At 38.7% G+C, this 108,571-nt stretch overlaps 26 protein-coding genes across 26 annotated transcripts; 17 read left to right on the top strand and 9 right to left on the bottom strand.

Moving 5' to 3' along the window:
- Nucleotides 1-12,019: 12,019 nt before the first annotated feature.
- On the top strand, nucleotides 12,020-13,291 carry PAAG_07874 (hepatocellular carcinoma down-regulated mitochondrial carrier protein; the record flags this gene model as incomplete). Its single annotated transcript, XM_002790140.2, has 4 exons — nucleotides 12,020-12,113; nucleotides 12,309-12,320; nucleotides 12,376-12,512; nucleotides 12,656-13,291. 4 exons carry the CDS (start codon nucleotides 12,020-12,022, stop codon nucleotides 13,289-13,291), a joined length of 879 nt encoding a protein of 292 aa, XP_002790186.2.
- A 568-nt stretch (nucleotides 13,292-13,859) lies between these two features.
- PAAG_07875 (hypothetical protein) lies at nucleotides 13,860-14,342 on the bottom strand (the record flags this gene model as incomplete). Its single annotated transcript, XM_002790139.1, has 1 exon — nucleotides 13,860-14,342. The coding sequence occupies one exon, from the start codon at nucleotides 14,340-14,342 to the stop codon at nucleotides 13,860-13,862; it is 483 nt and encodes a 160-aa protein (XP_002790185.1).
- Nucleotides 14,343-16,052: 1,710 nt separating this feature from the next.
- PAAG_07873 (40S ribosomal protein mrp4) lies at nucleotides 16,053-17,413 on the bottom strand (the record flags this gene model as incomplete). Its single annotated transcript, XM_015846358.1, has 3 exons — nucleotides 16,053-16,867; nucleotides 16,968-17,285; nucleotides 17,344-17,413. 3 exons carry the CDS (start codon nucleotides 17,411-17,413, stop codon nucleotides 16,053-16,055), a joined length of 1,203 nt encoding a protein of 400 aa, XP_015700793.1.
- Nucleotides 17,414-17,994: 581 nt separating this feature from the next.
- PAAG_07872 (hypothetical protein) lies at nucleotides 17,995-18,736 on the bottom strand (the record flags this gene model as incomplete). Its single annotated transcript, XM_002790137.2, has 2 exons — nucleotides 17,995-18,307; nucleotides 18,438-18,736. 2 exons carry the CDS (start codon nucleotides 18,734-18,736, stop codon nucleotides 17,995-17,997), a joined length of 612 nt encoding a protein of 203 aa, XP_002790183.1.
- Nucleotides 18,737-20,659: 1,923 nt separating this feature from the next.
- Nucleotides 20,660-21,638, bottom strand: PAAG_07870 (hypothetical protein; the record flags this gene model as incomplete). The annotated part of the gene is made up of 3 exons (XM_015846357.1): nucleotides 20,660-21,151; nucleotides 21,379-21,461; nucleotides 21,518-21,638. The coding sequence occupies 3 exons, from the start codon at nucleotides 21,636-21,638 to the stop codon at nucleotides 20,660-20,662; spliced, it is 696 nt and encodes a 231-aa protein (XP_015700792.1).
- An 880-nt stretch (nucleotides 21,639-22,518) lies between these two features.
- On the top strand, nucleotides 22,519-24,350 carry PAAG_07869 (hypothetical protein; the record flags this gene model as incomplete). Its single annotated transcript, XM_002790134.2, has 3 exons — nucleotides 22,519-22,536; nucleotides 22,653-22,736; nucleotides 22,827-24,350. 3 exons carry the CDS (start codon nucleotides 22,519-22,521, stop codon nucleotides 24,348-24,350), a joined length of 1,626 nt encoding a protein of 541 aa, XP_002790180.1.
- Nucleotides 24,351-25,428: 1,078 nt separating this feature from the next.
- PAAG_07868 (NADH-quinone oxidoreductase subunit I 2) lies at nucleotides 25,429-26,403 on the bottom strand (the record flags this gene model as incomplete). The annotated part of the gene is made up of 3 exons (XM_002790133.2): nucleotides 25,429-25,559; nucleotides 25,711-25,976; nucleotides 26,111-26,403. The coding sequence occupies 3 exons, from the start codon at nucleotides 26,401-26,403 to the stop codon at nucleotides 25,429-25,431; spliced, it is 690 nt and encodes a 229-aa protein (XP_002790179.1).
- Nucleotides 26,404-26,746: 343 nt separating this feature from the next.
- Nucleotides 26,747-27,443, top strand: PAAG_07867 (hypothetical protein; the record flags this gene model as incomplete). The annotated part of the gene is made up of 3 exons (XM_015846356.1): nucleotides 26,747-26,983; nucleotides 27,188-27,268; nucleotides 27,348-27,443. The coding sequence occupies 3 exons, from the start codon at nucleotides 26,747-26,749 to the stop codon at nucleotides 27,441-27,443; spliced, it is 414 nt and encodes a 137-aa protein (XP_015700791.1).
- Nucleotides 27,444-28,755: 1,312 nt separating this feature from the next.
- Nucleotides 28,756-30,137, top strand: PAAG_07866 (vacuolar protein sorting-associated protein; the record flags this gene model as incomplete). The annotated part of the gene is made up of 4 exons (XM_002790131.2): nucleotides 28,756-29,025; nucleotides 29,172-29,418; nucleotides 29,500-29,993; nucleotides 30,087-30,137. 4 exons carry the CDS (start codon nucleotides 28,756-28,758, stop codon nucleotides 30,135-30,137), a joined length of 1,062 nt encoding a protein of 353 aa, XP_002790177.1.
- A 1,011-nt stretch (nucleotides 30,138-31,148) lies between these two features.
- PAAG_07865 (hypothetical protein) lies at nucleotides 31,149-32,420 on the bottom strand (the record flags this gene model as incomplete). Its single annotated transcript, XM_015846355.1, has 1 exon — nucleotides 31,149-32,420. One exon carries the CDS (start codon nucleotides 32,418-32,420, stop codon nucleotides 31,149-31,151), a length of 1,272 nt encoding a protein of 423 aa, XP_015700790.1.
- A 1,013-nt stretch (nucleotides 32,421-33,433) lies between these two features.
- PAAG_07864 (hypothetical protein) lies at nucleotides 33,434-34,690 on the bottom strand (the record flags this gene model as incomplete). The annotated part of the gene is made up of 1 exon (XM_002790129.2): nucleotides 33,434-34,690. One exon carries the CDS (start codon nucleotides 34,688-34,690, stop codon nucleotides 33,434-33,436), a length of 1,257 nt encoding a protein of 418 aa, XP_002790175.1.
- A 2,044-nt stretch (nucleotides 34,691-36,734) lies between these two features.
- On the top strand, nucleotides 36,735-37,869 carry PAAG_07863 (retinol dehydrogenase; the record flags this gene model as incomplete). The annotated part of the gene is made up of 5 exons (XM_015846354.1): nucleotides 36,735-36,824; nucleotides 36,899-37,003; nucleotides 37,053-37,484; nucleotides 37,638-37,665; nucleotides 37,736-37,869. The coding sequence occupies 5 exons, from the start codon at nucleotides 36,735-36,737 to the stop codon at nucleotides 37,867-37,869; spliced, it is 789 nt and encodes a 262-aa protein (XP_015700789.1).
- A 702-nt stretch (nucleotides 37,870-38,571) lies between these two features.
- Nucleotides 38,572-39,735, top strand: PAAG_07862 (hypothetical protein; the record flags this gene model as incomplete). The annotated part of the gene is made up of 2 exons (XM_002790127.2): nucleotides 38,572-39,002; nucleotides 39,162-39,735. 2 exons carry the CDS (start codon nucleotides 38,572-38,574, stop codon nucleotides 39,733-39,735), a joined length of 1,005 nt encoding a protein of 334 aa, XP_002790173.2.
- A 1,069-nt stretch (nucleotides 39,736-40,804) lies between these two features.
- PAAG_07861 (3-phytase) lies at nucleotides 40,805-43,341 on the top strand (the record flags this gene model as incomplete). The annotated part of the gene is made up of 3 exons (XM_002790126.2): nucleotides 40,805-41,359; nucleotides 41,487-42,424; nucleotides 42,525-43,341. 3 exons carry the CDS (start codon nucleotides 40,805-40,807, stop codon nucleotides 43,339-43,341), a joined length of 2,310 nt encoding a protein of 769 aa, XP_002790172.1.
- Nucleotides 43,342-45,004: 1,663 nt separating this feature from the next.
- On the top strand, nucleotides 45,005-46,309 carry PAAG_07860 (CBS domain-containing protein; the record flags this gene model as incomplete). Its single annotated transcript, XM_002790125.1, has 2 exons — nucleotides 45,005-45,282; nucleotides 45,367-46,309. The coding sequence occupies 2 exons, from the start codon at nucleotides 45,005-45,007 to the stop codon at nucleotides 46,307-46,309; spliced, it is 1,221 nt and encodes a 406-aa protein (XP_002790171.1).
- Nucleotides 46,310-47,252: 943 nt separating this feature from the next.
- On the top strand, nucleotides 47,253-49,322 carry PAAG_07859 (CBS domain-containing protein; the record flags this gene model as incomplete). The annotated part of the gene is made up of 5 exons (XM_015846353.1): nucleotides 47,253-47,627; nucleotides 47,739-48,205; nucleotides 48,296-48,413; nucleotides 48,475-48,653; nucleotides 48,719-49,322. The coding sequence occupies 5 exons, from the start codon at nucleotides 47,253-47,255 to the stop codon at nucleotides 49,320-49,322; spliced, it is 1,743 nt and encodes a 580-aa protein (XP_015700788.1).
- A 953-nt stretch (nucleotides 49,323-50,275) lies between these two features.
- On the top strand, nucleotides 50,276-50,774 carry PAAG_12456 (hypothetical protein; the record flags this gene model as incomplete). Its single annotated transcript, XM_015847939.1, has 2 exons — nucleotides 50,276-50,667; nucleotides 50,738-50,774. The coding sequence occupies 2 exons, from the start codon at nucleotides 50,276-50,278 to the stop codon at nucleotides 50,772-50,774; spliced, it is 429 nt and encodes a 142-aa protein (XP_015702441.1).
- Nucleotides 50,775-52,162: 1,388 nt separating this feature from the next.
- Nucleotides 52,163-52,752, top strand: PAAG_12455 (hypothetical protein; the record flags this gene model as incomplete). The annotated part of the gene is made up of 2 exons (XM_015847938.1): nucleotides 52,163-52,235; nucleotides 52,304-52,752. 2 exons carry the CDS (start codon nucleotides 52,163-52,165, stop codon nucleotides 52,750-52,752), a joined length of 522 nt encoding a protein of 173 aa, XP_015702440.1.
- A 1,095-nt stretch (nucleotides 52,753-53,847) lies between these two features.
- Nucleotides 53,848-54,114, top strand: PAAG_12454 (hypothetical protein; the record flags this gene model as incomplete). The annotated part of the gene is made up of 1 exon (XM_015847937.1): nucleotides 53,848-54,114. One exon carries the CDS (start codon nucleotides 53,848-53,850, stop codon nucleotides 54,112-54,114), a length of 267 nt encoding a protein of 88 aa, XP_015702439.1.
- A 2,584-nt stretch (nucleotides 54,115-56,698) lies between these two features.
- Nucleotides 56,699-57,067, top strand: PAAG_12453 (hypothetical protein; the record flags this gene model as incomplete). The annotated part of the gene is made up of 1 exon (XM_002790122.2): nucleotides 56,699-57,067. One exon carries the CDS (start codon nucleotides 56,699-56,701, stop codon nucleotides 57,065-57,067), a length of 369 nt encoding a protein of 122 aa, XP_002790168.2.
- A 7,195-nt stretch (nucleotides 57,068-64,262) lies between these two features.
- PAAG_12452 (hypothetical protein) lies at nucleotides 64,263-73,642 on the top strand (the record flags this gene model as incomplete). Its single annotated transcript, XM_015847936.1, has 2 exons — nucleotides 64,263-64,313; nucleotides 73,457-73,642. The coding sequence occupies 2 exons, from the start codon at nucleotides 64,263-64,265 to the stop codon at nucleotides 73,640-73,642; spliced, it is 237 nt and encodes a 78-aa protein (XP_015702438.1).
- Nucleotides 73,643-74,578: 936 nt separating this feature from the next.
- Nucleotides 74,579-76,453, bottom strand: PAAG_07856 (hypothetical protein; the record flags this gene model as incomplete). The annotated part of the gene is made up of 2 exons (XM_002790121.2): nucleotides 74,579-76,223; nucleotides 76,320-76,453. The coding sequence occupies 2 exons, from the start codon at nucleotides 76,451-76,453 to the stop codon at nucleotides 74,579-74,581; spliced, it is 1,779 nt and encodes a 592-aa protein (XP_002790167.1).
- Nucleotides 76,454-77,000: 547 nt separating this feature from the next.
- PAAG_12451 (hypothetical protein) lies at nucleotides 77,001-77,579 on the top strand (the record flags this gene model as incomplete). The annotated part of the gene is made up of 1 exon (XM_015847935.1): nucleotides 77,001-77,579. One exon carries the CDS (start codon nucleotides 77,001-77,003, stop codon nucleotides 77,577-77,579), a length of 579 nt encoding a protein of 192 aa, XP_015702437.1.
- A 383-nt stretch (nucleotides 77,580-77,962) lies between these two features.
- Nucleotides 77,963-79,850, top strand: PAAG_12450 (hypothetical protein; the record flags this gene model as incomplete). The annotated part of the gene is made up of 2 exons (XM_015847934.1): nucleotides 77,963-78,291; nucleotides 79,628-79,850. 2 exons carry the CDS (start codon nucleotides 77,963-77,965, stop codon nucleotides 79,848-79,850), a joined length of 552 nt encoding a protein of 183 aa, XP_015702436.1.
- A 2,231-nt stretch (nucleotides 79,851-82,081) lies between these two features.
- PAAG_07854 (VHS domain-containing protein) lies at nucleotides 82,082-84,506 on the bottom strand (the record flags this gene model as incomplete). The annotated part of the gene is made up of 8 exons (XM_015846352.1): nucleotides 82,082-82,282; nucleotides 82,407-82,939; nucleotides 82,992-83,397; nucleotides 83,452-83,724; nucleotides 83,781-84,074; nucleotides 84,138-84,213; nucleotides 84,271-84,358; nucleotides 84,440-84,506. The coding sequence occupies 8 exons, from the start codon at nucleotides 84,504-84,506 to the stop codon at nucleotides 82,082-82,084; spliced, it is 1,938 nt and encodes a 645-aa protein (XP_015700787.1).
- A 3,122-nt stretch (nucleotides 84,507-87,628) lies between these two features.
- PAAG_07853 (RLI and DUF367 domain-containing protein) lies at nucleotides 87,629-88,941 on the top strand (the record flags this gene model as incomplete). Its single annotated transcript, XM_002790118.1, has 3 exons — nucleotides 87,629-87,882; nucleotides 87,990-88,126; nucleotides 88,208-88,941. The coding sequence occupies 3 exons, from the start codon at nucleotides 87,629-87,631 to the stop codon at nucleotides 88,939-88,941; spliced, it is 1,125 nt and encodes a 374-aa protein (XP_002790164.1).
- Between the last annotated feature and the right edge of the window lie 19,630 nt (nucleotides 88,942-108,571).

The raw sequence follows: 108,571 nt of genomic DNA, 5'->3' as shown, positions 1-108,571 counted from the left end.
TGAAGAAAATAAATACTAATACTACTATTATCAAGTCAAAAAAAATTAAATCTAAGGGAAGTCTTCTTTTCAGATAAAATAATTATATTAGAAACTTTAAATATAAATTAATTAATAAGTGAAAATTTATTTACTGTATATATTAAAATAGTTTTTAATGAATATACTATTTTTACAAGAGCACTAGTAAATTCTGAAGTAAATTATTATATTTTTATCAATACAAGTTTTGCATGCAAATATATTAATATCTTAGAGATAAACTTTAAAAAGCTGATAAAAGATCATCAAATCATAAGATTTAATAATTAAAGAGAAACTTTAATTACAGATGTTATCTTTCTATATTTATAAATAGATAAATAAAAATTTTTTAATATATTAATACTAATAATAAATTTAAGAAGTATTGATATGATTTTAAAATAGTTTTAATTAATAAAGCAAAAAACATAATTAGATATGAAAAATTAACATCTAGTTTAATTAAGTATATGAATAACTGAGAATAAAATATTAAAAAAATATAATATAATAATTTTAAAAAAAATTCTAAAGAAATTAATAGCAAAGTCAGAGTATTAATAAAATATAAATTATTGTAATAGATTTATTAATAAAAAATTTATAATAGTTAAAATAAAAAATAAATTAAATAAGTAGTAAAGAATAATATTTATTAAAAGTATAATCTTTCATTATTATAAGAGAAGCAAGAAGTTAGAAATCTTTATTTCAAGTCTCTATAAAATATATATAATTATTGAGAAAAAGAAGATTATTATTGATACAGAACTGAAGAATAAAGAGATAATTAATAAATAGCTATATAAGAATACTTAAAATAAATAAACTGAGTATTAAAAGAAAGTATAAGAAACTCTATAACTAGAATTATAAAAGAGTAAATATATAGATATGGTAAATACTACAGAGAAAAGAGAATAGTGATAGATAAAAATATATATATAGAATTAAATAGTAGTTAATTATTAAATCTTTTAAAGGAACTTCAGAGATTTAGAGTATTTATATATATAAATAAATAGCAATAGATTTTATTTTTAATTTTTTATAAAATGAAAAATTAATAATATAATGATCTAACTCTCTATAGAGTGCTGATTTTATTCTTCAGAAAGTACTGATTTCAAAGAACTGATTTTTAAAAAATGCTGATCTGTGCTGATTTCAAGTACTAAATCTTAAGATAATACTGATTTTTTAAAAGATATTAATTCTAAAGTGCTTTGATAAGTAATGTGAGAAGATAAGTACTTTAATAAGTAGTGTAATAAGCAAATATGAGAGTAAGAAGCTAGTATATAGAATTTATCATTATAAGCTATTAGAGAACTATAAGAAATTTTATGATATTTTTTCAAAGACTATCTTTAATCAATTATCACTTTTCTGAAAGAAAGTAAACTATAAAATTGAGTTTAAAAAAAGAGCTAATTCAAATAAAATTATTGATTATATATTATTATATTGAATGAATTTGAAGAAATTAGAAATAATCAAATAGTACCTTGAGATCAATTTAAAAAGAGCTTTATTTTATCAGTAACTTTTTTATTTGCATCTTCAATTCTTATAGCTTATATAGCAGATAAGTTAAAATTCTATATAAATTATTATCAGTTTAACATAATCTCAAAGAAGAATTGATATTTAATTTCACTAGTTAATAAGATTATAAAGTAGTTAAATGAGGTTAAATTCTTTATTAATTGAATATTTATCAAAATTTTTATCAAATATATATGTATTTTGAGACTGAAAATCTGACTGCTTTTAGAATATATTATAAAATCTATAAGTATAAGATCATACTTTTTGATCTAAGTAATAACTTAGTAATTTTTCAACTCTTCATTAATATTATTTTTTTTAACTACTTGAATTAGTTCATGACTGCTTTTGTGAATGATATACTTATCTTTAGTAAAATTTTAAAAAAATATAAAAAGTATATCAAGAAGATATTAATTATATTATGAGAAGCTGAACTACAGATAAGTATTTTAAAAATATGAGTTTTATATTCAATAAATGAAGTACTTGATTAAGATTTATTATTATTGATCAAAAAATCAAAGTGAATTTAGAAAAAATTACAGTAATATTATAATGAGTAGTGTCTAATATAGTCAAAAAAGTTTAATTTTTCTTAAGATTCTGCAACTTTTATCAGTATTTTATCAAAAATTATTATCAGATTGTGAAGTCACTATTTAAGTTCATCTAGAAAAATTAATTTTTTAAGTGAAATGAGATCTGTTAAAGTGTCTTTAAATAAATAAAGTTCTATTTAAAGTCTTAATACTTTATCATTATTATTTAAATCAGAAGACTTAAATAAAAATAAATACTTTAGATAACGCTATAGCTAATATTTTATCTTAGTTGTATAAGAATAAGCAGTGATATTCAATTATCTTTTACTCAGCTTTAATGAGTAAAGCAGAGAGAAACTATAAAATTCACGATAAGAAAATGCTAGTAATTATGAAAGTATTGACAGAGTGATATGTTAAGCTGAAAAATCTTCAGAGAGCAGAGAGATTCAAAATCTTAACAGATCATCAGACTCTTGAGTACTTTATGACAATTAAAAATCTCAATATCTGATAAGCATAATGAGTAGAATTTCTTATCTAATTCTACTTTCTAATTCAGTATCAGTCTAAGTATCAAAATATACTAGCAGATATACTGAGTTAGTTGAAGAGTTAGAAAGAGAGTAAAAACACTTAAATATAACTATTTCTCAAGTCAGAAAGATTAAATTCAAATATCATCAAGAAATTTATTGAGATCAAAACTTTAGACATAAGTATATATATTTTTAATGAAGTCAAGATAAAAAACAGAGAGATAAAATTACTGAAATTATGATATAAGAAAGTATAATAGAGAGAACAGTATTGAGAGCTGATGAATGAACTTTTGTATTTTAAAAAGTGTTTAGTGATATCAATTGAGAAAGATTCTACTCTCTAAGTACATCTTCTATAGGAGATTTATAAGTAGTCATCAACAATGCATTCTGAGAAGGAAAAGCTATACTTACTAGTGAAGGTAAGATATTACTGAAATAATTAAATCAAAGATATTGATAAGTATGTGAATAATTGTCTAATGTGCTGATAAATGAAGATCTTTTATAATAAAACTTCAAAGCTACTGAAGTTATTATTAATTCTTAGCAGAGTCTAACAATACATATTAATGAACTTTATAAATGACTCTATAATGAAAAAAGATTATGATGTGATATTGATAATTATCTCTTGATTAAGCAAAAAGTCTATATCTATTTTTATTACAAGAAAGACAGATGTTAAAAAGCTGATAAAACTATTTTTAAAGTACTACTATAAATATTATAAAGCATCAGATTCAATTATATTAGACTATAAATCATAATTTATCTCAAACTTCTGAGATAAATTTATTAAATAATTAAAAATTAAGCTAAAGCTTTTATTACTTAATCACATACAAACAGATGATCATATTGAGATTATCAATCAATATCTGATGATCAAGCTTCATTCATATGTAAACTACTATTAGAAGAATTGAAATGAGTAACTGTTAATGATAAATCATGCAGTTGAAGCTCTGATGAATGAATTAACTGAGATAACACTCTTTTTAACTACTTATAGATATGAATCTCAAATGTCTTTTAATTAAAAGTCATTGTCAAAAACACTATCTAGAGAAGAGAAGTTCAAATAAGAAGATGCTTAGTAGCATATTATTTAAATAACGAAAATCTGAAAGTTGACAGCTAATAATGTGAAAAGATGCAAAAAATTATAAAATTATAGATCAACAAGCACTGTCAAAAGTCAAAGTTTGAGATAAAATATAAGATCTTTCTGTCACTCAAGAACTATATAATTCAATGCTCTAGCAAAAAGCTCATAGAGCAAAATAAAGACTTTTTTGAAATTATTAATAGAGTTGATAATAGCTACAGACTAAGTTTACTAAATAGCATGAAAATTCATTTAATATTGTCTTCTAATAAGCTATGAAAAACTATAAATGATTATTTATCAGAACAATTAAATAAGATATCAGAATCAGTTAAAATACAAGAAAAAAATAAATAAGAAGTTGAGAATATTTTAGCAAACTATGTCTTTTACGAGAAGGTTCACTATTGAGTAAAATAACTAGAATTTGATAAATATTTAATATGATATTCAGTACAAAATCTGAAGAGATCACTACATCTGATTCAACAATTTTATACTATAAATTTAATAAAAGCAGAGTTTTCAAAATGATTAAATATATGACTAAAGACTTGAAAAAAGAATGATTATCTAGCAAATAAAGCAGATAATAATTTATTAGCATGAGAATATATATAGACTTCAAGAGAAAGTAATATGATGATATAGAATAGACTTATATTTAATTTTTTTGACAGCATAATCATTACAGACTGAGGTGATCAGTCATTACACAGACTGAGATAATCAGAAATTGCAACTATTTAGACAACAGTATAGCAGTCAACCTTATAATTACTTTATATATAAATAATATATATATATGAAAAATAATGCTAAAAAAAAAGTTATATAAATAGAGTTTTCTTTAAACTCATCTTTTAAAAATTATTTTAGTATTTACTCAAATAGTTTATATAGTTGACAATTAAACATCTGTTTATCTGCATCTAGATTAAAGCTATAACAATTAAAAGTAATAAATTTATTATATATTATATATTTTAAATTTAAAAAGATTAATTTTTTATAAATATTATTTATTAAATTAGAAATTTTTTTTTATAAAAATTAGTTTTTGATAATTTAATTGAGTATTAATATAAGAAATTTAATTAATTAATAAATAGATTAAAATAATATAAAAAATTTTAAATAATTTAACAGTAATATATTTAAATAAAATTTACTTATTTTATATATATAAATAACTAATAAAAGTTTTTTTAATTAAAAACTTTATTTTTTAATTTAAAAGACTCATTAAATAATTTGATAAATATTGTAAAGGGTTAAGCTCTAAGAACTAGAGACTAGTCCTCCTATATAACAAGGATAAATTGCTTGAGAAAGGAAAGAAAAGAATGAGATAAGAACTCAAGCTTAAGCAAGCTCACATAGCATGATTATGTGCACACATGCAAATGATGACTAGGCTGAGTCAGCCAGTCAGAGCAAATCTAGAGGTTCAATCTCTTATAATACCCCTCTTCTTCCTCTTTGTTGCAGGTCTTTTACAACTATTTAAAGCTCTCTTTACATTTAATTTTACCTGCTGAGAGGCCTCTCAAGTATTCAAGGCCTTTGCTTCTTGTAGAAGACTCACATCATTTCATGTAGGCTCAGCTCAACCTATTCATTTAACAAGATATTACTTTTTCCTCTGATAGATTCATTCACTCTGAATTTCCTCAATCTCAAACTCAGGTCCTTTCAGAGTCTTTATAGTGAGTGGCTGTCAGTCAGTTTGCCTCTGACTAGACAGGGAATTTATCATCACAGCATGTAGAAGCTTTACATTAAAGATATTGTGAATGCTGAGTGAGATATTCAGTCAGTAATCATGAGATTCTATCTTTTCTAGCACAGTATATTGATTGTATTTCATGTCCAGCTTCTTGCACAGGTGATTAGTTCTTATGTTCTCTAAGCTCAACCAGACTTTATTTTCAGATTGAAAGCTTGAAGCTGAGTCTCTTCATCTATTCATGTATTTCTCTTGAGATTGCTGAGCATCTGTCATTTTTACTTGAGCTCACTTTAATACTTCACAGATCTTTCTCATATAATTATTCACAAACTCAATGAGATTATGTGATGTTTCAATGAGAGGTGCATCAGCTATATTAATGAAGAAGATATGAAAAAGATGTGTTAAAAGAAACAGATTCATGTCTGTTGAGACAGCATCTCTATTATTAATGATCAGCTCTGCTAGAGAGAGTCATTCACACCAGTCATTCTGTTGAAAGCTAATGTACTTGTGTAGATAGATTTTCAGAGTCTGATTCATTCACTCTGTAGCTCTGTCAGTTTCTGAGTGATAGACTGTAAAGAGTCATCTCTTAATATCTAATTTCTCACACACTCAAGTTCAAAACATGCTTATGAAAGCCAACTCTCAATCTGACACTATCACCTTAGGAATGCTATGTTGAGAGATGATGTTGTGAAGGAACACTCTAGTCACTGTCTTTGTATCAGTTTTCTTAACTGCTTTTAATATAATCTTCTTAGTCAGTCTGTTCATTATAATTATGATGTTCATATATTCTTTAGAGCTCAGTAAGTTCACAATAAAGTTCATGGAAAGCTTCTGCCACATGTGTTTAGAAATGAGAAGAGGCTTAAGCAGTCCCTGATGTCAATCTCTCTATATGATGTTTGATCTGCAAAGATGACAGTTCCTGATCATTCTTCTCACATTGGTGGCATAGCCTGGCCAGTAGAACTCACATATTAGAACTCCTGCCATTTGCTCTTACCTGGGATGACTGGTAAAAGATGAGTCATAAGTCTCATGCACTAACCTAGTTCAAAGAGGTTTGAAGTCTGACACTCACTTATGATCTTAAAAGAGAAGCTCTCTGTTCTCATTTAAAGAGCACTCAGAGATAGAGATCTTAATGCTAAGTTCAAAAGAAAATCTGAATCTTCTCTCATGAAGAGTTTGCTTCAGACACTGCAGGATCTTGTCATTTTTGCAGACCTCATTTCACTGAGCTTGAAGAGACATCTTAGGTTTCATACTGGCAGCAGTCACTATTGATTTCATTTCAGATGCCAGTACATTAAACTTAAGTAGTTGAGCTTGCCTCTATTTGATTCTCTCATCATCAGTGCCCTGTGGCATGTCCTGCTCTCTTTGTGATAGAGTATCTGATTCAGTGTTCAACTTTCCTGGCTAGTAATCAATTCTAAAGTTGAATTGATAGAGAATATTTATTCAATGTAGCTATCTTTTATTTAGTCTGTATGTAATCATGAAGTATTCTAGATTCTTATAATCTGTGAGAATCTTGAATTCCTTTACACTTTGTAGCTCAGTGTCTCATTTTTTTAAACAATCAATTATTACTAATAACTTCTTATCATGAATCTCATAGTTGCATTCCGCAGGTGAATGCTTGTGAGAGAAGAAGGCACATGAGTGTAGAATACTCTGCTCATCATATTGTAGCAGCACTCCTCCTAAGACATAATCTAAGAAGTCTGTTTTCAATATAGTCTCATGATCAGAGTCAAATTGAAGCAGGATTGGAGCAGAGATAAACATTGATTTTAGATACTTAAAAGCTTTCTCAGCCTTGCTCATCTACAAAAAAGAAACATTCTTATGTGTAAAAATTGTCAGTGAGGTCATGATCTTTGAGAAATCCCTGATAAATTGTCTATAGAAATTGGCAAAGCCTAAAAATCCTTGTATATCTTTAAGAGTAGTAGGTGTTGCTCATTCCAAAACAGCTTTAATCTTCTCTGAATCCATTCATATATCCTTGTCCACTTCAATGATGAATTTAAGATATTTTGTGCTGTTCATCTTGAACTCACTTTTTCTGATTTCTGCCTGCAGGCCTGCTTTCTATAGACATATAAGCATCTTTTGTACATGCTCATGATGCTCCCATAAGCTTCTTGAGGAAAATATCAAGATGTCATCTAAATAGACTAAGCAGAAGTCATTCAAATATCCATGTAATGCTCAGTTGATATATTTTTGAAATGTGCTCAGAGCATTAGCCAAATCAAAGAGTGTAATCAGTCACTCAAATAGTCTGTATCTGATTCTAAAGACTGTCATTCACTCATCACCTTCTGTGATTCAAATCTTGTGAAAAGCTGTAATAATGTTCAACTTAGTGAAATATTTAGTCTGTTCAATTCACTGTAGAGTTTCACTGATTAATGATAGAGAATATCAATCCTTTCAGATGATTTTGTTAAGAGCTTGATAGTTCATACAGAATTTTAGCTCATCTTCAGACTTCTTCACAAATAGTACAGAGGTGGCTGCAGAGGAGTTGCTCACTATAATAAAACTCTTATCTAGATAATCTGTAAGAGTCTTTCACAAAACCAGTAGTTTCTCTCAAGACATATTATATAATGAGCCTCAAGGGAGTTGTTCCACACTATCATCAGTCTTTTTAATCAGTTCAATCTCATGATCTCTATCTGAGTCATGAAGTGGAGGTAGAGTGTCAGCAGCTTTCTTATCAAATATGTCCAAAAACTCATGATAATGTTCAGATAGCTTTTCTCTAGGGTCAATCTTTGATTTCACTTCTAGAGTCTTTTGAATGTCAGCCAAACTGACAGTAAAGATCTTGATGTTTCACTTCTCTCAAGTGCTCACAAGTCTAGAGAAGCTTATGGCAGAGATGGAAATCACATCAGCTTTTGCATTTGAACTAGGCTTTACCTCTATGCCACTCTCTTCAAATCTCATAATTCTTTAATGAGAGATCACAGTTGTCTTTTGCTGGGCCAGCCAGAGGTCACTTATATACATATTATGACTATGTAACTCATTCACCATGTAGAGAAAGGTCTGTTCAGTTACATGATCATCTATATCAATTTGAATGCCAGTCACTATGCTCATGGAGAGTCCCATGGAGTCTTCAAAGCCAGTCATTTTAACAGAGAGAATTTCAATGCATGAGAGCTTATACTTATTAACATAGAATTGAGAAATAAGATCATAGACATTACATTCACTGTCTATTATTGCTCTAGTTGAAAAGGCATTATCTACTAGAGCATCAACAGTGAATGATTTAAATATCATCTTAGATTTAAATCTTCTCTATTGCTTTCTCATAAGCTTCTTATTTTGCTTCTTTCAGTGTCTTTTAGTTGAAGCTACTCTTTTCCTGAATTCTCACTCATATCCATATCATTGTCATTCAGTACTGGCTTAGGGATCATCTTAGCTATCATGAGAGTGGCAGAGCATCTGAGAGGTTTGAACAGACAGCTCTTAATCATATGATCTTCAGCTCTGCATCTCAGGCACAGGTCTTACTCTCTTTGTTGATTAATCTCTGTCTGATTTATCAATTTGATATGGCAGGTGCTTGAGATCATAGCATCAGTAGAGAGATTCATCAGATCATCAGCAGAAGCTTGAGACTGATTTCATCAGTTAAGAACAGCATGACAAAGTAGAGAGTGTGAATTAGACATTGTATGATCTGAAGAAGATCTGCTCTCACAATATTTAGATCACTGTCTTAAAGTCTTAAGCTCAGAGAATTGATGATCAATTAATCTAAGCTCCTTGCAGTAATTCTCATAGAGAGACAGTTCTCTTACACTCATCATGCCTTTCCTCAGCTCCATGCTTAGAGCAGATTTCAAATATCTCTTTTTAACATAATCATCTCATCTGTGATCATCAGTTTTTAGCAGTAGCTGATTAAATTCAGACAGAAAGTCAAAGAGAGCTCTTCTACTCTGTCATAGATTGTTGAGCTTTTGTATAGTCTTTTCCTGTCATGCAGAATTGCTAAAGAGCATATGTATCTGCTTCAGTAAGCTCTCTACTGTGAAGTTGATCTTGTCTTTATTATTCTCAACTCAGAGATAAACTTGAGCTGCTGTCATTTCTTTCAGTCTCAAGTACATATATCAAGCACATTCCTCATTATTATCTAAAGCTTTCTCATTGATCTTAAGTTTTGATTGAAGCTTTAGCTCTCACTGAGAGTAGTGCTTCAGATTAGAATCATCATATTTCTTGCAGTTTAGTAGCTTGATCTTTGATCTTCTGACTGCAATAAGTGATTGCAGATTCAATTGAGAGAGAGTTGATGTCAAAGTGTTCAAAGCTTGTTGTAGATTAGCTATTTCAGCTTGCTGAGCTGCTATTAAATTTCTGTTCTTACACTGAATTTGTTTCTGCTGTTGAAGAAAGATCATTCATTATTGTTCAAAGCTGCTGAGAGCATCTCTGCTCATTACTTCATGTTAATTTATTTGTATATTTGTTGTACAAGTCTGTCATTTTATCTCATTTGACTAGACATTTTCAATGTTGCTTATTTGTTTGTTAGCACAATTGCTAACTCAGTTTATTCATATATCAGTGCTATCACTGAACTTCATGATGTAGAATTTAAGACTCTCAATAGTCTATCATATGTCAGTATGTTTGCTGAGCTTCATGATACAGAATTAAGACTTTCAGTGATCTATCAATGAAAGAAGTGAAGCAATTCATAATGTAAAGGATTAAGCTCTAAGAACTAGAGGCTAGTCCTCCTATATAACAAGAACAAATTGCTTGAGAAAGGGAAGAAAAGAATGAGATGAGAACTTAAGCTTAAGCAAGCTCACATAGCATGATCATGTGCGCATGTGCAAATGATGGCTAGGCTGAGTCAGCCAGTCAGAGCAAATCTAGAGGTTCAACCCCTTATAAATATAAATAATTTAAAATAAAAACTATTTACTCAATGATATTATTTATTTAATAATAAATTATATTAAATAAAAAAATTTAATAATTTCTATTTAAATAATAAAGCAAGTTTTTCAAAGTTCTTTTTTTTGATTTCATTATTATATTATTAAAAAAAGTGATTGAGATCATTGATTATGAAGAGAAATTATTTTAATAATGTTTACTCTTTGACCTTTTTTTTTATTATATGGTCCTCATTTTAAGAGCATCAGTGTGGCGGGACAGCCAAGCCTTTTAGCGAGGTCGATCACGCTCCCGATGTTGGCTTGGCATTGGTCAGCGAGGTTCAGCATTTGAACTCAGGCAAATAAACTGCACCCTGCTTAGTCATATGCATCTCAGCCTGAATTGCGTGGAAAGTATTTATAATACCACGCTCAAAATAACTACATAAACATGACACTGAGCTCAAATTGAGACTACCACTTATTGTAAGTTTACTTCTAGTTTTTATTCTCCTTTATGTAAAATGCTAATGTGTATTAAGAGCTTACATCTGTAGTCCTGTGACACTCTCTGTCAGATCTATCATTCTTTTGCTCTGATTTAGCGTTTCCTTTTCTCTATTAGAGCTTCCATTGTTTTGTTTCAATTTAACTTTTGCTCTTTTATTCTTTTACTTCAAGTTCAATATATTTGAAATTCTTTATATATTTAGATCTTTTTCTCTCTTTTTTGTTCTTATTTTTTTAATTTTATAGATAGTATATGTATAAATTAATTATCTTTATTTGAAAAAGATTTTTTATCATTTTATTAAAAGTAAAATATTTTTATATATAATTTTAAATTAACTATAAGGTAAATATATTACTTAATAAGTATTATTATTATTATATTAATATAATTATAAATTAAATTTTTAAAATTTTATATTAAAAATAATTAAATATTATATTATATATAACAACTAGATTAACATGTTTAGAGAAGTGTATGTATAAAACAGAGGAGCAATTGTAGGATTTAACTAACATGCTGAAAATAGGAGTGAAAGTGAGCTGCTGCAAACAGAACAGAATAACAATAATATAGCCCTGCAGGCGAAAATTCTGATGTGCTGTCACATGATGTGTAAAACGTTCACTGACAATCGTCCTGCGAGATGAGTGGTAGTTAATTGTGCGTAGATATTTCGGGTTAATACTATATAATATGCTATGTAGTTGTTGGATTTGCTGACCGACTCGGTTGGGTTGAACCGGCTCGGGGGTGGATTACGTGAGTCAAAGGGTTGATGAATGACGCAAACTCTAAAGACGTGATTGTCCGCAAGGGCCAGTTAAGAAATATCCCCCAGATGGATTCTATCACAACTCCAACTTCTTAGTTTTATCCCCTCCTCCTTGCGCAACGCCGAATTGGTATCGGTTTTTGAGCTAGCTGTACCGCAGTTGGTGTCGTCTCTTATATATCCAGATTTCATCAAATTTTTATTTCTGGTTTCACGCTTAATTGGTTGTGGTAGACTACTTGCGGTTGATAACGTCGGTACAGTTTGCGAGGGAGGGCAAAGATGGCGTCTAATGAAATTGAAAGCCAGGGGGTTTTGAGAACAATCAAAGATCTAACTGCAGGCGCTGCTGGGGGTATTGCGCAGGTTCTTCTCGGTGAGTGTTCTCTGAACGGGTATTATCCTATTTAGAACTTTTCCCTCCCTCCCTCCCTCCCTCCTCCTTTGAAGCTGGCGCCTCTTAAGTGCTTGCGCTTCTATACAATCCACCCCAGCAATTTTCCCATTTAGTTCTCACTTCTAGCACTGAAAACATCTATCAGAACATATACTAAGTTGTTCTTTATTACAGGCCAACCATTTGGTATGTTTTCCACTCAGATAGCTCTCCTGACCAACATCAATTAAACCCCGCATAGATATTGTCAAGGTCCGCCTCCAAACAACGACACAGTACTCAAGTGCCTTGGATTGCTCGACAAAAATTTTAAAGAATGAAGGTCCATTGGCTTTTTATAAGGGAACGTTGACACCATTGATTGGTATTGGTGCTTGTGTAAGTTCCCGGGGGGTTAAACCTAAGGATAGCATTTGTATTCGGGTTTTAAACTTTCGTATTTGAACTACCCCATGTTGCAGTTTTTGAAGTTACTCAGGCAATATATAGATTAATTACCTAACTTGCATAATCTATTCTAGGTCAGCGTCCAATTCGGAGCTTTCCACGAAGCACGGCGACGCTTCGAAGAGCTTAACGCAAAGAAGAACCCCCTAAACACATCCCTGTCTTATCCACAATATTACCTTGCCGGAGCTTTTGCTGGAATTACCAATTCTGTGATATCTGGGCCTATAGAGCATGTCCGTATCCGGTTACAGACCCAGCCCCATGGCGCCCAGCGGATATATAACGGACCACTAGATTGCATCCGCAAACTGTCTTCCCATGAAGGAGTCCTCAAGGGGCTTTATAGGGGAGAACTCGTCACCATCTTGCGAGAAGCCCAAGCGTACGGTGTTTGGTTCCTCAGTTTCGAATACCTCATGAACTGGGAGGCGAAGCGCAATAATATTAAACGAGAAGAGATTTCCGCCGTTAAAATCGCAACGTATGGAGGACTGGCTGGCGAAGCTCTCTGGTTGGGAAGTTATCCTCTCGATGTGGTTAAGAGTAAAATGCAGAGTGATGGGTTTGGGGCTCAACAAAAATTTTCTGGGATGACTGATTGTTTTAAGAAAACCTTTGCGGCGGAGGGGCTGGGTGGTTTCTGGAAAGGAATCGGACCAACATTGTTGAGGGCGATGCCAGTTTCAGCAGGGACGTTCGCAGTGTGAGTGGTTCCGTTTTCTCAATCTATTCTTCACTCAAAATTCCCTGGAATCTTACCTCCAGCGAATATTTGTATTGCTAACTTTCATATTTCAGTGTGGAATTTACTATGAGAGCTCTTGGATGAAGGGGGTTTCGTCAATATTTTGTTCTAGATTTGCAACTCACTGCCTGATTCACTTTTTTGTTGAATTTTGCGTTTATATTTTGGATTTGATTGGCCGTTTCGATTGGCCAACTGCCATGTTTTCAGATATGCTGCGCTGTTTTATACCCTAATTGACAGAGATGTTTTAGAATGTTCAGAGCCAGGATATCTTGAAACAGTTGGTATAGATTTCATTATGTAAATATATGAAAATGAGAAACTTCAAACCTCAAATTGTTTACTTCCAGAAATGACAGAATAAAATATTGATTTGGACATGACATTCCAGCTTCTTTCGTATTTGCCAGGTATCTCCAACCCAGCCAAACACCCTTTAGTCCAATAATGACAATCTCACCAGATATTCAGCGTTTCACATCTTCCCAACCAACCCCCAATATTCCCCCAGCCAATTTTCAAGACGTTTAATTCTCGTCCTTCTTGCCCTCTGGTGTCTCCATATTAAAGAATACGACCTCGAAAAGATGTCCATCCGGATCTAGCACGCTTTTGGAATGCGGCATGGGGTGGTCGGCAGCCTTGACACCCTCCTCAACACCGCACGCATTACCACCGTCAGCAAGCATATCAGGGCCTCGAGTCCCACCCGCCGCAATCCCCTTCTCAACCAATGCGTCGACTTCTTCATTTGAACCGACCGAAATGGTAACGATCATCTCATGGACAGCTTTGGTGGAGGCAATCTCCCGCTCTTTGGGAAGCCATTTGCTAAACATGGCGTGCGTGGTGTAGAAGATGCTGAAGGACTGGTCGTGTTCGAGATGCACATTCCATTTGGAGTCGCTGTATGGACCCAGTTTGAAACCGAGTGCGGTTCCGAAGCGGGTTGATGCGGCGATGTCTGCTGCCGGGAGAGTTAGGATGATGCTCTTTTGCTGAGTCGCCATGATGGTTGGTTAGAGTTGAACTTTTGGTAAGAGGGTTGAGTGTTTTCAGGACAGAGGTTTGTTGAGGCAAGCCAAGCGAAATAAAGCGTAAGTAGCGTAAAGTAGAGCAGAGGAGATATTGTACTCCAGAATATCAGGTTTGATGAATTATATTATTCTTCCAGCGTGTTTCTTTCGCCCTCAATTGGCAATTCTCTCTCTTTAAATAGCCATAACCGGCCATTTCCATTTCTCCTCATTCCGTCCCGGCGGTGTAAATCCTTGATCGTCAAGAAATTCCCAGCATTTGATGACGACCAGTCAACAGGGAAGAGTGAACCTGATGCTCAGGCAGCAACTTGGCTTGCCCAACCCGTCGAATGAACTCAATCCTTGCTTCGTATCAACGTCTCGGCGCGTTCTTCGTCATTCTTGGAATACACGCTAAGACACGGAATCAGGTGCGCAACCTGTCCTGTTCTCGAACCTTGAGAACCATCCGGGGCAAAGAAATGCCGATTCTTTGCGGGTTTTTGGTTTTACTTGAATGATTCAAGGTTCGAAATGCAAACAAATCTTGACCAAGAGAACCTCTTTTCAGCGCTTCTCAATTTTGGCAGACCATCAATCCGCTATCCTCGGCAAACATTGTCCAAGCGACCTGCTGCCTAACTGAAAAATTTAATGTTGGTAGTCGAAGTAAGTCGGGAGAGAGTCAGCGGTTGCCTGGTTTCTTCGATGACAATGTTCAACCAGCTGTTTGGCGCTATTCTCTTTGGACTGCGCGATCATGAGAACCAACCCCGCATGACTTTGAGCTCGTTACGAACTGGTCGCTCCAATGTCATTAACTTGATATTGCATGATTTCAGTGATAAATTCTCAGGGTGGCGAACTCAGGACTTGCTTGCGGCTCGCTGTTGTCAGGGTTGAATGTGTAAGACAGAATATCGGCTAAAGCACGACCAAGGACAGCACATCAAAAGGGAAAATCTAAGTCAGATTCATACTATTTGACTGGTAAGAGAAATGACTGTGACCGCAATTCTTTGAACGCAGCTTCTAGAGTCCTAGTAGTGTTGGTCCAGGGGTTCAGGAATACGTCAAGCGTCTCTTTTCATTTTCATGGAGAATAGAAGTAAGAAGGACCACTGCCAAGGGGAGTTGGATTCTTGAATGGTAATAAAAATTCCCTATTTACCTTTTCCCGCTCTTAGGAATGGGTTTGTTGCTATACAAATGTTTTCATTTTGTGGTCATTCAATTCAACCCCCTTTCTTCTTGGTGTTTTGTCTTATCAATAACATAGCTGGATTGAAGTGTAGGATGGTGGACAAGATTCAATAGGGCGGTATGTGCGGCTTCCTTTGCATAAAATATGTCTATTGCTTCACTTGAAGTTGTCTGTCATTGCCTGTTCTCTTCAGGTGCACCGGGAGATTGTTGTGGACATCAAACATTACAATGGAGTGGTATGTAGGCGGAAGTGAAAAGTAGACCAGACCAAAAACCGAGCATACGAAACCAACGTATATACATACGATCAGTACAAGAAGTGAAATATACCCCCAGGGAGGGGGGGGAAGAAAAATCAATATTTAAACATAAATTCTCTATGATATCAACAGACGACCAGATCATACAGGCCACAAAAAAAAAAAAGAGTTAAGTCATTTCAAAATAATACAACCTCCCGTCATACCGCTGCTCACACACTCAATAAAATTTAGATTATCGATTCTCGTCCCTCCTGGTTTCAACATGCTCCGATGCCACCAGCTTCCAATTCGCCAACATATCATTAACCGGATACGTAAGCTTCCCCTCTCTCGCCTCCTGCAACCTCACCGCCTGCCCTTCCTCCCCAGCACGACCCAAAACCCCCGCAATAACCGCCACAGACCTCAAACTATCATCATTTGCCGGAATCGGATACGTAACATGCGTTGGATTAGCATCCGTATCAATAATCCCAATCGTCGGAATCATATGTAACCCACACTCATGCAACAACGGCCGATTCTCTAGCGGATTCAAACAAACCACCAAATCTGGCTTTAGTGCGGGCAATTTCTCCAACTTTTCTTCGTAGCCCCCCAATGGCTCATCGAAAGCATTAACCACTTTCTTCTCACAGTGGCCCAGGATCTGCTCGCTATTCGTTAAGCTACCCGGTATCCAGCGCTGGAAGACGTGACATCCCTTCGCGCGGCTGGCGGCGCTGACAACGATGCGTCGCTGGCCCTTGCGCGTGCCAACGAAGAGAATCAGACCGCCGTGCTTGGCTACCTCGTGCACTACTTTGGCGGCCCGGCGGAGGTATGCGGCTGTCACGTCCAGGGAGATGATGTGGATGCCATGTCGGCTGCCGAAGATGTATTCTGAGTTCGCGGGGTTCCAGAGAGAGGTTGCGTGGCCGAGGTGGGTTTGGGAGGCTAGGAGGAGTTCCAGGGTGATATCTTGGACGTGTGGGGGGTTTCGTATGAGAGATTCGGGTTTGTAGATGTTTCGGATTTCGGAACCGAGTTTGTGGAATTCTTTAGGGGCTGGGGGTTTCGAAGTGATGACGATGATGGTTAGTTATATATGGGCCTGACGGGGGATCAAGAAAACGTGGAGATCACAATTGGGGTACACTGCACATACATGGCTCTGCTATGAATGACGATGAAGAAGAATCGCTCTGTCCGGGAACCACTGGTGCTAACATCCCAGCTTCAATTTCGGCAATCTCTTGCGGGTTTTCCACGGGATCTCCCGCACGGGGAGCGATATCATGCTGCTCTCCCCACGACTCCGGACTTTCTTCCAGCGCAGCTGTTGGAATGGCATTTTCCCGGCTGTTCAATTGAGTAATTTGCTGCGCAATTGGCCGAGGGGGAATGGAGTCAGGCTCCGTGGAGAAAAAACGACCACATGCTGCGCTTGTTGTCCGGGGAGGAGAGGACCTTAGCAAGGATAGGCCTATCGGGATGCAATTGTTAGCAAGGGTATATAGACAAGTAAAATCTGTCAAACTCACCCTGCCGTCCGAATAGCCGTCGTATTATCATGATGCGGAGGTGTGGTTGGGAGACAGGCAACGGGGGCATATAACTGTGGATTGAAGCTAAAAAGATAAAAATGTTTAAGGGCGTCAATTTCTGCACGCTAAACCGTTTTAGGGTAGAATTATTTTGTTGCCAGAGATAATTGTAATATATTGATTCTTTTCTTCTCTTTTCTATATTTTTACACATCTACATATACAGATATTAGGGTGGATGTGAAAATGATACTGATGCTAGTTTTATATGGGAAACTGTTATGAGGTGAGTTGGCAGATAACATTAACACGGCAGATGAGAGACGAACAGGAGGAAGCATACGATACTCGCAGGGCCGAATTTCTTCAGGAAACAAATACGAAAAGAAAGGACATTGGTCATTATGGCATATCATATAGTTATAAATATCAGCAAAACCCACACGATTAAAACAAACTCCCGGTTGGGGGGTGGATACGAGGAAACAAGACACATCAGAGATAAAAATATGAAACTCGGAGACTGGATAAAAATAATCTCGAAACAAATAGAAGGAAATGAATGAAAGAGACGCGATCTAGGGTCCGCAGCAGTGAACCAGGTTAGGGAGGGAAGCGGCTCGAGTCACAATATCTTAAAATACACTCTCACTTCTTCCCAAAAAGCGACCCTGCAGCGGACCCTAAGAAACCGGAGTTCGATCCTCCAAACTGACTTCCGCCGTGGCTGCTGCCATGGTGGCTGCCGTGGTGACTACCGCTGTGACCATGCTTGTGCTTCTTGCGGTTCTTGAGCTTGTCCTCCGCGATGCTGCCTATGATTGCGCCGCCAATTGTGCCGAGGATGCCATGGTTGGCCTTCGAGCCGACGAAGCCACCTGCGAGACCACCGGTTATGGCTCCGCCGATACCACGCTCGCCTTCTTGGGCGCCACCGGGAGCAACATCTTGTCGTTGGGCTCTGAAGGCGGGAGAAAACTTCAGCTTTATCTTCTTTTATTTATTTATTTTTTTAATTTAATTTTTTTTTGTTGGGAGTGTATGAAAGGGAAAATGAAGAAGAGGGTCTCGGGAGGAGAACTGTGGCTCACCCTTGCTGGTCATATAGTGGCTGTTGCTGATATCGCTGTTGCCCGTAATCTTGCTGGCTTGAATCGTATGGTTGCTGATTCTGCGGTTGCTGCTGGCCATAGTATCCCTGATTACTGCCCTCGAACTGTTGTGGCTGGTGTTGCTGTTGGTCATAGGGGGGCTGCCCGCCGTAGCCTTGCTGAGGTGGGTATTGGCCCTGGTTGAATTGGTCAGGTGGTGCTTGACCGTATCCTTGTTGGGGTGGGTAGCCGCCCTGGCCGTAATAGTTTGGGTTCTGGCTATCGTATGGACCGGACATGTTGGGTGTGGGTTGAGAGTCTGAGGTGAGAGTTTTGAGGGTAGCAAGGGAAGAGTGAGAGAAGACGGATTCGAGAAGATGGGTTAGAAGGATGGGATCTCAGTGACGTCTATGTGGAGGGATCGGATGAGAGAAATAATATATGATAGAACAAGACGAGGAAGAGGGACAGTCATGCTCTTTTATATTATTTTATATTTGACGACGTATACCCATGATCCCTTCTCTCTCTTCCCTTCCCTCTAGCCCTACGGTAGTCAATACTAGGGTCGATACGGAGTAGTTACAGCCGCAGCATAACCCTTCACACGCCATTAATTATTATACTATAACTACGTTAGTTAACTGTTATTACGATTACTTTGTCATCTGGGAGGCGTAACTCTCGAAGGCGGGGCTCAGGAATCCACCTGCGCTGTCCACCATCCACCGTCTCAACCGAAACCGTTTTTGCTTTCTGCGGGTCCGTTGCAGCTGAACCGACAAACCCCGCCCACCCTGCTTGGCGCTGGTGGCTTTCTCAGTCTATGATTCGCTGTGAGCCTGTTTCTTGCGCTGAATCTATGGTTGGGTGATTTCTTGATCATGCATGGATTACCAGCTGATCCCACGCGAAAAGTGTTGGCTCAAAACTGCCCTTCGATAAAACGAAAACTTCCCGAACACACATGGACTTAACTGTATCTTTTCGCGGATGGGCCCATACTCTAGGTACCAAGGTACCTAGGCATTTATCCCATCCTCCACAAATATCCAGCGGGTGTCGGGCAATCCATATGGTGTAAGACGCAATTCGAGCTGTTTGTGTCTTTGTTGATACAACGATGACTAACTAACAATAGTGCCATCCAACAGCATGCGCCACACCTGCTCAACGCTCAACGTTCAGCACCCCAGACAATTTCCAGTCGTCGGAATTATGTGCACTTCCGGCAAAAATCAACGGCCAAGACATCGCTTGTCGCTACTGCGCCACGGTTGTTGTCCGCTTCTGGCGAAACTCTTTTGTCTCCAAGGCCTGCAAGTTGGCTTACGAGAGGTTTTCATGATGTGGCTATGCAGGTTCAACTTAGGACCGTTCCTTAAGAATCTGCAGTGACGACATCATGCAGATCCCCCTCAGATCTGAACCATTCACAATTTGCTCTTGAATTCCAGAAGGAGAATCGAACACTGTTCATGGATGTGGACATGCATACAGAGTATATCTGATAGCTGTCCGATGATGTGGTGTGTTACCCTTGCACAAAACAAGAAGTCTCAATATCGGTCTATGTAGTCAAATGCTTGTCTTCGGACTCCGCCACCTTTCTCCTGCTGTATGGCCGGGTGAAGACTCTCAAGGCTGATTGCAAGCAGAGGGCTTCGAATTTCCCGAATGATCGGGATATAGTTATGGTTCTGCTGTGATTGTGCTGACAATCTGCCTTGTTTATATAACCATCGGTTTCCCAGCACCATCAGCTATTCCGGCGGGGCATGTCATATTACCAATTGCGGGCTAGAGTAGCGGATTGTATAAACCGGCGTTTGTGCACCGTATGCAGCTTCGCTATTATTCAGTTAGTGGTACGGTATATAGGCTCTTATATCCCAATGTGTCCCGTTTGATTTCGTAGATTTCAAACCTCCAAAATACATTTTCAACTACGTTGTATTCATACATATCCTCCTGCCCCCTTTCCGCCCCACCTCTCCCTCAACAGCTCCCACACTTCAACAATCCAACAGCAGCTTGTCTATATCAATCACTTGCCCAGTCCTTCACAGCGATTCTCTTAGGCGTCCTAATCCTCTTCCACACAGTCAGGCCGCCGAGGGGGCTCATCGGCCTCCGCACAATCAGCACCGAATTCACCCATATACGAGCTAATTATATACTCACTGCCAAATGCCAAATACTTGCTCTTACCCAAATTTATCCTAATATTGTCCTCTCCGAACCTCCCCCCCAGTGCACCAGTGTGGACTGGAGCCAAAGAGGAAATATTCAAAATGGGTAGTCCCTCTTAAAACGCGAGAAGCGAGAAAGTAATCGTGCCAACGCTGGGTATAGCTGGCGCCGTATCTCATGGACCGATTGGAAGGGTCTCCCGAGCCATAGCCTAGCTCCATTTCTGATGGGCAAGGGCCCTGGCTCTTGTTGTACCTGTTGACTTCGATTTCGAAAAAGATGATGCAGTTTTCCATGTAGAGATTGCGGATGGTTAGGTCGTGGGGAAGAATCCAGTCGAGCTGGGAGTCGTGGACGAAGGAGTATCTGCCCAACGTGAGGGATCGCAAACTTGGGAAGCGACTGTTTCTGAGGTCGAGCTTTGGGTAAAGCCAAAGAACATGGATGAGAAGAGGGATTAGTGTTGCTGTAAGGTGGCTGATGAGGGCTAGAGCCAGGGTGAGGGGAGCTCTCGGGTGAATCTACGTAGTAAAATTGGGATGAAGGGATGCCCTAGATGTGTCCATATAAGTATCCATTGTCAGTATTAATAGCGACTGTTACATATAAAATTCTCGGTTCCAATTCCTCCCTCTCGCCAGTATTAACGCTGACCACGTGCAACGCCATCCGTCGATATTGCTTATATATCCTTAGGTATTTCCACAGGACAATGAAAAACATTGACCAGCATAATAAATCAACTCACAAGATGCCACCTATCAAAATCCAGACTGGGCTTGTTTACATGTCTCTTTAGCTCCTTATGAATCCAGATTTTCTCCATCCTCTCTAAGCAGCGTGGGCTGAATTGTTTCTTTAAGCTTCACAACCTTGGAAAAGCTCACCGGTTGTAAGCTTCGAAAGTGCGAAGGAGACCAGCCGCAGGGTCTCGAGGGATTCGTGGTCTGTGAAGTATGCGATGGGCGCCCAGAGTTTATTAGGGAGGTGGGGAATTGCAGACTCCATTCTTGAGAGACTGAAGGGTAGTTAAACTGTGACCTGCCTGAGAGTTTATTGAATCAACCAAGCCGGAAGGCTGATCTCAAGTATTGATTAGAATCCTCTCTGGACCGCATTTGTTTTCTGAATAAGAGTTCACGAAATGGGCAAACATATGTATCGTTAAGCGTCAAGGTTGGAGGGATATCCCTTCTGCCCGCCGATAACTAGTCGGGGTTTTTTTTTTTTTTTTCGACAGGATTAACAGGCAGATATTGGTAGTATTAGGCATTAGTGGAAAGAAGCGTCGGCTCGCCCAGGCATATATAGCTAATTGATTAATAATTGGAACACGGCATTATGTTTCAATGCAATGAACTCCGTAAAGAATGGGCGGGATACGCGGAGGTCAAGTTGCTCAGACTGGTCGACTGCACTTAGCCAAGCTCCTCTGCAGTTAAGAGTCAACGTCGATGCTCAATCAAGAAGCGGATATGCCAAGATGGATATTCCGTAGCATCGAGCCTAACAAACAATGAGCATGCAGGTGTAAGTGAAGTGATCTATCGAAAGTATACATAGATATCCATCCTTTGAAGAGTTGTTGTCTGTAGAATGTTGCTCTGTAAATGCCACAAATAACGTACTTGATCTAGTTATGCTATTTAACTAACCGAGAAACTGCCTAGCGCCAAGATTTCACCTCACCCCACACCTGCGATTCATTACAAATTATTTTTATTTTTTATCCCAGCACAACGAACCAGCGAGCGGGTGTATCGGTTGCGCTGCCACAATCGATCTCCACCAGGCAAAGAGGGGTCGAAGAGAGGAAGGAGAAGAAAGAGAAGACCTGGGACTTCTTGCCATACGGATAATTCTGCTATAGGATCTTTTAATAATCGATATGGCGAATAGTATCGAGGTGAGAATTTGCTTTTTTGTTTTTTTCTTCTTCGCCCGAAGCTTCCTATAAACTTCTTCTACTCTATATATTTGTCGTAAACTAGCTGGGGCTAATGCTGGTGTCTATACATATAGGAACGGCTACGTAACCATGCTCAAGCCTTCGATGGATTGCTATCGTTGATTCCAGCAAAATATTACTATGGTGAAGATACATCTGTAGGTGCCCATAATTAAACTGTGATTTTTCTCGTCCTGCTCCGGGATAGAATCATGTGCTTATTCTATGCCTATTTTATTGGGCTGTAGGATCAATGGCAGCGGAAAAAGCAAACGAAAGAGGAAGCTCGCAAGGCCAAACGTGCAAAGCTCGACCCTGATGCATCGAAGACTGCAAAGGATGTAATGGTCGAAAATGCCCGGAAAAGGAAGAGAGGGGAAGAGGGAGAATCAGATTCCGAAAATGATGACGGCGATATGGAACTAGGCACTAAAGCACCAACAGAGGGTCTTATTGGGGTTCAGAATGAATTGAAGAAGCAGAGAAAGGCAGACAGAGTACAAGGAGGCCAGGCCAAAGACAAGGATGAAAATTCAGAAGCTCTCAAAAAGCGACAGGCCCAGAAGGCGGAGAAAAAGACAGCGAAAAGGGAACAGAAGAAATTGAAAGCAGCAGCCAAGCTAGAAAAGAAGCAAAAGGCCACCAAGTGGAGTACAGAAGAAGCTTCTAAGGGGAATGAGAAGCCGGAGGGCCTTAAACAACAAAAACAACAGGAGGTCGTGCCCAATGCAGACAATGATGACGAAGTAGATGAAGACATCACCCCCATAGAAGGATTCTCTTCCTTGCAACATGAAGACAATGCAGAACCAGCATCCTCCGCCTCATCATCCCCCGGCCCTAATTCACAACCCTTCGATCCCTCCAACCCTCCATCCGGGTCGCCCCCCATTTCCTCAATCGTCCCGTCCGTTTCCCCCTCCAACTCCAAAGCAGAAACAAAAACAATACCACAAACAGAAACCACACAACCCCCAATCAAGAAGCCCACAAATCTAACACCAGAGGAGCTTAAGCAGAGATTACAGAAACGCATAGAAGAGCTACGAGCCGCGCGGCGTGCCGACGGCTTCAACGGCAAGCCCGCCCGCAACCGCCAGGAACTCATCGAAGCAAGAAGACATCGCGAAGAACAGCGCAAAGCACATAAGAAGGAGATGCGCCAAAAAGCGCGCGAGGAGGAGCAGAGAAAAAGAGATGAGGCTATTGCAAGACGATTCTCACCGCGTGGCTCTGGCTCACTACTTGCCTCCCCCGGATCTCCGGCTGATTCCATCTCCTCAATCCCCAACAACTTTTTCTTCGGGCGTGTTGTCTTCGCAGATGGCCAGCAGGCGGATCCCAGCCTAACCACGCTCCTCGACGAGAAAAAACGCAAGGGTCCACAGGATGCGCAAACTGCATTGAAGGCACTGGAAGCTAAGAAGGCCCGGTTGGCGGGGCTGGATGAGAAGAAAAGAGCGGAGATTGAGGAGAAGGATATGTGGTTGAAGGCCAAGAAGAAGGCGCATGGGGAGAAGGTGAAAGATGATGTGTCGTTGTTGAAGAAAACGTTGAATCGTAAGACGGGGATGAAAAGGAAGAGTGAGAAGGAGTGGAAGGAGAGGATTGAAGGTGTGGTTAAGGGGAAGGAGATGAGACAGAAGAAGCGGGTGGAGAATTTGAAGAAGAGGAAGGAGGAGAAGGGCTCTAAGGTGGGGAAGAAGAAGGGGAAGGGTTCTGTGAAGAAGAGGCCTGGGTTTGAAGGGGGGTTTAAGGCGAAGAAGAAGTGAGAGCGTCTCTTCTTGGGGACGGGGGAAGGGAGAGGGAACGTGGCAGTTGGATTGCGCTACATATACCTACCTTTTTTTTGTTCTATCTTTCTGTGATTTCATGTTATATGTTCTTTTCACGGAGGGGAGTTTATGGTTATATTCCACAAGGCTCATTTTTTCTTCTTCCTTCCGCTTACCGTTTGGTGTATAAATTGACCCCGTTTGACCCCGTTCTGTGTGTTGATATAGGGTAAACATACACTATGACACAGACCAGGAGGGCCACTACATGAAAATAAAGGACAGGAAGGGGATGCAATATGCTATTAAATAATACTAGAGAATTCAATCCATGTAGCTTATTTTCAGCCCAGGTTTATGGTTCTTTTAGCCTCGAAATTCACCACGACAGACCGTTAGATTACTCCACTCCTCCACTCTTTTTTAACCTCCACCTTGGGTACCTTTGCCTGATAGTTCTTGTTGCGTACAACATCATCAGCGTGTCTTTTGCACTCCCTCCGGCATTTGAAGATCTTGCACTTCTAATTCTGTATGTCAGAGGCGTTTCCTTATATTCATACATCCCATATTTCATGCCTTTTGAGCTTATTCTTGCCTTTTAATTTTTTTTTTTTTGACAAACAAGGGTTGATTAGATGCAGTATGGGAACAAGAGGGGTTAAAAAAGATGAGAGGATAAAAAAGCAGGCAACAAAAGAGATGGAAGAGCAGATGAAAGAAGAAATGTGAGGACAACAAAATGCTAGCAAGATGACAAATTGAAAGGGGAGGCATTCCCACTGTCGATGTCACCTGTGAGAGCAGATATGGGTTTCCAAAGCGAAAACCCAACCTAGGACAAAAGCAATACAGCACATATTTGCTGCAATCATCTTGCTCCAAAAGATGTTAAAAGGCTATGCCCATAGTATCTCTTATGCATGAAACTGTATGTATTATACAATGCTCATCATTTTCTTCTTCGATATTATCCATAGGAGAAGATGAAAGAGGAACAACGGAAAGAAAACAAGGAACAAAGCTCGACTAGTAGCTCTTTAGCTGGGAGGAGTTTTTTTCCTTTTCCTTTCTTTTATCTGTAGGGCGCATCAGCCCTTGCGGCAGCAGCTAGCTCTGGTTCCCATTTGTCGCCATTGGCGAGCAGTTTCTCCTTGTTGTATAGCAATTCTTCTCTCGTTTCTGTTGCGTATTCGGCGTTTGGTGCTATATTTGAGTGCAAGCAGAGTTGTCAGCTATCTACTTGCCCTCGTTTTACATGGAATATTATATATCTCGTATTATATATGCCCGTTTAAAAATTCGGGGGGTATCAAATTAATCACGACACAATATGGTGAGAGTTTTAAACGCTTACATTCAACAATAGCATCGACAGGACAGCTCTCCTGGCAGAAACCGCAGTAGATGCACTTGGTCATATCAATATCATAGCGAGTGGTCCTCCTGCTTCCGTCTTCTCGCTCCTCGGCCTCGATGGTGATGGCTTGTGCGGGACATATGGCTTCGCATAGCTTGCAGGCGATGCAGCGCTCTTCGCCAGATGGGTAGCGGCGTAGTGCATGCTCCCCACGGAATCGGGGGGATATGGGGCCCTTTTCGAAAGGGTAGAAGATGGTATATCTATGCAGTATATTAGAACAATGCATCGAGGAATGCAGAGTCGACCCCGTGGCTTATAATGATTACAGTCGTGTCATTGAGGCCCTGATGAGAGAAATCAGTGTAGTGGGTTTAACGATGGGGAGAATACGTACGGCGGTCTGAAGAATTGCTCCAATACAACGTACATGCCCCGTAGCATCTCTGTCATGAGGAAGTATTTGCCGGCTTTGTCGAGGGCGGATTCATCGCCCTGGTCCCATGCCTTGGGAGGTGGGAGGCGGAAGCCTTGCCGTGGAGGACCCGCGGGTGTCGCAGACACTGGAGAGGAGGTTGAGAATGAGAACGCCGGCGTGGAGCGTAGATGTGTGGAGGACTGGGGCGATATCTGCAACAGTGCTGGCCGTCTGTAGGCGATTAACCTGGAAACAGCCTTTGAAGAAGCCATTTGTGAGGGAGACAGGGTACACGAATAGCTAGATACCACAGGTAATATATCAGCCGTCGTTTGTTGGAATTGTCGATATAGACGTATGTAGATACCTGGGTCTTGCCCACTGCGACGTTTTGGGAAACTTGTGCGCGGGTCATACAATTCTGCCGCCCCGTGATTGGCTGGGCGGTGTGTTCCGCATCGAGAAACTTCAACCACCTGCAAAAAAAGAATGAAACACATCGACCTCCAGCCATCAGATCAGATCCATTAAACAACTAATATCCGCTGCTACACTACGCAACATCCAGATCTATTCCCACGATTCCCGCCTCTTCCCCCACTTATTATATCTACCATGTTCCGTTCCGCCGTTGCCCGGTCGCTGCGCGCTGCCTCTACACCCGCTCGCGCTTTCATCAGACCATCTGGAGCCGCTTTCCAACTCCCAAGGAGCTCGCTCTCTGCCATCCGCCCAGCCCAATTCACACCATGCTTCACCTGCCAGACCATCCGATCATATTCTGCCCCCGCTGGTCTAACGGAGCCTGAGATTGAGGGTAGAATAGTCGATTTGTTGAAGAACTTTGACAAGGTATGTTGTGATATGCATTCGATGGTGAATGTAGTCTGTTGGCACAATTGACTTTCATTATCACTATATCGGATCAGCAGAATTGCTTATACATTTTTGTGTGTCTTTATAGGTCTCGGACCCATCCAAGGTAATGATAACATAGTTGTTCTCCGGAATCAGTGTGTACGCTAGTACTTATAAAACTAATTGTCGGTTTTGAAGATCAACGGCAAATCACACTTTGCGAATGATTTGGGACTGGACAGCTTGGATACCGTTGAGGTTGTGATGGCCATTGAGGAGGTAATCCATCCGTCATCTTTGTTGTTTGCTCGAAATAAGGGGACTATATCACATCCTGACTCGAATTTGTTTAATACAGGAATTCAGCATCGAAATCCCCGATAAGGAAGCAGATGCTATCCACAGCAGTAGGTTACCTTCTTCCATAGAGATCGAGATACCAGGTTCCGAATAGCAATAACGGACACGTAACCGGGTTTTTTTTTTTTTTTTTTTTTTTTTTTTTTATCAGAATAAGGTATTGTTTACTGACCAAAAACAGTCGACCAAGCCGTGAAGTATATTAGCTCTCAGCCCGATGGTATGTTGTCTGTGATTCTGCAATCACGCTGTCACTTGCGCTAACTTCTATCTGTTGTAGCCCACTAAGAGCATATAGACCCTGGATAGACGAAACGAGAGACGAAGGGGCTGGATACACTTGACGTGTCGTGTATCCATATGGCATCCAGCATGTAGGATGTGGCAATTGCAGAAACAGCAGTGGCAGCAGCAGCAGCAGCGGAATCTGCACCAGCGTTAGTGGAGTTCGATAGATTAAAGGGACACTTCCGTTCCTTCTTTGCCATATCATGTACATCAAATTATTCTTTTTCTTTCTGATTTCTGTTTCTTCCCTCAAAGTGCGACTCAATAAAACTAGAGCAAAAATCCGGGGCCTCCAAGTATGGTATTCATGTACAAAAAGGATCAAACAGAAAAATTAATTGTCCATTATTAGAAGTGTCAGCAGAGGTTGTGGTGGTTGTTTTAATGTGGAGATCTTTTCTCAGTATATGTACTCCGTGTTGTGCCCTTGTTTATGGGAGTAGTTAAATTCGCACTATATGAAGCAGAAAGCATGTTTGATATCAAGTTAAATCTCAGTGACATTTAATTGCTGCTTGCATCCTAAATATCTCCTACTAAAATAACACGCTACCGGGTTCAGTTGAATCTTTTGCATATATGCAAAGTCTGTGTCTGGTGTCTGAGTCTGTGCCAAGCCCTAGCCAGAGCCTGCTCACGTCAAACCAAACTGTCTCAAAAGCATAATCAACTTAACCACTCACTTCACCTACTACCACCTATCATCACCACAACTACCACCATTACCACTACCATCCTCTTCCATCCCCAGCCGCGATATCCAACTGTCCTATACTGCGCACTTGACCCGTCCTCCAATTGATCCCGCCTGTCGTCCTCAACAACTACCCCCTTAACGGTGAATATCCCCGTCCGCCAAAAACAGAATTTTTGTTCGGATCCTTCAACCTCCCCGGTTAATTTACTCCTGGAACAAGCTGATCATAGAAGTATCCACCACCAGAACTAAACCACTTCCAATCCTCAAAACCCATGCTTCACCTAACCATCCATCCCTGAGCCCCCAAACCGGTCATCAACAAACCCCCACCCGGGCGCTGCTCATTCAACACAAAAAGCCACCCTCTTCCTCTCCTCCTCTCCTCGTCGTCTCTCCTTTTCTCCCGTATTCCCATCCTATGGCTTCTGCCGGTGGTCTGACGCGCCGTCGCGGAGGCGTTCGTTCAAACACAGACGATAATAATGAAGGCAGTCGGGTCGCCTCACCGTCCCCGTTAAACGGCTCTTCCTTCGACAGTCGCGTGCCGGAAACTTCCTTCACAGGCGGCGAAAATGGACACAAGATCGCCTTTGATCCACGGGATATCAGTGAAAGTGATGAGAGGAATAAGCAACCTAAGCTCACACTAATGGAAGAGGTGCTTCTGATGGGTTTAAAAGATAAGCAGGTGTGTTGGTTGGGGCAACTCTCCCTGTGCTCTGAGAGGGCGCAGCCTTACATATGCATCAAAACTTCATATTTGAGGAAAATATATGTTTGCAGTGGAACTAACTTGGAGACTGCTATTATGCGTGTGCTCTTATGATCTGATAGGGATATCTATCTTTCTGGAACGAGAATATTTCGTACGCCCTTCGAGGTTGTATCGTTATCGAATTAGCATTTCGCGGCCGCATTAGCATGCAAAAGGACTCCTCGAGACGACGCTTTCCACTTGCTGACCGGGTAATCGAGGTCATCGATGATACACTGACTGGAGAGGTCTTGCTGGACGAGACGTTAAAAATGATGAAGTCAAGTGAAAAGATGAGTGTCAGCTCTTGGATCGATCTCCTGAGTGGTACGCTCCTATGTCTATATTCTACATTCTTCATGTGCGAATAGCATAACTAGTCGTCAAGGCCATTAACGTCAGGAACAGGCGAAACATGGAACCTTATGAAAATCGGTTACCAATTGAAACAAGTCCGAGAACGACTAGCAAAGGGCCTGGTAGACAAAGGCATCCTCCGCACTGAGAAACGCAACTTCCTCCTTTTCGATATGGCCACCCACCCCGTCGCCGACACTGGCGCCAAAGACGAAATCCACAAACGAGTCCGCAACATCTGTAGCAATCGCACTGTTATCCTCACTCCAAACCAGTTCCTCCCCGAGGACATTGAATTTAGATACCTCCGGACAATCACGATGGTTTGTGCGGCGTATGCTGCTAACGTCCTTGAAAATGCGCTGGTGACTATGGGCCATGAGGCGCGGGAAAGAGCCTTTGCACAGGTTGATGAACTGTTGTCGGAATATTCGCAGTGGCCGTTTGCGCGGCGGGCGGGCGGTGGTCAGGGGATTGGCGCGAATTTGGCTCAAGAGGTGAATGAGGAAGTTGATAAGGCGAAAGATAGAGAGCTTCAACTAGAGGTATGATTATATATTTCATTTCTTCTACAGTCTTCCTCCCCCCATCTGAATCTGGGACCTAGGCTAGCTAACTAATTTGTCAACTCCCTCCAGGTGATAGCAGCCTGTCTGAGCGTCTTTACTCGCTTGGATTCCCTTCTCTGAGCAACCTTCGTTGTTTACCCGTTATTCTATTACACTAGGCCTATCAGTCCGTTTAAACCATTTCGAAGAGTTAAATGTGATATTTTCTCTCGACATTTGTCCATTCCTCCCATTTTATCTTGTCCACCGTTCAAACAAACAAAACCAGACCAAGAAAGCCAAGCCGCCTTCCCAACGTTCGATAATCCGCTTTACTATTCTTCATGCTCCTCCCCACCCACCAACCCACCAACCACAGCGTGTCCTCAAGGTCATTCCTCTCGGTTCTTCACAGACCGTGGCTCCTATTTCCATCTGTATGGTGAAGGCGAGAATTGAAATAGTAAAAAGCAGGATGAATATTCTCTACACAATGAGCCATCATATCATATCTGTCTGGATTTCTCTCTTTACCATATTTTCCTCGTTCGCGCGTGACGTAAAATTTCAATATCGGAATATATCTCCTCATTTCTCTCTCTCGTTTCTCTCTTACTACCCAAATCCATTTCCTTTACCCTTCTATCTCTCTCTATCTCTTATTTGCTCGCTACATTTCTACCATCCTCATTCCTTTTACCGACGCTTCATGCCTCCTCTGTAGGTAGAGCATGAGAACTCAAGACCAGGCGGGTTTCCGGAAGGGAGATCACTGTATGTATGAAAACTTACCATAGGTGCGGACTGGGAGGAACAAGTGGTTTACTAAAGCGGCCTTTTTGTTTTTCTTATTTTACCTCGTTCTTCTTCGAAGCTCATTCTTATTCTTATTATGAATTTTTCTTTTCACCATTTCATCTACATTCTGTCTTATTCTTAGCACTTACTCATTTTTATTATCATTATCCTATTCCTTGTCTACACACATGACTTTCTTCTCCTGTGTAGATGACAATGCGAAGCATCACATAACATAATGATATTCTACCCACCCACACACACACACCACATATATATATATATATATAAAATATAGAAAGAAGACTTTAACTTACATGACCACCTGAAAGAAATCCGCCCCGCCCTATCTACCTACGGATCGTAATAATTAACCCTCAAAACCACCTTCCCTCTCATCCTCCCACTCTCCACCAATTCCATAGCCTCCCTCCCCTCATACAACCCCATCTCCTTCGCGACAAAAGCCCTCAGCTCACCCTTTTCCACCAACAACCCAATTTTCCCCAACTGCTCCCCATCCGGCCTAACAATGAAAAACCTACTTGTCAATAGCCTCCTCTCAATCTCATTCCTGACCCCCTCCCACTCAGGCTCCCGCTCCGGGATTGGCTGTGCAATACTAACAACAAACCCCCCATCCCTCACCACAGTAGCATCATGCACCTGCCTCAATGACTCCCCCCCAACACAATCCAGCACAAGATCCACAGGCCCCCACCCACGCTTCCTAAACGCCTCCGCCAACCCCTTCTCCTGCGTATAATCCAACACTTCATCAACACCCAATTCCCCCCTGACAAACCCCATATTCCGCCCCGAACACACACCACAAACCCAAAACCTCTGACCTCCATTCTCTCCAAATAACATCTTCGCCCTCAACAGCTGACACAGCATAACACCCACACCACCACTAGCATTCAGCACAAGAATCCTCTTCACTTTCTCCTCATCATCTCGCTCCCTCTGCCTCACCCTCTCACGCTCCTCATCCTCATCATCACTATACATCACCACCCCCCTCAACCCCACCTGTTCAAACAACGCCTGCCACCCCGTCAACGCACTCAACGGCAAACACGCCCCCTCCGCCGCCCCTACATTCCTCGGCTTAAACGCCAACTCCCCCTCCACCGCCACAGCCACATCCGCCGCACCCCCATCCCTCTCAAATGCAAGCAACCCCATCACCTCATCGCCAACTTTGAATCTAGGACCCGTAACGCTGTGCTCGTCTACCTGAGGTGTAGAGAGGATTATACCCGTGACGTCGTGGCCGGGTATGCGCTTGAAATCCTGGATTTGGATTTGGCTTTGGGTTTGGTTTGCGGAGGCGGAGGCGGAGGTGGAGGTGGAGGTGGGGGATGGTGGGGGGCGGAGGGTTTCAGACCACCCAAGCTCGCCGCGGCAGAAGGCTGTCGCTAGGATTTTTAGGAGGTATTGGGATTCTGTGGGGGTTGGGGTTGGGTGGGTGGAGGTGTAGATGAGGGTGGATGGCGGGGGAGGGTTGGTGGTAGTGTAATGGTGGGTGGTGGGGAGGGGTAGGGTTAGGGCTGCCATGGCCGGGGGGATGTTTTCCTGTTCTGCGTATATGGAAGTGTGAGTTCGCGGGGTTGGCTGCATTGTGTGGGCGGGTTGGGGTTGTCTTCCCTTTTTTGCTGGCGCGGAGGGGAGTGGAGGAGGGTGTGAGGGCAGAGTGGAGGGGTAGTTGGTAGTTAGTGGAATTTTTGATTGTTTGGCCCATTGATGAGGGGAGAAGGTAGTATAATAATATTAGTGAATTGTGTTATTACGTGCATATCGTTGTTGGATTGAATTTCGGGAGGGGATTTGATTGCTCTTAGCAGGGAAAAGGGGTTGCGGGAGCTATTGTAGCTTGAAGGCTTTGATGTGATTAAATACCGGTTTAAAAAATTAAACATATCATCGATTGTTGAATCAGGGCCATGGATGTACAGACGCTTTAATTGGCGTGTATCAGATAGGGAAGAGTTGTTCCAATTGCTATTTTACTGATGGTAAAAGTTGAGATTGGAGTTGAGCAGTGTCTGGACATCAACGTTCCAGGACAGCAGAGGCTTAGAACATACATAGGATGTTGTGTTCCCGGAGCGCACGAGATTATAAATACTCGACTTAACATCCGCCTGAATAAGATTTGGTTGCTGTTACCAACGAGCAACTGAGAAGCAAGCAATGATCGAGATTACGCTGTTGTTTAAAATCCTTAGTTATACATTAGACAGATGTATGCGGGAGATTATTCCACATTGCGCCGCGCCTCTAACCCGCAAACTACGCCTGTATGCTCCAAGTTATGTAAATCTAGTAAAACAAGGGTAAAGGTGAAAGGTGAAAGGTGTTTCAAGGGAAACAAATATGAAGAAAACATCATGGTTAACGAATAAAACTGCAACTTGGCATAAATCATAGGTCCTCCTGACATGTCGCTCCTAGGGGTATAGGGGTAAGGGGTAAAATGAAATAATCCAGATAATCCGACCAAAGCGCAAGGGAAAAAAAGCGAAAGACAACGAAATAGAAGAGATATGCGGAGACACGCCGTCAGAACAAAATTCTCCTGCAAGTCATCAAACAAGAAATGGAAAATCGAAAAATAAAAATACTTAAATTGATTAATAATTCGGATTCTCATCCTGCCTTAACAAATCAACCTCCCGATGAAAATCCTCCGCATCCTCAAACACTCTCCATATGCTCTCTGGCACGCCCTCAAACGCCTTAACAAAGCGTTTATCCTTATTCTTATCCTCCATATTCACCACATCCGTCACTTTCCGTATAAATATAGCCCGAACCCAGTGCTTGTGCCGGCGATATATCTCTCCATACGCCTCCGGGTCACTCTGTGTCGAGTCCCCGATGCAAACGACCTTGCGTTTCGGGAACCAGCGGTACAGCTTCTCCATGCGCTCGACTTTATAAGCCTCCGTCCCCTGCGTGAACGACTTGAGCAGCCCACTCATATCCATCCATGAACTGTTACGCAGGATGAGGGTGCCTGGTGGGTACACTTGGCGGAGAAATTTGCGGAGGAAAGGGTAAAGATTGTATGGTGAGGCAGAGAGGTAGAACCATGTCGGCGTGAGGGATTTGTCGATGTGCGAATACAGAGTGGGCATGCCGGCGATGGGCTGTGGGATTTCGGCGAATGTTGTGCGCAGGATCCCCACTGCGTTGCAGGTCTGGGTGTATTTGATCGTGTCGTCGACGTCTGAAATTATCAGCCAGCCCGTCGGAGAAGCGAATTGGGTTTCCATGGATACATTATGGCTCCAGTGTCGGAGGGATGGGTGGATTATTGTGCCGTTGGGGACATCTGTCCCGCCTATCCGGACTACCTGCGAAACGATACCGTTTCTGTCGGATGGGTTTAGCTTGCGTTTGATGACTGTATGACGCGCAATGGGTATATCCAAACTTATGGAGTGGCCTGGAGCGATTGAATCGACAAACGGTTGCACACGCTCAGCCATGCGGTCTCTGGTTTCCCGGTTATTCAGACCAATATCCCCATCCAGTCCGATAGCGTCTGCGATGGTTGCGACGAACTTGCCAACTTCTTCACGGCCCCGCTTATTAAAGATGCATGCAACTATCTCGACTTGCCATGTTTGATTGTTATGGAATCTGCCTCCAGGTGCGCGGTAGGCGGTGTTATCGAGGAGCCATACTCTGTGTTGCTGGGGGTTTGCAGGCTGGATGAGAGGATTTCCTTTACCCAGGAATGATGCTATAATTCCTAAGAGCGGGGTCAAACGTAAAGTAGGGACATGGGCGAGGTCGGTCTCTACACGATCGAAGTCACCTTGGGATCTCGTTTGTTGCTCTTCAGGTATCTCATGCTTTCGACGCTGTGGGGCACGAAACATAATTATCAGTTGAGAGGAAGAGAACAGGAGTGTCGATGGGTTTGTAACTCAGATCTAGTTAATGCTAAGGGGAGTAAGTGAGGCTTGTAAATGCAGTAACTTCTGGACTAGGTAAAGAGCGCAGTATCAAAATCGGAGCGATATGCGAGTCGCCAGGAGCATCTAGCACTCCTTACTGTATTGCAGATTCATGAGTGTCAACAAGTAAAAGAGACGAACAGTGCAGATGAGACAGTGGCAGATAAATTAATCAGACGAGAAGCAAAGAACACGAGGACATGCTTTTGTAAAGGACATAGCATGTACACGGCAACACCCAGGCAGCTGAGATGCGCTTCCCTTTCATGGCGCTGCTCTGCGCTGAGCCATCATTGAACAAATGAACGAGGAATCAGGATGCACAATCATCACATAGGGGGATGCAGCCGCGGATGATCTAAGTTCCCAACTAAGGTGGGGCCCTCTTAGCTGAAAATAGCCAACAAAAACAGCGCCCAGCGATCGGCATCATACTCTTGGGGTTGCGGACTGTTGATCTCATCAGCTCATTCCAACGAGGTCATTTTCAGACTGTCTGATAGTGAGGCACATCATAAGGCCTGTCTCCTGTACGACGCAGACACGAGGCTGGATGACAGGAACCGTAAGCAACGTGCCCGTGAAAACAAGGATGGTGGTTAATTCTCAGCCTTGGCGACTTATTATTAGACGCGAGACTAAGAAAAGACCGTGTCATTACTGTCAGCATCCTCCTTTCTATTGTTAGTTGTTGTCGTCTCCTGGCTCCTTGCGGTCACTGGACCGGGTCAGGAGATGTTAAGGCGCGTTTGGTGTCCTGGATTGCCATCCCAAGGGTTGTGATTATTTCATGTTTCATGACGAAGATTCCCCGGGATCTTCATACATCCATGGCGTACTCTGTGTGTATTGCCCATCCCCGTGTCCAGGGTGAGCGTGGGGTGATTGTATATCGTCACTATTTCAATAATAACAATACCGCTTCCCATGCGATCTGATACTAATAGCTGGCTAACTCTTTTACAGCGGTAGCAATACGGCAAAAACAAGAGTCGGACCCTATCTTTGTCTCTTCTTCGGCTCGTCCCACAAGACTCAGCGAACATTCAGCTGTCCATCAGTTAAGATCCCATGTGTGTGTGTGGCATTGACTGTACTACAGACACTAAGTGTTGGTGTCATCAACAAATCTCCCTGCAAAAGTCAAGCGTTCTACAGCTTTTGCCCTATGATGACATCACAAACGGGCGCCAAAAATAGTCACCGTTCCACCGGACGAGCTCAGTCCTACGTGACAACCATCAAACCATCTCACTTCCGTAAGAGGTGCCTCAGGGGAAGAAAGGCACCGAACCCTAACTCCAACAAAACCACGAAAAACCTTTTTTTAAGCTCCCCAGTGTTCGAAAATTTTCGAAATACGCGGATTTTCCTTTTGATTTTCCTTAACATACTGCGATGCTATGTATGGAAGAGAAGGAATCTTCTTTTGTTTCCAAGGAATCGCAACAGCGATCAAGTCCAGTTCTTTTCTGCAGAGCAACTTAGCTGGGGTCTCTGCGAATCATTGAATTTTAAAAATTGGGTTTATAATTTGGAGGTTTTCACTGTGGCACCCACCGGTGCCATGATTTCGAGTATCGGCAATGTACGGTTTGGGATAGTTCTGTGTAAACACTGGATTCAAACATTTGAATTTGCAAGCTTTGACGGGCTAGCTACTAAGTATCGGGTCCATTCAGTTAGTTGTATATCACCTTCGTTGGATGCGATTCCTCCCTAATTTGTGGGAACCCAGATAAGCTTAACTCAGATCACCGCGCTGACTAACCGTTTTGGGGCGAGATCAACCAAGGATTGCTGCAGACAAGGGTAATGACATCACGCCGTGCAACCTTATTTCGTCGGGTAAAAGAGCCAAAATAGCCCAAACACTTTGGACGTTTGACATGCGTCTCCCTTCTTATTGAGGGATGCAGTTTGCGGGTGTTGCGCAATCGATCATTTCATGATTACGGTGGCCAAAATGTTCTCTAGCTTCAGGAGTCTGTGGACTCAGGTATTTCCCCCGCCACCCCTTTTCACAGATAAGAACCTGCCGAGTCTTCTAGGAAAGGTAAGCTATTCACGCCTTCTCACCTGACAATTTATCTCCCATAAAATTAAAATCACATTTCAATATATTCCCAGGTCTACATTGTAACAGGCTCAAACACCGGGATTGGCAAGGAAGTAGCCCAGGTTCTCTTCTCCAAAGATGCCAAAGTCTACGCAGCAGCGCGTTCGGAGGACAAGGTCAATCACACGATCGACGAGATCAAAAGAGCCAACCCCCATTCCCAAGGGTCAATTAATCTTCCTACCTCTGAACCTCAGCGACCTAACCACTATCAAAACGTCAGCCAAAATCTTCCTCTCCAAGGAAGACAAGCTGCACGTCCTCTTCAACAATGCAGGCGTCATGACACCTCCCACTGGCTCCAAGACAGTCCAAGGCTACGAGCTCCAGCTAGGCGTCAACGCCATCGCCCCCTTTCTCTTTACAAAACTACTAACCCCAACCCTCCTGTCTACGGCCAAGACAGAGCCCCCCAACACAGTTCGCGTGGTTTGGGTTTCATCAGTGACCATGGAGACTGGAGCGCCTAGATCTGTTGGCATACCCTTGGACAAACTGGACCAGCTTGCCAGCACCTCTCCACAGTATGTCAATTACGCCATCAGCAAGGCTGGAAATTATTTGTATGCCGTTGAGTTTGCGAAACGGTACAAGGATGTGGGTGTTGTTAGTCTAGCACTTAATCCGGGGAACCTTGCTTCAGATCTCACACGGCATCGGGCGTTGTTGTTGAAGCTTCTTCTGCGGCCGTTTATATATCCACCTGTCTTCGGAGCTTATACTGACTTGTTTGCTTGATTGTCACGGGAGGTCACCAATATGGAGCCGGGGACTTGGAGTAAGTGTCTTCTGTTCGTACGGGCTTAAGTTAACTTGTTTGTTAAACAATGGCGAAAATTCTCTTTTAGTCATACCGTGGGGAAGATTCGCCCCCGTTCGGAAAGATTTGGTCGAGGCAACGAAGACCGAGGAGGAGGGGGGCAATGGGACAGCGTTGAAGTTCTGGGAATGGACTGAGAAGCAGATTAAACCGTACCTTTAAATCGAGGTGTTTTAGGGAGGACGTTTCCCATTGTCGTTTTCCATTTTTCTGGGTTTTTTTCTCTCCTATAAAAACAAAAGTGGTGCTGCGCAATCTCCACAATGATAGAACAATGCACACCTTTTTTTCTAAACTGTGGCCAAATCATGGGGCTGACACAGGAAGAGCGTGGAATCCAACAGGTAGACGCTGTGAGGGTTGAGATGATATGTCGTGATAAACAAGGGGAAATTCTGATTTCAATTCAAGTGGTCATGTCTTCCTACATTTGCTTGGTCAGTGGACTAGTTAGTTGTTAATAGTTACCTGCTATCTAGATATATTCTAGGCGCCAAGGGAATAATTTTACTTTTAAGTTAAGATACTATATCAATTTTTCACCATTTCGATTGTAGGAACAAAACTTGACAGTATACTCCTTAGCAGCTTCTTGCAGTCATATAGCAAAGAACGAATATTACCTCCGGCTGATGGCGTTTTCTCGTGTGATCATTGGAGTCTACACGGCTCTGGTATTCTGCACCGCCTGGGATATCAACCCAATCACGGATATATGGCTGGCCGGTCTAGTCCTACAAAACATGTCGATTTTTACATCTACATAACACCGCTCTACAGCCCCTCTTCCACCGGAAACAAAACAAGCTGAATAAATAAAGCAAAGGAAAAAGACAGGTTAAAGCTATCCTTGCAAAAGAAAAAATGGTAGCGACCGCCCCTCTGCTCCAACGCATCTTCCGCAAACTAAACCCTCAACACGGCAAACGATGGCCACCAAGGCCAACAAAAGCAGCCCTAAAAGAATTCATGACAAGGACCCCAGCGACGGATATCAACATCTGCCCCCCAGGTAGTACAGATCCCTCCCTAGCCGTCCGCGACAGTATGTTCTTCAACAAGCTCCCACCGGAGCTACGTCGGCAGATCTACGTGCTTGCATTTGGAAATGGGGTCGTGCATGTTGAGGATGATGGCACGGACCATTTATCTAGGATGGCTTATTTCTGTCCATATGCACTTGACTGGCGTTTGCCCCGGGAGGATGATTGCGAGGATGCGTATGGTAGAGCGCTGGATAAGTTTGGCAGGGTTCTTATTGGAGTTATGGGGTGGTTGTTGAGCTGTCGGTTGGCGTAAGTATATCCACGGAACATGCTACAATGCACACGTATTCTTATTGTTAGTCACATACCTAGAGCATATGATATGGTTATTCCGAATGGCCTTCGTATGTGTCCATGTTTTATAAAAAAATAATAATAATAAATGCATGCTTGCTCATCAGCTAGTAGGTACATCGAAGCAATTGACGTGTTATATTCCGCCAACACCATCCGCCTGCGCTCCGTGGGCATGCTTCCACGACTACCAAACCACCTCCCCCCACGAATACTGCAATGCATCACCTCCGTCGAGCTCACCCCCAAGGTCCCATTGCTATCAATACCAGAAGACTTACTATGTTCACTACCACGATCAATATTTCCACGCCTACGCAAGCTATATCTCTTGCTCAGCGACATAGATCCTTTACCATGGTACCCTTACGGTGTCTTCTTCGGAGATGACCGCAATGAGGCAACAGAAGTGGTCGCGCTTCTTAAGAGAGCTGATCGTATGGCGCAGAAACTGCTTTCCCCCCCTTCTCGGTTGGAAATGTTCGAGATCGCTGTTAGGAATGCTACGTTCCAGAGTCTTGTTAGTGCGCAGAGGAAGCAACAGACGACGGTCGTACAAAAGAGCCCGCGCTATCAGCATGCAGAGCGCTTCTGGAGGAGTTTGGGGGATGTCGACGTTGAAGTTGATGGAGCTATTGCGGTGGGTCGAAATGATACGAAGAAGCTTGGGTATTGGATTGGCTTATGAATGGGAAAACGCTGACCGACTTGCAATCATTGAGAATGAAGATAGATCACACGGAGGGGAAGCTAGAATTTGGAACCATTAGGTTGATGCCCAGAGTCTTTGTTAAAATCATTGGTCTATAGCTCACTTTTATAAGAAATGTTTTGTAATAAAACAGGTTACATACTTCATACTAAGATTATATGAATTGTAAAGTATCATTAACTTAAAAAATTGAAAATTATCTTTGAAGAAAAATGAACTTAATTTTTTTAAATAATAGTCAATATTAAAAAATTTCTAGGAATTTTTTTTTTCTTATTATAAAACTTAATTTACTATGAAAAAGTAATAGTAAAATAAAACTAAGATTACGGCTGAGAAATCTGTGGAATTTGTAGGTTAGTTAGCTGGTAGTTAATAGTAGAGGCCGAACGTTGCGATGTTTCGTGGTCGAATAGGGAATTCTGGTTGGCCAATGAAACGACATCTCGGTATTTCTATCCCAACGTCAATGAAACCTCTCTAAGTCCCTGCAGAAGAACATGGGGAGTTTGGCATCAAACTAAATAATGGCAAACCCCTTCCCTTGTCCAACATCGACACACACACAACATAGCGTGACCTTCTTTAATCTCTCCTAAACACCAATGGCTGTACTGAGACTAATTAACCAGAGCATGCGCTGCTCCTGCCGCAGACCATTGGATGCTCGGCATGCCCGTGAGAGCGGACGGGCTCCAGGGCTGGGCAGGTATTTTCCGCTAGGAAACAATGTCAGGCCACAGCAACGGCTTTTATCGGGTTGAGGCCGTAAAGGGCAAGATGCCACATACAAAAGGGGTGCGCTCACTAGGAAGGGGCGCAACTGTCTTTTTCAGGACTTGTCAAGGGGGTGAACTCCCCATTCAACAACCACCCATAGCCCCTGATCTACCCCTATATGCACAGTACATATGTATACACGTTCCCCCCCCCTACGCCCCTAGTATATATCATATAATATCTCAATTCCCCTCCTTTGCGATCATGTCCTATACATATTTCTCACACTCTCTTTTCCCTCTTCTTTAGTTATTCTTAAGCCAGGATGGTGCTCCCACAATCTGTGACAGTCGCTACAGTTGCTCTCAACCTTCTCTTGCTCCCGGGGGTTATTCCAGCACTGGCTGCTCCCCCAACCGCCAACCTCCCCATATCTGGCTTAACTGCTGAAGTTCACAGCGACAACTCAGTCATCTACTATGGCAAGAGTGAGAAAGAACCAATTCTCATTGGAAATGACGCCAGTGCCGCAACTGGCGGTTGGAAGGCCTGGAATCTTGCCAACAATGGCACCCGTGGATATCTGCCGGAGCGGGCCGTTCATGTTCACGGACGAACGAAAGTGGTCGGGGTGCTCTATGACGTTGGAGACAGGGATATTGTCATTTCAATTGCGTCCACGGACTCCGTCATTCGTGTCTTTGATGTGCATCAGGCGACGGAGCTCCCTTCGAACCGAAAGGTGATGTTGGGGGATTGGTCTGCTCTGTGTCCGTGGCGGAGTCCTAAGAGTGGGACTGGGTTCTTTTATTTGTTTGGGAAGAAGCAGGCGGTTCAGTTTATTGTGAGGGAGAAGAATAATGCTATTGACGTTCTTGAGGTCAGTTGTTATGTAGACTTTGAAGACGGGCTCGTCTACTAGAGGTTTGGTTCTCTTCTTCATTGGACGTTTTCTTTCACGAAATGGCATCGTATATATGCGTATGTTCCTTCTAACAGCGTTCCAGGTCCAAACGTTTGGTATTCCCGTGGAACCAAATTCCTGTGCCATTTCACCAGACGACTCAACAGTCTACTTCGCGGCTGATGATGACAAGTCTATTTACAGCTTCAAAGCCGAGGATTCGACATCCGCCCCCAAGGTCGACATGGTAGGAAAAATAGAGGATGACATCACCGGGTTGGCCGTCTACGTTGCCGCTTCTTCTATTCACTTTCTGATCGTCACTGCTAATACCATCGGGGTATACTCACCAAAGCTGGAGCTCCAAGGTTCACTGAAACTCACAGGTTTCGAAGAGCTTGAGGCTAAAGGGTTGTCAATATATCAAAGCAAACATGCAAACTACCCCGCTGGCCTAGTTGGCTTTGCTCTGAAGTCCAGTGCTGGGCAATCATTTGGTGTCAGCTCCTTGGAATCAGCATTTACCGCGTTGTTCCTCGAACCCAACACGAAATATGACCCGCGAGCACATGGATTCCCGCGTAAAGAAAATAAGAAGAACGGTTTCGGCAATACAGATGGCTCACTTTCTTGTTTCGCTGGATTTACAGGCAAAGATTGCTCACAGTTTACGTGCAAGAATAGCTGCTTGGGTCGTGGTCAATGTGTCGGCCCCAATTTGTGCAAGTGCAAAGATTCCTGGAGTGGACCAGACTGTTCATTTCTTCTTGTGAATCCCAAGGGTGAAACAGAAGCTAACGGCGGTGACGGAGATGACCCTGCGATTTGGATATCGAAAAGTTCCCCTAACAAGTCAAGAGTCATAACTACCGTCAAATCCACTGAAGGGGCTGGACTGAGCGTATTTGACCTCAATGGGAAACACCTTCAACATATGAAAGCGGGAAACCCCAATAATGTAGACATCATATACAGATTTAAGGCTGGCAACAGAAAGATCGATCTCGCATACGTAGCTTGCAGGAAGGACAACACATTGTGGTATGTATCGCACATCAGATACAAAATGATATGACATATTCCCAACGTCTTTGAACCATTTTCCAGATATACATGGCCCCTCATTAACCCCCTCTCTCAGCCTCTTCGAAATTACCCCGGATGGCCGCCTAGCCGAAATCCCGGGCGGCAAACAACCAACCGAGCCAGACTACGACGTCTACGGTTCCTGTGCCTACCGTTCCCGCACAACTGATAAACAATATCTCTTCGTCAACTCCAAAAAAGCCAAATACCTGCAATATGAACTTACCATCTCACCCAATGGCACCCTATCCACAACCCTCGTGCGCTCTTTCAGGGGTGGCTCCGGTACCCAAGTCGAAGGCTGCGTTGCAGACGACGACAACGGCCACATCTTCATCGGCGAAGAAGCCGCGGGCGTCTGGCGCTATGATGCTGAGCCTGACGGGTCCAATGTCGGCACGGTAGTCGCGCGAGTAGGAGATGGCACACTCTTCGCGGACGTCGAGGGCCTGGCAATCGTCCCCGGCAAGAACCCATCGCAAGGTTTCCTAATCGTCTCCTGTCAGGGGGTTAGCGCATTATCCGTTTTCCGCCGCGCGGCGCCGCACGAGCACGTCTTGACGTTCACGGTTGGACCATCTGGCGACGGGTTGGTTGACGGCGTGACGAATTCTGATGGGGTTGCGGTTGTTGGAACGCGGTTGTCGGATGAGTTCCCGCATGGATTGCTTGTTGTGCATGATGATGCGAATGAGTTGCCGGCGTCGTTGGGGGGTGGGACGGGGGTGTTGGCGAGTTTCAAGTTGGTTAGTTTGAAGGATGTGTTGGGGAATAAGGCGTTGGAGGATTGTGGGCTTTTGGGGCTATTGGATGAGGTGGATGAGAGGTGGGGGGTGGATAGGGTGCCGCAGAGGGGGTGTAGGAAGGGGTAAGTGGGTTGTAATGTTGTGGCCCGGGGATGGGACCGGTGGTAGCTGCATGTGGTTACTGTGTGTAGGGAGGGTGCTGGTATGGATATTTTTATACGAACGTATTCTTTCTCATTGGGATGATATGAGTTGTGACAGAATGGCAAGCTTGTTGATTGCAAAGTTTGCTAACTACGAGAACGACTATATGGTGGAATATAGGTCACATAACGGAAGGCTCCGACAAGTTGCTGATGGAGGGGGTAGTGTCTTATACTGATGAGGGAGGCTAGGTGATTGATACCTCCAGTGAACAGGATAGATGACGTATTGTAGGGGAATAATATTTTTCTGCTCTTATGGAGCAACCAAGCAATTAAAGGGATTTACTGGCAAGGTGGCATATCAGGTGTTATTAACAAAAAATAAATAAATAAATAAATAAATAAATAAAAAATAAAAAGTGAGGATGTAAGGGGAAAAGAAGAGAGATGGGAGAGAAAGGAAATTCTCCTTGGCCTATCTGGCGCCCACGGAAATCAAGCGTAAAACAGAAACAAATCAACTACATGAAAAAAAAAAAAAAAAAAAAAAAAAAAAAAAAAAATGAAAATGGCCAATGTATGTTTCCTGTCATGGTGTATCCATCCTGCCCCTTTAGACAAAATAAAAGGTAGAGGGCAACTAAAAATCAATGCTTTGAGGCAATGTAAATCAAGACTTGGAGAGTTAGACAGATGGCCCATAAAGAAATGACGGCAACGCTTTCGATCGGTCCCAGCACCAAGTTGCTTTCAAAATTAGAGAAATAAACTGTTATCCCCTCACCTATTGGCATGAGCAAGGAAAATTAGAGAAAAGAGGATATACTTTCTTCAGAAAATATGTGAAACAAAAGTGTTCTAATGCAAGATTCTAGTGCAGGTTGCATCTTCTCAGTTGTCCGGGGTGTAAAATTCTCGATTCGCCCCACGCACCAAACATTAAAAATTACACACCAAGCAGCACTATGTCGATGTGTGGTAGGGAACAGTATGGTAACATTCAGTTACTCCACAGCTCCATGCAGCGGCATTTGATTCCTAATTCCAGGGACACAGCACCCACCCGGTAATTGAGGCAACATAGATGGTAAACAGGGAGCCTAAGAAGCTCTCTTTACCAGCACCATCACTAGTGGAAAGAAAAACCTGCAGAACTTGCATACATATAGAGCCCAAAATTTTAAACATCCAAAGAGTGCCAACTATGACAGCCTCACGTCGAGAGAAGTTGGTGAGATCCGATGAGCCCGAGGCCGAGATGAAGATATGAAGGTTTAGATGGAGCCGTTACGCTAGTCCATATTTGGGCTAGCATTCTAATTCTAAACTATATATGGTCTAGCATACTTTTGTTGACCGCCTTGTCCCCTATTGCTTGGCGAATTTACGTTAAAGTAGTCCGTCTGATCTCGATATCTGAAACAAACCTCGACGGAAACCCCATTACAACATGTTTTAAAAAATCCCAACTAAGAGAAAGATATTATTTCCTTCCACCTGTTCCAAGAAACTTCCCGGGAACCCTCAATTATTTACTCTCACGGGAAGCTGGGCCTTTTCACGGCTAAAAACTCTGTTTTGGTTTGGATTAACATCCACGAAGTAACTCGAGTGTGGAGAGTAATGATGACCTGCGATATCAAATGGCGAAAAAGGGATTCGATTGGGCCAGTGGTCAAGTATACACGGACAGCGTCATCCCATCTTTCATTTATCCATCGGACGCCGCAGGGCCATCTTGGAGCCATGAATCGCCCTACCTGCCTCCAGGGTGGGAAGAAGGCAGCCCGTGCGGTGCCAATACATTAAAACATATGGCCATGCGGAAAACCCTCATGGACCAGCGTCCACTCACCGCAGGGCATTTTGCGGACTGTCCCTGGGAACTAGCCAAGTACTTGTGGGATTGCTTAGGCCGCTGGTAGGTAATTGTTTTAAGGTGTCTTTGTATGATCTTTTTGTCTCTTATATTTCAGGAGTTTCCCTTTTTAACACCAATGCCTAGCAGAAGACGGACCATGCATATGTGGAAAATATTCACAACAGCGTACCCCAACGAGTTTTCAAAAATGGAACCGCATTATTCTCTGAAAACTTCGACTAAGAAAATGCCTCTTCTAGCTTACTATCAGCTAATTAACTCTCCATCGCTGAGTTGGGGTACCGTTTTGAGCATCTCAACGGATTATGCTGATCTCCATGATCTTGTTGAGATATCAAAGATTATCAACTTGGTAGCATTGGATGTCACTGCTCCGTTGTTTGTGAAACCCTCCGCTAATGAGGGCAATGACATGCCAATAGCCATGCTAACTGATCGCCTTATCAGGAGCTGGAGCGAGCTGGCGTTAAAAAATGAAGCCTTCCAAAATCTACGGGTATTGATGCTTCGCTTACAGCCCGACGTAACTGTGCGGGTTTTCTCATACCTAGACCAGTTCCCTTCACTTGAGGTTCTCATTGCAGTGGGTTGCCCACAGCTCGCAGACGAAAGCGCCAGAGGTGTCGGTGAGAGGCATGGCTGGCTCACTCGTAGAGTCAATGTTACCAACAAAACAGTAGATGAATGTTTTAGAAGCTACATTACATCTGCAAATGGAGTGGATGACTCAGAGATGTTTGAGATATGTTCACTCCCGGTACTGGAGTTTTCCCTGGGAGCCCCAGATGTGAAAGAGTACAAGAAGACACACAAGTCAGTGTGGTTTCATCGGCAGATACGAAACTCCTGTGCTGCGTTATCAAGCGGGAAACGAACCACCGCGCCGGGGGATGACAATACAGCGACCAACGTTAAGAGACAGCGCAGCAAACCTGTGCCAAAAACCCAGCGAAACGTTGACATGGCTGGTTTACTTGCAGAATTCCAAAGGTATTTTTCCAAGTTTCCCTCTATGACACTCCTGATACGATTGCCATGTGCCTGTAGGCTTACTCGTGACAGGTGACACGGGAAGTACATTTGCCCCACCATGGATCGGTAGCTCGCAGCCGAATGGCGTTATTGTTTTGTGTGGGGTGGTTGGACTTCGTTTTGCAAAACCTCTCTCCAATCATCGTAGTTCGCCTAGTTTGTCTCTCCTATACGCAATTATGTCGGTCGGTTGCGGAGCAAGTTATTAGTTGAATAAATCAAACACAAGTTTCACACGTGATTTCGTGAAAACGAAGTTCCTATCGGCACTAATGATGCGGAGGCTGGCATTTGTGCATGAAAATATGGGGGTCGGGAATAGAAAAAGGTTCCGGCAATGCAGTTTGAAGGCAACCATTATCTTTTTTGTGTGTGTGTGTGTGTGTGTGTGTGTGTGTGTGTGTGTATGTGCCCGGGGAGGAACTGCCAGTGTTGCTTGTTTTAGAACCAATTGTGGGGTTACTTTCTTCTAGACCTATCATCCCCTGTTTAAATCTGGTAAATTTAACTCTACTTCATTTTAATCGTTGGCATTTGTCTTTCTGTGTACTGTGCTCCGTTACACTTATCCAACTTCTAGAAACAAGTAGAAACAACAAGCAAATTAAAATCCATTGACATTATCGAGGTTGGAAATAAATACGCTAGTCTGCAACGGGCAAGCATTTTGAACCCTATGGCTGCAGGCCAACCTTGGTAATAGAGTTTATGTAAGTCAACCTCAGCGGACGACAGTCAGTCCTTGCCAAGCATATGCATGGTGTCCCTCATCCACATCCCCCGCCCTCTCTTCTCTCTCCAATATTGCTGGATTATGCCAGCTAACTTCTATTCTCTATTTCTCTAGGATTAGATACTGATTGTGTGAACTTTTCTGTTTTTTAAGAAAACCTTCCTTGACTCTTTTTGTCTGATATCTCATATAAAAAGCCTTCTTTCTATCAGAATAACGCCTCTGCAGAAATTAGCCACCAAACATGGCGGACCGTTGCAGCCCCTCACCTTCTGATCCTTCCAGACACTCCCCTGGTCCTGCTTCTCTCTCCAGCACAGAGTCACGCTCTCCTCCGGCTCGCAACCTCTCATTCCGGTTAGGATCAGCTCCCTCGACTCAACCCCGCCAGAGCTTCAGTGATTCTCTACGTGCTGTTCCAGGTTCCCCCCGATCACGTCGACAGCCATCTCTGACGCAATCAGCAGTTCAGAGCCTCATAGACAATCCCCCGTCCGGAAATGCGGCAGATCCAGCGTTCTCGGGCCGTGATTGGACACAGATATCGATTGGAGAGCTAGTTAGCCCCTCGGAACTTCAGTTTGTAGAGATGGATACAGGTATTGAAGAAGCTACTAATGTATGGCTGAATTCCTGTCAAAGAACTGAAAGAAAAAAGAAAAGAAAATTGTGATGATTCGGTGAACGGCACTAATATTGAAAAATTGGGTTTTACCTTCTGTATATTTAGCTTCTGATTGACTCTGGCGCTGCAGTTCTCTTGATTCGAGAAAAGGCTGAGGATCGAACTGCCATAAGTACATTCGATTATGCAGACCTCAATGCATATCTACTTCTTGTGGTGGGGTTGGTGCAGCCAGACGAGGAACATGTCGCGTCGCTGAGGGAACTAGAGAGGAAAGCGAGAGAAGGCAAACAGATCCCGCTCAGGGAGGTGAAAAATCTGGGGCTGAACAAACCCATCACAACTCTCCCTCCCAGTGCCAATTTGATGAAAGCTGTTGAAACGTTTGGTGGTGGCGTCCATCGGATAATCGTGGTGGAAGAGAATAGCAACGAGGTTGTTGGCATATTCAGTCAGTGGCGCCTAGTCAAATTCCTGTGGGAAAATGGACAGAGCTTTCCGGTAATTGATCAGCTTTATCCTCGGTATTTGTCTGATCTGAGGATAGGCTCGCAGCAAGTAATATCAATCAAGTATGTGTTGGTTATTCTCTCTCTTGCTCCACTTTCAGTTGTTTACGTTACCTGTTCCCCTATGTTGCATATCCATTAACAACTTTGCAGCGGAGACAAACCACTCTCCAAGGCTTTGGAATTGATGAACAGTGAAGGGATCTCATCTATTGCAGTCGTTGACAATCAACAGAACGTCGTGGGCAACATCTCTGTTGTTGATGTGAAGGTAATGTTCGATAAGCTTCTTCTCGTGTTTGGACTTCGGACTCGGGCTAACCCGTATCTAGCTATTAACAAAATCAACATCCCTCCCTCTCCTACGTGACACATGCATACATTTCATATCCGTCATTCTGTCTACCCGCGGTTTGCACGAGGGTAAAGACTCATTTCCAGTCTTCCATGTTCACCCACAATCCACCCTAGCACACACAGTTGCGAAACTTGTCGCGACTAAATCCCACCGGTATGTCCCTTATTTACCCTTAAAATCTCCGTATTCTGAAAAGCAAATCGCTAATAAAGTAATAGAATGTGGGTAACCGATCCCCAGTCCCCGTCATCCTCGTCATCAACCCCCCCGACGCCATCTCACACATCCATTCACATTCCTTCCTTGAGCAACCAATCCAACACCACCGCGCAGCTCCAGACACCCACCTTATCCACATCTACCCCCCAATCACCAAGCAGTGATAATAACAATAACAACAACAACAACAACAACAACAACAACAACAACAACAACAACAACAACAACAACAACAACAACAACAACAATAATAATAATAATAATAATAATAATAATAATAATAATGCGAATGCCATCTCCTCCCCTCCACCGACCTCTCACTCTGCTCAGCCTCACCTACCCACTCATCTCGCTGCCTGTGGCTCCCAACACAGCCCATACCTGCCATCGATATCAACGGCGATCCCAGCCTCCTCACTCCCCGGCGCCAGGATGTCAGGCCATCTTGTCGGCGTTGTGAGCCTGACTGATATTCTCAACCTGTATGCCCGTGCAAGCGGACTAAGCCCCGCGGACCCCAACGTATGCCGCAGCCAAAGGAGGAGAAGCAGTAGCTCTAGTCTAGGTATGCGAAAAGCGGAGCTATTAGGAGGGTTATTCTAAGAAGGGCCGTGTGGGGACGTGCGGGCTCCTAGAAATTCAAATGAAGTGATCGTACTTAGTCTTGGCTCCCCCGGATCATGGGATTCTTCTGTTCACTTGTTTTCCAACGTCTTTTTGACTTCACTCCTTTCTTTTTCCTTTTCCTTTGATGCTAACAAGAGTTACGAAAACCGAAAAAGACCAACCCTGCCATTTTTGCATATTTTTGGGGGAGGGGGAAAGGAGTGCGATTGTGACAAGTCGCATTTGTGAATCCCTGAATCGCTATTTTCCGTGTAAAATTTTCCCTCCTCTTGTCATTTTGCTTCAAACCAATCTTGATTTTCTTTTCACCGAAGATATCCATATATTTCTTATTCAATTCTACTATATTCTGGTCCGCCTTCCCCCCCTCTATCTATCAACTTTTAGCGAATGAATAGGATATGATACATTTCATCCCTGCTTACCCAGTTTTCTATATATGTATCTTTGCCCCTTTTACCTAGAAAAGTTTAAGAGGAACCATATCTCTACTCGATCACACTAACCCTCATATCGTGTTTACCCCTTTGCAATCGGTCTTAAGTTACCCCCCCCCCGGGGGGCCGCTGTTCTGAAGCACTGCCACGAAGGCCTAACCCCATCATCATCATCACTTAATATCCAGCCAATTGAAGTGGTTGGCAGATTTCCAGACACTCGCTAACCATAAGCAGAGGAATTAAAGCGGGAAGTTTTCAAAAATAAAAAGCTGGGTTTGGCTCAGGTGTGACTACGGCTGTTTTGTATTAGGTGCGCTTATGGGTAAACGGCGCTTGGGCCAAGTCGCGCGGCTTCCTAGGGGGGATGTGGTTGGCAGCTAGTTAATGATCTAACCTAGCTAGGAAAGGTCGGTGTAAGCCCTTTCACTACTGTCAGCCAATCAGATTGAGCACTTGTCTGCAACCAATCCCCGCCTCTAACCCCCGTCGATGAAGGCCTTTGTAAAATGCAAAAGTAAGGGGAGATCGCCCTCACACGAGGCCTCCCGCCCGGCCTGCAACCCTCTTGTTCTCAATCCCCCGGTCCCCTTCTCCCTGCTCCCCTGCTCCCCTTCTCCGTACGCTCCTGCCTTGGCCCCTGCATGCACCCATGAGCACTGTTTGTTTTTCTACCTTCCCCTGTCACCTTACGGAGCCGCCTTGAAAGATGAATCCCCTGTTTCCCCAGGCAGATGCCTCCGTGGAAGTGGATCAAGAGCAAGAGAGCTGCTGGATCTGGAGGCTCAGCTCTATGGAAATGCCAGGCAGATTATACTGGAGGGTTGGCAAAAGCAGACCCAAGTGTACGCAACAGGCGTACAGGTCAAAGCAGAAGGAGTTCAGTTAGTTGCAGAGCTGAATTCTGTACAATGTCATAGGTGTCAGGCTGACTCTTTTCTTTCACTCGTACAGGGCAGACATGGTGCCGGCAGAGAAACTTCCCAGATGAGTTTGTCACTGATCAGAAAATGGCTCTCTTTCTGAAGCAGACTCTGAATCAGAAGATTCATTCCTCCTGATACAAGACTGCTGAGTGTACGACAGCAGACGGAGCATCAGTCGTTCAGACTCTGGGGGCCGCCCCTGTGGAGCAGTATAAATTTGCGCTAATGAATCTCTACAAATTTCAGATCTCCAGTTATATGCACTTACTACCTCATCCATGCACCTCTAAAATAGTTGATACCCTACTTTGTACATGGGATGGGCCAGAAAGGAAACCAAGCAGCAGAAGGTAAAATAAGCGAACTGAGATGTCAACACCATGCTGAATGTATTTCACAGCAGTCAAGAGTCTCATATAGCTGCTGGAGAATTGCTGGAAGCAGAGCTGCATGAACAACTCAGCCCAGAGTACAGAGGCCTACCTCCGTATGAACCTCAATCTCCTGATCAGTTTGAACATGCAACTTCATTCAGATAATCAGAGATTCATTCAGCTGATGAATCTGTTCACTGTTCCCTTCAAGAATGAGGGTTCCCCTGCCTGCAATGCCTTGATTCTCATTATGAATCAATGACTTTGATCATATTGAATATGGCAGTGTCATACAGCATCAGGATCCCCTGCAGTGCATCATGTCCACCCTGATCTTTTATCTGGTTACCCGCGGAAACTTCATACAGAAGTCAGTGTCAAATTTTCAGCACTGTCAGATCCAATACAATCTCCATCTTCTCAAGAGAGCTAATGTTAAGTGTGAGATGAGGTATAAGACCTGTCTGAAGTGAATGTAAAGGTGTTAGATGCTGTGTAGCTCAGCTCACTAAAGAAAACTCACTTCAAATGAAAGTTCAAGACAATGACAGCTGAGCTGAGGGGGTTGAGTGAGGTTTAGATTCACCAGGTGAGATGATGAAACAATGATGCTCTCTTCAACTGTTACCTGCCTCACATCCCTCTGACGTTTGTATGAGAGAGGACTGGGTTCTCATCTTCCATGCACGGAGCCTATCATCTTCTATGAGTGCAGGAGCCGCTGAGGACTCTGGTGCAAAAGCTGTGGTCATGAGTGAATGAGTGACTGAGCTGATTTGAGTCATATGAAATCATGAACAAGTCATCATTGCTGTTGCCAGTGTCTGTATTTGTGGATGAGATGGCTGTGCAGGGGTTCCTCATCTTCTGGACAAGCTTTGAACGTTTTTTTTTTTTTTTTGTTATTCTGCAGGATTCCATCTTGTTCTGAGACCAATTTTCTGACCACCCCTTCTGGAATGATCCGCTGTTTGGGGAGGAGGAGTACCAGGTCTTTGCAGACATCATACGCACGGCCTGGGCGGACGATCGGGAGGAGCCCATGGAGGTTCAGGTGTGTTGGTGTGCTGCCTGCTCTTATGACTCTGCTGCAGACACAGCACCAGCAGATTGTCACTGATGCAAGAGCAATTGAAGCCAGGGCTGTTTCCCGTACAAATCTGATGATGGAGCAGAATGATGCAGTTGCGCAGAATTTTGGTCCAGCACTTTCAATATAGTCACTGCTGCAATCAATGCTGGTGCTGCCGCTGCTGAAGCCGCCAGAGATGGTGCTCATGTTCATCGTACATATGCCGCCTCTGCTCTTTTGTCTGTTCTTGCCGCTGCCGCTGCTTCTGTTTCTGGTTTCGCACCTGTGAACGCACCCACAACTGCGCCCGCGCCTGCGCCTATGCCTGCGCCTGTGCCTGCATCCACGTCCGCCTTTGCCCCTGCTTCTGCCCCTGCTCCCGCCACCACCCCTGCACTCACGCCCGCGCCTGTACCTTCTGCGTTCGCCCCCCTCCTGGCCGCTGATCGTACGACTGCTAGTTCCTCTGCTTCTGCTGGTTTTGTTTCTGCTGTTGATGATGTGGCGCCTGCTTATGAAATTAATCGCGAGGCCACCACTGTGGAGGAGGTGTGGAGGGAATGGTCTGTGGGTTTGAATCATGGACCTGTTATATGAGAGCTGGATGAGAGGTATGGCGCTGTCTGGCGTCCCTCTGCCAAGAAGCAGATGCGTACGGCTGCCGGCTCACAATCATTGATGCTTTCATATGAAGGAATCAGGTGAACAGTGGAACTTTCTGGATGGCGCCCCAGGAGCTTGATGAAGTTTGAACGCAGCAAAGGCTCACTCTTCCTGCTCTTGTCATGGCCTTGAAGAAAAACCCGGACCTGGCCCTCTCTTGAGAGGATGGAGGGAGATTGCTGTGCTTTCTCTGTCTTTCCTGCATGGCGTACCAAGCTATATGAATTGTGTTTCTATAGGATGTTGTATATGGAGTGTTATATAGAGTATAGAGGTGAATGCCTTCTTTGGAACTAGTTCGTACGCGTGGTGGCATGCAGCACAGAGTGAAAATATACCCTGCCTCTCTTCCTCTTCTCCCCTTCGTCCCACAAACCAGTGTTTCTCCATGAGTAACCGCCTTCGTACAGTGCTGAGACATCGTGGATAGGTTGTATGCATTGTGTACGGATGACAGAGAGCAGTCTTCTTGGTGGAGACGCTTTCTAACGCGTTCGTACACGAAGGAGGTGATGGTGGGGAGGGTGGAAGAAGAGCTGCTCACTGACTGCATACGCCGGCCTATAGGACATCGTGTGTCCAGTAAGCTCATCTGTTTCCCCATCTTCTGCCTGCCTTGTAAAATTTTCAACAACGGAGGCGTACGAAGACTGACTGGGTGGCTAGTGGCTGTTGCAGAAGCCTTAGAAGCAAAGCTCTGCATCCTGCTCTCGCTCTCTCTCACCCACACAAAAAAATTGTACGTACAAACACACGCAGACTAAGTACCCAACCCCTCCACTCACAGAGCAACTGGCTAACGCGTTGTACGGAAGCAGTTTACCAAGTCAAGAATGTAAGTTCGCTGCCTCCTTGCTGAACTGTGAGCTGACCTCCGTACGGCAGGGCTTTGAGCGGAAACAATGATGCTCTGCCGCAATATCAGACTCTCTATGTTGCGAGCCAGCAGCTCGCTCCTCTTGTCTTCAGCTCTCAGAGTCAGGCCATCCTTGCCCTTCAGGGCGGGATGTACTGGTCGTACGCGGGAGTATGACAGAAGCCCAGGTGCGGAGCCAGCGGGCCATCGTACATCAACAGCATCCTCATCCAGTCCCGAGGAATGGTGGTGAAGCCTCAGGTCTGTGTCGCTTGGTCGACGCAAGTCTGATGGTCCTCGCCCCTTTCCTGAGTGCATTCGGCTACCAGGGCACTTTGGGGGTGCATGTGGGAATTGCAAGTGGCGCGATCACAGAGCTAGATGCTCCGTATGAGATGGCAATGATGCTCAGGAGGATGACTCCGGCCTGGACAAATTGAGACACACCATAGCGGTCCTCCTCCACCCCTCCTCCGTCCTGCAAGCGTCCCCCGCCGCTGCCGTCCTGCCCCCGGTCGTCCGGCGCTGAGGAGGCGTATGATCCCTCATACAGGGACCGAGAACAATCCCATTGTCATTGTTTAGGTTCGTATGATCTCTCTTCTTCTCTGCTCCCTCTGCTTCATTCTCTTTCTCCCCCCCTCTTGGGCTGCGGGGTTCAGGTATGTATGATCTCCATTTCCTCCAGTCGAACGGAGTCTGTGTACAACACCCAGGGCAGGAACTTGCACCTCTACGTGGCGCTCTGTAACCAGTAGCCGTCTTCATACGGTGAAGCCAAGCAAGTTCTCCCCTGCTCTCTCCTCCCTCCCACATGGGGTTGTGGAGGAAGGCCTCCATGGTCCGTACGGAGTAACTTCTTAACCTCCACAGCCAGTTCCACTATGGCAAAGCCGTTTTAGGAGTCAGGTGAACGTGGGCTCCGATTAGAGAGATAGAGATGCCAACTGCGAAGGAGATCTAGCTCTCTTCATATGCTCTGCTTCTTGGGCAATGTGCGGATTTTCTTTTGCGAGAGAATGAGACGAGATGCAAACATTCCGTATGCTCGCTCGGCTTCTTGTTGTGAACATCCAACGCTCTTGCAGTTGTGTAGGTAAGTTTAAGTCTTCTTGATATCCGTACGGAGCTTCCACCCCTTCCCAACAATGACGTCCTTAAACATAGTTATATCTAGCTAGTTAACTAAGCTAAGTTACAAGTTTACAAATAGGTTTACGTACGGTTGGATGCTCTTACTTCTCTTATTGGTGGCAGGAGGAGTGAACAGCCTCTTGGCCGGGAGATCAAATACTTTAATTATCAGGTCGGGAGGCTCGCAGCGTATGGAGGTCAGATAATTAGTTGAGTTATAGGGGTTGACGAACGGTGTGCGGAATGTGACTAGCTCCCCGCACACGGCCTATACATACTGCGTATTTTAGCTACGAACCTGTCAAACGGCGGCCGGCAAGCTCGCTGCCCAAGCGACCACCATCATCCAAAAATTATCTATCACAAATGCCACAAAACTAGCTTTCATTTATTTTGCTTCAATTCTTCGGAATTCGGAAATCTCTGCCCCAGCGCATGCTGTTTCATTGATCTTTGTAAGCCACAGATTATAAGAAAAAATAGGGGGGAAGCGAACGGTCCGCAGTCTATAAATACTGGGTGACATTGGTAAGAGATTAGGATGGAGCAAGGAATTCGAAAAGAACGGTGATTTTTCACTCAATTGGATTCAATGCTTATTCTCGCTTCATAGAACCCTCTGTACATTCATTATATAGTTAGTTAGTTCAGGAATATCACTCACTCACTCACTCACTCACTCACTCTTGGCATTTCAGGGGCTGGACCTACAGCACATTGCCAACAAAAAAAAAAGACACCGACGACTCAGCGGAGACTCAGCGGAGGTCGCTTCAGAAACATTCTCTACATTAAATATGCTGAGAACACGCCGTCTCCTGAAGAGAAAATAACGTACTCTCTTGCCAAGGAGCGGAGGGTCAATTCACGAGCTGGGCTAACTACAGTGACCAACAAACTCGCTTCTTCTCTCACCTCAACGACAAACGTGTGTGGATGAGAGATGTTATTATCCACCATCTGGGTTTAAGATCCACCGAAGTATGTCATGTAGCAGACATGAAGGACGGGTTCTGCGGCAGCTTCAACGTGTCCCAGTTACTATAGATAACTGGAAGGGCAAGCAGCAATCAGGACAATGTGTCCTCCCTCGATTTTCTCTTCCATATCGTGTTGGGGAGGGCTTTCGGCATGGGAATGGCGATGAAAAGATACAGTGTGAGGCTGGTGCCTATGCATGGCTTTGAAGAAAACTGTCCAGACGTACCAATTCCACGATTGTATGGCTTTCCATGTCAACAGGTGAAACGGTTCGAATCCAACTGTTCTTGACAGTAGCATATCGACTAAATTGGAAAATCTAGTTCACTCGGATTTGAAAACCTACCCTTTCTAGATCGATGCCTTCAATATTGTTGATCTTTCCTGTTGATCTTTCTTCTTATATCTCACTTATACTAGCATCACCCACACCTCTATATAAATTAGATCAAATTACTGCATATTCTCTTAAGACAGTATTAGATATAGATATATACCGATATTACGTTCGATAAATATTTACGCCGCTGACTGTTATCATTTTTCGGCCTCTTAGCGCCTTCGTGCTAATGCCGTCACTCGGACAGAACCCAAACTTCTCAAGACGGTGTGATAGGTGCCGTGTATCTGTTGGTAGAGTGCATTGATCAAACTCAAGGAACAATGTTCTCCATCACTTGGCTGGGAAAATAGCATGACGTCAAATTACTGACCAACTTTTTTTCGAGATCTTTCCCGGCATCTTGCTGAGTATCAGCCGAATACCCTTACCACAGATTGGCTTCTCTATCATCGACTGCAATGGATTCTTGCGTTTATCGCCCACTTGCATTTGAGAAAACGATTAAAACTCCGATATATATGCCCCGTGACCACAACTATTACACTGTTTAGTCTTATGTGGTGGATATGCTTGTAATTCATGACATCCGCCTCCGAAATCGGCCTGATTCTATGAATAACCTACAGGATTGCAGCTATCAGATGTCGGCGCTGGAGACAATGAGAGCAAAATTCCCATTACTCTTCAAGCAGAAATTCTGCCGCGGACCTTTCATATTTACGCTGACAGATTTGCATCGAAGCAATATCTTTGTCGATCATAATTGGCATATCTCATGTCTGATTGATCTCAAATTGGCATGTTCTCGGCCATTTGAAATGGTTGAACCTCCTTACTGGCTGACAAATAAGAGCGTGGATGAGATTTATGCAGATGAAAATGATATGCTTCAAACGGAATTCATGACCATCCTGAAAGCTGAGCAGACAAACTGATCCATCTCTGCTGTATCAGCAGATGTCTGAGGAACAATGCCACAACTGTCGGAGGTCATGGAACATTCTGGTATACCCTGGCGCTCTCTAGTCCTACGGGCCTCTTCAGGTTATTCTATGAGAATATCCTCCCCTTGCTATCTAAGCATTGTTCTGAGGACATTGATGATATTATGCCCTTTTAATAAGGAGTAGATGTGGGAAAGTTTTGTTACGGTCAAATTGTCTGATAAGAAGTATAATCATGAACTCCAGCTCGCTTTTGAAGAGAGCAGTTCTAGCTGCGAATTTTCTACTGGTGATGTTTGATATATAGAGTAACTTGGGCCAATAGAGTGTTCAAATTTAGTTTCAAAATATAATTCTGACATGAATCATATAATAAAAATATGATTTTATCTTTTCTAATTCATAAACAGACACTCTTACATTAAGGTTAAGTTTTCTTCAGTGCTTTCATACCGTTGTTTCTTACAGACTGATTTTGTCTTGCATTTTATCTTTTTCTCAGTCACTTCTCAGATGTCTTTCAACTGCTTTACTCAGTGCTCTGAAGCTTATCTGAGTGTGATTTTCATTTCTCATCTGCTGTTTTTGTCATGGCTCAATTAAAATCAGGATGATAACAAGACAACAGCGTCAATTCATCTATCTAACTAGGCAGCTGCGACGAGAATACTAAACTGAGGATTAGAATGAAGAATGAACGAGCAGCCGAATATATATAGTGGTTGAGAATCGGATCGGATCAACATGAGCAACTGAATATGGTTGAGGTCGGAACAGGTCAACCTTTAGAGCTTAGCGGGGCGTATCAACCTTAATCCATATACAAGCAGCTGCGCCGTAACAGTTTTTCTCTGCCTAATTTATTAAGTTGTTGAAAAATCTTTATATTTGTCTGTATTTCTACAGCAGCTTTTTTAACAATTATAACTTTATTGGAATTATATCTATTAGATATTTTAAACATCTATTATTTTATTTTTTTAATTTATAAATAGATATTTTTATATTAAAATAAATTTTTTAATATTTTTATATTATTTTTTAAATTATTTTTAAATATTTATCAATTTTTAATAATTTTTTAATAAATTAAATAATTATAATTAATATAAATAATATTATATATATTAAATTTATAAATTAATTAATTAATAATATTAATTATTATTTTATTAAATTTAAAATATTATTATAAAATTTAAATATAAAAACTTTTAATATTTTCTATATTAAATTATTATTAATATTTATTATAATTATTTAATTATTAAAAAATTATAATTAAAAATATTTAAAATATAGTTTTATAATTTAATATATAATTAATTTAAATTAAATTAATATTTAAATTATATATATATTTAATTATATAATTATTAATATAAAATAATTTTTTAGTATTATTTTTATTTTTTATATAATATATTAATAATTAAACTTTTATTTATTGTTAGGGAGCGGATATGAGCTGTCTAAGATAGAATCTCCCTGCGTTGCTAACTGCTATATAACGAAATACTAAGGTTGGTGAGGAAAAGGGGTGTCAGGGTCTGCTTAGATTATAAACAGCCTGCGTGGTCACGTGACATATTGTAAACAATCCACGTGATCATGTGACTGGATCATCCTGGTCCACTGGGTTACATGTGGGGTGCCATCATGTGGTCACATGATGGGGATAAACCTATCCCCCCCCTGGCACTGAGCCTAACATCACCCTCTGATCTAGAAATGAACATGCTCTCATGCTGGTAGATTGTCATCATCTTCATCTTTCAGATAGCTGCCTGTCTCCCATGCTCTTACCCATTCATCTAGGCATTTCAGTGGTCTGGCTTTTATAGAATTAGCTTTGTAGAAATCCTGTATTGTGTATAGTAATCTCTTAAAGTTGTGAGCAAAATGTCATGAAGAATTTTCATCAAATCTTTTTCAGCATATCTGATACTGCAGCTTGCTTCAGCTTATTCAACTGGCCAGTATATGATCTATTTCTCATTCATTCTCATCATCTATTTCAATTGGATCTGGTAGTCTAGCAGTTTAGCCAGATAGAAGATATTTGAAGTTTTTACATAGCTTGTCTGAGAAGAAGATTAAATGAATTTTTATTGTTGCAGAGAGATTCAGTTTGTAGACATTACTCATCTTTTTCAGAATTCTGAAGAGGCTGGCATTCTACTCTGCTAGTTTATAACTTGATCAATTTATTCTGTATGACTTCAATGTCAGATAAATATAATCTTTCATTGCAAAGTCAGACTCTTGATGATGCTTGTCAGTCTGTCTTTTCATCTGTTTCTGTACTGTTCTTATACTTTTGCTTGCTTTATTTCAGATCTCTCTCATTCAGTGAATAAAGCTTCTTGCTGTCTCTCAATTTCTTCTCTTATTCATATTCAATTTTTTCACTAGTAATTGTCAGTTAAATGACATTCATGATTCATATTCATTTGCTATGAGAAAGAAAAAGATCTCTATAAAAGCATTTGAAGTAGCTGTAGAGATGTGATCTATAATGAGCAGTCACTTATCTCAATCATCTTGGTAGTAATTGACATAAAGATCAAGATAAATGACAATATATTGATTTGTCACTTCTGTTTATTCATCAGTTTGTACATGATATGCTGTTAAGAGTTTCAGTTTTATGCTCAGAATCTATATAAATTTATTTCAAAAGCTTGATATGAACTAGAAGTTTCAATCAGAGATAATTGAGTCAAATGCCTTATTGTATGAGTAGTAGAATTGAATAAATAGTCAAACTAGCTCCTGGGCTGTAACTCTCTAAGTGATTGAAATGAAGATCATCTTCTTGCTTAGCTAATATATTATAATCAAAATGATATTATAATATGTTTTACTTTTTGATATATTCATAAAGTTCATTGCAATATACTGTCATATCTGTTCTGATATCAGTAGTGATTTTAATAAGTCAGAAGTTTTATTTTTTGAAATTTTACTGACTCAGTATATATGATAGTTCTGAATATAGTGTAGAACATCTGTCTGCCAGATGACTCATCAATAGTATGATTGCATCAGAATCAAAATCTTTTATTCTTCAAAGTATGCTGTTGAAGCTTAATCATAAATTTTCTACAGTAGCTCAGCTATTAGAGTTTTTTTTTCTCAAATAGACACTACTAGTCTTTCATTGTACTGCAGCACATTATCTTTCATTGTATAGAAGTTATTCTCATTATTGATCTGCTGCTGCAGAGGCTCAATTGAGATGACTATCTTATTTAAAAACATTATGTATTCAGCAATGCTCTCTTTCTCTGAGAAGTTATAAGAGGCTAAACCCCTAGATTCGCTCTGGCTGGCTGACTCAGCCTAGCCATCGTTTGCATGTGCGCACGTGATCATGCTACGCGAGCTTGCTTAAGCTTGTGTTCTCATCTCATTTTTTTCTTCCCTTTCCCAAGCAATTCGTTCTTGTTATATAGGAGGACTAGTCTCTAGTTCTTAGAGCTTAATCCTCTACATTACAAATTGCTACACTCCTTTCATTGATAGGTCACTGAAAGTCTTAATTCTGTATCATGAAGCTCAGTAAATATGCTGACATATAACAGGCTATTGAGAGTCTTAAATCCTGCATCACAAAGTTCAGTGATAGTACTGATATATGAATAGACTGATGACAGACTTGTACAATGAATACACAAATGGATCAATATGAAGCAATGAGCAGGGACGCTCTCAGCAGCTTTGAACAACAATGAATAGCTTTTCTTCAATAGCAGGAACAGGTTCAGTGTGAGAACAGAGATTTAATAGCAGCTCAGCAAGCTGAAATAGCTAATCTATGACAAGCTTTGAACACTTCAACATCAATCCTCTTTCAGTTGAACTTGCAATCACTCATTGCAGTCAGAAGATCAAAGATCAAGCTATCAGACTGTGAGAAGTATAATGATTTTAATCTGAAGCACTACTCTCAGTGAGAGCTAAAGCTTCAATCAAAACTTAAGATCAATGGAAAAGCTTTAGGTAACAATGAGGAATGTGCTTGGTATGTGTACTCAAGACTGAAAGGAATGACAGCAGCTCAAGTTTACCTCTAAGTTGAGAATAATAAGAACAAGATCAACTTCATGATAGAGAGCTTACTGAAGCAGATACACATACTCTTTAGTGATTCTGCATGATAGGAAAAGACTATGCAAAAGCTCAACAATCTATAATAGAGTAGAAGAGCTCTCTTTGACTTTCTGTCTGAATTTAATCAGCTACTGCTGGAAACTGATGATCACAGATGAGATGATTGTGTTAAAAAGAGATATTTGAAATCTACTCTAAGCATGGAGCTGAGGGAAGACATGATGAGTGTAAGAGAACTGTCTCTCTATGAGAATTACTGCAAGGAGCTTAGATTAATTGATCATCAATTCTCTGAGCTTAAGACTTTAAGACAGTGATCTAAATATTGTGAGAGCAGATCTTCTTCAGATCATACAATGTCTAATTCACACTCTCTACTTTGTCATGCTATTCTTGACTGATGAAATCAGTTTCAAGCTTCTGCTGATGATCTGATGAATCTCTCTCCTGATGCTGTGACCTCAAGCACCTGCCACATCAAATTGATAAATCAGACAGAGATTAATCAACAAAGAGAGCAAGACCTGTGCCTGAGATGCAGAGCTGAAGATCATATGATTAAGAGTTGTCTGTTCAAACCTCTCAGATACTCTGCCACTCTTATGATAGCTAAGATGATCCTCAAGCCAGTACTGAATGACAATGATATGGATATGAGTGAGAATTCAGGAAAAGAGTAGCTTCAACTAAAAGACACTGAAAGAAGCAAAATAAGAAGCTTATGAGAAAGCAATGAAGAAGATTTAAATCTAAGATGATATTTAAACCATTCACTGTTGATACTCTAGTAGATAATGCTTTTTCAACTAGAGCAATGATAGACAGTGAATGTAATGTCTATGATCTTATTTCTCAATTCTATATTAACAAGCATAAGCTCTCATGCATTGAAATTCCCCTTGTTAAAATGACTGACTTTGAAGACTCCATGGGACTCTCCATGAGCATAGTGACTAGCATTCAAATTGATATAGATGATCATGTAACTGAACAGACCTTTCTCTACATGGTGAATGAGTTACATAGTCATAATATATATATAAGTGACCTCTGACTGGCCCAGCAAAAGGCAACTGTGATCTCTCATCAAAGAATTATGAGATTTGAAGAGAGTGGCATAGAGGTAGAGCCTAGTTCAAATGCAAAAGCTGATGTGATTTCCATCTCTGCTATAAGCTTCTCTAGACTTGTGAGCACTTGAGAGAAGTGAAACATCAAGATCTTCACTGTCAGTTTGACTGACATTCAAAAGACTCTAGAAGTGAAATCAAAGATTGACCCTAGAGAAAAGCTGTCTGAACATTATCATGAGTTTTTGAACATATTTGATAAGAAAGCTGCTGACACTCTACCTCCACTTCATGACTCAGATAGAGATCATGAGATTGAACTGATTAAAAAGACTGATGATAGTGTGGAACAACCCCCTTGAGGCTCATTATATAATATGTCTTGAGAGAAACTACTGGTTTTGTGAAAGACTCTTACAGATTATCTAGATAAGAGTTTTATTATAGTGAGCAACTCCTCTGCAGCCACCTCTGTACTATTTGTGAAGAAGTCTGAAGGTGAGCTAAGATTCTGTATAGACTATCAAGCTCTTAACAAAATCATCTGAAAGGATTGATATTCTCTATCATTAATCAGTGAAACTCTACAGTGAATTAAACAGACTAAATGATTCACTAAGCTGAACATTATTGCAGCTTTTCACAAGATTTGAATCACAGAAGGTGATGAGTGAATGACAGTCTTTAGAATCAGATACAGACTATTTGAGTGACTGATTACACTCTTTGATTTGGCCAATGCTCTGAGTACATTTTAAAAATATATCAACTGAGCATTACATGGATATCTGAATGACTTCTGCTTAGTCTATTTAGATGACATCTTGATATTTTCCTCAAGAAGCTTATGGGAGCATCATGAGCATGTACAAAAGATGCTTATATGTCTATAGAAAGCAGGTCTGCAGGCAGACATCAGAAAAAGTGAGTTCAAGATGAACAGCACAAAATATCTTGAATTCATCATTGAAGTGAGCAAGGGTATATGAATGGATTCAGAGAAGATTAAAGCTGTTTTAGAATGAGCAACACCTACTACTCTTAAAGATATACAAGGATTTTTAGGCTTTGCTAATTTCTATAGATAATTTATCAGGGATTTCTCAAAGATCATGACCTCACTGACAATTTTTACACATAAGAATGTTTCTTTTTTGTAGATGAGCAAGGCTGAGAAAGCTTTTAAGTATCTAAAATCAATGTTTATCTCTGCTCTAATCCTGCTTTAATTTGACTCTGATCATGAGACTATATTGAAAACAGACTTCTCAAATTATGTCTCAGAAGAAGTGCTGCTACAATATGATGAGCAGAGTATTCTACACTCATGTGCCTTCTTCTCTCACAAGCATTCACCTGTGGAATACAACTATGAGATTCATGATAAGAAGTTATTAGTAATAATTGACTGTTTAAAGAAATGAGACACTGAGCTACAAAGTGTAAAGGAATTCAAGATTCTCACAGATTATAAGAATCTAGAATACTTCATGATTACACACAGACTAAATAAAAGACAGCTACATTGAATGAATATTCTCTATCAATTCAACTTCAGAATTGATCACTGACCAGGAAAGTTAAACACTGAATTAGATACTCTATCACAAAGAGAGCAGAACATGCCACAGAGCACTGATGATGAGAGAATCAAGCAGAGGCAAGCTCAACTACTTAAGTTTAATGTACTGGCACCTGAAATGAAATCAATAGTGACTGCTGCCAGTGTGAAACCTAAGATGTCTCTTCAAGCTCAGTGAAATGAGGTCTGCAAAAATGACAAGATCCTGCAGTGTCTGAAGCAAACTCTTCATGAGAGAAGATTCAGATTTTCTTTTAAACTCAGCATTAAGATCTCTATCTCTGAGTGCTCTTTAAATGAGAACAGAGAACTTCTCTTTTAAGATCATAAGTGAGTGCCAGACTTCAAACCTCTTTGAACTAGATTAGTACATGAGGCTTATGACTCATCTCTTACCAGTTATCCCAGGTGAGAGCAAATGGCAGGAGTTCTAATATATGAGTTCTACTGGTCAGGCTATGCCATCAATGTGAGAAGAATGATTAGGAACTGTCATCTTTGCAGATCAAACATCACATGGAGAGATTGACATCAGGGACTGCTTAAGCCTCTTCTCATTTCTGAACATATATGGCAGAAGCTTTCTATGAACTTTATTGTGAACTTACTGAGCTCTAAAGAATATATGAACATCATAATTATAATGAACAGACTGACTAAGAAGATTATATTAAAAGCAGTTAAGAAAACTGATACAAAGACAGTGACTAGAGTATTTCTTCACAACATCATCCCTCAACATGGTATTCCTAAGGTGATAGTGTCAGATTGAGAGTTGACTTTCATAAGCATGTTTTGAACTTGAGTGTGTGAGAAATTAGACATTAAGAGATAACTCTTCACAGTCTATCACTCAGAAACTGACAGAGCTACAGAGTGAATGAATCAGACTCTGAAAATCTATCTACACAAGTACATTAGCTTTCAACAGAATGACTGGTGTGAATGACTCTCTCTAGCAGAGCTGATTATTAATAATAGAGATGCTGTCTCAACAGACATGAATCTGTTCCTTTTAACACATCTTTTTCATATCTTCTTCATTGATATAGCTGATGCACTCCTCATTGAAATATCACATAATCCCATTGAGTTTGCAGATGATTATATGAGAAAGACTTATGAAGTGTTGAAGTGAACTCAAGTAAAAATGACAGATACTCAGCAATCTCAAGAGAACTATATGAATAGATGAAGAGACTCAGCTCCAAGCTTTCAACCCAGAGATAAGATCTGATTGAGCTTAGAAAACATAAGAACTAATCATCTATGCAAGAATCTGAACATGAAATATAATCAATATACTGTGCTAGAAAAGATAGAATCTCATACTTATCAACTGAATATCTCATCTGACATTCATAATATCTTTAATGTAAAGCTTCTACATGCAGCAGCAACAGATTTCTTGCCTAGTCAGAGGCAAACTGACTGATAGCCACTCACTATAGAGACCTCAGAAGGACCTGAGTTTGAGATTAAGGAAATTTGAAGTGAATGAACCTACCAGAGGAAAAAGTAATACCTTGTTAAATGAGTACATTAGGCTGAGCCTACATGGAATAACACAAGTCTCTTACAAGAAGTGAAGGCTTTGAACACTTGAGAGGCCTCTCAGCAGGCAAAATTAGATGTAAAGAGGACTTTAAATAGTCATAAAGGCCTGCAATAAAGAGGGAGAAGAGGGGTATTATAAGAGGCTGAACTATTAGATTCACTCTGACTGGCTGACTCAGCCTAGTCATTGTTTGCATGTGCGCATATGATCATGCTATGTGAGCTTGCTTAAGCTTATGTTCTTATCTTATTCTTTTCTTCCCTTTTTCAAGCAATTCATCCTTGTTATATAGAAGGACTAGCCTCTAGTTTTTACAGCTTAACTCTCTATAGAAGTTAATGCTAGCAATATTTATAGAAGAAGTGATCTGAGAATCAAAAGTCTTTAATTTTAGAAAAATCTGCATATGATTATTCTGTTATCTTCTAATCTGCTCAGACTTGCTCAGTGTGTCTATCAGCAAATTAGCCTTATTTGATCAATACTTAATCTCAAAGTAGAAATGAGAAAGAAACTCTGCTCAGCAGACTTGATGTATATTTAGCTTCTTGATAATCATAAAGTATTTCAATACACAATGATCAGTGAAAATCTTAAATCATTTCTCTCACTGTAGTCTCTCAAGCTCTGCTCATCATTCTTATAAGACTCAGATCACTGTCAGTATTTTCTTATCATGAATCTCATAATTAAGCTTTGCATCATTCATTGACTTTGAATAGAAGACTACTGAATATCAAAGATCATTTTCAAATCTTTAACTTAGTATCTCAGTCATCACTTTATCAAAGATATCAGTTTCATTATAAATCTCTCACTCAGAGTCATAGTAATGCAGTGTTGGAGTCTTCATCAGCTATCTCTTCAGTTTTTCAAAGACTGACTTGCATTCTGATGTTCACTCAAATGAGATAGTCTCCTTTGTCAACTGATACAGTGATTTTACAATTCAGCTGTAGTTTCTTATAAATTATTGATAAAAATTACTAAATTCTAGAAATGACTGAACTTCTTTAACTGTGGTAAAGACCTGTCATCTCACAATAACAGCTGTCTTCTCTGAGTCTGCCTTAATTTCTTCTATACTGATGATAAACTCTAGATATTTCATTTTCTGAACTGTGAATTTATATTTCTAAATGCTGGCTTGCAAATCTACTCTCTTTAGTCAGTTTAGCATTGAGTTTACCTGCTACTTATGCTCCTTCAGATTCTTGCTATAGATTAACAGATCATCTATAAATGCTATCATAAACTTATTCAGATAGTCAAAGAAGATATTGTTAACAAATCATTGAAAGCAAATAGAGATATTTGTAAAATCAAAGAGAATTACTCAATATTTATAGATTCCATAACAGATTCTAAAGATGATTAGATTCTCAGACTCAGAGCTCATCTGAATGCAATAGAACCTCTGTTGAATGTTTAGCTTTGTAAAGTATTTTGCTCTGTTGAGTTGATTCATCAGCTCATCTATTAGAAATAGAAAGTACTGATTTCATTTGATTATAGCATTCAGTTTGTAAAAGTCAACACAAAATCATAGCTTCTTCTCACTATGAATAATCAGAATTGAGAAGGTGTAGAGAACTGAACTTGATATGATGAAGTTCTTTACTAGATTGACTTTATGATAGATCTTCACTGCCTCTAGCTCTTCTAGATTCATCTTATATAGAGACACATGTTCAATGCTCTGAATAAAATCAATATCAGACTAAAGCTCTATTTTAAAATCAATATTCTTTTGTAGAAAGGGTAATTTGTCTGATACTTTTTTTGAGAAACAGTTCTCTTGATCTTTTAATCATTCTGATAAGTTGCTAATCAGCTTTTCATCAGACTCATTCTCAGCTCTCACTAAACTCTGCTTCTTCTCAAGCTATCTATTAATTTCATATAGACTGGTTATGAAGACTGTTGAGTACTTGTTCTTCATATAATTATAAAAAAAAGTAGCTCTGATGAAGTTCATATTTATCATTTGTGATGCTGTCTTCTCTCAGATCAGTTTCTGCCTTATCTTGAGCATTTTGACTGAGATAATTCCTTTTGATTCACAGAGCTGAGCTTGATGCTCCTGTTTGATCTCCTCATTCAGTTTGATTTTTTCTTCATTTCATATCTGCCTGGTGCTCAGGCTTAAAGTCTGGATGTTTTAATATTGATCAAGATATTATCTTTAACATTAACTCTGCTACCTGTTTAAAGATGAATCATTCACTTGATCAAATCAGATCTTGGTTTTTAATATCAAGTTATATATTCTATACTGTCAATCGCTTCTGTTCCAGTATGACAAAGTACTAGTCTAGATTTGTTATTAGCAGAAGAACATTCTGAAATCTCCAGTCATTTACTCAAAAATTTAAAGTCAATATGCAGTCTATCACTCTATCAGAGGCATCATTATATCCCTTCATATGGCATTTAAATGAGAGTTCTTGAAACTTCTTATTGAAGAATCTTGTCAACTCTATGACATATCATATATTAATAAAATTTACATCATTTGCTTCAGTATCAGCAAGAGATTTTATAGAAGTAGTAATCTCATTATAGACTAACTTAATTAGCACATTAAAGCTTTTTCTCTCAATCAAGTCCTTTATTTCAAATCTTTTACAGACTATTGAACTATTTGAGATGAAATCTTCTCTCAGACTTACTTTTTTTTCAAATCTGCTGAAGACTCAGAGACATTATTTTCTGTAAGCTCAGTAATCATCTGTTAAGACTTCTACTTCACAGAGCAGTTTTTTGCAATATCATCTTTCTCCTTGCAGTAGTAGCACTGAATGTTTGAATGAATATCTAAGACTTTATTAATAATAATGAGGGACTTTGTAGTAGAGATTCTGAAGAAAGTCTGACTATTGAAGATCTGTAAGATGTTCTGCTTGAAGATATTATATTCATTTTCTCACAAGCTCTTTGATCTCTAAGTGACATTGATTGTCTGAAGAGTATGAGCTGCTTAAGCACAGATTTTCTGAAACTCAGAGTATATATTAATGATTGTATTGACTACTGCTATTATTCTCTAAAGATTAAAGAATAGTTTGTCATTGAAGTCTGTCTTATAGTCTTTCTTGACAATCTTGATCTCATCTGTCAAATGTAAAAATTTTGTGATAAATTCATGATAGTTGTTCTCATTGCACATAATCAGCTTGTGATAATCACTTTGGACATTTTGCAGCTTGTTAGTATTCTCATATATTGACTTGAGATGCTCAAATATCTCTTCTACAGTTTGATATTGCTCAGAGTAGTTCTCTTTCATACAAGATGCAATATGATGTGCTGTGTTCTCATCAGTTCAGTTTTCAATGTATATAATTCTCATGTACTTAGTGAAGTAGTGGTCAGCATTTTCTCAGAGCTTGTTCTTCCATCTGAAAGAGCCAGTGTTCAAATTTTAATTTCTTATCATTAGTGAAATGTTTCAGATCATCAATGTTAACAGATCTTCTGAAAGTATCAGAGAGAATGACATCTCAACTTGCTGCTTGATTGCTGACTGTCATGTGAATCAGAGTGTGATTAAATTCATCATGTTCAGTAATTAGCTCATTAATCTAACTCTGCTTGACAGCAGTTTGATTAGTAGTATTATTCCATTTCATTCTCAGACATGTGATTGTATTTCTCAATATCTTTTTATTATCAAAGATGTTATCAAAGATCATTATCAACTTATTATAAACACTGTCACTGTCTGAGTGAACTGCCTCTTTGAATTTCTCAATTGAGATGTGTAATTGATCAGTTGATCTTGTTAAAAAATATCATCAGTTCTTTTGACCTTTTTCAAGGAGTTAAGAGTCTGCAGTAATCATCTGATATCAGATTGTGCTGTTCTCTTCAACAGCTGATCTGACATATTGTCAGATTCTCAATGAGCAGGTTTTAATTCAACTAAGACACTCAAATTTTTTACTGAAACCTGAGTGAAAGATAGAAGGAAATTTTAATATTATGTTAAAAAGTAAATGTAAGCTGTCTAAGATAGAATCTCTCTATATTGCTAACTGCTATATAATAAAATATTAAGATTGATGAGAAAAAAAGATGTCAGAGTCTACTCAGATTATAAACAGTCTGCATGATCACATGACATATTGTAAATAATTCACATGATCACATGATCAAATCATCCTGGTCCACTGGGTTACATGTGAAGTGCCATCATGTGATCACATGATAGGGATAAACCTAGCCCACTTCTGGCGTTAAGTTTAACATTTATTAACTTTTATTATTAAATTATATTATAAAAAATTTATATAATAATAATAATTATATTTAATATTATTAAAATAATATATATATTTATATATAAAATTAATAAATTTTAAATTAATAATATTAATAATTTTTTAAAATAAAATATATTTTAATATATTTATAAAATTAATAAATATTTTATTTAATAATAAAGTTTAAAATTTAATATATTTAAATATATAAAAAATTTTTAAAATTAAAAGTTATAATTTAAAAATATAATTAATAAAATTTTAAATAAATAAATATATATATTAATATTAATATTAATATTTAAATTTATTATAAAATAAATTTTAAAGTTTATTATAAAATAATAAAAAATATTATTATTTATTATTATATAAATATTTAATAAATTATTTATTTTTTTAAATTTTTTCTATATTTTAAAATAAAAATATTTTAAATTTAATTTAAATTATATAAAATTATATATATTAATTAAAAATTAATATTTTATAATTCAATTAATTATATTTTTTTAAAAAATATTAAATATTTTTATATAATTAATAATAATATAAAAAGTTTTATTTATCATATTAAATATAATTATAATAAAAAATAAAATAAATAAATTTTAGTTAAATTATTATTAAATTAAATAAAAATTAATATAGTATTTAATATATATAATAATTTTTTAATAATTTAAATTTTTATTTAATATATTAATATTAATAATAATTAATTATTTTATTTTATAATTTTTAAAAATTAATTTATAAAACTAATACTATTATAATATTTTTTATTTATTTAATTTAGTATTTTAATTTAATTTAATAAAAAATTAATAATAAAATAATTAATATTAATATTTATCTTTACTTTTAACTTTCAGATAAAATATATGAGTATTATTTTTATATTTATTTAAAATAATTTTTTTATTTTTTAAAAAACTTATTAAATAAAAAAAATATAAATATTTTAAATATTTTAAAATATAATTTATTTAATTGATAATATAATTTAATTATTTATATAAATTATTATTGTATTAATTTTAAAAAAAATAATATTATCAATTAAAAAAATATTAATATTAGTAAAAATTTTATAAAAGTTAATATATAAAAAAATTTTCTATAAATATTATAATCTTATATATAAATTAAAAATATTCTAATTTTATTTTTAAAGTAAAAGTAATTTAATTTTATTTTTAAAATAAAAACTTTTAATATTATTCTTAAAATAAAAACTATTTAATCTTATCTTTAAAATAAAATTTTCTAATTTTATTTTTAAAATAAAAACTTTTAGATCTTATATACTAAATAAAGATAATTAAATTTTAAAATATTAAATCAAAACTTTTGAATTTTATAAAATATAAAAAAGTAAATTTATAATATAATAAATATATTATTAAATATAATATTAATAATTTTTTATAAAGTAAAAAAATAAATTTATTAAAAAAATTTATAAAAATAAATATAAATTTTATAAAAATTAATAAAAATATTTAAAATAGATTTAATTTTAATATATTTTAAAATATATTTAAAATATAAATTAATTTTTTAAATTTTTAAGAAAAAATATAAAATATTTAATAATAAATTATTTATAATTTAAAAAATATTTATATTAGTCTATAAACTTATTTATATAAAATTTATTATTAAAAAATATATATTTTAATAGTTAATTAATTATTAAAAATTTTAAAAATTAAAAAATATAAATTAAATTTATTTATTTTAAATATTAATATATATAAATATTTTAAGAATAAAAATAGATTTAATAGTAAAAATAATATTAAATAAAATTTTTTTATAATAAAATTAAAACTTTAATATAATTATTTTAAATATAACTATTTTAATTTTTATTTAAAAAAATTTTATAATAAATTATTTATATTAAAATAATATTATAATTATTAAAAAAATTATTTTATTTTATATTATTTTATTATTAATATTTTTATTATTAATAATTTATAAATTTTTTATTTAATTTTTTTTAAAAATAAAAATATATTTTTAAAATTTTAAATTTATATATATTTTATTTATTATTTAATAATTATAATAATAAAAATAATATATTTTTTATATTTATTAAAATATTAATATTAATTTTTTAATTATAATTAATTATTATTTTAACTATTAATAATTTATATTTAAATTTTATTTTTATTAAGGTTAAAAATATTATATAATAAAATTTCATATTTTTCAAAAATATTTGTATAAACATTTATATATAATTACAAAATTCTCATATAGTATTTGTTGATATTTATATCTGCAAAAGAACTTAAATTTTAATTTCTCAAAGCGGTTGACAAAATGTCATATTCAATTCTAATGAACAGTATAAGTCAAATTCTCACTGACAAGAAGAAGATTTGTCATTTCTCATATAGATTCAACTCAAAATGACTGTTCTCATTCATTTATTCATTTATAGCTAGAATTCATTGAACAAGAGATTCTTCCTTTGTAAGACTAAGCTTTCAATTTTTTATCGAGTGACGCGTAACATTCAACCATTTACGCGATGAAAGAGAGTTATATAAGAGACATCATACAGCTTTTCTGCAGCTTTATATTTGACCTTGAACTAAAGTGCTTGAATGGGCAAAAAGAATCCTTCCTTCTAGATTAGAAGCTTGATTTCTTTGTGAGGTCGATTTTATGAATGAGCAAAAATTCTCATCATACAAAATATTAATGGGTGTGGAGTCAATTATTAATTTCAAAATTTGTTATGTGCTGTTTCGCTCACTTGTGGATTACGTTTGCTCCATCTAACTACGCAGAAGACACTAAAAATACCAAGAGGGCCCAGAAATGATCAACTAGCTGAGCCGTTGCCGGAAGACGACAACCGGACGTGCCCCATTCTCCGAATGAGACATGTCTCTTACTTGCGGAGAAGCGGGATCGTAAGGGAAAATGAAGAGCATGAGGAAGAAAAGAAAAATTCAACCAGCCATTGCTCAGCCATGCCCGGTCCTGAGGAGTCCACTAATCTGTCCGGTTTTATTTTGGGTCCTTCATTCCCCCTTTGTGAGTAGTGAAATATCATGAAAAACTCTCTAAGATATAAATCATATGAAGGAGATGTCCTTTATACTAATAATAAGTTTCTCCTTTATATATGTAGTTAATTAGCTGTAACCTCACACGTTGAAATTCTCCGAGACTCCATTGGTAATAAATCTCCAAGTGGTAAAAAAAGAAAAACCTATACCGTTCCGCCTGTGGAACCTCCCCCCTGAATACTTACGTAGGTGATGATGTATGTCCAACCGCCATTTGATGCTTCCTTCTTATCCGACTGATAGAGGAACAATCCTCTATCGCAAGAGATATAATCATTGAAGTCTCTAACAAAAAAAAAAAAAAGGTATAGAACTGAAAACCAATGTATAAAATAATAGAAAAGGAGTCAAATTTTGCAGTATATTTAATAATACAAAATCTCATCAACTATTTCATAATTAAACAAACCTCTTTTCATGCTAAAAGAACAATACAAAATAATTTTCATCAGAGGTTCTTTTCTCTTTTCTTCTTCATTTCTCTTTCTCCATCTTTCTGCTCTGCATAGTTAGGCAAATTTTCAGGGGAAAATAGCTCAAGTGAGAAGTGAAAGGGGAGGGGGAAAGGTTAAAAGTACACTACCTACAAGCAGAACTTTTTCTCTCCAAAATTCCTTTCTGACACTTGTAGTATTCACTTGCACCTCACTGTGTCTCTTCATTCCTCTCTGCTGCTCTCATTCTGTAGCACTCTCACAGCACACCTCAAGCTATAATCAGAACTAGAGAACTTGACTGGCAATTTCGACGCACGAGCCGCAAGGTGCACACGCCGCAGCTGGAGTATAATACTCGTCATCCAATATGTCAAATATGTCAAAATGCTTTCGCCATCTTAGGTGTCCGGGTTGAGTATATGGAGCAGCGACATTAACGGGTGATAAGAAACTGCGAAAGAAAATAAATTATAAAATAAAAGCGAAGAAAAAATACAAAAACTTACAAAAACTCTGAAAATGATCGGTATATTGCAGAAAGCAGTAAGTTGAAAATTATGCCAGAATATTAAAAATTAAAGCAGAGGAGGGTATTGTGTTTCTCATCTGACTTCAAGCCTGAAGGGAAAGGTTTAGTTACTCGCTCACTCTTCTTCATTTGCCTTTTAGGAAGTGGGCTCACAGCTTGTTAGTTGATAGAAAAGTACCATCACCAAGGCAGAAGAGTATGCACAAACAACTTTTCTTTTCTGCAAAGAGGATATCTTGCTTTTGCTTGAGGTACCTTGAGATATGTTTTGATGTACTTTGTGAGAGAGCAAGGGAAATTGAAAAATGAAACTGTGAAGCAAAATTTTCATAGACACTTATAGTGATCACATTACACATATCACATCACACATATCACATCACACATTCACATCATTTCTTCTATTTCAGCTCTGGGTTTTTTTTTTTTTTTTTTAATTTTTTGTCAAGTGAAAACTGAGAGAAAGAGAATGAGAACAAACAGCAGACAATAAATATATGCAAGAACTTGGCCATATGCACCAGGCAATGTGAAATAGAAAGAAATATAAGACAGCAAAAAGAACATTTGAGTTATTAACTCAGAACAGAATACATAAAGAGGAAAAAACAGACTGTTGGGAATGTATAAGGCAAAGAGATATACAAGAAAGCAAATGAATTATAAATGCAAAAATTGCTTCTGTTTATTTCTGTTCTTGTGTTTTGTTTGTGTGTGTATGTGTGTGTGTGTGTATGTGAAGAGAACCCGGGAGTCTAAACAAGAAACAGAGGGAGGGGTGTTTGATTAGGTAACTAAACTGTATTAAAAAAGTAACAATATGAGAGGTTAGGATTTTCAAAAGTTATAATGCTGGAACACCAAAAGGCTCAGAGAACTCATATCTGAGAAAATTGTTCTCATCAGAGCACTCTTGAGAGCCAGTAGTGTTGATTTCAAGTCCATTAACATCAGAGAAGGCATCTTGAAAGAAGGATGAAGTTTCGGACCCACCACCAATTTCTTCAGTAAGCATGTCACCGCTGTTGTTCGTTGAGCCAGAAACAAGGTCACCCGGACCCACAGCGATTGCAGCTTGGTCCTGGAACGCTCTATTGTCCCCGGGTGAAGGGATAGACGGATCAGTCAAGCTGGAGCCCGAAGTTGTCATCGATCCAGCTGAAGTCCCTCGCGAAACTGGGGATGTTTCATTGGCCGGTGTTTTGAACAAGGGCGTTGATAGATGGGCTTGGATCGGTGTACGATGGATGGGGGCATCAGAGGTCTCATTTTCCATCTCCTGGACTTCACTGGATGGAATGCAGTTGCTTAGATCATGAGCATTGGCAGTGGGACAAATGGCGTTACTGTTTGTCGTCGAAGAATTGACCAAGCAATGATTATTCCCACCCCAGGCATATGCAGTGGCAGAAGTAGGATAAGCGACAGGGGTTGACAGTCCCTCGGCTGGAGATTTGACGGGAGAAGACTGAGAATAGGGCGTACAATCTAAAGAGTTCATGCGAATAACCCTATTTGCTCTGTAGTGGGTATCTAGGTGGCGAGGGCGAGGTTGTTGGATATGCTGATAAGACTGCCGGCGCATATTTGGCGATAATTTGTGGAGATTTGAAGCTTCTTGCCGTATGTTTGGAGACGCTTGCAGTACAGCGTGATATTGTTGTTGGGTATTTGAATGTGGTCGCATCGAATTGCTGGCCTGTTGCTGGGCTTGTTCCAGATGCTGCCACTGTTGTTGTTGTTGTTGTTGTTGTTGCTGCTGTTGCTGTTGCTGTTGCTGTTGCTGTTGCTGCTGCTGCTGCTGCTGCTGCTGCTGTTGTTGTTGTTGTTGCTGTGGATTGCGATGCAGTGGGTAAGCAGCGAATGAATTTTTAGGGTGAGACTCGGGGCGCATGGGAAGGGCAGTTTGTTGCAGATGTGAGAGAGCGAGTGCTGGGTCCGAGGCCACTCGACGGTTCATTCTGTGGTGTTGGTCATCAAAACTGGTCATTCTTTGACGTTCATACACAGAGGTATTCTGGACAACGGGGAGCGAGTTGGATCGTGCATGGGATGCTGCTGCTGCTGCTGCTGGGCTGAAGGGATTGTTAAACATTCTTTCCACACCTGGTACTCCTGTGAAATGATAGGTAGCCGGGTCGTAAACTCCCTGAGCAGCTATCGAGCCCGTCTGGTATGGGCTGTGCAGGTGACCATTGAGGGGTGTGAAATTAGAGACTGGGTTGGCTTTGCCAAAATTGGCGACCATATACGGGTGTAAATGAACGTCCAGCGACTGAGACCTCAGCTGGAGGCTGTCGATGTGGCATCGACGTTTGCGCCCATGCTCGTCGTCCAATTCATCATACATCTCTTCCCTTTCAACGGCTTCCATGGTAATACGCAAACCCTTGCCCGTGCGCTCCTTATGGACCTCTGATGCGCGCAATGCAGACTCAAAACTAGCTTCCATGGTCCTGTCCCCTCTCCTCGAAGCTGCAATGAACGCCCTGTAATCTTCTGTTAGACCTCTGGGCGGAAGGGGGAAACGCGCCAGACATACGAGTTCCTGGAGGAGTCACGGGTAGACGACGAGAACGACTAACCTTTCTCTGTTTTCCAAACGCCTCTTGATATCCTCCCTCGCTCTTGCTTCCTTCTCCTCTACAGTCTCGTGTTTCTCGTCCATATCCTTAGCCTCCTTCTGATCTTTACAGCGAGGTGAAACGGGAGAAGCCATGGTCAACGAGTCACCGCGCGGTAAGTGATGATGTGACTGAAGCTGTGATGTAGTCTGTGCTTTTAATTTTTAATTTTTTTTAAATATATTTTTTTTTTAATTTTTTTTATTTTATTTTTCGATTTTTATTTTTATTCTTTGTTGTTGTTGTTGTTGTTGTTGTTGTTGTTGTTGTTGTTGTTGTTTGTTTATTCAACGACGAAAGAATGAAATGCCAGTAGCATACGGGTAGCCCAAGGGATGATTAAAGAGCAGGCTCTCTATTTGATTCAAGAAAACGAGCAACGGCACGTAGCGTACGTAGTTGGGAAACCAAATGAGAGAGGAGGTTGCAGTAATATTTTTGCTAAGAATATAGATAGAGACGGCGGGGAAGGCGCGAACAGTAATTTAAAGAGGTGGAGCCCGTATTCCGAATGTCATATCATATATGGAAGGGTTTTTTGAAGAACGATCTGTCCCACTCGCAATAAGCTCCACTGTGGACTCGGGAGATCCGCTGCGAAATCTGATAGAGAGATAGCGAAGGCGAGGGGCGGAAAGAGTTATGTATGTATTGGGGGAGGAGGAGAGGAGGAGCGGTGCAACGTTGCAAGAGTGCAAGAGTGCAAGAGTGCAAGGGTACAAGAGTGCAAGAGTACAAGAGTACAAGAGTACAAGAGTGCAAAAGTACAAGAGTGCAAGAGTGCAAGAGTGCAAGAGTACAAGGTTGTTGAGTGGAGTGGGGAGTGGGGAAAGGGCGAACTTGAAGAAGAAAGACACCGCCAACAACAAACCTTGGAAGGCTGGTTCAGGTTCCGTCGAGGAAAGGGCCCGGGGAATAACAGAAAGGTCGCGCCCCCGAAAATGGATTTCGCTAGTGAGAGACCAACTCATAGACTTTGCTGGGGAACCACGGTTCGCAGGGGAGCTTCTACCTAGGCCCAAATGGGCCTGTTGCAGCGGCTTGGTTGGCGCGGTGCTCACTGGGCGCCCACGGCGGGGGAAAAGCAAGTACCGCCCCTCCGTTAGCAGGGAAGAAACGCTTTGTGTTCTGATAACTATATCATCACCCAGGTACTCTGTATACTCCAAAGCAGTTTGCAGGTATCGTGCGGTAATGTGTGGTAATGCGGTAATGCGGTAATGGAACTTCGGACCCGGCCGAGGACAGACCAAAATTCTATGCAACAAGGGTGAAAAAGCTTGCTGCGGAACGTATGCAAGGGCCCAGATTGCGTTGACTTACGGGAGACGGAGGGAGTGGTGTGTGTGTGTGTGTGTGTGTGTGTGTGTGTGTGTGTGTGAGGGGGGTTCACTGTGGAAGATAGAACACCTTAAATTCCTTTTCCCCGTGCGCAAGATGTTTCTCTGTCGACCAGGTAAATCGTAGTAAATCGTGATTGAAGAAGGGTAAATTAAATTAAAATAAATAAATTAAAAAAAAAAAAAAAAGAAAGAAAGAAAGAAAGAAAGAAAGAAAGAAAGAGTAGAAAGAAAAAGCAAAAAAAGATATAGATGGGGGGGACCATGCAACTACAAACCATAACTCTAGGTAGGGCTCCAAGATATAAAAAGACGTTCTGTCACTATGTTTTAAACGATGTTGGTGGCATGACCTTCAACCTAGGTACGGAGTCTGCCGAGTACCAGTACCTCCAACTGTCCAATGTCCCCAACACCTCACTTGTTCAATGTCCAAATGTCCTTTCCCATCCAATCGTCGGAATTAAGGACGATCTCTTAGGGACCAAGGGACCCCGGGGGGGGGGCGCTTTGCAAAACCATTACAATTTAGGCCCTGAAAAACCGGCCATGGGCAGGGGAATCCAGCACCAGCACTGGACGACCACACTCACGTCTGTTTCTTGCGCCACCATATGGTCCCATTCAGACAGGATGGTACAGTATACGAGCGGGGGACCTTTTTTTTTTTTTTTTTCCTTTTCCTTTTCTATTCGTTTCGTTTCGTTTAGTTTAGCTTCTTTTCTTTTCCATCTTTTACCCTGGCCCTGTCCTGGCCCCCTGTCCTGCCAACTGAGCTCTGATAGTTGGATCCAGCCAGTCAGAAGCCGGGAGAAAGAACCTATTCCTAGCTGCTCAGAATCTGAGACCAGAACGAGGGTGTTTCTGTTCCAAGAGTTATTGGATAGCTACTGGACATTGAAACAGTTGTGTACTCCGTATGCCTGGTGCCTAGGCACAGGCAGAAAGTCGGCCAAACAGAGTCCGTTGTCCAGCCCGTATTGATTATTCTTGGAGTTGGCAGCCGTCCGCAGGTGGAAATGTCCAGTCGAGGCAGGCAGGCTCTGGTCCACGGGTTGAGGTCAAAGTTTCCTGTTTGAGCCTCGCGACCCTCGCTTAGACTTAAGCTCGGGCTAAGCTAGGCCTAATATAGGCTAGGCGCTGCTCGGGTAATTTGGGTGGTCTGGGCTCAATGCCAAGGCTTTGGTAAGCAGGGGGCTATGCCGCTTGGGAATTAGCTCGATCTGCCCCTCCACCTAGTGGCTGATCACTTGGGGTCAGGCCACTGACGCCAATTGCTTGTCCGGCAAAAGCCTCGCGCAGCCACGCTCATACGCCTTCTTAGTGCTCGCTAATTTGCTGCACTCCGTATGTTCTAACTTCTGAAGCAGTGTTTAGATTCCTCAGCATCCAAACTAAGGTACTAAGGTACCTGCCTAAGGGGTCGGTACCTAGAAAACCGCTTAACCTACCTTAGTTACTCTGTAGGATACCCTCGTTATGACTTATCCCTATTAGGCTTCGACTCCATACACCTAGGGTATCCACCACGGTTGCTCCGTACATAGCGCTTCATTTCCTGATGGTCGGCTGTCCAAACGGTCCAAAATCAAAAACTACAAAACTTAACGGAGAATTCTTTTCCAGGAGACCTACTTCCGCATTTAGGCGAGAAATATGATAAAATACCAAAATTGAAAAACAGGCGTCGAGAACCTTACAACTTTTATCCAATAATAAATAACCTTCTCTTTCCGGCGTCTCTCCCAAGGTTTAGACCGGTTGCCCTTTTTCTTTTTTCTTTTTTCTTTTTTTTTTTTTTTTTTAAACCCCTTCTACGCCTACAGACCTAAGCTAAACCAGCTAGAAAGCTAATAATAATTGCATTTGCATGTGGATCGTTGGATTCCCTGGACCCTGAATACTTGGTTTTAACCTTGATCTTCAAAGTGGCTACTCCCAACCGGGTAATCCTGGACTGGCTCAGAATGTTCACTTTGCTTTTTCCTTTCCTTTACGGGCTGGAAAAGCGGGGTTATATTTCGGGGGGATGTCTGCTCGAACTCGGGATCGGAAAAGCATTGACCTTATTGGTATTACCACTCCTCCCAATAGACGCCTTGACAATAGCAATAGTGCGATGTTGGATGCGATCTTTCGACGGCGAGATTAAAGCTGGGCTTGCTACCAACCACTGTTACATAAGATACACGTTGGGCGGAGCGCAACTATGTAAAACCGCTCAATTAAGTTCACCAGTTGTGTGGAGTCTTGTATCCTTCCTTTCCTCCTTGGGAAATTTCAGCAATGCCTCAACTGCATGTGCTTCCACAGCACGTGCGGGGAAATGGCAAAGAAGCTAGAGATTACTCCTTCAGTATTGAATCTTCATGATCATATATACCTATTGGTTCATGCATACTCCTTGATGAGTCAGTGGCTGGGCAGTGTGTGTGTCAGCTACTGCCCGCCCAATCTACACAGGAACCAGCGGGGAAAAACAATCCAAACAGAAAGGATGTTTGCGAAGAGTACACTGGGATTCCACTGCCCACAACGGAGTATTTAAATTTAAAAATTACTTGGCAGTTGTTGTCTGCAGGTACCAACCACAATCTAACTGCAGATACACGACATCATCCGGCATTCGTAGCGTGGCCTACCCTACCAACAATCAAACCTTTTACTTTCGAGTATTTGCCACAGTGGAATAGTTATTATGTCCAACGGTCCAAGCATTTGGCACCCCCTACCAGTTAGCTGCTAATCAATTCTTCACATGTTTCAATTTTCTGTACGTGGGTTTCTCGGGGCTTTTCTAAGTTTTTCCTTTTTGCCTTTTGGAATTCAAAGTTTGTCTATAAAGCCAAAAATAAACAGAGTTTTGCGAATGAAAAACATAGTTAACTAGTTGGTTATTATAGACTAACTAAACTAGGTTAGTTAACTAATTAACTCAGTTATTGGGGCAGTTTAGTCAAGCCAAAAATTTGAAGCTTTCTCTAATTAAATGGGGACTTGTTATTTTCTCATTCAAGTTTCCAGTGCAAGAACTTCTACAAAATAATCTAGACAAAGATCAAGCTAGAATTATTCATACATCCTTGATCAGTGATAACATAAGTTGGATGGAAAGTTGCGCCTATGTATAATGGACATTAAGTTGATAATGGCTACCATGCGTACCGAACCGGTCTAGGAAAATAAAATTGGAAAATATTGTTCCAGCTTTTGGAGCCGCATCTTTTGAGTGGGGTTAACTCCGGGATTATTTTTGATTTCTCCTTTTGTCTGTTATTTTTTTATTTTTTTATTTTGGACTTCCGTCGACTAACCAGTTCTATGCGCCTTGTGCCGGTCAACAAGTGGAGAAAGACGGGCCGGCCGGAGGACCTCGGAAAATCATCCCCACACGGAATCGTTTCTGTTCTGATGTATCACCACGTTCTTTACTTCACCTCATGTGGAACGAGGCACATGGAGAGGTCCAGATTCATGCTTTGAAACAAATCAGACGGCGTATCACAAGTGACTAAGATAGCAATACTTCAATTTCGGCAGTTAAAGGTCGGCATAATTTTTAGCTACACTCTAGCAAATATGACAGCGTACGCTGCAGCGCTTAAGCACGAACGGTGCATACACGGGATGTTGAATACATGCAATAAGAGCATCGTCACTCTTCACATGTGGTTTGTGGAGAACTGATGTCTCTGTGATCAGTTTATAACACTGCGCAGAGTTAGCAGAGGACAATGCCTGTTCTTAGCAGCTACACGTAACGCAAGGTTTTATGGGATGAGGGAAAATTAACCAAAAAAAAAAAAAAAAAAAAAAAGGAAAACGATATTATCCTTGGTGTACACCGATTTTCGCACGTTCTCTTGTTCTCGAATACCTACTTGGTTCATGGGGTACGCGTTATTTGTGCAGGAACCGCTCGCGACGTCATCGTGGTTAATATGTGACACGGTCTAAGGCATTCGGGATCTGCTCTGGAGGTGGAGGGATCGACATCCGAAAGCGCACGGTCTATAGCATAGAGTTTCCCAATTGTTTGATAGTCGTTCGCACAGGCATACAGTAAGTTAATATGGTCCGGGATAATAGAATTTGATGAGGAATCAAGGACAGTCAGCCCAAGGAAACACGGGAAGTTACCACAAGAGGGAGAATTTAACAACTGTTTGAAAAGGGGAGATTAGTAAAGATTAAAATGACGAACTTGATAGCACCTGGAATTATAACATAGAGCTAAACTACTCAGCTCGAGCTAGCTATACATTAACCCGGGCTTTAGATTCTGATTCCTTTGCTATATCTATTTCGCTTCTCTTCCCATTATTCTGCTTCCTTCCCTCTCACCGAAGTTGGTGCAAAGAAGGTAATGGCCCACAAAAAGAATCAAGCTATGCCTAAAGGAGGTACCCGCCCCTGCTCTTCTTTTAACTCCGCTCCCAGTTTATAAGAAACCTTATATCTCAACTTAACCGAGTTACCGCTCCCGGGGGGTATGCCGTTCAAGTGCATTTCGAGACGTACTCCATCCTGCTGTAATGGCGCTAGTTGACGTCCAGACTGTGGTGTAAGTTGCAAGGTATATGCCTGTCAAGTAGATGATAACATTAGTTTACGCGGCTCTGTAGGTCGACAAACTCCAATGTGGCAAAAGCGGGAGAAAAGAAATGGGGACATGGAGGAAGGGAGGGACGCGGGAAGCGCAATTCACCTTCTCAATTGCGACTTGGAAGTGGATCTCAGAAATGGGTTGGCTGGTGTTACTTGAAAAGGAGACTACCACATGTATCTTCTGCTCCCCTGCATTCCGACTTGAGATGAAATCAATTCCGATAGATGATTTCAGGACTTGTACCTTGCTTGTACTAGGCGGGCTATCCTCTGGAAGGGCCGAGGCAAAGGTCCATTCATCATCCCCTGCAGTTGATGTCGGCGCTGTCGTCTGGGTAGCTGGTTGAGACACAGGTTGAGCCAGGTCGAGGATGGCTGCTGATGGTGAGTGACTAGTTCCCATAAAGCTTTGAAGTTGGTTGAAAGGCGATGAAGTCTGGGAACGTGCCGAGACTAGAGATGCAAATGGGTCTGCTGGCGGAGGTGTGGCTGTTTGTCGCTGTATTGAAGTTAGAAGAGGTGCAGGGGACTGTGTGTTTGATACTGAGACAGCAGTGGCGGAGGGACTGGGGTCGTTAAACAGGTTTCCGGAAGGTTTTGATGTGGGCGAAAATCCGGGGAGCGCCAAAGGGCCTGCCAAAAATGTTAGTTTGACAAACACTACATAGACCATAGGCGTACTTACTCGAATTAAAGCCATATCCTAGGGATATGCCACCATGCTGTGGTTGTGAATTATCTTGAAACGAAAGACCAAGAAGGTCCCCCTCTGAAGATTTGGGAGCTTGGGGCTGAGATGTAGTAGCGATTGTACTACCATTGGAACTGGGTTCTGCATCGGCGCTAAAATCGATTAAAGAAAATTCATTATCGGCAGTCTTCTTGACGCCTGTGCTTGTCCCCAGTGTCCCCTTGGGAATCTTGGCAGCAGCATCTAGATCACCTGATTTCACCAGCTTATAGCGTTGGATTGTCCGATGTATGCTATCGTTGATTTCAAGAAGTTTAGCAACAGCTTCTGAGTCGTCTGATTCATCCTCGCACATTTTTTGGATTTTCGGATGGGCGCTTTGTAGAGCGTTGGCGAGTTCCTGAAGTTCTCCATTAAGTTCAATCTCATTTGTTCTATTCGAGGTATATCGTACCTCAAACACGTCCCCTTCATTTATTTTATCACCCGGCTTGTACCTCTGGAGCATTTCCTCCAGAATCTTTGCCTTTTGTTGGACCTTGGCAACCTCTTCAGCGGCCTTTGCCCTATAATCCGTTTTATGTCTCGTGTCATAGCCTGCCATCACTTTCATCAACCTGTTGGCCTCCTGTAGATCTTCAGGGCTCCCTCTTCGAATGAGTTCTTGGAGCTTTGCTGATTGGGCGGTCCGTTCCTCTTCTTCCATTTCTTCTGCAGATTGAAGATTCTAACCATATGGTCAATATTGCCCTAACGCAACAGGTATTTTTTAAGTAAACCTACATCACTTGGGTTCAAAACTGCGGCATCTTCGCGGCGGATCTCCGGGAACATATAGCCCTTGTAAAGAAGCAGGCGGTGCATATCTCTGATGAAGCCCAAATCCTCCTTGTATCGGGAAGTCTGACATATTGTCTGCCGCCATTCTTCGATCGACTCTAGAATTCGATGTTGTACCCTCGAGGGACGGATGGGGGGTCGTTCCGGAAATCTTCGAACCAATTCATTGAGAAACTCCTTGGTGCTTATTTGGAGATGGAACGGATATCCGCAGTTTTTCACACATATATCAAGAAGCTAACACCACGCCATTATCAGTATCCAACACACTCAAGTGATCCGAAAGCCTGCGGGACATACTGCAAGGGCGAGCAGGGCAACATTTGCATTCCGAGAATTTATGAGGTGTACTATGCTAATAGCGGCTTCTCGAGGGCTTCCCAATTGTCAGCACCGTAGAAGTGGCGGTTTAAAGACCGGAATATTGACTCACGCATTGCCCTTTTTGGAGTTAATTAGATCCGCTACCTCCAGGTTCAAGGCGAGATTGGGTTCGAAGTTTTGTGGGTCGCAAGCATTGTCTACGAAACAGCTTTGTCAAACAAATCCACGCGAATGCATAAAAGTGTTTCTAGTATAATGAGAAGTCGGAGAAAACCTACGGATGTAGCGTTGTAGAGTGGACTGCACGGGTTCAGCATAGACACCAAACCGGTCCCGCGCTGCCATCCGTGCCGATGTTGCCTCCAGATTGGCGGATGGATGAGCAAACCAAACTTAAAAATGGAATTTAAAAGGTGCAGAATAAAAAAAGCAAGCTTCCACAATGGGCTGATGCAATGTGGCAGCTGTTGTGTCGTGATAAGGATGATGATAAAAATCACAGTGTGAGATGATATTCATGAATGGTGGTGAATTCGGGCTACCAGTTTTGAGGTCATCAAATCCACGTGGGGTGAGCCTCATCAAAACAGTCACAAAACATCTTATTTTATCAATCAACTTCAACTTCAACATCAACATATTAAATATATCAATCTATCAATGCATTGCAAGCTGCATCTATACTGAGCATGAAATATACTGGATGGCTAGTCTAGATCCATCCTTCATCAGTTGTGTGTAAATAACAACTCCACTTGTCAACCAACCAAATGGACCATTCCTTTCTTGAAAATGCCTTCCTATTCCACTTTTATTTGCAACGGGTCAGTTATTCTACCTTCTTCACAGCTTGATCTTGAAGCACCATCCTACTATTCGACTAAAACTATGACAACTACATTCTAGTTATAGCCTCAGCTCTCATATGATTCCTATGGACTTGGCTGTCATTTCTTCATAACAGCAAATTTTTCGTTTGGAAACGCCGTATTTTATCACAAATGTTTGCCCTAACATCAAACTTGGTCTCAAAAACTCGTCGTCACTCGACAATTTCTACGGCGACCGAAAATAAACTGACATTTGTTGTTCCATGCTTTAATACCATTTCGCTTGTTAAATACTGCAGAATCGCTACCGAATATATCTAAATCCTATGGGGATTTATGCATTCCCGGTTTTGAAGATAGAATCGAAAACTGGACATCAGAAGCCGGGAAGGAGAGGGCTTCTAATTTCGTTCTAATCTTATTCACTACCGTTGACCTTATGGGAAGAACTTATTTGTTGCCAATCTTGAGTTTCTCACTTCCAGTTGTTTTTTAATGAATTATGGAGAAACAGATCCCTTGCGCCGAATGACATCGTGTCTCTTGGATGGGAAGTTTTCAAATAACCCTGAGCACTGATCAATACACTTCTTGCAGACGCCATTTAACACTCCCAACATATATCTATGCGCAAATAGTCCGATGTACTGGAAATAACCGTTTTATGTGTTTCTTCCCTATTCCCACAGTAAGCAACCGCTTCAGTAATCCATGGTATCATCTTCGTTCAAGGCATGGACTCAGGCGTTTCATGGAAAAGAGACCCCCGCATTGATTGGAAAGTTATCAGTTAACCGATGCGAGATGGAGTTTCTTTGGATCGCAATCCACCATCCGATCCTTAGTTTTCTTAGTTACTAGTCTTCAAGGATGTTCGAGAAAGCTATCTACAGTTCTCTATTCTGAATTGATTTCTTCACGGAGGACTACCCGAAACCATAGTGTTAAGTTCCTGAAAATTGGGTTCCTTTTAAATTTAATTACCAGGTCTCTAACTAACTCAAAGATAGGCGAAGCAATGTGGCACGCTTGAAATGTCAAGATGGTTCAACGAAATGGCTTAAAATTAAACTTATACGGTGCTTTAAATTAGCTCACACCTTGGGCAGTATATATTTATATCATGTTTCAAAAGTTACATACCTTGAATAAGATATTCTGAGAATATGGCAAGGAATGTCTGAATCACAGCAACGTGGCATCAACGCCGAGAAAAACCTCATACCATTCGGACTGATTCCTTTAGAGGTTATTCTTGGATGTCTTCAGATGATTCCCCAACGAATTCTTTGAAGAACCAATGTTTCTGTCTTGCCAAACACTACCTGAATATGGGACACATTCTAGGGATTGCTCAATGCGTCAGTGGGGGAAAGTGATTCGTCGTGGTTGCATTAGAACGTTTAACACCGTCGTTTAGGCTATCAACTCAATTCGTTCGGGATGTGGAAGGGTAGGGTATTAATGGATGTGTGACACGTTTTCCCTATTTTTGGAGCTGGCACGCCCAGCAAAGCTCCGGAGAACCAGGTGCAAAACCTCGCGCTACACTTTTAATCCATTGGACTGAGAAAGTGGAGAAAAATCATATGCAAAGCTGCGAAGCCGCAGAGCATAAGTACGAGGGATATGAATATCAATATGCTTTGAATTCAGCATCATCTACCCGGTGACATTTAAATGTTGAACTGGGAGAAGGAACAAAACTATGTGAGGTGGATGACTTCAGGCGGTGCTTCAGAGTTACCACACGGACCTTAATATGGGTTGATTTATTAATGGTCTCACTGTCTCACATAGAGAGATGATGTCAAGTATGGCGAGATGGGCATTATGATTTTCAGCATCAACTGAGCTGATACAGCACGGAGGTTTCTCCATTCATCCTACTTGGCCAGAATCGATGGAGTCTACGGAGAAAAAGTGATGATACGCACCACCATGATATTGCTGGAGTACATACTACTGCAGCTGTGATTTCTCCCATCTCGGTTCTAATTTTTAAAGTTATTACAGATTCCCTTCATGACATTCTTTTGCTAGTTAAATATCTGTCCATTGGCGCTTTCTCCAAACCAAAAATAAAAAAAAAATAAAAAAAAATAAAAAATAAATAAATAAGTAAAATAGATAAATAAAAATAAATAAAATAAAATCAAGTTTTTATTCTAAAATCATCTACAAAATTCTTTCACTACTGTCAACCCAACTGTTTGCAGATCTCAATCAGTCTGACGCAGATATTTTAATATTATTGACAGCCGAATATATGATTTGAAGCATCAACATCTATCTTCACGAAGTATGCTAGGTAGGCAAAAATAGTGATTGGGTATGAGGATACGGAGCAGTATACGTAAATATAAACGGGACATTGGCCTGTTAGAAGTTACAGACAAACAAACTCCATTGGATTGAATAGAATGATCAGTTTGCTCTCAACTACATCCCCATATTTTAAAGCGTTTTACACTGTGCTCTCGTAGTAGTGACGTCATGATACGCGGAATTAAGTTATTCCCACAATGCGCCAACTCTAACGAGGTTTTGCGAATTCATAGCTGCAAAGCTGTCATTCTTGCAACTGCAAATAGCTCCATATCTATATCTCCCAACTAAAACCCCCTCATACAAAGAATGGTTCGACATAAAAAAGACAATTTTGGGAAAAGAGGGAAAAGTAATACCTACTCACGGGCCCGCCAACGATTCTCACGGGATCCCGCTGCTGGTGACAACGACCCGGACGCGCCCAAGAAATTCCCATTTAAGGCTGCCTGCTGGGACCTAGGCCATTGCGATCCAAAGAGGTGTTCCGGGAAGAAGTTGATGTACCATGGCGTTATGCGCGAGCTTCAGATTGGGCAGAAATTTGCAGGTGTGGTGATTTCGTGAGTTTATAATATCTACTACCGTTCTTGCTGATTTTATATTTAATGCCCCTATATATTTTACATGATTGGTTTCGCTGACTGCATGTCTTTGTTTCAATTGCTAGGCCGAATGCGAAATGCACACTTTCCCCTGCCGATAACGAGTTAATGGAACAATATGGTGCTGCTGTGGTGGAGTGCTCGTGGGTGAGGACGCAGGAAGTCCCCTGGTCGAAAATCGGCGGTAAATGCGAGAGATTGTGTAAGTGGTTTCTGTCTCCGTCTGCTTCCCGTGGTACAATTTGCTTTAGCTGTAATTCCCTTTTCCTTACAATTTTGCTAGTGCCATACCTCGTCGCTGCAAATTCGGTCAACTACGGACGTCCGTGGAGGCTAAACTGTGCCGAAGCACTGGCGGCTGCCTACGCTATATGTGGTCACGACGATTGGGCTGCGGAGGTTCTAAAGAAATTTTCGTATGGGAAAGCGTTTTTGGAAATCAACTCGCAGCTGCTTAAAAGGTATGCTGCGTGTAAAACGGAGGAGGATGTGAAAAATGCGCAGGAACTTTGGCTGGAGAAGATTGAGAGGGAGTATTCTGCAAACCGGGCAGAAGGGGAAAAGGACGATATGTGGACTGTTGGGAATACAAATAGGAGGGATGTGCCTGATTCAGAAGATGAAGATGGTGAGGGTTCTGGAGAAGAAGATGGGGAAGAGGAAGAGGAAGCCAGGAATTCTACGAGGAACCCATACATGCTACCTGAAGAATCAGATGATGAGGAAGAGATGGCTGAGTTACGGCGGAGAGTGCTGAACTCGAGGCCGTTTACGAATACTATGACAGATGAGGATGGTTCGAAGCCGCGGATTGAGAAAACTACGCGGCTAGTTGCTGAAATAGACGCGGGCCCAACGCGGGGTCTAGATGATGATGATGATGATGATGATAATGACCGTGCTAACGATGACGACAAGGACGACGATGACAGTAATGGAGACATGGCTTTTGACGAGATCATCAATGCCACCACTGTTACGGACCGGACGGGGATTCTTGCGAAACGACGGAGATAACAATAATAGAATTTTTCTTTTCCAGATGCCTTTTTACATGCACTATTTTTGGCCGTAATAAATTTTACATTTGGGGAATGTTGTACGCTAATTGCTGTCATGATCAGGAACATATGTGGCCTGCACCCTATCCATTCCTGTACTTCACCTAAGTACCTGTGAATGTGCATATCCTATCAGACCTCCCTGCCAAGAGATATCAGTGATTACGTGACATTCTTCTGAGCGCATCAGAAGTAACTAAACGTATTTCACCACTAACTTCATCACTTACTCACGTGATATAGTGTAGTTTATGTTGGAGCCTAGGCTTCCTATTATGGACTAGCGCACCGCGCAGTAGTATATAGTATCCCTGAGATAGGCTACCAATACAACCACTTTAGATGTCCAACAGGTTATGGCTTGAATAGCTTGTTCTTTCTTTTTTGAAGAGTCTTCTGCACACTACTTTTTCTTCTTCTTTTATCTGAGATATAAAATGTCTTGTGTGGACTGCATCATTGAATTGCAGTAAGAATTTGACAAAAAGTGACTGTTTTAAAAGCTTTAATTATGAGAAAAAAATTAAATCAATAGAATATAACAAATGTTTTCAAAAACATGAACTGCAGAATTATTGAATACCTTTGCAAACAACAACATGAATAGAGATGAATACAATACATCTACTCCTGAGCTTAGAGGAGAAACTGATCAAAGAGATGAAATAAATACAAATGAAAGCAATATGAATATGATATAAATGATAATAAAATATATAAAAAAATAAAACAGATAGATAGAAATGCTTATGCAAAGACTAGAAGAAAACTCAGATTTTTTATCAAATATTATTAAGAATTCTATCAAGAACAAAGTTGATGAATTTTACAAAGATGTAAAAATTAAGTTGAAAGAAAAGCATATAGTTATTTTTATTGAAGTTAATTATTTAAAATAAAAGAGCTTTATTCTTGCAGATACTTATTTAATTCAAGTAAAAGATGTTTTCAATAAATAATAAACAGTATCTTCTATTATAGTTTCTCTGAAAATTGAACTTTGAAATAAAAAAATTAAACTTCTTTATATAAAAATTTTTTAATCTTTAAATGTAACTATATATGACTCTCTGAAATTACTGAATGAAGATTTCTATCTCATAGTAACTATATGAAAGAATTTTATTCAATGTTATATTATATCTCATACAGAAAAATATCTTCAAATCATTAAGAAGTTAAGAGATTTATAGCTTAAAAATAATAATTTTCACATCTATATAGTAACTTTTAAATATCTAAAGATAAAATTTATATCTCTAGATAAAAATTAAGTTAAGAGTATTTATTATAATTTATTTATATTAAAACTAAAAAACTGATAATAGAAATTTATTAGAATAAAGCTGAATAATTTCTATATTATTAAGTAAAGCTTTATTTAGAATTTGAATTTTAATAAATTAATAAATCAATTGATTATTCATATTACTATTACTATGACTCATCTCAACTCATCTGCTGTAAATATCATTATTAAATAATTTGATAAATCTTAATATTATTACTGTGAGAATATAGAGTATATTATTAAACACTACTAGTTCAAGAATTCAAATCTCATAAGTACTAAATAATAGAAATATAATAAGAAGTATATTAAAATATTAAAAAATAAAGATAAAAATTATCATAATTTCAATCTAGATACAGATGAATAGATATTCATTTGTCAGCTATATAAGCTATATAAGTGAATATTAAGATAATTTCTAAGAGACGAGTTCAGGAAAGACTTTATTTATATAGTTCTTTTTTTTAATATTATTTTTTATATTTATATATTATTTATATATAAGGTAATTATGAGATTGTGTGATGTCAAGTATAATATTAAAGCTCTTATACTAGTTTCTTATCCTTATATTACTTACCATACTACTTATCAAAGCACTTTAAAATCAGATTCTCTAGATTCTCACACTATTTATCATACTCACTTACTAAAGTATTTATTTTCATACTGTTTATCAAAGCACATTAGAATCAGCACCTTTTATAAGATCAATATTATCTTAAAATTCAGTATTCAGAATCAACACAGATCAGCATTTCTAAAAAATCAGTTCTTTAGTATCAGCGCTTTCTGAAAAATAGAATCAGCACTTCATGAAGATTCAGATTACTATATTACTAATTCCTTATTTCATAGAAGATTAGAGATAAAATCTATTACTATTTATTCATATATATAAATACTTTAAATCTTCAAAAATTCTTTGAGAGATTCAGTGATTAGCTATTATTCAATCTTACATATATATTTCATCTATCACTATCTTTTTTCCTTCATAGTGCTTATAGTGTCTATATATCTACTCTACTACAATTTTAGTTATAGAGCTTTTCATGCTTTTTTTTAACATTTAATTCATCTATCTTAGTGTTTTTACAAATTGACTATTATGTTATTATTTATACAGTTGTAATTTCTAATTGTGTTGATTTATTCTATATTATTATATTATTTTTTTTGAAGTCTAAGTATACTTTCATACTGGTAAATTATTATCTGCTTTATTTGTTAGATAGTTATTCTTTTTTCAAGTCTTCAGCTATTTATCTAATTGTTTTGAAAGCTCTGCTTTTATTGAATTTATAGTATAAAATTTTTAAATCAAATGCAATAATCTCTTTAGATTTTATATTAAATATTATGTTAAATTTTTATTTAATTTTAGTTATTTTATTTAGTATTAAAGCTTTTTATAGAAGACACAGCTTGCTAAAATATTCTTAACTTTTTACTCATTTTTTTTTTATATTTTGATTGATTCTAATATCTCATTTAGTTATTTTGATAAAGAGTCATTTGCAGCTTTCTATAATTTATCAAAAAAGAATATTAAGTAAATTTTTATACTATTTAATAGTCATAGTCTGTAGCTGTTATTAACTTTCTCAATAATCTCAAAAGACTCTTTATTTTGCTTTATAAGTTTTCTGCTAAGATGTTGAATTCTATAGTTCTTAAGTAAAAAAAAGATCTTATTTTCTACTTCAAAGTTTGACTTCTGATGATACTTATTGACTTATAGTTTCATGATTTCTTATATCTTTTTCATATTATCAACTGTTAACTTTCAGATTTTCTTTATTTGAATAATATACTGCTGAGCATCTTATTGTTTGAACTTTTCTTCTCTAAATAGTGTCTTTGACAGTGACTTTCAATCAAAAAACATTTGAAATTCATATTTATAAGCAGTTAAAAAGAGTGTTATCTTAATTGATTTATTTATCAGAGCTTCAATTATATGATTTATCATTAGCAGTTATTTATTTCAGTTGTCCTGATAGTAGTTTATATATAAATAGAGTTTAATTATTAGATATTGATTGACAATCTTAGTTTGACTATTTGTTTATATGTAATAAGTTGATAAAAGCTTCCATTTAACTTTTAATTATCTGATAAACTCATCTTAGAAATCTGAGATGAATTATGATTTATAGTCTGATATAATTAAATCTGATACTTTATAGTATTCATAGTAGCACTTTAAGAACAGTTTTATCAGTTCTTTATTATCTACCTTTCTTATGATAGAAATAGATATAGACTTTTTACTTAGTCAATAAATAATCATCAATATTATACTATGATCTCTTTTCATCATAGAGTTATTTATGAAGTTTATTGATATATGCTATCAGACTCTGTTGAAAATTAATAATGACTTCAATAGCTCTGAATTTTTATCATAAGAGATCTTTATTTATCAGTACATTAGATAATTATTTATATACTAATTAATATTCTTGATTCAATTATTTCAGTAGTATCTTATCTTTACTAACAAGTGTAGCTTTTCTTTCTCAGAGTGTACTATTAGTGACTGCTCATAAATCTTCTATAGAAGATATATTTGAAGAGTAAAATCTTTTTCAATTGATATTACTAATTGCTTTTCAAAATATAAAAGTTCATTTATTAACTCTCAGTGCTATTCTCTCTATTATATTTTTTTATATTATGATCTCAATAATTCTTTCTTTATATTTCTTATCTTAACTTTATTAAAAATATATATATCTACATCTAGAGTCTTAATCTCAATAAATTTCTTGATAATCTTTAAATTCAATCTTTTTAATTTGAGAAATAGTTATATCTAAGTGCTTTTGCTATTTTTCTAAACCTCTAACTAACTCAGCACATTTACTAGTGTATTTTAACATTCAAACTGATATTAAATTAAAAAGTAAAATTGAAAGAGAAACTCTGTTCACTATATTTATTGAATATTGAGATTCTTAGTTATTATGAAGTACTCAAGAGCTCAATAATTAGTCAAAATCTTGAATCTCTTTATTCTTTGAAGGTCTTTCAGCTCAGTGTATCATTCTATTACAGCGTAGCTACTTATATATAAATAAAAGTTGATCTGCCCTGCTACACTTTAAAGGTTGATTCGTTCTAACCTTAATTATATTCAGTTGCTCATGTTGATCTGATCTAATTCTCAACTATTTATATATTTAATTGCTTATTTATTCTTCATTCTAATTCTCAGTTTAATATTCTCATTATAGCTATTTAGTTAAATAGATAAATTGACACTGTTATTTTGTTATTATTCTGACTCTAGCTGAGTCATAATATAATACTAAACTCCTCTTTCTGAAAAAACTCTAGAGATTGAGTAGCAGGCCTATATTTATATATTTATATCTGTGTTAGCTTCTTAGTAGTTGCGACTGTGCTAAATACTCAAGTCTATATCTATATTTATATCTATATTTATATTTGTATCTATGTAAGCTTTTCAGTGATTATGACTATGTTGAATACTCAAGTCTATATCTATGTCTATGTCTATGTCTATATCTGTGACTGTATAAGCTTTTCAGTAGTTGTGACTATACTGAGTACTTTAAATTTTTGTTAATTTTTATCTCTATTATATTTATTTTAGAAGTTTTTTTTACTATTCTTTATCAGAAATTTGAAAGTACTATCAAAAAGTTTTATTAAAATCAATAACTTTTAATTTCAATCTCAATTCTAATTTATTTAAAGTTCTTTTTACTAGATATTAATTGAATTTCTAACAGTCTATATTATTAAATTTGAACGTATTCTCTATGAGGTCAGAGTCTAAGATTGTTTGAATTCTTCAAAGATATCTCAATTCTGCTAAAGCCTCAAATATCAATTTGAAATTATCTAGCTCAGCTAAATCTTTTATAAATATACAAGAAATTTCTATATATTATCCTGCAATTAATTTTTAGTTTTTTCTATTCATTCTTGTCACATGCTTCTCAGTTGATCTAGTTGAGTGCCTGGCTCACTCTAATCACTTCAATAGCTCAGCTTGCTTCAATAGCCTGGCTCACTCTAATCACTTAATAGCTTAGCTTATTTCAATAATCTAGCTTACTCTAATCACTGAACAACTCAACTCACTTCAATAGCTTGACTCAATCTGATCAATCTAATCATTATGAATGTTATAACTTTATGTATCTTAATCAGATTCAAGTTAATGCTCTTGATCTTTCAGATGATTTCTCATCACACATCTCATCAAGAAGACTGTTGTGTACACTGTGAATTTAATGATCTTTGAATTGAAGACTGTTAAGCTCAGCGCCGAGACTGGGTTTATCCCCATCACATGATCACGCCCCACATGGGACCTAGCGGATCGGCTGTGACCCAGTCATGTGATCATGTGGGCTGTTTATAATCTGAGCAGACTTTGACACCCCTTTTCCTCATCAATCTTAAAATTTCATTATATAGCAGTTAGCAATGCAGAGAACTTCCTTCTTATGTAGCTCACATTCACTCTCTAACATAATACTAAGGTTCTCCTACCTTTCCACTCAGGTTTCAGTAAAAAAAAAAAAAAACTCAAGTATTTTTGTTGAATTAAAACCTACTAGTTGAGAGTTTAATAATATATTAAATTAACTGTTGAAGACAACAGCTTAATCTGACATCAGATGATTATTGCAGGCTCTCAACCTCTTGAAAGAAGTCAAAAGAACTGATAATACATTCTAATAAAATCAATCAATCAATTATGCATCTCAGTTGAGGAATTCAGAGAGATAATTTATTTAAATAAAAATCATATCTACAATAAGTTAACAATAATCTTCAACCGCATTTTTGATGATGAGAAGGTACTAAAAGATACAGTCACACATCTGTGAATGAAATAGAATGATGCTGCAGCTCAAGCAACTATTAAGTAGAGTTAAATTAATGAGCTCATCATAGAATGTAATGAGTTTAGTCACATTTTGATTCAAATGATAATCAGTAATCAAGCAACAAATCAAAATACTACTTTCTCAGAGAATACAAGGAGATTTGTCAAGATTGATGATTCAAAACATCTCACTGATGATAAGAAATCAAAGTTTGAGCACTGACTTTTCTGCATAAGGAACAAGCTCTGAGAGAATGTCAATTACTACTCTATAGAACATATGAAAATTGTATATATTAAGAACTGAACAGATGAGAACACAGCATATCATATTGCATTTTATATAGAAGAGAATTACTTTGAATGATATCAGACTATAGAGAAGATATTTGAGCATCTCAAGTCAATATATATAAGAATACTAAAAAGCTGAAAAATATCAAAAATAAGTATCACAAGCTGATTATATACAATGAGAATAATTATCATGAATTTATCATAAAATTCATACATCTGGTGAGTGAGATCAAGATTGTCAATAGAGACTACAAGATAGACTTCAATGACAAGCTGTTTTATAATCTTCAGAAAATGATAGCAGCAGTCAATGTGATCATCAATACATATACTAAGTTTTATAATATTTGTATTTAGACAGCTTATATTCTCCAGACAATGAATGTTACTCAAAAGTCAAAGAGCTTATGAGAAAATGAATCTAATACCCTTAAGCAAAACATCTTACAGACTCTCAATAGTCAAACTTCTTCTGACATCTCTACTACAAAATCTTTTATCATGAAGAAAAGTGAGAATACTTATTTAGATATTCAGTGCTACTACTGCAAGAAGAAAAATCACATCACAAGAAACTACTTCATAAAATAAAAATTTCAACAGATGATTATTGAGCTTACAGAGAATAATATTTTTAAGTTTTTATTAAATTCAGAAAAAGAGTAAGTCTGAGAGAAGACTTCATCTTATATAGTTTAATAGTCTATGAGAAGTTTGATATAAAAGAACTTCATTAGAGGAAAAAGCTTTGATATACTTATCAAGTTAATATATAATAAAATTACTACTTCTACAAATTCTCTTGCTGATACTGAAGTGAATGATATAAATTTTATTAATATTCAATATATTATAGAACTGATGAGATTTTTCAATAGAAAGTTTCAGAAACTCTTATTCAAATATCACATGAAGAAATACAATAATATATCTAGTAAGATGATAAACTGCATATTGACTCTAAATCTCTAAGTGAATGATCAGAAATATCAAAATATTTCTCTGTTAATAATAGATCTAGACCAGCACTCTGTCATCTTGAGATAAAAGTGATTGACAGCATAGAATATATGACTTGATGTAAAAAATCTATATCTGATTTGGCTAAGTAAATAGTTTATTCCTAAACAGATGACAGAGCCAGTGTTAAAAATAATATCTCAATCAATACTGAAGTTCTCAGACTTTAAGTCTGAGCATCAAGCAGATGTAAAATAAAAAAAAGATCAAACTGGACAAGAAAATCAGACAGAAGTATCAGACTCAGCTTTATAGATTGAAAGAGATCAGCTTAGTTATAACATTTAAGATAAGATAGAGACTGACATGAGAGGAGATAGCACTACAGATGATGGATATAAACTTCATTAAAACTACTTTCTTTTATAATTATATAAAAAACAGAAGCTCAATAGTCTTTATAATCAGCTTATGTGAAATTGATAGACAGCTTGAGAAGAAATGAAGTTTAGTGAGAGTTGAAAATGAGTTTGATGAGAAGTTGATCAGCAATTTATCGGAATGATTGAAAGACTGAGAAGACTGCTTCTCAAAGAAAGCATCAGATAAACTACTCTCTATACAGAAGAACACTAATTTTAAAATAGAGCTTCAGTCTGATGTTAATCTCATTCAAAGTATTAGATATGCATCTCTATATAAGATAAATCTAGAGAAATTGAAGGCAGTGAAAATTTATCTTAAAGTCAATCTAATAAAGAGATTTATCATCTCAAGTTCAGTCCTCTATACTTTTTCAATTCTGATTACTCATAATGGGAAGAAGTTGTAATTTTATGTCAACTTTTTCAAGCTAAATGCTATAATCAAATAAGATTAATATTTTTTGCCTATAATAAATAAGCTAATAGACTGACTCAATGAAGCAAAATACTTTACAAAGCTGAACATTTGACAAAGGTTCTATTATATCTGAATAAACTCTGAGTCTGAGAATCTGATTATCTTTAGAACCTGCTATAAAATCTATAAATATCAGATGATCTCCTTTGGTCTTACAGATGCTTTTATCTGCTTTTAATAATTTATTAACAGTATCTTCTTTGACTATCTAGATAAGTTTATAGCAGCATTCATGAATGATATTTTAATCTATAGCAAGAACCTGGAGAAGTACAAATAGCAGATAAATTCAGTGCTAGATCAGCTAAAGATAGCTGATTTATAAGCCAGCATTCAGAAGTATGAGTTTACAGTTCAGAGAATAAAATATCTAAAGTTTATCATTAGTATAGAAGAAATTGAGGCAAATCTGAAGAAGACAGTTATTATTATAAGATGACAATCTCTCATTATAATTAAAGAACTTTAGTTATTTCTAGAATTTAACGATTTCTACTAATGATTCATAAAAAATTACAGCTGAATTGCAAAATTACTATATCAGTTGATAAAGAAGACTACTTTATTTATGTAAATATCAGAATGTCAATTAGTCTTTAAAAAACTGAAGAGATAGCTAGTGGAGACTTTAACACTATATTATTATGACTATGAGCAGAAGACTCATATTGAGATTGATGTCTCTGATGAAGTAGTGACTAAGATACTAAGTCAAAGATTTAAAAATAATCTTTGATACTCAGTAGTCTTCTATTCAAAGTTAATGAATAATACATAACTTAATTATGAAGTTCATGATAAGAAAATACTGATAGTGATCTGAGTTTTATAAAATTAATAAGCAAAGCTTAAGAGACTATAATAACAGAAATAATTCAAGATTCTTATTGATCATTGTATACTGAAACACTTTATGACTATCAAAAAGCTAAATGTATATCAAGTCTGCTGAGCAGAGTTCTTTTTCTGCTTCTACTTTGAGATCAAGTATTGATCAGATAAGGTCAATTTACTAGCAAATACATTAAGTAGATTTGAGCAGATTAGAAGGCAACAGAACAGCTGTATGAAGATTCTTCTAGAATTAAAGACTCTTGATCTTCAGATCACTCTCTTTACAGATATTACTAGCATCAACTTCTCAGAAAAAAAGAATATTACTGAGCATATAGTGTATTTAAACAAGATAATTATCTCAATTGAGCTTCTGTGACAGTAGGCAAATGATGAGAATAGTCTTTATATAATGAAAAATAAGATATTACAGTATAATGAAAGACTAGTAATATTTGTTTAGAAAAAAAAAATTCTGATAACTAAGCTACTGCAAGAAATTCATGATCAAGCTTCAACAGCACACTCTAAAGTATAAAAAATTCTGACTCTGATGCAATTATACTATTAATGAGTTATTTGATGAACAGATGTCCTGTACTACATTTGAAACTACTATGTATGTCAGGTTAATAAAATTTTAAGAGATAAGACTTCTGATTTACTAAAGTTATTATCAATACCAGAACAAGTATAGCAGCATATCACTATAAACTTTATGAATATATTAAAAAGTAAAACAGATTAAGATATCATTTTGATTATAGTATATCAGCTAAGTAAGAAGATAATCTTTATTCTGATTATCTGAGAAGTTACAGTCTAGAAGCTAATCTGACTATTCATTCAATTCTACTATTTATACAATAAGATGTCTAACTCAATTGTTTGTAACTGAGACCCTCAGTTCATATCAAGCTTTTGAGATAAGTTTATACAGATTCTGAGCATAAAACTGAAACTCTCAATAGTGCATCACATATAAACTGATGAACAGACAGAAGTGATAAATCAATACATTATTACTCATCTTCACCTCTATATCAGTTACTATCAAGATAACTGAGATGAGTGACTACTCATTATAGATTATGTCTTCATAGCTACTTCAAATGCTTTCACAAAGATCTTCTTTTTTCTTACAATAAATGAATATGAATTCTGAATATCATTTGACTGACAATCATCAGTGAAAAAATTGAATATAAATAAGAAAAGAAATTAAAAAGCAGCAAGAAACTTCATTCACTGAATGAAAGAGATCTGAAATCAGACAAGTAGAGACTTAAGAACAACACAGAAACAGATGAAGAGACTGACTGATAAACATCACTGAGAGTCTAACTTTATAGTAGAAGATTTTATTTATCTAATATTGAGATCATATAAGATAAATTGATCAAGCTGTAAACTGACAGAGTAGAATACTGACTTCTTCAGAATTCTAAAAAAGATGAACAATGTCTACGAACTGAATTTTTCTGCAACAATGAAGATTCATTCAATCTTCTTCTCAGATAAGTTATTTAAAAATCTTAGAAACTTTCTATCTGATCAGACTGTTAAATCACTGAACTCAATCAAAATAGATAGAAAGAATGAATGAGAGATAGATTGTATACTGACCAGTTGAATAAGTCAGAGCAAGCTGTAGTATCAGATGCACTGAAAAGAGTTTGATAAGAATTCTTTATGATATATTACTCATAACTTTAAAAAATCACTCTATACAATATAGAATTTCCATGAGGTCAATTCCACTAAAGTCAGTTCACTGAAACACCTAGATGAATAAGTAAGAGCATGAGAGATGAGCAGCTATCTGAAAGATGAAGATGATGATGATCTTCCAGCATGAGGACATGCCCACTTCTAGATCAGGGGTGATGTTAGACTCAGTGCTGAGGCTAGGTTTATCCCCATCATGTGACCACACCCCACATGGGATCTAGCGGATCAGCTGTGACCCAGTCACATGATCATGTGGGCCATTTATAATCTGAGCAGACCCTGACACCTCTTTTCCTCACCAACCTTACTATTTTGTTATATAGCAGTTAGCAACGCAGAGAGCTTCCTTTTTATGCAGCTCGCATTCGCTCCCTAATAAAGACTATCACTTCTGTTCACATTCTTCTAAGCTCTATCACTGTCAAACTGTTAAAAGAATTTCAACCTCTAGGTAAAGATTTAATGACAACTTTGATATTAGTCAGATATGAAAAGAAATCTATAAGAATCTGATGAAAAATAATCAAAACAGTTAGCCTACTGATAGACATGATGAATTTTCATTTTGCTCTTTTCTTGCTTCTAATATAGCTGCTTGAGGATAAATACTTTTTTAAATCAAAGGATAGTATTATAACGTAGTTGCTTATATATGAATAAAGATTGATCTACTCTGCTATATTCTAAAAGTTGATCTGTTCTAACATCAACTATATTTAATTACTCATATTGATCTGATTTAATTCTCAATCATATTTGCTTCAAAGGTTGATCTGATCTAATTCTCAATTATATATATATTTAGCTATTCATTTATTCTTCATTTTAATTCTTAGTTTAATATTCTCATCATAGCTATCTAGTTATATAGATGAATTGAAGCTGTTGTCTTGTTATCATTCTGACTCTAGTTGAGCTATGATACATTCTGTCAATGCTTTTACAATTACTAATATCTTTTTATTATGAATTTCATAGTTGTAGAGGATTAAGCTCTAAGAACTAGAAGCTAGTCCTACTATATAACAAGGACGAATTGCTTGAGAAAGGGAAGAAAAGAATGAGATGAGAACTCGAGCTTAAGCAAGCTCACATAGCATGATCATATGCGCACATGCAAACAATGGCTAGGCTGAGTCAGTCAGTCAGAGTGAATCTAATAGTTCAGCCTCTTATAATACCCCCCTTCTTCCTCTTTATTGCAGGCCTTTATGACTATTTAAAGCTCTCTTTACATCTAATTTTGCCTGCTGAGAGGCCTCTTAAGTGTTCAAAGCCTTCACTTTTTGTAGAAGACTTACATCATTCTATGTAGGCTCAGCCCAACTTACTCATTTAACAAGGTATTACTTTTTTCTCTGGTAGGTTTGTTCACCTCAAATTTCCTCAATCTCAAACTCAGATCCTTTCAGGATCTCTATAGTGAGTGGCTGCTAGTCAGTTTGCCTCTGACTAGGCAAGGGATCTGTTGCTACTACATGTAGAAGCTTTACATTAAAGATATTGTGAATGTCAGATGAGACATTTAGTCAGTAAGCATGAGATTCTATCTTTTCTAGCACAGTATATTGATTGTATTTTGTGTTCAGCTTCTTGCACAGGTGATTAGTTCTCATGTTCTCTAAGCTCAATCAGATCTTATCTCTAGGTTGAAAGCTTGAAGCTGAGTCTCTTTATCTATTCACATAGTTCTTTTGAGATTGCTGAGCATCTGTCATTTTTACTTGAGCTCACTTCAACACTTCATAAGTCTTCCTCATATAATCATCTGCAAACTCAATGAGATTATGTGATATTTCAACAGGAGGTGCATCAGCTATATCAATGGAGAAGATATAAAAAAGATATGTTAAAAAGAATGAGCTCACATCTGTTGAGGCAGCATCTCTATTATTGATAGTCAGCTCTATCAGAGAGAGTTATTCACATCAGTCATCTTGTTGAATGCTAACATACTTATGTAGATAGATTTTCAGAGTTTGATTCATTTGCTCTGTAGCTCCATCAGTCTCTGAGTGATAGACTATGAAGAGTCATCTTTTAATGTCTAATTTTTCACACATCTGAGTTCAAAATATGCTTGTGAAAGCTGATTCTCAATCTGACACTACTGCCTTAGAGATGTCATGTTGAGAGATGATGTTGTGAAGAAACACTCTAATCACTATCTTTATATCAGTTTTCTTAACTGCTTTTAATATAACTCTCTTGATCAGTCTGTCTATTATAATCATGATGTTTGTGTATTATTTAGAGTTTGATAAGTTTATAATAAAGTTCATGAAAAGCTCCTGTCACATACATTCAGGAATTAGAAGAGGCTTAAGTAGTTCCTGATGTCAATCTCTCTATGCAGTGTTTGATCTGCAAAGATAGTAGTTTCTGATCATTCTTCTCATATCAGTGATATAGCCTGGCCAGTAGAACTCATATCTTAAAACTTCTGCCATTTGCTCTTGCCCAGGATGGTCAGTAAGAGATGAGTTATGAGTCTCATGCACTAATCTGATTTAAAGAGATTCAAAGTCTGGCATCCACTTATGATCTTAAAAGAGAAGCTCTTCATTCTCATTTAAAGAGCACTTAGAGACAGAGGCCTTAATGCTGAGTTCAGAAAGAAATCTGAATCTTCTCTCACAAAGAGTCTACTTCAGACACTGCAGAATCTTGTCATTTTTGTGAGTCTTATTTCACTGAGCTTGAAGAGACATCTCAGGTTTCACACTGGTAGCAGTCACTCTTGATTTCATTTCAGATGCCAGTACATTAAATTTAAGTAGTTGAGCTTGTCTCTGCTTGATTCTCTCATCATCAGCATTCTATAGCATGTTCTGCTCTCTTCATAATAGAGCATCTGATCCAGCATTCAACTTCTCTAACTGGTAATCAATTCTGAAGTTGAATTGATAGAGAATATCTATTCAATGTAGCTGTCTTTCATTTAGTCTGCATGTAGTCATGAAGTATTCTAGATTCTTATGATCTGTGAGAATCTAGAATTCCTTTACACTTCATAGCTCAGTGTCCCATTTCTTTAAACACTCAATTATTGCTAATAACTTCTTATCATGAATCTCATAGTTGTATTCTACAGGTAAATGCTTGTGAGAGAAGAAGGCACATAAGTGTAGAATGCTCTGCTTATCATATTGTAGTAGCACTCCTCCTGAGGCATAATCTGAGAAGTCTGTTTTCAATATAGTCTCATAGTCAGGGTCAAATTGAAGCAGGATTGGAGCAGAGATAAACATTGATTTTAGATACTTAAAAGCTTTCTCAGCCTTACTCATCCACAAAAAGAGAATATTCTTATGTGTAAGAATTGTCAGTGAGATCATGATCTTTGAGAAATTTCTGATGAATTGTCTATAAAAATTGGCAAAGTTTAAAAATCCTCATACACTCTTAAGAGTAGTAGTTGTCACTCATTCCAAAGCAGCTTTAATCTTCTCTGGATTCATTTATATACCCTTGCCTGCTTCAATAATGAATTTAAGATATTTTGTGCTATTCATCTCAAACTCACTCTTTCTGATGTCTGCCTGCAGGCCTGCTTCCTGTAGATACATAAGCATCTTTTATACATACTTATGATACTCCTGTAAGCTTCTTGAGGAAAATATCAAGATATTATCTAAATAAACTGAGCAAAAGTTGTTCAGATATCTATGTAATGCTCAGTTGATATATTTTTGAAATATGCTCAGAGCATTGGTCAAACCAAAGAGTGTAACCAGCTACTCAAATAGTCTGTATCTGGTTCTAAATGCTGTCATCCACTCATCACCTTCCATGATTTGAATCTTGTGAAAAGCTGCAATAATGTCTAGCTTAGTAAATCATTTAGCCCATTCAATTCACTGTAGAGTCTCACTGATTAATGATAGAGAATATCAATTCTTTCAGATAATTTTATTAAGAGCTCAATAGTTCACATAGAATCTTAACTCATCTTCAGACTTCTTTGCAAATAGTACAGGGGCAGCTGCAGGAGAGTTGCTCACTCTAATAAAACTCTTATCTATATAATCTGTAAAAATCTTTTACAAAGTCAGTAGTTCCTCTCAAGATATATTATATAGTGGGCCCTAAAGAGGTTGTTCCATGCTATCATCAGTCTTTTTAATCAGTTTAATCTCATGATCTCTATCTGGGTTACAAAGTGAGAGTAGAGTATCAGTGGCTTTCTTATCAAATACATCTAAAAACTTATGATAATATTTAAGCAGTTTTTCTCTAAGGTTAATCTTTGATTTCACTTCTAGAGTCTTTTAAATGTTGGCCAAACTGACAGTAAAGATCTTGATGTTTCACTTCTTTTGAGTGCTCACAAGCCTAGAGAAGCTTATAGCAGAGATGGAAATTACATCAGCTTTTGCATTTGAACTAGACTCTATCTCTATGCCACTCTCTTCAAATCTCACAATTCTTTGATGAGGGATCACAGTCATCTTTTACTGGGCCAGCCAGGGGTTATCTAGATACACACTATGACCATGTAACCTACCCACCATGTAGAGAAAGGCTCATTCAACTATGTGACCATCTATATCAATTTGAATACCAGTCACTATGCTTGTGGAGAGTTCCATAGAGTCTTCAAAGCTGATCATTTTAACAGAGGGAATTTCAATGCACAGGAGCTTATGCTTGTTAATGTAGGATTGAGAAATAAGATCATAGACATTACATTTACTGTCTATCATTGCTTTAGTTGAAAAGGCATTATCTACTAAAGCATTGACAGTGAAGAGTTTGAATATCATCTTAGATTTAAATCTTCTCCATTGCTTTCTTATAAGCTTCTTATTTTGCTTCTTTCAGTGTCTTTTGGTTGGAGCTACTCTTTTCCCAAATCCTCACTCATATCCACATTGTCATTGTCCAGTATTAGCTCAGAGATCACTTTAGCTATCATGGGGGTTGCAGGGTGTCTGGGAGGTTTGAACAGGCAGTTCTTAATCATATGACCTTCAGCTTCACATCTCAGGCACAGGCCTTGCTCTCTTCATTGATTAACCTTTGTCTGATTTATCAATTTGGTGTGATGAGCACTTGGGATCACAGCACCAGGAGAGAGATCCATCAGATCATCAGTGGAAGCTTGAGACTGATTTCATCAGTCAAGAACAGCATGATGAAGTAGAGAGTGTGGATTAGATGTCATATGATCTGAAGAAGATCTGCTCTCATGACATTTAGATCACTGTTTTAAAGTCTTAAGCTAAGAGAGTTGATGATCAACTAATCTAAGCTCCTTGCAGTAATTCTTGTAGAGAGATGATTTCTTTACATCCACCATGCCTTCCCTCAGCTTCATGCTTAGAGTGGATTTCAAATACCTCTTTTTAATATGATCATCTCATCTGTGACCATCAGCTTCTAGCAGTAGCTGATTAAATTCAGGCAGAAAGTCAAAGAGAGCTCTTCTACTCTGTTGTAGATTGTTGAGCTTTTGCATAGTCTTTTCCTGTTGTGCAGAATCACTAAAGAGCATGTGTGTCTGCTTCAGTAAGCTCTCTACTGTGAAGTTGATCTTGTTCTTATTATTCTCAACTCAGAGGTAAACTTGAGCTACTGCTATTCCTTCCAGTCTTGAGTACATATACCAAGCACATTCCTCATTATTATCTAAAGCTTTCCCATCAACCTTAAGTTTTGATTGAAGCTTTAGCTCTCACTGAGGGTAGTGCTTCAGATTAGAACTATCATACTTCTTGCAGTTCAGTAGTTTAGTCTTTAGTCTTCTGACTGCAATAAGTGGTTGTGAATTTGATTGAGAGAGAGTTGATGTTGAGATGTTCAAAGCTTGTCATAGATTAGCTATTTTAGCTTGCTGAGCTGCTATTAAATTTCTGTTCTCACACTGGACCTGTTCCTGCTGTTGAAGAAAGGTCATTCATTGTTGTTCAAAGCTGCTGAGGGTGTCTCTGCTCATTGCTTCATATTGATTCATTTGTTGTACAAGTCTGCCACTTTATCTCATTCAGCTAGATGTTCTCAATGTTGCTCATTCATTTGTTAGCACAATTGCTAACCCAGTCTATTCATATATCAGTGCTATCACTGAACTTCATAATGTAGGATTTAAGACTCTCAATAGCCTATTATATATCAGCATGTTTGCTGAGCTTCATGATACAGAATTAAGACTCCCAGTGGCCTATCAATGAAAGGAGTGAAGCAATTTGTAATGTAAAGGGTTAAGCTCTAAGAACTAGAGGCTAGTCCTCCTATATAACAAGGACAAATTGCTTGAGAAAGGGAAGAAAAGAATGAGATGAGAACTCAAGCTTAAGCAAGCTCACGTAGCATGATCACGTGCGCACATGCAAACAATGGCTAGGCTGAGTCAGCTAGCCAGAGCAAATCTAGGGGTTCAACCCCTTATAGTTCTCTCATGATTGATTTGAGTCATAGAAGTTTTTTCATAATTAAATAGCTATCAGTTATTTTGACTGAATATATCTTTAATATAGTGAGTTATCCTAGTACAGATCTATTGAATCTCATGAAAGATGTTATAATTAATGTAAACTACTGTAATCATATATTAAATATCAAAAAAAATCTTATTAAAGAAAGTCTACTTTATAATTTTTCTACTGAACTCAAGCTTCACTAGTCAAATACAGAAACTTAATTATAAATATTTGATAATCATCTTTATTTCTCATTATTAGTTATTGATACTTTATCTTTATATTCTTAAGTTTATTGATATTTTCATATATTTTCTATAGATACTTAAACACTTTTTCAGCTATTTTAAACTTCTTAAAATAATATTTCTTTATTTTTAAGACTAAGTATCTGATAACTTCATCATCAGTTTAGTTTTTAATATAGACAATATAATTTTCTTCAGTTAGAAAGTAGTTTACATTAACAACTAGTTTGTATTTTATTCAGAAAAGTCAGTTTTCAAATATTGATTCTTTTCTATTGATAAGATGCTTAGAGTTATTAAATTTAATTAATTGTTATATTTGTTAAATATTTACTAGTTTGATTTGAGAGACTAAAGATTTCATAGTCTGCTATAAGATATTTTATTCCTCTATCAAGCTATTTACTTGCTGATCAAATTCACTCATTTGCTTTTTTTACTCATCTTGTTCTACTATAATTCTTTCTATAATACTTTTTATCTTATTTATAAAGTCAGCAATTTCTTAATATACTTAATCTGAATTTTCTTTAATTACCACAAGGAATTATTCTTTTAATATAAAAATTTTTGATTTTATATTTATCTCAGTCAGAGTTATCATATCTCAATCTGATTTTCATAGACTATCAGACTTTCTAATTATTTTTGACATCTTTAGCAGTCTTTTCAAAGATTTAAAAATAAAAATAGATAAAAATTCTCAGAGATTTTTTATCTAAAAACCTGCTTTAAAAAGGGTAAAAAAAGTATTTGATTTTAATACTATATAATGACTTCAATTTAAGTATAGATGAACAGATGTTTAATTATCAGCTAGATAAGCTATCTAAGTAAATACTAAGATAATTTTTAAGAAATAAGTTCAGAGAAAGCTTTGTTTATAATGCTTTTTTTCTTAGTATTATTTTTCATATTTATATATTATTTATATAAAAGGTAATTATAGGGTTAGTTGCTATGCTGTTATCTAAATAGTTATAATTTCTGATTATGTTAATCTGTTCTACACTATCATAAAAATAAAGCTAAGAATAAAAATAAGAGCACAGATAGAAATATAAAAAATCTATTTGTAATTCAGTCAACTCAAGTATTCTTTACAATAATTTCTTTAAATATTGAAAAACTTTTAAAAAGTCAATCAGATTATAAATAAAATAAGAAAAGAATTTAATGAATATAGTAAATAAAAGACAAGATTAATAAAAAAGATGAATATAATTGATTTGAGTAGAACAGTAACTAGTCTATACAGTAACTACTCTGAGAAAAGATGTTAAAGCCTAGATTTTTTATTATGAACTAGTATATCACACAGTAATATATAGCATCTCTGAGATAAACTATCAATACAATCACTTCAGACATTTAATAGTTTACAAGCATCAATAAAAATAACTAAGTTAGTTAACTATGATTGATTATGTTAACTAATATAGCTTCAATCTTTATATATTTATATATTTAGTATATATTTAACAATAAGTACAAATTAATTTATTTTGTTTACTTTAATTATTGAAAATAAGAGATTAAGTCAATGAAAAGCTATTAAATTATATGATTTTCCTCTTACAAGTTTATATAAGTATATTATTGACTATATGAATAAAAAAGATAATGAAAATGGAGCAAAGAGTAATTGAAGTTATTAACTCAGAAAATAAGAGTAACTAACTTTCAGGAGCTGAATAAGCATTTCTAGAGTTTTTGATGACAGATGGATCAACATCATTTTCTGCAATTTTTATTGAAATAGTTTCTAGTACATATGATCTCTTTTCTCCTCCATCTTTTATTATCTGAGGTGATTTTAGATCAGTCGTACGGAGGCCTGTGTAGGACATCTAAACATGACTTGCACCTCTACACTGATGTCTAGGACTAGCAGTCTGTATGGTTGAAGCCAGGCAAGTCAATTTAGTAATAGGGATTACTAAATTGAGTTTTATATCACGTGAGTAAGCGATCAACGATCAAGTTAGTGAAGTAAGTTCTCTGTTGCATAGATGTCACAAGCC

Source organism: Paracoccidioides lutzii (genome assembly GCF_000150705.2).
Source record: "Paracoccidioides lutzii Pb01 unplaced genomic scaffold supercont2.27, whole genome shotgun sequence".
Classification (NCBI taxonomy): Eukaryota; Fungi; Ascomycota; class Eurotiomycetes; order Onygenales; family Ajellomycetaceae; genus Paracoccidioides; species Paracoccidioides lutzii.
The sequence above is the reverse complement of the archived record's forward strand: the minus strand, read 5'-3'. Positions and strand labels throughout refer to the sequence as shown.